This window comes from Harpia harpyja, chromosome 19 (genome assembly GCF_026419915.1).
Source record: "Harpia harpyja isolate bHarHar1 chromosome 19, bHarHar1 primary haplotype, whole genome shotgun sequence".
NCBI classification, from domain to species: Eukaryota; Metazoa; Chordata; class Aves; order Accipitriformes; family Accipitridae; genus Harpia; species Harpia harpyja.
In genome coordinates, this window is record NC_068958.1 from 15915480 (window position 1) to 16045127 (window position 129648).

The 129648-nt window shown below is 58.7% G+C and overlaps 11 protein-coding genes across 11 annotated transcripts; all 11 read right to left on the bottom strand.

The window, feature by feature from the left end:
- Nucleotides 1–5446: 5446 nt before the first annotated feature.
- Nucleotides 5447–9650, bottom strand: LOC128154213 (sperm-associated antigen 4 protein-like). Its single transcript, XM_052814478.1, has 8 exons — nt 9645–9650; nt 9403–9443; nt 9051–9147; nt 8317–8410; nt 7647–7759; nt 6828–6995; nt 6378–6467; nt 5447–5588 (listed from the first exon to the last, which is right to left on the bottom strand). The coding sequence occupies exons 1-8, from the start codon at nt 9648–9650 to the stop codon at nt 5472–5474; spliced, it is 726 nt and encodes a 241-aa protein (XP_052670438.1). The 3' UTR covers nt 5447–5471.
- A 7505-nt stretch (nt 9651–17155) lies between these two features.
- On the bottom strand, nt 17156–21058 carry LOC128154214 (sperm-associated antigen 4 protein-like). Its single transcript, XM_052814479.1, has 8 exons — nt 21053–21058; nt 20811–20851; nt 20459–20555; nt 19725–19818; nt 19055–19167; nt 18232–18399; nt 17782–17871; nt 17156–17299 (listed from the first exon to the last, which is right to left on the bottom strand). The coding sequence occupies exons 1-8, from the start codon at nt 21056–21058 to the stop codon at nt 17183–17185; spliced, it is 726 nt and encodes a 241-aa protein (XP_052670439.1). The 3' UTR covers nt 17156–17182.
- Nucleotides 21059–28590: 7532 nt separating this feature from the next.
- On the bottom strand, nt 28591–32556 carry LOC128154215 (sperm-associated antigen 4 protein-like). Its single transcript, XM_052814480.1, has 8 exons — nt 32533–32556; nt 32291–32331; nt 31939–32035; nt 31133–31226; nt 30463–30575; nt 29640–29807; nt 29190–29279; nt 28591–28707 (listed from the first exon to the last, which is right to left on the bottom strand). The coding sequence occupies exons 1-8, from the start codon at nt 32554–32556 to the stop codon at nt 28591–28593; spliced, it is 744 nt and encodes a 247-aa protein (XP_052670440.1).
- Nucleotides 32557–40484: 7928 nt separating this feature from the next.
- On the bottom strand, nt 40485–42928 carry LOC128154216 (sperm-associated antigen 4 protein-like). The gene is made up of 5 exons (XM_052814481.1): nt 42916–42928; nt 42246–42358; nt 41431–41598; nt 40981–41070; nt 40485–40736 (listed from the first exon to the last, which is right to left on the bottom strand). Exons 2-5 carry the CDS (start codon nt 42342–42344, stop codon nt 40485–40487), a joined length of 609 nt encoding a protein of 202 aa, XP_052670441.1. The 5' UTR covers nt 42345–42358; nt 42916–42928.
- An 8894-nt stretch (nt 42929–51822) lies between these two features.
- Nucleotides 51823–56039, bottom strand: LOC128154217 (sperm-associated antigen 4 protein-like). The gene is made up of 8 exons (XM_052814482.1): nt 56034–56039; nt 55792–55832; nt 55440–55536; nt 54706–54799; nt 54036–54148; nt 53201–53368; nt 52751–52840; nt 51823–51966 (listed from the first exon to the last, which is right to left on the bottom strand). The coding sequence occupies exons 1-8, from the start codon at nt 56037–56039 to the stop codon at nt 51850–51852; spliced, it is 726 nt and encodes a 241-aa protein (XP_052670442.1). The 3' UTR covers nt 51823–51849.
- Nucleotides 56040–63549: 7510 nt separating this feature from the next.
- On the bottom strand, nt 63550–67673 carry LOC128154219 (sperm-associated antigen 4 protein-like). The gene is made up of 8 exons (XM_052814483.1): nt 67668–67673; nt 67426–67466; nt 67074–67170; nt 66412–66505; nt 65742–65854; nt 64927–65094; nt 64477–64566; nt 63550–63693 (listed from the first exon to the last, which is right to left on the bottom strand). Exons 1-8 carry the CDS (start codon nt 67671–67673, stop codon nt 63577–63579), a joined length of 726 nt encoding a protein of 241 aa, XP_052670443.1. The 3' UTR covers nt 63550–63576.
- An 8583-nt stretch (nt 67674–76256) lies between these two features.
- LOC128154220 (SUN domain-containing protein 3-like) lies at nt 76257–78100 on the bottom strand. Its single transcript, XM_052814484.1, has 4 exons — nt 78038–78100; nt 77368–77480; nt 76541–76708; nt 76257–76355 (listed from the first exon to the last, which is right to left on the bottom strand). Exons 1-4 carry the CDS (start codon nt 78063–78065, stop codon nt 76257–76259), a joined length of 408 nt encoding a protein of 135 aa, XP_052670444.1. The 5' UTR covers nt 78066–78100.
- Nucleotides 78101–87389: 9289 nt separating this feature from the next.
- LOC128154221 (sperm-associated antigen 4 protein-like) lies at nt 87390–91238 on the bottom strand. Its single transcript, XM_052814485.1, has 8 exons — nt 91233–91238; nt 90991–91031; nt 90639–90735; nt 89833–89926; nt 89163–89275; nt 88336–88503; nt 87886–87975; nt 87390–87641 (listed from the first exon to the last, which is right to left on the bottom strand). The coding sequence occupies exons 1-8, from the start codon at nt 91236–91238 to the stop codon at nt 87390–87392; spliced, it is 861 nt and encodes a 286-aa protein (XP_052670445.1).
- Nucleotides 91239–99187: 7949 nt separating this feature from the next.
- LOC128154222 (sperm-associated antigen 4 protein-like) lies at nt 99188–102978 on the bottom strand. The gene is made up of 8 exons (XM_052814487.1): nt 102955–102978; nt 102713–102753; nt 102361–102457; nt 101627–101720; nt 100957–101069; nt 100134–100301; nt 99684–99773; nt 99188–99439 (listed from the first exon to the last, which is right to left on the bottom strand). Exons 1-8 carry the CDS (start codon nt 102976–102978, stop codon nt 99188–99190), a joined length of 879 nt encoding a protein of 292 aa, XP_052670447.1.
- A 7471-nt stretch (nt 102979–110449) lies between these two features.
- Nucleotides 110450–114677, bottom strand: LOC128154223 (sperm-associated antigen 4 protein-like). The gene is made up of 8 exons (XM_052814488.1): nt 114654–114677; nt 114412–114452; nt 114060–114156; nt 113326–113419; nt 112656–112768; nt 111833–112000; nt 111383–111472; nt 110450–110593 (listed from the first exon to the last, which is right to left on the bottom strand). The coding sequence occupies exons 1-8, from the start codon at nt 114675–114677 to the stop codon at nt 110477–110479; spliced, it is 744 nt and encodes a 247-aa protein (XP_052670448.1). The 3' UTR covers nt 110450–110476.
- Nucleotides 114678–123249: 8572 nt separating this feature from the next.
- LOC128154224 (sperm-associated antigen 4 protein-like) lies at nt 123250–126436 on the bottom strand. Its single transcript, XM_052814489.1, has 7 exons — nt 126431–126436; nt 126189–126229; nt 125837–125933; nt 125031–125124; nt 124361–124473; nt 123534–123701; nt 123250–123348 (listed from the first exon to the last, which is right to left on the bottom strand). Exons 1-7 carry the CDS (start codon nt 126434–126436, stop codon nt 123250–123252), a joined length of 618 nt encoding a protein of 205 aa, XP_052670449.1.
- Nucleotides 126437–129648: the final 3212 nt, after the last annotated feature.

Below are 129648 nucleotides of genomic sequence, written 5' to 3' on the forward strand. Positions count from 1 at the left end.
TATTGTCTACCTGGACTTCAGTAAGGCCTTTGACAGTGTCTCCCGTAAGATCCTCCTCCTAGAGAAGCTGTTGGTGTACAGAGACATGAGCAGACAGCAGGGTGGATTGAAAACTGGCTGAACAGCCAGGTCCAGAGGGTGGTGATCAGCAGCACAGTGTCTAGCTGCAGGCCAGAAACTGGCAGTGTGCCCCAGGGGTCAATACTGGGTCCAGTCTTGTTTAACATTTTCATTAATGATTTGGACAGTGGGGAAGAGTGCACCCTCAGCAAGTTTGCACTGGAAGGAGTGGCTGATATGCCAGTTGATCAGGCTGCCATCCAGAGGGACCTCTGGATGACTGTAACCTCATGAAGCTACAAGGACAAGTGATATGTCCTGCACCTGGGGACAAACAACCCCATGCGCCAATATATATGCTGGGGACCACCTGGCTGGGAAGCAGCTCAGCCAAATAGGCCTTGGGGGGGGGTCCTGGTGGACACCAAGTTGACCATAAGCCACCAATGTGCCCTTCCTGCAAAAAAAAGGCAAATGACATCCTCGGCTGCATTAGGCAGTATGGCCAGCAGGTTGAGGGAGGTGGTCCTTCCCCTCTACTCCGCCCTGGTGAGGCCACACCTCATGGCGGGAAGTGCTGTGTCCAGTTCTGGGCTCCCCAATAAAAGAGAGGCATGGACATTGTCCAACAAAAGGCTGCAAAGTTGATGAAGGGACTGGAATACCTCAGCATATGAGGAAAGGCTGAGACAATTTAGCCTAGAGAAGAGAAGGCTCAGGGGGGATCTTATTAAAGTCTATAAATACCTGAAGGGAGGATGCAAAGAGGATGGAGCCTCTTTTCAGTGGTGCACAGTGACAGGAAAAGAGGCAATGGGCACAAACTGAAACGCAGGAGGTACCCTTGGAACGTCAGGAAACACTTTTTCACTGTGAGGGTGACTAAGAACTGGCACAAGTTACCCAAGGAAGTGGTGGGTTGTCCACCCTCAGAGATATTCAAAAGGTGTCTGGAGATGGTCTTGGGAAACCTATTCGAGGTGGCCCTGCTTGAGCATGGAGGCTGGACCAGACCATCTCCAGAGGTCCATTCCAACCTCACCCATCCTGTGATTCTGAGGAAAAGGAACAGGAACAGGAGGTGGAGGAACAATCAGAGGAAAACAAAAAGGGTGATAAAACCCAGGAGAAGGTAAAGGATGAGAAAAAAGTTGTGGAAGAGAAAGATGAGAAGGATGAGGAGGAACAGGAGAAAGAAGAGGTTGAGAGGGAGAAAAAACACGAGAAGAAACAGGATGGGGAAAGAGAAGTAGGAAGAGGAAAACCACAAACAAGACTAACAGGAGGAAGAACTGGAGGAATAGGAAGAAGAGGAAAAGGAGAAAGAAAAAGATTCGGAAGAAAATATGGAGGAGGAAAAACAGATGGTGAAAGAGGAGGAAGAGGAAGAGAAGCAGGAGGAAGAACAGGAGAACAGTCTGGAGGTGACTTCTGTGAGGTGTGAAGAAAAATTATCCTTTCAAGGAAGATGTTGTACGTCATCCAAGCCAGTGGACTACCATGGAGGAAGGTATCCAGTACCTGAGGGAATTAGCCGTGTGGCAGATGGTTTATTATGACCCGGAAAATGTGCAGTTACCCACAGATCCAGATGAAGACCACTGCACATGACCCATGCATTTAAACGGAGCACACCATTGTCATTTCTCATGTCATTGGCAGTAATGGACTGGAAAGACGAAGACGGAACAACAGTGGATGAATGGGCTGGCTGACTCTGGCAATACAAAGAAAGTCTCTCTTCTTCCCTCATCTTGGCTGTGGAGAAACTGCCAGACATACTAGTCAAGAAAATGACGAGTGTTCCAGCAATTTGAGGATAAGTTCTGCCTCCCACCTGTATGGACCAATACCTCAGCTATTAGGAATAAGTGTCCCTCTGCTGAAGAGAGAGGAGATAGAAGGTAGGCACCACGGGGTACCGTGTAGTCTTACCTGCATGAACGTGCAGAGGATATGAAGTGGGATGGAAAATCTACTTTGCTCCTAGATGCATGGGTACATGAATTGCAAGGAAAAACAAACACAGATGAGGGTTCTGCAGGAGAATTGCTGTTCCAGTCTCCAGTGGGCAGTGTGACCGGTGCAACAGAAAGAGCAGAAGAACTGATCTTCTTATCGAAAAAGGTGGTCAAAGAAATTCTTGAACACTCAGTTTTGGAGTCTTAGAAAGCAGGCATTCTTTATTGCAGCGCTGGATGCACGGGGCATAGTTCCTCCTTGCGCGCATACCGTTACCCACAGCAAGCAAAGCTTATATTGTTCTAATATATACATATTCATTACATTTCCCCAAACTGTTGTACCTATTCATGTAATTTCCCAGAAATTATTTACATAGTGTCCGCCCTTTGGGGCATGCGCTATTAAATGGGTCAGTGGTCTTTTGGGGTCTTTGAAACCCTCTGGTGGTCATTTTCTTGGTGTCCGCTAATTGAACTCTCTCTTAAGGCACGCGCAGTGCGGGTCATCTCAGGGGCGGTTCATCTCTTCTTCCTAGTTAGCTGGCCCTGGCAGGTTTTAATCACAAAGCTCAGCAGAACTTAAGGCTTCTCATCTATTTGTGCATACTGTTAACAAACCTCAAGGTTTTCTTACATACCAAAAGCTTCAAAGTCGCTCAAGCAAGCACAAATTAAAAGCGCTACAAAATACAATGGAGTCTTTCAGCTCCAGCCTTCATTCAAGGCATCACAATAGCACCCTGGCACGCCCACCCACCAGCCCCACCTCTCAGGAACCCCTTGGGATCCTCCGACAACACCCAGGGAATGCTCCCGCTACCCTGACGCCCTCCCAATACTACATGCTGTTAGACAGCCGCCAGGAACGTGGGCTGCTAACCCTCCCCATCCCTGCAATCCTTTGGACGAGCTTTCCGAGTGGACAGCGAGACTGGCTGCCCGGGATGTCCGTAATGGAGAAGGCGCCACACCCCCGGACACGATGTCCCCAGTAGCAACAGCGGGAGGGAAAACCAAAGTGTTGCAGCGCCTGGGGGACCAAAGAGCCTAACCTTATGCAACCCAACCCTAACCTGGGTGGAGCCCACGACGGGAACACCTCAAGGGCTGCAGAACTGGACTGCCTTTCTGGGAACCCCAGAGACGGTGGTCCGTCAAAAGGAGCGACAGGTCAGGGTCGTCCAAATGCCACGGGGAGGTCAGAATAACATGGGGCAAAACGCTCGAAAATTCCCCGTCGACACTTATCAATGTGACACAAAAGGACCCCCGACAGAGAGTGGCGAGATCTAGAACGGGGACGTTCATGGGCTGAGGAATGGGCTTTCCGACAGGCCAGTCAGACAGGCTCCCCACACCCGTTTTACAGAAACGACGGGTTCACCGACAAACCAACAGCCCGGATGCCGGGAAGGTGCTAGGCCAAACCATTCTGTCTGCTCCTCCGGCCCCGCTGTCGGGAAAGTGAGGGAGGAGCTGCCAACCCCCGGCCCGGGGAGCCCCGAAGAGCTGTCCCAATGTTATCTACGCAAGTAGAGGGTTAAAAATTGATGAAGAATTTAGTGAAGTTAGATGTCGCACACACTAAGAAAACCAAATAGGTGCACAATGTCTAGGATCAGGGTGACCGTCCCTGAGGTTGTTAGAAGCCATGAGTTAGAGAACTTCTCATGAGGAGTTGGCTATCCTTGAAGAAGGAACATCCTGGAAAATATGTCAGCTGTACCTATTCTAATTATCAGGTTTATACTTTGTGAAATGTGTTCACCTGATTCGTGTCAATATAAAACAATGCTAGAGTCGCATAGTAAAATGTGACCCTCGCTGAATTTATAATCTTTAACCACTTTGTCGGTCTTTGTATAACCGCAGACCGAGGGGAAACAGATAGCATGTATATAGTTCTTTTTTTGCTAGCTCAAAACTGGTTTTGAGCTGATTAACTACACAGTGTTAAGCAAGAGATCTTAAGGGAGAACTGAGGCATTTGTCATGGTGTTGAACGATGTTGTGAACGGGGTGACCCTTGGTATGTGTGAGTGTGGGGTGTATTGAGATAACTGTGTATAAGCAATTTGTTATATGCATTTGTTAAAAGGGAAGTGTCTCTTATGTCTTGCTGTTGAACTTGTTTGGGTTTTGGTAGCCACAGCTGGTATTGTGCAGGGTGTCGGCTGTTACACAAGATGTCTGCTGTTGTGCCTGAGCAGTGGGGGAGCCTGGTCGGAGATGCATTGCCTGGAGGACCCCCTGGTTGCTGGGGAGAGTTTGAAAAGATACAAAAAGAACTACTGCACCTGCGCAGCCAGGAGGTGGAAAGTTTTTTAGGGAGAACACGCCTATTATGAATATGTAACTAATGCTAGACTATAAAAGAAGCTGTGTTGTTTTTCACAGCACGCGTCTTGGTAGAGCAGAGGCTCCCGGCGCGCCCAGCGCTGTTTGCTTGCCTTTATTCATTTAATAAATTGTAAACTTTAATTAAAATCCGGTTTGGGACTAAATCATTTATCACATACTTCGTTTTGGATAGTCAGCTAAACTGCGTCCTTAAACAAACTACCCTCATTGTAATGCTGAAAATGACACCCACTGGGCAGGAGACCCCAGCCCAGGCGGAGACCCTTACTCACAGAGCACGCGTAGTAAGAGTAAAGATTGTGTAACCATATGCAACTTACTAACCGATGGGCATTAGAGGGCAGTCTGAGGAAACCTACCAACTGATAAGGATGTATATAAAAGGAACTCTGGAGAATCCCCAGGCGTGCTAGCTTTGTGGAGCTACCACCTAGCACCCAAACTTGCACAGCTTTGTAATCAACAATATCTCGTCTCTGTGCGTGAGACTGGCTCATTGCACACCGCGTACCGACACCCCCTTTGGGGACGACACCAAGGCTCGAGGCTCGGGGCTCGGCCCGCAACCCGCGCCTGCAGGCTGCCCAGTTGCAACGCCAGCGGGGCCGGGGCGGGGTGGGGCAGGGCCAGAGAAGGGCTCTGCAGTGGCTGGCGGGGGGCCCTGCCTGTCACCGCCTGGCGGGCGCCATTGGCCGAGAAGCCCGGACGAGGGTGGGCGGGCTCCTGGGAGAGCTCCTGCAGAGCCGGCTCTGGGGGCGGGTGGCAGTCTCCCTGCTCGTAACGGAAGCCGGGTCCTTCTGCCTGCCCGAGGCTGGTGCTCCTTGCGGAGCCTCCTCGCTAGGTTAAATCTTAGGAATGCTTAATATCGCCCTCTGTTTTAGGAAACAATCACGTTCTGACCTTTTCCACACACTCCCGCCCGCCCCCCAATGGACCTTCTTGCGCACCCCACTTTGGAGACAGGTCTTCTACGCCGATCTCAATTGCCACATCTTCTTCTTTTGTTTTATTTCCCCCCCGCCCCCGTTTTTCTTCGCTTTTTTACGTCTGTCTTGCTTTTTCTTCTTGGGTTGCGGCTGAGGCTTTCTAGTTTGCCATCTTCCCGTGAACCTGCACTCGATAAATGCAGGTGTACGCTGGGTTTCCCCAGTTGCTCTTCACAAGAAGTTTGATATATGAAAAGGCTCTGGGAAGCGGCGCGTCCTGCGAAGAAAAGAGGGAAAAGGAAACGGGGACGTTAAGAGCGACAATGCAACCAACGTATCTCCCCCTGCCAGCCCTGCTCCTGCTCAGGAGGAAGCTCTTGGAAGCGGCTGTGGAAATGTGAGGCTCGCTGCTGGCACCGGGGCTGCTGGGCAGGCTGGGGAGACGGGGAGGGGGAAGGCACCTGGCTGGCATCCTCTGCATGCCGGCCCGGCTGGGGCTGCGTCTCCCTTCCCTCTGCCCCTTCCCTCTGCTGCTTGCTCTGTGCTGACAGAGAGGCCGGGGAGGTGCTCCTATGCAGGGGGCAGCCAGCATGCAAGGCCACCAAGCTCCCGCTGTCTGCTCTGCCTGCTTTCCTCCCGGCAGGCGTGAGAGCACCGGGAGAGAAGGGGCATGCTATGCTGGGAGGAGAGGACACTGTCCAGCCTGCCAGCAGGCCACAGGATGGAGCGGCGGTGCTGCCCGACGGCTTTCGCCGCCAGGCGTCCATTTCTCCACGGCACAAAGCCGTTGCTTGGGTGGAGTGGCTGCGTGTGCAGCTGGCTCTGCTGAAGGCAGTGGGTGCAGCCAGGGATCTCTCAGGACTCGTGCTCCCACGGGCCTGGCCCTGCCCTGCCCTTGCTATCCTTTTGCTGCCACCACCGCGTGCTACTCAGCCCTCCCAACCCCGCCGGGTCTCTCTCAGCGGTGGTCCGGGCCCCTCTGCCCAGGGAGAAAGCATTCACTCTCTTCCTGCCATGGACTTGCAGGCAAACCTGTTTTGCTCTTGTCCCCGTGCCTGGACCCTACCTTCAGAGGGAAGGTCTGAGTGGCCTCTTTTTCCACGTTGTACGTGAACGTCCCAAGGAGAGTTTCCTCTTCTCCGTCCGCATCCACTCCCTCGGGGGCAAAGCACAAGGAGAGCAGCTCAGACTCATCCCGACAAAGAGGGAACGTACGCGCTGGATCGGCCCTGTTATCTGCCCAGCCTCTCCTGCGGCTCTAGCAGTAGTCTAGCACTGGTTAGGGCGCAGCTCAGTCTCTGCCTTGAGTTTTGGTCAAGAACCCCCAGGTGCTTGGCCAGAACAAGTCTTAAGAGGGATGAAACCTCTAGAGCCTTTGAAGTATCCCGCTGGGGCACTGCAGTGCTCAGGAGAGAGCAGGACACAAAGCTCCGCGGATGCACACAAGCAAGCAAGACCCGGTCATGGCTTTTCCCCGGGGCCAGATCCCCACCAGAAGCGCCCAGCAGAGACTTACAAAGACAGCGACGTCTCTGGGCGCGCTGGTGACGGTCCCAGATGGAGAGACCTCTTTGTAGATGTGCTGCATCGTGACGGCGGTCAGGTGGACTCGTGCTGGCAACCTGATGACCACCTGGCCCTGAGGCCCTTGTAAAGGCCAGCAGTCTCCTGGGGAAAGATCCGGCTGCAACCAGAACGCGAGAGCGATGAAGGGTGAGAGAGTGTTGGGGCCAACACAGCTGCCCACGTAGCTTGAAGCTTAGGCACCGGTGCGTCTGTGGGGTCTATTTCAGCTCGAAAGTGAGGCGCCTGTGAGGAAATGGACAAAGGCAGGAGGCCTTCTTCCCTGCCTGACAAAGGGGGCTCTCAGTATTATGGCGCGGAGGAGAATACCGCTTAGGAAACCATCCTAGTCAGGGCCGAGCAGAAACACGTCTCTGCCCAGTGGCTCTGCAGGGCACCCCCCACCTCCCGCCTCCCACCCCTGAAAAGGCGCTGTTAGGGATGAGTGTGGAAACGGGGTCACCAGGGAGAAGCTCTTTCACTCAGCTGTGGCAGAGGACTATGGGTGAGATGCAGCAGTTCAGCTCAGTTCAGCTCTGTTCCCCTCCTGAGGGGAACCACTGATTTCTTTCTAGCAAGCCCAGCCCTGTGTTTGAGCTTTGGTTTCAGGAACCTGATCAACACGCTGAGCTTGAGCAGTACCACTGGACTGAGGGGAAAGCCCCTGAGGTTGGTCCCCAACTTCACAGGAAGGAAGGAAGGAAGGAAGGAAGGAAGGAAGGAAGGAAGGGAAAAGGAAGGAAACCAGCACTGATGATTTCTGCTACGATACCTGCAAGATAGTATCAGGAGGGTTGGCAGGGCGAAAGAACCATAAAACCCTGCAGCCCCAATTCTCTTTGCAGTTGTAGGTCTCAGAAGTTCTCTGCATGTCGATGGTGGCACCTGTAAGGAAGGGAGAGCAGGTGACTGCAAGAGGCCACAGATGAGGAGGACTTGGTGCTCAGACACTATTTGTGCCGCCGCCGGCCAGCTCCACGTCTGTCAGTCACCACGCTGGTGGGGGTGCCCAGCTGCGCAGGGGAACGACGGCATCCACGTGCCTGGTGACTTCTTCTCTCACAGTGCCACGAGGAGAAGGTCTGAGGGGTCTGGGAGACAGCAGGTGCCCGTGTGAATGACAGCAGACCAAAGCTGAGGGCTTGCTGCGTGGGCAGCAAAGGACGGCCCAGCCATTCCCTTTTCAAATGCAGGGGAGAGGAAGAGGGCCCCTCCATCAGCACAGGAACGCGTGCCAGGGCAGCACCAGAGGCACGCGTGCGGAGGCCGAGGGCAGGACTGGGAGGGAGTCTGAGAGACCCACTCTGCCACAGCTTTGCTCTTGGACCCCGTGAAGCGTTGAAGCTCCCCCACTTTGGAGAGCAGCGCCTGGAGCACAGGCTCCTCTGGGGAGCGCTACAGACAAGCGCAGGGCAAGGAGACTGGGCTGCTTGTGTCCATACCAGAGCTTTTCAGGGCCCAGTCAGACATCTCGACATAGACTTCCAAAGCCGTCTTGGACGCTGCCTGGTTCACTTCCTGACCTTCCTGGGAACGCTGCCATAAAGGAACACAGAAAAGGACCGCATCAGCGGGCAGTTCAGCGTGGCTACTAGCGCCCGCGGAGGCAAAGGGTCAGCGTCAGAAATGCAAGGCAAGCCTTGTCCACGGAGATGCAAGACTCTCTGCTGCTGACATGAGCCGCGAGGACTGAGGAACAGTATCTGTGGCCGTGGCCCCGAGGTGGGTTGACGAGGGTCCCCACACCCTCGTCCCCACCCTCCACGCTCTCCAGGTCAGCCGGGAGCCGGGCTCAGGCCCTGCAAGCGATGGCTGGCCCCGTGAGCGTGCCTGGGTCTCACCACTGCCTCAGGGGCCCGGCCAGAGCAGCCAGAGGCAATGGTGTGCCAAGGGAAGGCTGTCGGGAGTTCTCCGCTGCCTGAAGGGGCCCGGCCAGAGCAGCCAGAGGCAATGGTGTGCCAAGGGAAGGCTGTCGGGAGTTCTCCGCTGCCTGAAGCGGCCCGGTTAGACTGGGGCTGGAGAAGGGCCTGTGCAGCGCAGAAGCTCACCCAGCAAAGCCCCTGGGGTAAAGGCTGGGTTGCTGCAGTCAGCAGTCCGACCCCACCAACAACCCCACGGAGTACCTTCTCGGGGGGTTCTGCCCAGCCAAGCCTCCTTCCCCAAAACGCAGGCTCACCTTCTTGGCACTGCTGATCTCCGCCCTCAGTTGAGCCACCTCCTCCAGAAGAAGCTGCATCTTCTGGTTTTGCTCCGCCAACAAAGCGCACAAGTGCCTGCAGGAACAAGAAAGCAGATCTTGTCAGAGAGCAGCCCATCCCCTCTGGGGGGGTGTCTGAGCTCAGCAAGGAGGAGAGACACAGGTGCTTTCCCTGCTTTGCGAGTGCTTCCCTTCTGCACCAGGTTGAGCAAAAGGCAAAGGCAGGGGGGAAGCACGGGAGCCCTGGCTGTTAGGAAAATGAGTGCAGCTAGCACGAGGTCGGCTGACGCTTCTGCACAGAGCCAGTTCCAGCTCAGGCAACATCTCTTACCGCTGCATCTTCCATTCTGCTGCAGACTCACACGTCAGCTCCTGAAAGGGAAAAACGCTCCGTTAGAGCATCCACTACCAGAGCTGCCGGGGCTTCCCAGGAGAGGCTTCCCTAGGAAGACACAGCACAAGCTGCTGCTTCTTTGGGTCACCCTGCATGGAAGCAGAAGAGCCCGTGATTTATCCAGCCACTGTCAGCAACGCTCCCTTGCAGGAGGTGCCCGTCCCACAAGAGTCACCGACCTCCATCAGTCCCTTGGCCCGCATGGTCCACAGTGGCAGTGAGGTCCTGCAGTAAACGCCAGCTGCAATTCACATCACCAAGAGACGGTTATCTGACTAGGGTTGCCAGCGATCCCTGCAGTCCCCTTGTCTCCTCCCTGTTGCCTTGGGGGGTGGGGCAGCAGGTTAGCTGAGGAGGTGGGGAACGTGGGGTGCAGAGAGAGGACGCGCCTCTGACTGGGGGTCATCAGCCCAGGCTTGAGGGCACTGCGCAGGCGTGATCTTCAGGTGTGCTCGGTGCCCCAGAGCTATTCCCCATCTCCTCTCACTGCTTCAGCGAGCACCAAGACCAGGCTGCATGGGCTAGGAGAGGTACCTCTCCATCGGCCCCCCTGCATGGCCCCTCCCCTCTGGGAATCCCCAGTTCGGGCTTGGAAACCTACACCCTTCTCTCGCAGACTTGCAGACTAAGCAAGCCATTCGGACCAGCGGCCAGAGCAGCAGCACGGCTGGGAGACTGCCAGTCTTCCTGGTAGTCCGAAAGCCGGTCCCAGTCAAGGACATACTCACGAAGCACTTGGGCCACGGGAGTTTCCGCCCATACTGGCCCAAAAGGAAAGCTGGCCAGCTGAAAGCTGGCATCCAGCACAGCCAGGCTGTCGCTCTCGGGTGTTTGCCCATGGGAACTCACCAAGAGCCACTGGGAGCAACAAGATGACAACTTTCAAGAACCTCTTCTGTAGGGCCATCTTTTGCCTGGAAAAGAGGGAGTCCTGTGGCTGTCAATGACCCAAATCTCGGGCGAGCCCCTGCACAGGTAGATTTCCCTTTTCAGGCCAAAAAGCCACCGTTCTGGAAGCCTGCTGCTGACAGGAGAGCTGACAGAGCAGCGCCCAGGAGGAACACGATTTCTGTCCACACCGTTCAACACTGCCGGCAGATCTTCCCCAAAGGGCGGGCTCCAGGAGCACCTTCCGAAAGGGAATGCAAATGATCCCGGGAGGTAAAGAGGTCGAGCAAATGAAGACCTGCTTTTCAGCTTCTCAGCAGTCTTTCTGGTGTGGACCCCGCTCTCTCTTTGGCTGAGAAAGCACGCCTGTTCTCACTTGCGATCACACCGATCTCTCTCAGGGCTGTTTTGCCGCACAGCGGGGAAGCACAGGAGCCTTGTCTGGCTTTCCTCCCAGAGCCCTCCCCGACCCACACGGTCTCTTGCTGGAGCTGGGGAAAACCCTTCCCTGCAGAGGCTTGGCTCCGCACCCGAGCGTCCGGCTACGTGGCAGTTTGTCCTACCGCAGCCAAAGTTTGGGGCTCCAGCAAATGCGTGGGAGTGAGACTGCCGAGGGGCTTTGCTCTTGGCCACAGCACGAGCAGCGCCCGAGTGGGAGCCCCAGCTGCTGGCTGGGCAACACCCTCTGCCCTCCCCTTGCCTTGCACTGACCCTCCCCTTGGCTTGCACTGACCCTCAGACATCCCCTTTCTCCCCCCGTCCACAGCAGAAACATGTAGTACGTACACGGCGAAGACGCGTGTGCTCAGCACGTGTCTCCACAGGGAGACAAGGGCACCTGCCGGCTGGCAAGCAAGGCTGAAGGCCGTCCCTGGGCAAAGAAACCAGACAAAAGTTAGGCCTGTCTCTTGAGGTCTCTTCACTAGGATGCCCAGCCACACGTGTTGCAGCTCCCTGTGGGGAGGCGGGCACCGAGTCCTACCCACTCCCTCCCTGGGGCAAAGAGCAGCAGGGCAGCCTGCACTTCTCCTGCCACTTGTGACATCTGGCCAGAGCTCTGGCACACTGCAGCTCTCCAAGTTCACCCCAGAGGACTTCGCGGCAAGCAGCAGTGCTGAGCTTACTTGCAATTTCTGTGGCCTTGTCGCGCCACTTGGCAGGCCCTTGAATGGCTGAGCCGGCAGCTGGCATCGAAGGCAGGGTCAGCACCTCCATCTCTATGCAGAGGTTACTGTGGGAGGAAAAAGACAAATGCCGGTTGCCCACCGTCCCCACGCCACGGGAGCCGAGGTGGGCTCAGGAGTAGCCTGAGCGGAGGCCCTTGCCAGAGGACGGGCCGTCCCAGCAGCAGCGAGAGAGGGCAGCACAGCTGGGCTGCTTCTAGGGGTCCCCTCCTCTCCTTTCCCCATCCTTTGCTTTACAGGCCTGCAGCGGGAGAAGAGGAAGCAAGCTGGCAGCGGCAGTCCCCCGCCTTGGGAAGCCGACCCGGCAGCACAGCCCGATTCCCACCCCGTCCCTCCCTGCTCCCTGGGCCCTGGCACTAACCCGCCCCTTGGCAGGCACCTCTCAGTGGCCGTTCGGGGAGGGGGCACAGGCTGCTGTCCCCCACCGCGGCCCCCCACTTCTTCCCTGGGCACTGCCGGTCTCCCAGCCCCTCTCCTCTCTGCACAGCTGCCCCCCTCAGCCAGGCAGGACTGTGCCTCAGCGTCCCGAGGGGGCCAGTCTCAGGTCCCAGGGGCTTGGCCCCCCCGCGCAGCAAAATCTCCCTGTGCTGCTAGCAGGGCTGCGCTCCGACCCCTGCAGCACGAGGCTACCGCCTCCCCAAAAGCCCCTGCCGCACCCTGGCTTTTGGCCGGGAGAGCGAGCCGGGCTTTCAGCCCAGACCCATCCCCACAGAAGGGGGGCTTTGCAAGCCACGGGGCTCTTCAGAAAACCTCTGTCGGCTTCCCCATGCTTCCCCACTGACCGTGCTAGGCCACGTCCGTGCTACCACCCTAACCTGAAGCCCCGGGCAGGAGCAGCCCACTTCGTACCTACTCGTCTGGCAGCGGCTCGGCCCCGCTGCCTCTCCTGCCGGCTGTTGGTCGGCCTCATTCCCCAAGGAGCCTTCGGAGGCCCCTTGGCGTCTTCTCTGGGGGGCCTTTCTCCTCGCCATCCCTGGGCAAAGGCAGGCTCCCCGCTCAGCTCTTCCTCCTCCTCAGCCCCAGCAGTGCGGCCTGTCCGGGCAAAACCAGCGCCGGTGGCAGCAGCCCCACGCTGCCCCCCAGCAGGAGTGCGCCTGCCCAGGGCAACAGCCACACGGCAGCTGTGGGATCCTTCCTGGCCCGCCACAGGGCTGTGTGGGCGGCCAGCTCTGACCTCACAGTGGCAGTGGCTCTGACGTCACAATGGGGCTCCCCAGGGCTGAGCAGGGCAGGGAGACCCCGTGGTCTCCCCTGGGGCAAGACGGCTGCGGCCCTCCCGGGCGGTGGGAGCCCATGCCTGTGGGCCCCCCCGAACCCTGCCACGCTCCCCTGCCGGGTCTGGCTGCCTGGCCTGGCCTGGCCTGCCGGGGAGGGTTCCAGCTCTCCCGGGCATCCTCGGGTAACCAGAAAGGGCGCTGGAAAGGGGACTTTGCTCTCGCCCCATGCTTCCGGCGGCGTTTCTCCCCTTGCAACCGTTTCGTGCGCCAAGGAGAAAAACCCAATAGCCCAGATGTGCTGTCAGGGGCCCAGCGGTACGTCTTGGTTAACAAGGACCGTTTTGTTTCTCGCCCTTGCTGATTCTGGCTTGACTTCCCTCGTTTGAAATAGGAGTGGGCTCCTTCCTTGTCTCACGAGGGCCCAGGAGGGTCCCTGCGCAGGGCCACGGGCTGCGCTGGGACCACTGGGCAGCGCGGCCTGTACCAGGGTCCCAGCATGGCAGCACGGGGACACAGGGCGCATGGAGCACAGCCCCGCCATGTCCCCCCTCACTGGCCGGTGGGAGTCCCACGCCGGTGCAGGCCCAAGCTGCGCTGGGGCGGTGCGGGGCTGCAGCTTACCCAGCCATGCCACCCGCTTTTGCAGGGGAGCACGAGGTGCCCGTTTCCCCATGGGCAGCCCAGGCCTGCCCGGACCCCTGGGCCGCCCCCGTGCAGTGGGCCGTCCAGGCAGCAGAGCTGCCAGTGCCATTGATGGCAGGAGGGCCCTGGCAGCAAAGGGCGCCTGGGGGCCTTGCGGCAGGCTGGGCGGCTCTCGCACTCGGGCAGTTGGGCGGTATTTGGGTGTGATCCTCTGGGTAGGAACGGGCTTCCCTTGTCCAGCTCTGGAAGGGGGTTCCTGTGGGATCGGGCAGCGATGGCAGCATCCCGCCTGGGGCTGGGCCCCTCAGGCTCCACATTGGCACGGGGGGACTCCGCCTCCCACGGTGGCCTGTGGGCAACTGCCCAGGGCCACCGTGCCCCCTTCTCCTCAACAAGATGCACAACAGCTCCTCTGGGCTGACCTAGAGACCCCAGTGGCTTCTCTGGGATGACCCAGCAACCCTACTAACCTCACGTGACAACTACAATTGCTACCGAAAAAGCCGGTCGAAGAAACTCTCTAAGGCTCAGTTTTGGAGTCTTAGAAAGCAGGCATTCTTTATTGCAGCGATGGATGCACGGGGCATAGCTGCTCCTTGCGTGCATACCGTTACCCACAGCAAGCAAAGCTTATATTGTTCTAATATATACATATTCATTACATTTCCCCAAACTGTTGTACCTATTCATGTAATTTCCCAGAAATTATTTACATAGTGTCCGCCCTTTGGGGCATGCGCTATTAAATGGGTCGGTGGTCTTTTGGGGTCTTTGAAACCCTCTGGTGGTCATTTTCTTGGTGTCCGCTAATTGAACTCTCTCTTAAGGCACGCGCAGTGCGGGTCATCTCAGGGGTGGTTCATCTCTTCTTCCTAGTTAGCTGGCCCTGGCAGGTTTTAATCACAAAGCTCAGCAGAACTTAAGGCTTCTCATCTATTTGTGCATACTGTTAACAAACCTCAAGGTTTTCTTACATACCAAAAGCTTCAAAGTCGCTCAAGCAAGCACAAATTAAAAGCGCTACAAAATACAATGGAGTCTTTCAGCTCCAGCCTTCATTCAAGGCATCACAATAGCACCCTGGCACGCCCACCCACCAGCCCCACCTCTCAGGAACCCCTTGGGATCCTCCGACAACACCCAGGGAATGCTCCCGCTACCCTGACGCCCTCCCAATACTACATGCTGTTAGACAGCCGCCAGGAACGTGGGCTGCTAACCCTCCCCATCCCTGCAATCCTTTGGACGAGCTTTCCGAGTGGACAGCGAGACTGGCTGCCCGGGATGTCCATAATGGAGAAGGCGCCACACCCCCGGACACGATGTCCCCAATAGCAACAGCGGGAGGGAAAACCAAAGTGTTGCAGCGCCTGGGGGACCAAAGAGCCTAACCTTATGCAACCCAACCCTAACCTGGGTGGAGCCCACGACGGGAACACCTCAAGGGCTGCAGAACTGGACAGCCTTTCTGGGAGCCCCAGAGACGGTGGTCCGTCAAAAGGAGCGACAGGTCAGGGTCGTCCAAATGCCACGGGGAGGTCAGAATAACATGGGGCAAAACGCTCGAAAATTCCCCGTCGACACTTATCAATGTGACACAAAAGGACCCCCGACAGAGAGTGGCGAGATCTAGAATGGGGACGTTCATGGGCTGAGGAATGGGCTTTCCGACAGGCCAGTCAGACAGGCTCCCCACACCCGTTTTACAGAAACGACGGGTTCACCGACAAACCAACAGCCCGGATGCCGGGAAGGTGCTAGGCCAAACTGTTCCGTCTGCTCCTCCGGCCCCGCTGTCGGGAAAGTGAGGGAGGAGCTGCCAACCCCCAGCCCGGGGAGCCCCGAAGAGCTGTCCCAATGTTATCTACGCAAGTAGAGGGTTAAAAATTGATGAAGAATTTAGTGAAGTTAGATGTCGCACACACTAAGAAAACCAAATAGGTGCACAATGTCTAGGATCAGGGTGACCGTCCCTGAGGTTGTTAGAAGCCATGAGTTAGAGAACTTCTCATGAGGAGTTGGCTATCCTTGAAGAAGGAACATCCTGGAAAATATGTCAGCTGTACCTATTCTAATTATCAGGTTTATACTTTGTGAAATGTGTTCACCTGATTCGTGTCAATATAAAACAATGCTAAGTCGCATAGTAAAATGTGACCCTCGCTGAATTTATAATCTTTAACCACTTTGTCGGTCTTTGTATAACCGCAGACCGAGGGGAAACAGATAGCATGTATATAGTTCTTTTTTTGCTAGCTCAAAACTGGTTTTGAGCTGATTAACTACACAGTGTTAAGCAAGAGATCTTAAGGGAGAACTGAGGCATTTGTCATGGTGTTGAACGATGTTGTGAACGGGGTGACCCTTGGTATGTGTGAGTATGGGGTGTATTGAGATAACTGTGTATAAGCAATTTGTTATATGCATTTGTTAAAAGGGAAGTGTCTGCTATGTCTTGCTGTTGAACTTGTTTGGGTTTTGGTAGCCACAGCTGGTATTGTGCAGGGTGTCGGCTGTTACACAAGATGTCTGCTGTTGTGCCTGAGCAGTGGGGGAGCCTGGTCGGAGATGCATTGCCTGGAGGACCCCCTGGTTGCTGGGGAGAGTTTGAAAAGATACAAAAAGAACTACTGCACCTGCGCAGCCAGGAGGTGGAAAGTTTTTTAGGGAGAACACGCCTATTATGAATATGTAACTAATGCTAGACTGTAAAAGAAGCTGTGTTGTTTTTCACAGCACGCGTCTTGGTAGAGCAGAGGCTCCCGGCGCGCCCAGCGCTGTTTGCTTGCCTTTATTCATTTAATAAATTGTAAACTTTAATTAAAATCCGGTTTGGGACTAAATCATTTATCACATACTTCGTTTTGGATAGTCAGCTAAACTGGGTCCTTAAGCAAACTACCCTCATTGTAATGCTGAAAATGACACCCACTGGGCAGGAGACCCCGGCCCAGGCGGAGACCCTTACTCACAGAGCACGCGTGGTAAGAGTAAAGATTGTGTAACCATATGCAACTTACTAACCGATGGGCATTAGAGGGCAGTCTGAGGAAACCTACCAACTGATAAGGATGTATATAAAAGGAACTCTGGAGAATCCCCAGGCGTGCTAGCTTTGTGGAGCTACCACCTAGCACCCAAACTTGCACAGCTTTGTAATCAACAATATCTCGTCTCTGTGCGTGAGACTGGCTCATTGCACACCGCGTACCGACACCCCCTTTGGGGACGACACCAAGGCTCGAGGCTCGGGGCTCGGCCCGCAACCCGCGCCTGCAGGCTGCCCAGTTGCAACGCCAGCGGGGCCGGGGCGGGGCGGGGCGGGGCCAGAGAAGGGCTCTGCAGTGGCTGGCGGGGGGCCCTGCCTGTCACCGCCTGGCGGGCGCCATTGGCCGAGAAGCCCGGACGAGGGTGGGCGGGCTCCTGGGAGAGCTCCTGCAGAGCCGGCTCTGGGGGCGGGTGGCAGTCTCCCTGCTCGTAACAGAAGCCGGGTCCTTCTGCCTGCCCGAGGCTGGTGCTCCTTGCGGAGCCTCCTCGCTAGGTTAAGTCTTAGGAATGCTTAATATCGCCCTCTGTTTTAGGAAACAATCACGTTCTGACCTTTTCCACACACTCCCGCCCGCCCCCCAATGGACCTTCTTGCGCACCCCACTTTGGAGACAGGTCTTCTACGCCGATCTCAATTGCCACATCTTCTTCTTTTGTTTTATTTCCCCCCCGCCCCCGTTTTTCTTCGCTTTTTTACGTCTGTCTTGCTTTTTCTTCTTGGGTTGCGGCTGAGGCTTTCTAGTTTGCCATCTTCCCGTGAACCTGCACTCGATAAATGCAGGTGTACGCTGGGTTTCCCCAGTTGCTCTTCACGAGAAGTTTGATATATGAAAAGGCTCTGGGAAGCGGCGCGTCCTGCGAAGAAAAGAGGGAAAAGGAAACGGGGACGTTAAGAGCGACAATGCAACCAACGTATCTCCCCCTGCCAGCCCTGCTCCTGCTCAGGAGGAAGCTCTTGGAAGCGGCTGTGGAAATGTGAGGCTCGCTGCTGGCACCGGGGCTGCTGGGCAGGCTGGGGAGACGGGGAGGGGGAAGGCACCTGGCTGGCATCCTCTGCATGCCGGCCCGGCTGGGGCTGCGTCTCCCTTCCCTCTGCCCCTTCCCTCTGCTGCTTGCTCTGTGCTGACAGAGAGGCCGGGGAGGTGCTCCTATGCAGGGGGCAGCCCTTGCTATCCTTTTGCTGCCACCACCGCGTGCTACTCAGCCCTCCCAACCCCGCCGGGTCTCTCTCAGCGGTGGTCCGGGCCCCTCTGCCCAGGGAGAAAGCATTCACTCTCTTCCTGCCATGGACTTGCAGGCAAACCTGTTTTGCTCTTGTCCCCGTGCCTGGACCCTACCTTCAGAGGGAAGGTCTGAGTGGCCTCTTTTTCCACGTTGTACGTGAACGTCCCAAGGAGAGTTTCCTCTTCTCCGTCCGCATCCACTCCCTCGGGGGCAAAGCACAAGGAGAGCAGCTCAGACTCATCCCGACAAAGAGGGAACGTACGCGCTGGATCGGCCCTGTTATCTGCCCAGCCTCTCCTGCGGCTCTAGCAGTAGTCTAGCACTGGTTAGGGCGCAGCTCAGTCTCTGCCTTGAGTTTTGGTCAAGAACCCCCAGGTGCTTGGCCAGAACAAGTCTTAAGAGGGATGAAACCTCTAGAGCCTTTGAAGTATCCCGCTGGGGCACTGCAGTGCTCAGGAGAGAGCAGGACACAAAGCTCCGCGGATGCACACAAGCAAGCAAGACCCGGTCATGGCTTTTCCCCGGGGCCAGATCCCCACCAGAAGCGCCCAGCAGAGACTTACAAAGACAGCGACGTCTCTGGGCGCGCTGGTGACGGTCCCAGATGGAGAGACCTCTTTGTAGATGTGCTGCATCGTGACGGCGGTCAGGTGGACTCGTGCTGGCAACCTGATGACCACCTGGCCCTGAGGCCCTTGTAAAGGCCAGCAGTCTCCTGGGGAAAGATCCGGCTGCAACCAGAACGCGAGAGCGATGAAGGGTGAGAGAGTGTTGGGGCCAACACAGCTGCCCACGTAGCTTGAAGCTTAGGCACCGGTGCGTCTGTGGGGTCTATTTCAGCTCGAAAGTGAGGCGCCTGTGAGGAAATGGACAAAGGCAGGAGGCCTTCTTCCCTGCCTGACAAAGGGGGCTCTCAGTATTATGGCGCAGAGGAGAATACCGCTTAGGAAACCATCCTAGTCAGGGCCAAGCAGAAACACGTCTCTGCCCAGTGGCTCTGCAGGGCACCCCCCACCTCCCGCCTCCCACCCCTGAAAAGGCGCTGTTAGGGATGAGTGTGGAAACGGGGTCACCAGGGAGAAGCTCTTTCACTCAGCTGTGGCAGAGGACTATGGGTGAGATGCAGCAGTTCAGCTCAGTTCAGCTCTGTTCCCCTCCTGAGGGGAACCACTGATTTCTTTCTAGCAAGCCCAGCCCTGTGTTTGAGCTTTGGTTTCAGGAACCTGATCAACACGCTGAGCTTGAGCAGTACCACTGGACTGAGGGGAAAGCCCCTGAGGTTGGTCCCCAACTTCACAGGAAGGAAGGAAGGAAGGAAGGAAGGAAGGAAGGAAGGAAGGAAGGGAAAAGGAAGGAAACCAGCACTGATGATTTCTGCTACGATACCTGCAAGATAGTATCAGGAGGGTTGGCAGGGCGAAAGAACCATAAAACCCTGCAGCCCCAATTCTCTTTGCAGTTGTAGGTCTCAGAAGTTCTCTGCATGTCGATGGTGGCACCTGTAAGGAAGGGAGAGCAGGTGACTGCAAGAGGCCACAGATGAGGAGGACTTGGTGCTCAGACACTATTTGTGCCGCCGCCGGCCAGCTCCATGTCTGTCAGTCACCACGCTGGTGGGGGTGCCCAGCTGCGCAGGGGAACGACGGCATCCACGTGCCTGGTGACTTCTTCTCTCACAGTGCCACGAGGAGAAGGTCTGAGGGGTCTGGGAGACAGCAGGTGCCCGTGTGAATGACAGCAGACCAAAGCTGAGGGCTTGCTGCGTGGGCAGCAAAGGACGGCCCAGCCATTCCCTTTTCAAATGCAGGGGAGAGGAAGAGGGCCCCTCCATCAGCACAGGAACGCGTGCCAGGGCAGCACCAGAGGCACGCGTGCGGAGGCCGAGGGCAGGACTGGGAGGGAGTCTGAGAGACCCACTCTGCCACAGCTTTGCTCTTGGACCCCGTGAAGCGTTGAAGCTCCCCCACTTTGGAGAGCAGCGCCTGGAGCACAGGCTCCTCTGGGGAGCGCTACAGACAAGCGCAGGGCAAGGAGACTGGGCTGCTTGTGTCCATACCAGAGCTTTTCAGGGCCCAGTCAGACATCTCGACATAGACTTCCAAAGCCGTCTTGGACGCTGCCTGGTTCACTTCCTGACCTTCCTGGGAACGCTGCCATAAAGGAACACAGAAAAGGACCGCATCAGCGGGCAGTTCAGCGTGGCTACTAGCGCCCGCGGAGGCAAAGGGTCAGCGTCAGAAATGCAAGGCAAGCCTTGTCCACGGAGATGCAAGACTCTCTGCTGCTGACATGAGCCGCGAGGACTGAGGAACAGTATCTGTGGCCGTGGCCCCGAGGTGGGTTGACGAGGGTCCCCACACCCTCGTCCCCACCCTCCACGCTCTCCAGGTCAGCCGGGAGCCGGGCTCAGGCCCTGCAAGCGATGGCTGGCCCCGTGAGCGTGCCTGGGTCTCACCACTGCCTCAGGGGCCCGGCCAGAGCAGCCAGAGGCAATGGTGTGCCAAGGGAAGGCTGTCGGGAGTTCTCCGCTGCCTGAAGGGGCCCGGCCAGAGCAGCCAGAGGCAATGGTGTGCCAAGGGAAGGCTGTCGGGAGTTCTCCGCTGCCTGAAGCGGCCCGGTTAGACTGGGGCTGGAGAAGGGCCTGTGCAGCGCAGAAGCTCACCCAGCAAAGCCCCTGGGGTAAAGGCTGGGTTGCTGCAGTCAGCAGTCCGACCCCACCAACAACCCCACGGAGTACCTTCTTGGGGGGTTCTGCCCAGCCAAGCCTCCTTCCCCAAAACGCAGGCTCACCTTCTTGGCACTGCTGATCTCCGCCCTCAGTTGAGCCACCTCCTCCAGAAGAAGCTGCATCTTCTGGTTTTGCTCCGCCAACAAAGCGCACAAGTGCCTGCAGGAACAAGAAAGCAGATCTTGTCAGAGAGCAGCCCATCCCCTCTGGGGGGGTGTCTGAGCTCAGCAAGGAGGAGAGACACAGGTGCTTTCCCTGCTTTGCGAGTGCTTCCCTTCTGCACCAGGTTGAGCAAAAGGCAAAGGCAGGGGGGAAGCACGGGAGCCCTGGCTGTTAGGAAAATGAGTGCAGCTAGCACGAGGTCGGCTGACGCTTCTGCACAGAGCCAGTTCCAGCTCAGGCAACATCTCTTACCGCTGCATCTTCCATTCTGCTGCAGACTCACACGTCAGCTCCTGAAAGGGAAAAACGCTCCGTTAGAGCATCCACTACCAGAGCTGCCGGGGCTTCCCAGGAGAGGCTTCCCTAGGAAGACACGGCACAAGCTGCTGCTTCTTTGGGTCACCCTGCATGGAAGCAGAAGAGCCCGTGATTTATCCAGCCACTGTCAGCAACGCTCCCTTGCAGGAGGTGCCCGTCCCACAAGAGTCACCGACCTCCATCAGTCCCTTGGCCCGCATGGTCCACAGTGGCAGTGAGGTCCTGCAGTAAACGCCAGCTGCAATTCACATCACCAAGAGACGGTTATCTGACTAGGGTTGCCAGCGATCCCTGCAGTCCCCTTGTCTCCTCCCTGTTGCCTTGGGGGGTGGGGCAGCAGGTTAGCTGAGGAGGTGGGGAACGTGGGGTGCAGAGAGAGGACGCGCCTCTGACTGGGGGTCATCAGCCCAGGCTTGAGGGCACTGCGCAGGCGTGATCTTCAGGTGTGCTCGGTGCCCCAGAGCTATTCCCCATCTCCCCTCACTGCTTCAGCGAGCACCAAGACCAGGCTGCATGGGCTAGGAGAGGTACCTCTCCATCGGCCCCCCTGCATGGCCCCTCCCCTCTGGGAATCCCCAGTTCGGGCTTGGAAACCTACACCCTTCTCTCGCAGACTTGCAGACTAAGCAAGCCATTCGGACCAGCGGCCAGAGCAGCAGCACGGCTGGGAGACTGCCAGTCTTCCTGGTAGTCCGAAAGCCGGTCCCAGTCAAGGACATACTCACGAAGCACTTGGGCCACGGGAGTTTCCGCCCATACTGGCCCAAAAGGAAAGCTGGCCAGCTGAAAGCTGGCATCCAGCACAGCCAGGCTGTCGCTCTCGGGTGTTTGCCCATGGGAACTCACCAAGAGCCACTGGGAGCAACAAGATGACAACTTTCAAGAACCTCTTCTGTAGGGCCATCTTTTGCCTGGAAAAGAGGGAGTCCTGTGGCTGTCAATGACCCAAATCTCGGGCGAGCCCCTGCACAGGTAGATTTCCCTTTTCAGGCCAAAAAGCCACCGTTCTGGAAGCCTGCTGCTGACAGGAGAGCTGACAGAGCAGCGCCCAGGAGGAACACGATTTCTGTCCACACCGTTCAACACTGCCGGCAGATCTTCCCCAAAGGGCGGGCTCCAGGAGCACCTTCCGAAAGGGAATGCAAATGATCCCGGGAGGTAAAGAGGTCGAGCAAATGAAGACCTGCTTTTCAGCTTCTCAGCAGTCTTTCTGGTGTGGACCCCGCTCTCTCTTTGGCTGAGAAAGCACGCCTGTTCTCACTTGCGATCACACCGATCTCTCTCAGGGCTGTTTTGCCGCACAGCGGGGAAGCACAGGAGCCTTGTCTGGCTTTCCTCCCAGAGCCCTCCCCGACCCACACGGTCTCTTGCTGGAGCTGGGGAAAACCCTTCCCTGCAGAGGCTTGGCTCCGCACCCGAGCGTCCGGCTACGTGGCAGTTTGTCCTACCGCAGCCAAAGTTTGGGGCTCCAGCAAATGCGTGGGAGTGAGACTGCCGAGGGGCTTTGCTCTTGGCCACAGCACGAGCAGCGCCCGAGTGGGAGCCCCAGCTGCTGGCTGGGCAACACCCTCTGCCCTCCCCTTGCCTTGCACTGACCCTCCCCTTGGCTTGCACTGACCCTCAGACATCCCCTTTCTCCCCCCGTCCACAGCAGAAACATGTAGTACGTACACGGCGAAGACGCGTGTGCTCAGCACGTGTCTCCACAGGGAGACAAGGGCACCTGCCGGCTGGCAAGCAAGGCTGAAGGCCGTCCCTGGGCAAAGAAACCAGACAAAAGTTAGGCCTGTCTCTTGAGGTCTCTTCACTAGGATGCCCAGCCACACGTGTTGCAGCTCCCTGTGGGGAGGCGGGCACCGAGTCCTACCCACTCCCTCCCTGGGGCAAAGAGCAGCAGGGCAGCCTGCACTTCTCCTGCCACTTGTGACATCTGGCCAGAGCTCTGGCACACTGCAGCTCTCCAAGTTCACCCCAGAGGACTTCGCGGCAAGCAGCAGTGCTGAGCTTACTTGCAATTTCTGTGGCCTTGTCGCGCCACTTGGCAGGCCCTTGAATGGCTGAGCCGGCAGCTGGCATCGAAGGCAGGGTCAGCACCTCCATCTCTATGCAGAGGTTACTGTGGGAGGAAAAAGACAAATGCCGGTTGCCCACCGTCCCCACGCCACGGGAGCCGAGGTGGGCTCAGGAGTAGCCTGAGCGGAGGCCCTTGCCAGAGGACGGGCCGTCCCAGCAGCAGCGAGAGAGGGCAGCACAGCTGGGCTGCTTCTAGGGGTCCCCTCCTCTCCTTTCCCCATCCTTTGCTTTACAGGCCTGCAGCGGGAGAAGAGGAAGCAAGCTGGCAGCGGCAGTCCCCCGCCTTGGGAAGCCGACCCGGCAGCACAGCCCGATTCCCACCCCGTCCCTCCCTGCTCCCTGGGCCCTGGCACTAACCCGCCCCTTGGCAGGCACCTCTCAGTGGCCGTTCGGGGAGGGGGCACAGGCTGCTGTCCCCCACCGCGGCCCCCCACTTCTTCCCTGGGCACTGCCGGTCTCCCAGCCCCTCTCCTCTCTGCACAGCTGCCCCCCTCAGCCAGGCAGGACTGTGCCTCAGCGTCCCGAGGGGGCCAGTCTCAGGTCCCAGGGGCTTGGCCCCCCCGCGCAGCAAAATCTCCCTGTGCTGCTAGCAGGGCTGCGCTCCGACCCCTGCAGCACGAGGCTACCGCCTCCCCAAAAGCCCCTGCCGCACCCTGGCTTTTGGCCGGGAGAGCGAGCCGGGCTTTCAGCCCAGACCCATCCCCACAGAAGGGGGGCTTTGCAAGCCACGGGGCTCTTCAGAAAACCTCTGTCGGCTTCCCCATGCTTCCCCACTGACCGTGCTAGGCCACGTCCGTGCTACCACCCTAACCTGAAGCCCCGGGCAGGAGCAGCCCACTTCGTACCTACTCGTCTGGCAGCGGCTCGGCCCCGCTGCCTCTCCTGCCGGCTGTTGGTCGGCCTCATTCCCCAAGGAGCCTTCGGAGGCCCCTTGGCGTCTTCTCTGGGGGGCCTTTCTCCTCGCCATCCCTGGGCAAAGGCAGGCTCCCCGCTCAGCTCTTCCTCCTCCTCAGCCCCAGCAGTGCGGCCTGTCCGGGCAAAACCAGCGCCGGTGGCAGCAGCCCCACGCTGCCCCCCAGCAGGAGTGCGCCTGCCCAGGGCAACAGCCACACGGCAGCTGTGGGATCCTTCCTGGCCCGCCACAGGGCTGTGTGGGCGGCCAGCTCTGACCTCACAGTGGCAGTGGCTCTGACGTCACAATGGGGCTCCCCAGGGCTGAGCAGGGCAGGGAGACCCCGTGGTCTCCCCTGGGGCAAGACGGCTGCGGCCCTCCCGGGCGGTGGGAGCCCATGCCTGTGGGCCCCCCCGAACCCTGCCACGCTCCCCTGCCGGGTCTGGCTGCCTGGCCTGGCCTGGCCTGCCGGGGAGGGTTCCAGCTCTCCCGGGCATCCTCGGGTAACCAGAAAGGGCGCTGGAAAGGGGACTTTGCTCTCGCCCCATGCTTCCGGCGGCGTTTCTCCCCTTGCAACCGTTTCGTGCGCCAAGGAGAAAAACCCAATAGCCCAGATGTGCTGTCAGGGGCCCAGCGGTACGTCTTGGTTAACAAGGACCGTTTTGTTTCTCGCCCTTGCTGATTCTGGCTTGACTTCCCTCGTTTGAAATAGGAGTGGGCTCCTTCCTTGTCTCACGAGGGCCCAGGAGGGTCCCTGCGCAGGGCCACGGGCTGCGCTGGGACCACTGGGCAGCGCGGCCTGTACCAGGGTCCCAGCATGGCAGCACGGGGACACAGGGCGCATGGAGCACAGCCCCGCCATGTCCCCCCTCACTGGCCGGTGGGAGTCCCACGCCGGTGCAGGCCCAAGCTGCGCTGGGGCGGTGCGGGGCTGCAGCTTACCCAGCCATGCCACCCGCTTTTGCAGGGGAGCACGAGGTGCCCGTTTCCCCATGGGCAGCCCAGGCCTGCCCGGACCCCTGGGCCGCCCCCGTGCAGTGGGCCGTCCAGGCAGCAGAGCTGCCAGTGCCATTGATGGCAGGAGGGCCCTGGCAGCAAAGGGCGCCTGGGGGCCTTGCGGCAGGCTGGGCGGCTCTCGCACTCGGGCAGTTGGGCGGTATTTGGGTGTGATCCTCTGGGTAGGAACGGGCTTCCCTTGTCCAGCTCTGGAAGGGGGTTCCTGTGGGATCGGGCAGCGATGGCAGCATCCCGCCTGGGGCTGGGCCCCTCAGGCTCCACATTGGCACGGGGGGACTCCGCCTCCCACGGTGGCCTGTGGGCAACTGCCCAGGGCCACCGTGCCCCCTTCTCCTCAACAAGATGCACAACAGCTCCTCTGGGCTGACCTAGAGACCCCAGTGGCTTCTCTGGGATGACCCAGCAACCCTACTAACCTCACGTGACAACTACAATTGCTACCGAAAAAGCCGGTCGAAGAAACTCTCTAAGGCTCAGTTTTGGAGTCTTAGAAAGCAGGCATTCTTTATTGCAGCGATGGATGCACGGGGCATAGCTCCTCCTTGCGTGCATACCGTTACCCACAGCAAGCAAAGCTTATATTGTTCTAATATATACATATTCATTACATTTCCCCAAACTGTTGTACCTATTCATGTAATTTCCCAGAAATTATTTACATAGTGTCCGCCCTTTGGGGCATGCGCTATTAAATGGGTCGGTGGTCTTTTGGGGTCTTTGAAACCCTCTGGTGGTCATTTTCTTGGTGTCCGCTAATTGAACTCTCTCTTAAGGCACGCGCAGTGCGGGTCATCTCAGGGGTGGTTCATCTCTTCTTCCTAGTTAGCTGGCCCTGGCAGGTTTTAATCACAAAGCTCAGCAGAACTTAAGGCTTCTCATCTATTTGTGCATACTGTTAACAAACCTCAAGGTTTTCTTACATACCAAAAGCTTCAAAGTCGCTCAAGCAAGCACAAATTAAAAGCGCTACAAAATACAATGGAGTCTTTCAGCTCCAGCCTTCATTCAAGGCATCACAATAGCACCCTGGCACGCCCACCCACCAGCCCCACCTCTCAGGAACCCCTTGGGATCCTCCGACAACACCCAGGGAATGCTCCCGCTACCCTGACGCCCTCCCAATACTACATGCTGTTAGACAGCCGCCAGGAACGTGGGCTGCTAACCCTCCCCATCCCTGCAATCCTTTGGACGAGCTTTCCGAGTGGACAGCGAGACTGGCTGCCTGGGATGTCCATAATGGAGAAGGCGCCACACCCCCGGACACGATGTCCCCAATAGCAACAGCGGGAGGGAAAACCAAAGTGTTGCAGCGCCTGGGGGACCAAAGAGCCTAACCTTATGCAACCCAACCCTAACCTGGGTGGAGCCCACGACGGGAACACCTCAAGGGCTGCAGAACTGGACAGCCTTTCTGGGAGCCCCAGAGACGGTGGTCCGTCAAAAGGAGCGACAGGTCAGGGTCGTCCAAATGCCACGGGGAGGTCAGAATAACATGGGGCAAAACGCTCGAAAATTCCCCGTCGACACTTATCAATGTGACACAAAAGGACCCCCGACAGAGAGTGGCGAGATCTAGAATGGGGACGTTCATGGGCTGAGGAATGGGCTTTCCGACAGGCCAGTCAGACAGGCTCCCCACACCCGTTTTACAGAAACGACGGGTTCACCGACAAACCAACAGCCCGGATGCCGGGAAGGTGCTAGGCCAAACTGTTCCGTCTGCTCCTCCGGCCCCGCTGTCGGGAAAGTGAGGGAGGAGCTGCCAACCCCCAGCCCGGGGAGCCCCGAAGAGCTGTCCCAATGTTATCTACGCAAGTAGAGGGTTAAAAATTGATGAAGAATTTAGTGAAGTTAGATGTCGCACACACTAAGAAAACCAAATAGGTGCACAATGTCTAGGATCAGGGTGACCGTCCCTGAGGTTGTTAGAAGCCATGAGTTAGAGAACTTCTCATGAGGAGTTGGCTATCCTTGAAGAAGGAACATCCTGGAAAATATGTCAGCTGTACCTATTCTAATTATCAGGTTTATACTTTGTGAAATGTGTTCACCTGATTCGTGTCAATATAAAACAATGCTAAGTCGCATAGTAAAATGTGACCCTCGCTGAATTTATAATCTTTAACCACTTTGTCGGTCTTTGTATAACCGCAGACCGAGGGGAAACAGATAGCATGTATATAGTTCTTTTTTTGCTAGCTCAAAACTGGTTTTGAGCTGATTAACTACACAGTGTTAAGCAAGAGATCTTAAGGGAGAACTGAGGCATTTGTCATGGTGTTGAACGATGTTGTGAATGGGGTGACCCTTGGTATGTGTGAGTATGGGGTGTATTGAGATAACTGTGTATAAGCAATTTGTTATATGCATTTGTTAAAAGGGAAGTGTCTGCTATGTCTTGCTGTTGAACTTGTTTGGGTTTTGGTAGCCACAGCTGGTATTGTGCAGGGTGTCGGCTGTTACACAAGATGTCTGCTGTTGTGCCTGAGCAGTGGGGGAGCCTGGTCGGAGATGCATTGCCTGGAGGACCCCCTGGTTGCTGGGGAGAGTTTGAAAAGATACAAAAAGAACTACTGCACCTGCGCAGCCAGGAGGTGGAAAGTTTTTTAGGGAGAACACGCCTATTATGAATATGTAACTAATGCTAGACTGTAAAAGAAGCTGTGTTGTTTTTCACAGCACGCGTCTTGGTAGAGCAGAGGCTCCCGGCGCGCCCAGCGCTGTTTGCTTGCCTTTATTCATTTAATAAATTGTAAACTTTAATTAAAATCCGGTTTGGGACTAAATCATTTATCACATACTTCGTTTTGGATAGTCAGCTAAACTGGGTCCTTAAGCAAACTACCCTCATTGTAATGCTGAAAATGACACCCACTGGGCAGGAGACCCCGGCCCAGGCGGAGACCCTTACTCACAGAGCACGCGTGGTAAGAGTAAAGATTGTGTAACCATATGCAACTTACTAACCGATGGGCATTAGAGGGCAGTCTGAGGAAACCTACCAACTGATAAGGATGTATATAAAAGGAACTCTGGAGAATCCCCAGGCGTGCTAGCTTTGTGGAGCTACCACCTAGCACCCAAACTTGCACAGCTTTGTAATCAACAATATCTCGTCTCTGTGCGTGAGACTGGCTCATTGCACACCGCGTACCGACACCCCCTTTGGGGACGACACCAAGGCTCGAGGCTCGGGGCTCGGCCCGCAACCCGCGCCTGCAGGCTGCCCAGTTGCAACGCCAGCGGGGCCGGGGCGGGGCGGGGCGGGGCCAGAGAAGGGCTCTGCAGTGGCTGGCGGGGGGCCCTGCCTGTCACCGCCTGGCGGGCGCCATTGGCCGAGAAGCCCGGACGAGGGTGGGCGGGCTCCTGGGAGAGCTCCTGCAGAGCCGGCTCTGGGGGCGGGTGGCAGTCTCCCTGCTCGTAACAGAAGCCGGGTCCTTCTGCCTGCCCGAGGCTGGTGCTCCTTGCGGAGCCTCCTCGCTAGGTTAAGTCTTAGGAATGCTTAATATCGCCCTCTGTTTTAGGAAACAATCACGTTCTGACCTTTTCCACACACTCCCGCCCGCCCCCCAATGGACCTTCTTGCGCACCCCACTTTGGAGACAGGTCTTCTACGCCGATCTCAATTGCCACATCTTCTTCTTTTGTTTTATTTCCCCCCCGCCCCCGTTTTTCTTCGCTTTTTTACGTCTGTCTTGCTTTTTCTTCTTGGGTTGCGGCTGAGGCTTTCTAGTTTGCCATCTTCCCGTGAACCTGCACTCGATAAATGCAGGTGTACGCTGGGTTTCCCCAGTTGCTCTTCACAAGAAGTTTGATATATGAAAAGGCTCTGGGAAGCGGCGCGTCCTGCGAAGAAAAGAGGGAAAAGGAAACGGGGACGTTAAGAGCGACAATGCAACCAACGTATCTCCCCCTGCCAGCCCTGCTCCTGCTCAGGAGGAAGCTCTTGGAAGCGGCTGTGGAAATGTGAGGCTCGCTGCTGGCACCGGGGCTGCTGGGCAGGCTGGGGAGACGGGGAGGGGGAAGGCACCTGGCTGGCATCCTCTGCATGCCGGCCCGGCTGGGGCTGCGTCTCCCTTCCCTCTGCCCCTTCCCTCTGCTGCTTGCTCTGTGCTGACAGAGAGGCCGGGGAGGTGCTCCTATGCAGGGGGCAGCCCTTGCTATCCTTTTGCTGCCACCACCGCGTGCTACTCAGCCCTCCCAACCCCGCCGGGTCTCTCTCAGCGGTGGTCCGGGCCCCTCTGCCCAGGGAGAAAGCATTCACTCTCTTCCTGCCATGGACTTGCAGGCAAACCTGTTTTGCTCTTGTCCCCGTGCCTGGACCCTACCTTCAGAGGGAAGGTCTGAGTGGCCTCTTTTTCCACGTTGTACGTGAACGTCCCAAGGAGAGTTTCCTCTTCTCCGTCCGCATCCACTCCCTCGGGGGCAAAGCACAAGGAGAGCAGCTCAGACTCATCCCGACAAAGAGGGAACGTACGCGCTGGATCGGCCCTGTTATCTGCCCAGCCTCTCCTGCGGCTCTAGCAGTAGTCTAGCACTGGTTAGGGCGCAGCTCAGTCTCTGCCTTGAGTTTTGGTCAAGAACCCCCAGGTGCTTGGCCAGAACAAGTCTTAAGAGGGATGAAACCTCTAGAGCCTTTGAAGTATCCCGCTGGGGCACTGCAGTGCTCAGGAGAGAGCAGGACACAAAGCTCCGCGGATGCACACAAGCAAGCAAGACCCGGTCATGGCTTTTCCCCGGGGCCAGATCCCCACCAGAAGCGCCCAGCAGAGACTTACAAAGACAGCGACGTCTCTGGGCGCGCTGGTGACGGTCCCAGATGGAGAGACCTCTTTGTAGATGTGCTGCATCGTGACGGCGGTCAGGTGGACTCGTGCTGGCAACCTGATGACCACCTGGCCCTGAGGCCCTTGTAAAGGCCAGCAGTCTCCTGGGGAAAGATCCGGCTGCAACCAGAACGCGAGAGCGATGAAGGGTGAGAGAGTGTTGGGGCCAACACAGCTGCCCACGTAGCTTGAAGCTTAGGCACCGGTGCGTCTGTGGGGTCTATTTCAGCTCGAAAGTGAGGCGCCTGTGAGGAAATGGACAAAGGCAGGAGGCCTTCTTCCCTGCCTGACAAAGGGGGCTCTCAGTATTATGGCGCAGAGGAGAATACCGCTTAGGAAACCATCCTAGTCAGGGCCAAGCAGAAACACGTCTCTGCCCAGTGGCTCTGCAGGGCACCCCCCACCTCCCGCCTCCCACCCCTGAAAAGGCGCTGTTAGGGATGAGTGTGGAAACGGGGTCACCAGGGAGAAGCTCTTTCACTCAGCTGTGGCAGAGGACTATGGGTGAGATGCAGCAGTTCAGCTCAGTTCAGCTCTGTTCCCCTCCTGAGGGGAACCACTGATTTCTTTCTAGCAAGCCCAGCCCTGTGTTTGAGCTTTGGTTTCAGGAACCTGATCAACACGCTGAGCTTGAGCAGTACCACTGGACTGAGGGGAAAGCCCCTGAGGTTGGTCCCCAACTTCACAGGAAGGAAGGAAGGAAGGAAGGAAGGGAGGAAGGGAGGAAGGAAGGGAAAAGGAAGGAAACCAGCACTGATGATTTCTGCTACGATACCTGCAAGATAGTATCAGGAGGGTTGGCAGGGCGAAAGAACCATAAAACCCTGCAGCCCCAATTCTCTTTGCAGTTGTAGGTCTCAGAAGTTCTCTGCATGTCGATGGTGGCACCTGTAAGGAAGGGAGAGCAGGTGACTGCAAGAGGCCACAGACGAGGAGGACTTGGTGCTCAGACACTATTTGTGCCGCCGCCGGCCAGCTCCACGTCTGTCAGTCACCACGCTGGTGGGGGTGCCCAGCTGCGCAGGGGAACGACGGCATCCACGTGCCTGGTGACTTCTTCTCTCACAGTGCCACGAGGAGAAGGTCTGAGGGGTCTGGGAGACAGCAGGTGCCCGTGTGAATGACAGCAGACCAAAGCTGAGGGCTTGCTGCGTGGGCAGCAAAGGACGGCCCAGCCATTCCCTTTTCAAATGCAGGGGAGAGGAAGAGAGCCCCTCCATCAGCACAGGAACGCGTGCCAGGGCAGCACCAGAGGCACGCGTGCGGAGGCCGAGGGCAGGACTGGGAGGGAGTCTGAGAGACCCACTCTGCCACAGCTTTGCTCTTGGACCCCGTGAAGCGTTGAAGCTCCCCCACTTTGGAGAGCAGCGCCTGGAGCACAGGCTCCTCTGGGGAGCGCTACAGACAAGCGCAGGGCAAGGAGACTGGGCTGCTTGTGTCCATACCAGAGCTTTTCAGGGCCCAGTCAGACATCTCGACATAGACTTCCAAAGCCGTCTTGGACGCTGCCTGGTTCACTTCCTGACCTTCCTGGGAACGCTGCCATAAAGGAACACAGAAAAGGACCGCATCAGCGGGCAGTTCAGCGTGGCTACTAGCGCCCGCGGAGGCAAAGGGTCAGCGTCAGAAATGCAAGGCAAGCCTTGTCCACGGAGATGCAAGACTCTCTGCTGCTGACATGAGCCGCGAGGACTGAGGAACAGTATCTGTGGCCGTGGCCCCGAGGTGGGTTGACGAGGGTCCCCACACCCTCGTCCCCACCCTCCACGCTCTCCAGGTCAGCCGGGAGCCGGGCTCAGGCCCTGCAAGCGATGGCTGGCCCCGTGAGCGTGCCTGGGTCTCACCACTGCCTCAGGGGCCCGGCCAGAGCAGCCAGAGGCAATGGTGTGCCAAGGGAAGGCTGTCGGGAGTTCTCCGCTGCCTGAAGGGGCCCGGCCAGAGCAGCCAGAGGCAATGGTGTGCCAAGGGAAGGCTGTCGGGAGTTCTCCGCTGCCTGAAGGGGCCCGGCCAGAGCAGCCAGAGGCAATGGTGTGCCAAGGGAAGGCTGTCGGGAGTTCTCCGCTGCCTGAAGCGGCCCGGTTAGACTGGGGCTGGAGAAGGGCCTGTGCAGTGCAGAAGCTCACCCAGCAAAGCCCCTGGGGTAAAGGCTGGGTTGCTGCAGTCAGCAGTCCGACCCCACCAACAACCCCACGGAGTACCTTCTCGGGGGGTTCTGCCCAGCCAAGCCTCCTTCCCCAAAACGCAGGCTCACCTTCTTGGCACTGCTGATCTCCGCCCTCAGTTGAGCCACCTCCTCCAGAAGAAGCTGCATCTTCTGGTTTTGCTCCGCCAACAAAGCGCACAAGTGCCTGCAGGAACAAGAAAGCAGATCTTGTCAGAGAGCAGCCCATCCCCTCTGGGGGGGTGTCTGAGCTCAGCAAGGAGGAGAGACACAGGTGCTTTCCCTGCTTTGCGAGTGCTTCCCTTCTGCACCAGGTTGAGCAAAAGGCAAAGGCAGGGGGGAAGCACGGGAGCCCTGGCTGTTAGGAAAATGAGTGCAGCTAGCACGAGGTCGGCTGACGCTTCTGCACAGAGCCAGTTCCAGCTCAGGCAACATCTCTTACCGCTGCATCTTCCATTCTGCTGCAGACTCACACGTCAGCTCCTGAAAGGGAAAAACGCTCCGTTAGAGCATCCACTACCAGAGCTGCCGGGGCTTCCCAGGAGAGGCTTCCCTAGGAAGACACGGCACAAGCTGCTGCTTCTTTGGGTCACCCTGCATGGAAGCAGAAGAGCCCGTGATTTATCCAGCCACTGTCAGCAACGCTCCCTTGCAGGAGGTGCCCGTCCCACAAGAGTCACCGACCTCCATCAGTCCCTTGGCCCGCATGGTCCAGGTCCACAGTGGCAGTGAGGTCCTGCAGTAAACGCCAGCTGCAATTCACATCACCAAGAGACGGTTATCTGACTAGGGTTGCCAGCGAACCCTGCAGTCCCCTTGTCTCCTCCCTGTTGCCTTGGGGGGTGGGGCAGCAGGTTAGCTGAGGAGGTGGGGAACGTGGGGTGCAGAGAGAGGACGCGCCTCTGACTGGGGGTCATCAGCCCAGGCTTGAGGGCACTGCGCAGGCGTGATCTTCAGGTGTGCTCGGTGCCCCAGAGCTATTCCCCATCTCCCCTCACTGCTTCAGCGAGCACCAAGACCAGGCTGCATGGGCTAGGAGAGGTACCTCTCCATCGGCCCCCCTGCATGGCCCCTCCCCTCTGGGAATCCCCAGTTCGGGCTTGGAAACCTACACCCTTCTCTCGCAGACTTGCAGACTAAGCAAGCCATTCGGACCAGCGGCCAGAGCAGCAGCACGGCTGGGAGACTGCCAGTCTTCCTGGTAGTCCGAAAGCCGGTCCCAGTCAAGGACATACTCACGAAGCACTTGGGCCACGGGAGTTTCCGCCCATACTGGCCCAAAAGGAAAGCTGGCCAGCTGAAAGCTGGCATCCAGCACAGCCAGGCTGTCGCTCTCGGGTGTTTGCCCATGGGAACTCACCAAGAGCCACTGGGAGCAACAAGATGACAACTTTCAAGAACCTCTTCTGTAGGGCCATCTTTTGCCTGGAAAAGAGGGAGTCCTGTGGCTGTCAATGACCCAAGTCTCGGGCGAGCCCCTGCACAGGTAGATTTCCCTTTTCAGGCCAAAAAGCCACCGTTCTGGAAGCCTGCTGCTGACAGGAGAGCTGACAGAGCAGCGCCCAGGAGGAACACGATTTCTGTCCACACCGTTCAACGCTGCCGGCAGATCTTCCCCAAAGGGCGGGCTCCAGGAGCACCTTCCGAAAGGGAATGCAAATGATCCCGGGAGGTAAAGAGGTCGAGCAAATGAAGACCTGCTTTTCAGCTTCTCAGCAGTCTTTCTGGTGTGGACCCCGCTCTCTCTTTGGCTGAGAAAGCACGCCTGTTCTCACTTGCGATCACACCGATCTCTCTCAGGGCTGTTTTGCCGCACAGCGGGGAAGCACAGGAGCCTTGTCTGGCTTTCCTCCCAGAGCCCTCCCCGACCCACACGGTCTCTTGCTGGAGCTGGGGAAAACCCTTCCCTGCAGAGGCTTGGCTCCGCACCCGAGCGTCCGGCTACGTGGCAGTTTGTCCTACCGCAGCCAAAGTTTGGGGCTCCAGCAAATGCGTGGGAGTGAGACTGCCGAGGGGCTTTGCTCTTGGCCACAGCACGAGCAGCGCCCGAGTGGGAGCCCCAGCTGCTGGCTGGGCAACACCCTCTGCCCTCCCCTTGCCTTGCACTGACCCTCCCCTTGGCTTGCACTGACCCTCAGACATCCCCTTTCTCCCCCCGTCCACAGCAGAAACATGTAGTACGTACACGGCGAAGACGCGTGTGCTCAGCATGTGTCTCCACAGGGAGACAAGGGCACCTGCCGGCTGGCAAGCAAGGCTGAAGGCCGTCCCTGGGCAAAGAAACCAGACAAAAGTTAGGCCTGTCTCTTGAGGTCTCTTCACTAGGATGCCCAGCCACACGTGTTGCAGCTCCCTGTGGGGAGGCGGGCACCGAGTCCTACCCACTCCCTCCCTGGGGCAAAGAGCAGCAGGGCAGCCTGCACTTCTCCTGCCACTTGTGACATCTGGCCAGAGCTCTGGCACACTGCAGCTCTCCAAGTTCACCCCAGAGGACTTCGCGGCAAGCAGCAGTGCTGAGCTTACTTGCAATTTCTGTGGCCTTGTCGCGCCACTTGGCAGGCCCTTGAATGGCTGAGCCGGCAGCTGGCATCGAAGGCAGGGTCAGCACCTCCATCTCTATGCAGAGGTTACTGTGGGAGGAAAAAGACAAATGCCGGTTGCCCACCGTCCCCACGCCACGGGAGCCGAGGTGGGCTCAGGAGTAGCCTGAGCGGAGGCCCTTGCCAGAGGACGGGCCGTCCCAGCAGCAGCGAGAGAGGGCAGCACAGCTGGGCTGCTTCTAGGGGTCCCCTCCTCTCCTTTCCCCATCCTTTGCTTTACAGGCCTGCAGCGGGAGAAGAGGAAGCAAGCTGGCAGCGGCAGTCCCCCGCCTTGGGAAGCCGACCCGGCAGCACAGCCCGATTCCCACCCCGTCCCTCCCTGCTCCCTGGGCCCTGGCACTAACCCGCCCCTTGGCAGGCACCTCTCAGTGGCCGTTCGGGGAGGGGGCACAGGCTGCTGTCCCCCACCGCGGCCCCCCACTTCTTCCCTGGGCACTGCCGGTCTCCCAGCCCCTCTCCTCTCTGCACAGCTGCCCCCCTCAGCCAGGCAGGACTGTGCCTCAGCGTCCCGAGGGGGCCAGTCTCAGGTCCCAGGGGCTTGGCCCCCCCGCGCAGCAAAATCTCCCTGTGCTGCTAGCAGGGCTGGGCTCCGACCCCTGCAGCACGAGGCTACCGCCTCCCCAAAAGCCCCTGCCGCACCCTGGCTTTTGGCCGGGAGAGCGAGCCGGGCTTTCAGCCCAGACCCATCCCCACAGAAGGGGGGCTTTGCAAGCCACGGGGCTCTTCAGAAAACCTCTGTCGGCTTCCCCATGCTTCCCCACTGACCGTGCTAGGCCACGTCCGTGCTACCACCCTAACCTGAAGCCCCGGGCAGGAGCAGCCCACTTCGTACCTACTCGTCTGGCAGCGGCTCGGCCCCGCTGCCTCTCCTGCCGGCTGTTGGTCGGCCTCATTCCCCAAGGAGCCTTCGGAGGCCCCTTGGCGTCTTCTCTGGGGGGCCTTTCTCCTCGCCATCCCTGGGCAAAGGCAGGCTCCCCGCTCAGCTCTTCCTCCTCCTCAGCCCCAGCAGTGCGGCCTGTCCGGGCAAAACCAGCGCCGGTGGCAGCAGCCCCACGCTGCCCCCCAGCAGGAGTGCGCCTGCCCAGGGCAACAGCCACACGGCAGCTGTGGGATCCTTCCTGGCCCGCCACAGGGCTGTGTGGGCGGCCAGCTCTGACCTCACAGTGGCAGTGGCTCTGACGTCACAATGGGGCTCCCCAGGGCTGAGCAGGGCAGGGAGACCCCGTGGTCTCCCCTGGGGCAAGACGGCTGCGGCCCTCCCGGGCGGTGGGAGCCCATGCCTGTGGGCCCCCCCGAACCCTGCCACGCTCCCCTGCCGGGTCTGGCTGCCTGGCCTGGCCTGGCCTGCCGGGGAGGGTTCCAGCTCTCCCGGGCATCCTCGGGTAACCAGAAAGGGCGCTGGAAAGGGGACTTTGCTCTCGCCCCATGCTTCCGGCGGCGTTTCTCCCCTTGCAACCGTTTCGTGCGCCAAGGAGAAAAACCCAATAGCCCAGATGTGCTGTCAGGGGCCCAGCGGTACGTCTTGGTTAACAAGGACCGTTTTGTTTCTCGCCCTTGCTGATTCTGGCTTGACTTCCCTCGTTTGAAATAGGAGTGGGCTCCTTCCTTGTCTCACGAGGGCCCAGGAGGGTCCCTGCGCAGGGCCACGGGCTGCGCTGGGACCACTGGGCAGCGCGGCCTGTACCAGGGTCCCAGCATGGCAGCACGGGGACACAGGGCGCATGGAGCACAGCCCCGCCATGTCCCCCCTCACTGGCCGGTGGGAGTCCCACGCCGGTGCAGGCCCAAGCTGCGCTGGGGCGGTGCGGGGCTGCAGCTTACCCAGCCATGCCACCCGCTTTTGCAGGGGAGCACGAGGTGCCCGTTTCCCCATGGGCAGCCCAGGCCTGCCCGGACCCCTGGGCCGCCCCCGTGCAGTGGGCCGTCCAGGCAGCAGAGCTGCCAGTGCCATTGATGGCAGGAGGGCCCTGGCAGCAAAGGGCGCCTGGGGGCCTTGCGGCAGGCTGGGCGGCTCTCGCACTCGGGCAGTTGGGCGGTATTTGGGTGTGATCCTCTGGGTAGGAACGGGCTTCCCTTGTCCAGCTCTGGAAGGGGGTTCCTGTGGGATCGGGCAGCGATGGCAGCATCCCGCCTGGGGCTGGGCCCCTCAGGCTCCACATTGGCACGGGGGGACTCCGCCTCCCACGGTGGCCTGTGGGCAACTGCCCAGGGCCACCGTGCCCCCTTCTCCTCAACAAGATGCACAACAGCTCCTCTGGGCTGACCTAGAGACCCCAGTGGCTTCTCTGGGATGACCCAGCAACCCTACTAACCTCACGTGACAACTACAATTGCTACCGAAAAAGCCGGTCGAAGAAACTCTCTAAGGCTCAGTTTTGGAGTCTTAGAAAGCAGGCATTCTTTATTGCAGCGCTGGATGCACGGGGCATAGCTCCTCCTTGCGTGCATACCGTTACCCACAGCAAGCAAAGCTTATATTGTTCTAATATATACATATTCATTACATTTCCCCAAACTGTTGTACCTATTCATGTAATTTCCCAGAAATTATTTACATAGTGTCCGCCCTTTGGGGCATGCGCTATTAAATGGGTCGGTGGTCTTTTGGGGTCTTTGAAACCCTCTGGTGGTCATTTTCTTGGTGTCCGCTAATTGAACTCTCTCTTAAGGCACGCGCAGTGCGGGTCATCTCAGGGGTGGTTCATCTCTTCTTCCTAGTTAGCTGGCCCTGGCAGGTTTTAATCACAAAGCTCAGCAGAACTTAAGGCTTCTCATCTATTTGTGCATACTGTTAACAAACCTCAAGGTTTTCTTACATACCAAAAGCTTCAAAGTTGCTCAAGCAAGCACAAATTAAAAGCGCTACAAAATACAATGGAGTCTTTCAGCTCCAGCCTTCATTCAAGGCATCACAATAGCACCCTGGCACGCCCACCCACCAGCCCCACCTCTCAGGAACCCCTTGGGATCCTCCGACAACACCCAGGGAATGCTCCCGCTACCCTGACGCCCTCCCAATACTACATGCTGTTAGACAGCCGCCAGGAACGTGGGCTGCTAACCCTCCCCATCCCTGCAATCCTTTGGACGAGCTTTCCGAGTGGACAGCGAGACTGGCTGCCCGGGATGTCCGTAATGGAGAAGGCGCCACACCCCCGGACACGATGTCCCCAGTAGCAACAGCGGGAGGGAAAACCAAAGTGTTGCAGCGCCTGGGGGACCAAAGAGCCTAACCTTATGCAACCCAACCCTAACCTGGGTGGAGCCCACGACGGGAACACCTCAAGGGCTGCAGAACTGGACAGCCTTTCTGGGAGCCCCAGAGACGGTGGTCCATCAAAAGGAGCGACAGGTCAGGGTCGTCCAAATGCCACGGGGAGGTCAGAATAACACGGGGCAAAACGCTCGAAAATTCCCCGTCGACACTTATCAATGTGACACAAAAGGACCCCCGACAGAGAGTGGCGAGATCTAGAACGGGGACGTTCATGGGCTGAGGAATGGGCTTTCCGACAGGCCAGTCAGACAGGCTCCCCACACCCGTTTTACAGAAACGACGGGTTCACCGACAAACCAACAGCCCGGATGCCGGGAAGGTGCTAGGCCAAACTGTTCCGTCTGCTCCTCCGGCCCCGCTGTTGGGAAAGTGAGGGAGGAGCTGCCAACCCCCGGCCCGGGGAGCCCCGAAGAGCTGTCCCAATGTTATCTACGCAAGTAGAGGGTTAAAAATTGATGAAGAATTTAGTGAAGTTAGATGTCGCACACACTAAGAAAACCAAATAGGTGCACAATGTCTAGGATCAGGGTGACCGTCCCTGAGGTTGTTAGAAGCCATGAGTTAGAGAACTTCTCATGAGGAGTTGGCTATCCTTGAAGAAGGAACATCCTGGAAAATATGTCAGCTGTACCTATTCTAATTATCAGGTTTATACTTTGTGAAATGTGTTCACCTGATTCGTGTCAATATAAAACAATGCTAGAGTCGCATAGTAAAATGTGACCCTCGCTGAATTTATAATCTTTAACCACTTTGTCGGTCTTTGTATAACCGCAGACCGAGGGGAAACAGATAGCATGTATATAGTTCTTTTTTTGCTAGCTCAAAACTGGTTTTGAGCTGATTAACTACACAGTGTTAAGCAAGAGATCTTAAGGGAGAACTGAGGCATTTGTCATGGTGTTGAACGATGTTGTGAACGGGGTGACCCTTGGTATGTGTGAGTGTGGGGTGTATTGAGATAACTGTGTATAAGCAATTTGTTATATGCATTTGTTAAAAGGGCAGTGTCTGCTATGTCTTGCTGTTGAACTTGTTTGGGTTTTGGTAGCCACAGCTGGTATTGTGCAGGGTGTCTGTTACACAAGATGTCTGCTGTTGTGCCTGAGCAGTGGGGGAGCCTGGTCGGAGATGCATTGCCTGGAGGACCCCCTGGTTGCTGGGGAGAGTTTGAAAAGATACAAAAAGAACTACTGCACCTGCGCAGCCAGGAGGTGGAAAGTTTTTTAGGGAGAACACGCCTATTATGAATATGTAACTAATGCTAGACTGTAAAAGAAGCTGTGTTGTTTTTCACAGCACGCGTCTTGGTAGAGCAGAGGCTCCCGGCGCGCCCAGCGCTGTTTGCTTGCCTTTATTCATTTAATAAATTGTAAACTTTAATTAAAATCCGGTTTGGGACTAAATCATTTATCACATACTTCGTTTTGGATAGTCAGCTAAACTGGGTCCTTAAGCAAACTACCCTCATTGTAATGCTGAAAATGACACCCACTGGGCAGGAGACCCCGGCCCAGGCGGAGACCCTTACTCACAGAGCACGCGTGGTAAGAGTAAAGATTGTGTAACCATATGCAACTTACTAACCGATGGGCATTAGAGGGCAGTCTGAGGAAACCTACCAACTGATAAGGATGTATATAAAAGGAACTCTGGAGAATCCCCAGGCGTGCTAGCTTTGTGGAGCTACCACCTAGCACCCAAACTTGCACAGCTTTGTAATCAACAATATCTCGTCTCTGTGCGTGAGACTGGCTCATTGCACACCGCGTACCGACACCCCCTTTGGGGACGACACCAAGGCTCGAGGCTCGGGGCTCGGCCCGCAACCCGCGCCTGCAGGCTGCCCAGTTGCAACGCCAGCGGGGCCGGGGCGGGGCGGGGCGGGGCCAGAGAAGGGCTCTGCAGTGGCTGGCGGGGGGCCCTGCCTGTCACCGCCTGGCGGGCGCCATTGGCCGAGAAGCCCGGACGAGGGTGGGCGGGCTCCTGGGAGAGCTCCTGCAGAGCCGGCTCTGGGGGCGGGTGGCAGTCTCCCTGCTCGTAACAGAAGCCGGGTCCTTCTGCCTGCCCGAGGCTGGTGCTCCTTGCGGAGCCTCCTCGCTAGGTTAAATCTTAGGAATGCTTAATATCGCCCTCTGTTTTAGGAAACAATCACGTTCTGACCTTTTCCACACACTCCCGCCCGCCCCCCAATGGACCTTCTTGCGCACCCCACTTTGGAGACAGGTCTTCTACGCCGATCTCAATTGCCACATCTTCTTCTTTTGTTTTATTTCCCCCCCGCCCCCGTTTTTCTTCGCTTTTTTACGTCTGTCTTGCTTTTTCTTCTTGGGTTGCGGCTGAGGCTTTCTAGTTTGCCATCTTCCCGTGAACCTGCACTCGATAAATGCAGGTGTACGCTGGGTTTCCCCAGTTGCTCTTCACGAGAAGTTTGATATATGAAAAGGCTCTGGGAAGCGGTGCGTCCTGCGAAGAAAAGAGGGAAAAGGAAACGGGGACGTTAAGAGCGACAATGCAACCAACGTATCTCCCCCTGCCAGCCCTGCTCCTGCTCAGGAGGAAGCTCTTGGAAGCGGCTGTGGAAATGTGAGGCTCGCTGCTGGCACCGGGGCTGCTGGGCAGGCTGGGGAGACGGGGAGGGGGAAGGCACCTGGCTGGCATCCTCTGCATGCCGGCCCGGCTGGGGCTGCGTCTCCCTTCCCTCTGCCCCTTCCCTCTGCTGCTTGCTCTGTGCTGACAGAGAGGCCGGGGAGGTGCTCCTATGCAGGGGGCAGCCGGCATGCAAGGCCACCAAGCTCCCGCTGTCTGCTCTGCCTGCTTTCCTCCCGGCAGGCGTGAGAGCACCGGGAGAGAAGGGGCATGCTATGCTGGGAGGAGAGGACACTGTCCAGCCTGCCAGCAGGCCACAGGATGGAGCGGCGGTGCTGCCCGACGGCTTTCGCCGCCAGGCGTCCATTTCTCCACGGCACAAAGCCGTTGCTTGGGTGGAGTGGCCGCGTGTGCAGCTGGCTCTGCTGAAGGCAGTGGGTGCAGCCAGGGATCTCTCAGGACTCGTGCTCCCACGGGCCTGGCCCTGCCCTGCCCTTGCTATCCTTTTGCTGCCACCACCGCGTGCTACTCAGCCCTCCCAACCCCGCCGGGTCTCTCTCAGCGGTGGTCCGGGCCCCTCTGCCCAGGGAGAAAGCATTCACTCTCTTCCTGCCATGGACTTGCAGGCAAACCTGTTTTGCTCTTGTCCCCGTGCCTGGACCCTACCTTCAGAGGGAAGGTCTGAGTGGCCTCTTTTTCCACGTTGTACGTGAACGTCCCAAGGAGAGTTTCCTCTTCTCCGTCCGCATCCACTCCCTCGGGGGCAAAGCACAAGGAGAGCAGCTCAGACTCATCCCGACAAAGAGGGAACGTACGCGCTGGATCGGCCCTGTTATCTGCCCAGCCTCTCCTGCGGCTCTAGCAGTAGTCTAGCACTGGTTAGGGCGCAGCTCAGTCTCTGCCTTGAGTTTTGGTCAAGAACCCCCAGGTGCTTGGCCAGAACAAGTCTTAAGAGGGATGAAACCTCTAGAGCCTTTGAAGTATCCCGCTGGGGCACTGCAGTGCTCAGGAGAGAGCAGGACACAAAGCTCCGCGGATGCACACAAGCAAGCAAGACCCGGTCATGGCTTTTCCCCGGGGCCAGATCCCCACCAGAAGCGCCCAGCAGAGACTTACAAAGACAGCGACGTCTCTGGGCGCGCTGGTGACGGTCCCAGATGGAGAGACCTCTTTGTAGATGTGCTGCATCGTGACGGCGGTCAGGTGGACTCGTGCTGGCAACCTGATGACCACCTGGCCCTGAGGCCCTTGTAAAGGCCAGCAGTCTCCTGGGGAAAGATCCGGCTGCAACCAGAACGCGAGAGCGATGAAGGGTGAGAGAGTGTTGGGGCCAACACAGCTGCCCACGTAGCTTGAAGCTTAGGCACCGGTGCGTCTGTGGGGTCTATTTCAGCTCGAAAGTGAGGCGCCTGTGAGGAAATGGACAAAGGCAGGAGGCCTTCTTCCCTGCCTGACAAAGGGGGCTCTCAGTATTATGGCGCAGAGGAGAATACCGCTTAGGAAACCATCCTAGTCAGGGCCGAGCAGAAACATGTCTCTGCCCAGTGGCTCTGCAGGGCACCCCCCACCTCCCGCCTCCCACCCCTGAAAAGGCGCTGTTAGGGATGAGTGTGGAAACGGGGTCACCAGGGAGAAGCTCTTTCACTCAGCTGTGGCAGAGGACTATGGGTGAGATGCAGCAGTTCAGCTCAGTTCAGCTCTGTTCCCCTCCTGAGGGGAACCACTGATTTCTTTCTAGCAAGCCCAGCCCTGTGTTTGAGCTTTGGTTTCAGGAACCTGATCAACACGCTGAGCTTGAGCAGTACCACTGGACTGAGGGGAAAGCCCCTGAGGTTGGTCCCCAACTTCACAGGAAGGAAGGAAGGAAGGGAGGAAGGGAGGAAGGAAGGGAAAAGGAAGGAAACCAGCACTGATGATTTCTGCTACGATACCTGCAAGATAGTATCAGGAGGGTTGGCAGGGCGAAAGAACCATAAAACCCTGCAGCCCCAATTCTCTTTGCAGTTGTAGGTCTCAGAAGTTCTCTGCATGTCGATGGTGGCACCTGTAAGGAAGGGAGAGCAGGTGACTGCAAGAGGCCACAGACGAGGAGGACTTGGTGCTCAGACACTATTTGTGCCGCCGCCGGCCAGCTCCACGTCTGTCAGTCACCATGCTGGTGGGGGTGCCCAGCTGCGCAGGGGAACGACGGCATCCACGTGCCTGGTGACTTCTTCTCTCACAGTGCCACGAGGAGAAGGTCTGAGGGGTCTGGGAGACAGCAGGTGCCCGTGTGAATGACAGCAGACCAAAGCTGAGGGCTTGCTGTGTGGGCAGCAAAGGACGGCCCAGCCATTCCCTTTTCAAATGCAGGGGAGAGGAAGAGAGCCCCTCCATCAGCACAGGAACGCGTGCCAGGGCAGCACCAGAGGCACGCGTGCGGAGGCCGAGGGCAGGACTGGGAGGGAGTCTGAGAGACCCACTCTGCCACAGCTTTGCTCTTGGACCCCGTGAAGCGTTGAAGCTCCCCCACTTTGGAGAGCAGCGCCTGGAGCACAGGCTCCTCTGGGGAGCGCTACAGACAAGCGCAGGGCAAGGAGACTGGGCTGCTTGTGTCCATACCAGAGCTTTTCAGGGCCCAGTCAGACATCTCAACATAGACTTCCAAAGCCGTCTTGGACGCTGCCTGGTTCACTTCCTGACCTTCCTGGGAACGCTGCCATAAAGGAACACAGAAAAGGACCGCATCAGCGGGCAGTTCAGCGTGGCTACTAGCGCCCGCGGAGGCAAAGGGTCAGCGTCAGAAATGCAAGGCAAGCCTTGTCCACGGAGATGCAAGACTCTCTGCTGCTGACATGAGCCGCGAGGACTGAGGAACAGTATCTGTGGCCGTGGCCCCGAGGTGGGTTGACGAGGGTCCCCACACCCTCGTCCCCACCCTCCACGCTCTCCAGGTCAGCCGGGAGCCGGGCTCAGGCCCTGCAAGCGATGGCTGGCCCCGTGAGCGTGCCTGGGTCTCACCACTGCCTCAGGGGCCCGGCCAGAGCAGCCAGAGGCAATGGTGTGCCAAGGGAAGGCTGTCGGGAGTTCTCCGCTGCCTGAAGGGGCCCGGCCAGAGCAGCCAGAGGCAATGGTGTGCCAAGGGAAGGCTGTCGGGAGTTCTCCGCTGCCTGAAGGGGCCCGGCCAGAGCAGCCAGAGGCAATGGTGTGCCAAGGGAAGGCTGTCGGGAGTTCTCCGCTGCCTGAAGCGGCCCGGTTAGACTGGGGCTGGAGAAGGGCCTGTGCAGTGCAGAAGCTCACCCAGCAAAGCCCCTGGGGTAAAGGCTGGGTTGCTGCAGTCAGCAGTCCGACCCCACCAACAACCCCACGGAGTACCTTCTCGGGGGGTTCTGCCCAGCCAAGCCTCCTTCCCCAAAACGCAGGCTCACCTTCTTGGCACTGCTGATCTCCGCCCTCAGTTGAGCCACCTCCTCCAGAAGAAGCTGCATCTTCTGGTTTTGCTCTGCCAACAAAGCGCACAAGTGCCTGCAGGAACAAGAAAGCAGATCTTGTCAGAGAGCAGCCCATCCCCTCTGGGGGGGTGTCTGAGCTCAGCAAGGAGGAGAGACACAGGTGCTTTCCCTGCTTTGCGAGTGCTTCCCTTCTGCACCAGGTTGAGCAAAAGGCAAAGGCAGGGGGGAAGCACGGGAGCCCTGGCTGTTAGGAAAATGAGTGCAGCTAGCACGAGGTCGGCTGACGCTTCTGCACAGAGCCAGTTCCAGCTCAGGCAACATCTCTTACCGCTGCATCTTCCATTCTGCTGCAGACTCACACGTCAGCTCCTGAAAGGGAAAAACGCTCCGTTAGAGCATCCACTACCAGAGCTGCCGGGGCTTCCCAGGAGAGGCTTCCCTAGGAAGACACGGCACAAGCTGCTGCTTCTTTGGGTCACCCTGCATGGAAGCAGAAGAGCCCGTGATTTATCCAGCCACTGTCAGCAACGCTCCCTTGCAGGAGGTGCCCGTCCCACAAGAGTCACCGACCTCCATCAGTCCCTTGGCCCGCATGGTCCACAGTGGCAGTGAGGTCCTGCAGTAAACGCCAGCTGCAATTCACATCACCAAGAGACGGTTATCTGACTAGGGTTGCCAGCGATCCCTGCAGTCCCCTTGTCTCCTCCCTGTTGCCTTGGGGGGTGGGGCAGCAGGTTAGCTGAGGAGGTGGGGAACGTGGGGTGCAGAGAGAGGACGCGCCTCTGACTGGGGGTCATCAGCCCAGGCTTGAGGGCACTGCGCAGGCGTGATCTTCAGGTGTGCTCGGTGCCCCAGAGCTATTCCCCATCTCCCCTCACTGCTTCAGCGAGCACCAAGACCAGGCTGCATGGGCTAGGAGAGGTACCTCTCCATCGGCCCCCCTGCATGGCCCCTCCCCTCTGGGAATCCCCAGTTCGGGCTTGGAAACCTACACCCTTCTCTCGCAGACTTGCAGACTAAGCAAGCCATTCGGACCAGCGGCCAGAGCAGCAGCACGGCTGGGAGACTGCCAGTCTTCCTGGTAGTCCGAAAGCCGGTCCCAGTCAAGGACATACTCACGAAGCACTTGGGCCACGGGAGTTTCCGCCCATACTGGCCCAAAAGGAAAGCTGGCCAGCTGAAAGCTGGCATCCAGCACAGCCAGGCTGTCGCTCTCGGGTGTTTGCCCATGGGAACTCACCAAGAGCCACTGGGAGCAACAAGATGACAACTTTCAAGAACCTCTTCTGTAGGGCCATCTTTTGCCTGGAAAAGAGGGAGTCCTGTGGCTGTCAATGACCCAAGTCTCGGGCGAGCCCCTGCACAGGTAGATTTCCCTTTTCAGGCCAAAAAGCCACCGTTCTGGAAGCCTGCTGCTGACAGGAGAGCTGACAGAGCAGCGCCCAGGAGGAACACGATTTCTGTCCACACCGTTCAACGCTGCCGGCAGATCTTCCCCAAAGGGCGGGCTCCAGGAGCACCTTCCGAAAGGGAATGCAAATGATCCCGGGAGGTAAAGAGGTCGAGCAAATGAAGACCTGCTTTTCAGCTTCTCAGCAGTCTTTCTGGTGTGGACCCCGCTCTCTCTTTGGCTGAGAAAGCACGCCTGTTCTCACTTGCGATCACACCGATCTCTCTCAGGGCTGTTTTGCCGCACAGCGGGGAAGCACAGGAGCCTTGTCTGGCTTTCCTCCCAGAGCCCTCCCCGACCCACACGGTCTCTTGCTGGAGCTGGGGAAAACCCTTCCCTGCAGAGGCTTGGCTCCGCACCCGAGCGTCCGGCTACGTGGCAGTTTGTCCTACCGCAGCCAAAGTTTGGGGCTCCAGCAAATGTGTGGGAGTGAGACTGCCGAGGGGCTTTGCTCTTGGCCACAGCACGAGCAGCGCCCGAGTGGGAGCCCCAGCTGCTGGCTGGGCAACACCCTCTGCCCTCCCCTTGCCTTGCACTGACCCTCCCCTTGGCTTGCACTGACCCTCAGACATCCCCTTTCTCCCCCCGTCCACAGCAGAAACATGTAGTACGTACACGGCGAAGACGCGTGTGCTCAGCATGTGTCTCCACAGGGAGACAAGGGCACCTGCCGGCTGGCAAGCAAGGCTGAAGGCCGTCCCTGGGCAAAGAAACCAGACAAAAGTTAGGCCTGTCTCTTGAGGTCTCTTCACTAGGATGCCCAGCCACACGTGTTGCAGCTCCCTGTGGGGAGGTGGGCACCGAGTCCTACCCACTCCCTCCCTGGGGCAAAGAGCAGCAGGGCAGCCTGCACTTCTCCTGCCACTTGTGACATCTGGCCAGAGCTCTGGCACACTGCAGCTCTCCAAGTTCACCCCAGAGGACTTCGCGGCAAGCAGCAGTGCTGAGCTTACTTGCAATTTCTGTGGCCTTGTCGCGCCACTTGGCAGGCCCTTGAATGGCTGAGCCGGCAGCTGGCATCGAAGGCAGGGTCAGCACCTCCATCTCTATGCAGAGGTTACTGTGGGAGGAAAAAGACAAATGCCGGTTGCCCACCGTCCCCACGCCACGGGAGCCGAGGTGGGCTCAGGAGTAGCCTGAGCGGAGGCCCTTGCCAGAGGACGGGCCGTCCCAGCAGCAGCGAGAGAGGGCAGCACAGCTGGGCTGCTTCTAGGGGTCCCCTCCTCTCCTTTCCCCATCCTTTGCTTTACAGGCCTGCAGCGGGAGAAGAGGAAGCAAGCTGGCAGCGGCAGTCCCCCGCCTTGGGAAGCCGACCCGGCAGCACAGCCCGATTCCCACCCCGTCCCTCCCTGCTCCCTGGGCCCTGGCACTAACCCGCCCCTTGGCAGGCACCTCTCAGTGGCCGTTCGGGGAGGGGGCACAGGCTGCTGTCCCGCACCGCGGCCCCCCACTTCTTCCCTGGGCACTGCCGGTCTCCCAGCCCCTCTCCTCTCTGCACAGCTGCCCCCCTCAGCCAGGCAGGACTGTGCCTCAGCATCCCGAGGGGGCCAGTCTCAGGTCCCAGGGGCTTGGCCCCCCCGCGCAGCAAAATCTCCCTGTGCTGCTAGCAGGGCTGGGCTCCGACCCCTGCAGCACGAGGCTACCGCCTCCCCAAAAGCCCCTGCCGCACCCTGGCTTTTGGCCGGGAGAGAGAGCCGGGCTTTCAGCCCAGACCCATCCCCACAGAAGGGGGGCTTTGCAAGCCACGGGGCTCTTCAGAAAACCTCTGTCGGCTTCCCCATGCTTCCCCACTGACCGTGCTAGGCCACGTCCGTGCTACCACCCTAACCTGAAGCCCCGGGCAGGAGCAGCCCACTTCGTACCTACTCGTCTGGCAGCGGCTCGGCCCCGCTGCCTCTCCTGCCGGCTGTTGGTCGGCCTCATTCCCCAAGGAGCCTTCGGAGGCCCCTTGGCGTCTTCTCTGGGGGGCCTTTCTCCTCGCCATCCCTGGGCAAAGGCAGGCTCCCCGCTCAGCTCTTCCTCCTCCTCAGCCCCAGCAGTGCGGCCTGTCCGGGCAAAACCAGCGCCGGTGGCAGCAGCCCCACGCTGCCCCCCAGCAGGAGTGCGCCTGCCCAGGGCAACAGCCACACGGCAGCTGTGGGATCCTTCCTGGCCCGCCACAGGGCTGTGTGGGCGGCCAGCTCTGACCTCACAGTGGCAGTGGCTCTGACGTCACAATGGGGCTCCCCAGGGCTGAGCAGGGCAGGGAGACCCCGTGGTCTCCCCTGGGGCAAGACGGCTGCGGCCCTCCCGGGCGGTGGGAGCCCATGCCTGTGGGCCCCCCCGAACCCTGCCACGCTCCCCTGCCGGGTCTGGCTGCCTGGCCTGGCCTGGCCTGCCGGGGAGGGTTCCAGCTCTCCCGGGCATCCTCGGGTAACCAGAAAGGGCGCTGGAAAGGGGACTTTGCTCTCGCCCCATGCTTCCGGCGGCGTTTCTCCCCTTGCAACCGTTTCGTGCGCCAAGGAGAAAAACCCAATAGCCCAGATGTGCTGTCAGGGGCCCAGCGGTACGTCTTGGTTAACAAGGACCGTTTTGTTTCTCGCCCTTGCTGATTCTGGCTTGACTTCCCTCGTTTGAAATAGGAGTGGGCTCCTTCCTTGTCTCACGAGGGCCCAGGAGGGTCCCTGCGCAGGGCCACGGGCTGCGCTGGGACCACTGGGCAGCGCGGCCTGTACCAGGGTCCCAGCATGGCAGCACGGGGACACAGGGCGCATGGAGCACAGCCCCGCCATGTCCCCCCTCACTGGCCGGTGGGAGTCCCACGCCGGTGCAGGCCCAAGCTGCGCTGGGGCGGTGCGGGGCTGCAGCTTACCCAGCCATGCCACCCACTTTTGCAGGGGAGCACGAGGTGCCCGTTTCCCCATGGGCAGCCCAGGCCTGCCCGGACCCCTGGGCCGCCCCCGTGCAGTGGGCCGTCCAGGCAGCAGAGCTGCCAGTGCCATTGATGGCAGGAGGGCCCTGGCAGCAAAGGGCGCCTGGGGGCCTTGCGGCAGGCTGGGCGGCTCTCGCACTCGGGCAGTTGGGCGGTATTTGGGTGTGATCCTCTGGGTAGGAACGGGCTTCCCTTGTCCAGCTCTGGAAGGGGGTTCCTGTGGGATCGGGCAGCGATGGCAGCATCCCGCCTGGGGCTGGGCCCCTCAGGCTCCACATTGGCACGGGGGGACTCCGCCTCCCACGGTGGCCTGTGGGCAACTGCCCAGGGCCACCGTGCCCCCTTCTCCTCAACAAGATGCACAACAGCTCCTCTGGGCTGACCTAGAGACCCCAGTGGCTTCTCTGGGATGACCCAGCAACCCTACTAACCTCACGTGACAACTACAATTGCTACCGAAAAAGCCGGTCGAAGAAACTCTCTAAGGCTCAGTTTTGGAGTCTTAGAAAGCAGGCATTCTTTATTGCAGCGCTGGATGCACGGGGCATAGCTCCTCCTTGCGTGCATACCGTTACCCACAGCAAGCAAAGCTTATATTGTTCTAATATATACATATTCATTACATTTCCCCAAACTGTTGTACCTATTCATGTAATTTCCCAGAAATTATTTACATAGTGTCCGCCCTTTGGGGCATGCGCTATTAAATGGGTCGGTGGTCTTTTGGGGTCTTTGAAACCCTCTGGTGGTCATTTTCTTGGTGTCCGCTAATTGAACTCTCTCTTAAGGCACGCGCAGTGCGGGTCATCTCAGGGGTGGTTCATCTCTTCTTCCTAGTTAGCTGGCCCTGGCAGGTTTTAATCACAAAGCTCAGCAGAACTTAAGGCTTCTCATCTATTTGTGCATACTGTTAACAAACCTCAAGGTTTTCTTACATACCAAAAGCTTCAAAGTCGCTCAAGCAAGCATAAATTAAAAGCGCTACAAAATACAATGGAGTCTTTCAGCTCCAGCCTTCATTCAAGGCATCACAATAGCACCCTGGCACGCCCACCCACCAGCCCCACCTCTCAGGAACCCCTTGGGATCCTCCGACAACACCCAGGGAATGCTCCCGCTACCCTGACGCCCTCCCAATACTACATGCTGTTAGACAGCCGCCAGGAACGTGGGCTGCTAACCCTCCCCATCCCTGCAATCCTTTGGACGAGCTTTCCGAGTGGACAGCGAGACTGGCTGCCCGGGATGTCCATAATGGAGAAGGCGCCACACCCCCGGACACGATGTCCCCAATAGCAACAGCGGGAGGGAAAACCAAAGTGTTGCAGCGCCTGGGGGACCAAAGAGCCTAACCTTATGCAACCCAACCCTAACCTGGGTGGAGCCCACAACGGGAACACCTCAAGGGCTGCAGAACTGGACAGCCTTTCTGGGAGCCCCAGAGACGGTGGTCCGTCAAAAGGAGCGACAGGTCAGGGTCGTCCAAATGCCACGGGGAGGTCAGAATAACACGGGGCAAAACGCTCGAAAATTCCCCGTCGACACTTATCAATGTGACACAAAAGGACCCCCGACAGAGAGTGGCGAGATCTAGAACGGGGACGTTCATGGGCTGAGGAATGGGCTTTCCGACAGGCCAGTCAGACAGGCTCCCCACACCCGTTTTACAGAAACGACGGGTTCACCGACAAACCAACAGCCCGGATGCCGGGAAGGTGCTAGGCCAAACTGTTCCGTCTGCTCCTCCGGCCCCGCTGTTGGGAAAGTGAGGGAGGAGCTGCCAACCCCCGGCCCGGGGAGCCCCGAAGAGCTGTCCCAATGTTATCTACGCAAGTAGAGGGTTAAAAATTGATGAAGAATTTAGTGAAGTTAGATGTCGCACACACTAAGAAAACCAAATAGGTGCACAATGTCTAGGATCAGGGTGACCGTCCCTGAGGTTGTTAGAAGCCATGAGTTAGAGAACTTCTCATGAGGAGTTGGCTATCCTTGAAGAAGGAACATCCTGGAAAATATGTCAGCTGTACCTATTCTAATTATCAGGTTTATACTTTGTGAAATGTGTTCACCTGATTCGTGTCAATATAAAACAATGCTAGAGTCGCATAGTAAAATGTGACCCTCGCTGAATTTATAATCTTTAACCACTTTGTCGGTCTTTGTATAACCGCAGACCGAGGGGAAACAGATAGCATGTATATAGTTCTTTTTTTGCTAGCTCAAAACTGGTTTTGAGCTGATTAACTACACAGTGTTAAGCAAGAGATCTTAAGGGAGAACTGAGGCATTTGTCATGGTGTTGAACGATGTTGTGAACGGGGTGACCCTTGGTATGTGTGAGTATGGGGTGTATTGAGATAACTGTGTATAAGCAATTTGTTATATGCATTTGTTAAAAGGGAAGTGTCTGCTATGTCTTGCTGTTGAACTTGTTTGGGTTTTGGTAGCCACAGCTGGTATTGTGCAGGGTGTCGGCTGTTACACAAGATGTCTGCTGTTGTGCCTGAGCAGTGGGGGAGCCTGGTCGGAGATGCATTGCCTGGAGGACCCCCTGGTTGCTGGGGAGAGTTTGAAAAGATACAAAAAGAACTACTGCACCTGCGCAGCCAGGAGGTGGAAAGTTTTTTAGGGAGAACACGCCTATTATGAATATGTAACTAATGCTAGACTGTAAAAGAAGCTGTGTTGTTTTTCACAGCACGCGTCTTGGTAGAGCAGAGGCTCCCGGCGCGCCCAGCGCTGTTTGCTTGCCTTTATTCATTTAATAAATTGTAAACTTTAATTAAAATCCGGTTTGGGACTAAATCATTTATCACATACTTCGTTTTGGATAGTCAGCTAAACTGGGTCCTTAAGCAAACTACCCTCATTGTAATGCTGAAAATGACACCCACTGGGCAGGAGACCCCGGCCCAGGCGGAGACCCTTACTCACAGAGCACGCGTGGTAAGAGTAAAGATTGTGTAACCATATGCAACTTACTAACCGATGGGCATTAGAGGGCAGTCTGAGGAAACCTACCAACTGATAAGGATGTATATAAAAGGAACTCTGGAGAATCCCCAGGCGTGCTAGCTTTGTGGAGCTACCACCTAGCACCCAAACTTGCACAGCTTTGTAATCAACAATATCTCGTCTCTGTGCGTGAGACTGGCTCATTGCACACCGCGTACCGACACCCCCTTTGGGGACGACACCAAGGCTCGAGGCTCGGGGCTCGGCCCGCAACCCGTGCCTGCAGGCTGCCCAGTTGCAACGCCAGCGGGGCCGGGGCGGGGCGGGGCCAGAGAAGGGCTCTGCAGTGGCTGGCGGGGGGCCCTGCCTGTCACCGCCTGGCGGGCGCCATTGGCCGAGAAGCCCGGACGAGGGTGGGCGGGCTCCTGGGAGAGCTCCTGCAGAGCCGGCTCTGGGGGCGGGTGGCAGTCTCCCTGCTCGTAACGGAAGCCGGGTCCTTCTGCCTGCCCGAGGCTGGTGCTCCTTGCGGAGCCTCCTCGCTAGGTTAAATCTTAGGAATGCTTAATATCGCCCTCTGTTTTAGGAAACAATCACGTTCTGACCTTTTCCACACACTCCCGCCCGCCCCCCAATGGACCTTCTTGCGCACCCCACTTTGGAGACAGGTCTTCTACGCCGATCTCAATTGCCACATCTTCTTCTTTTGTTTTATTTCCCCCCCGCCCCCGTTTTTCTTCGCTTTTTTACGTCTGTCTTGCTTTTTCTTCTTGGGTTGCGGCTGAGGCTTTCTAGTTTGCCATCTTCCCGTGAACCTGCACTCGATAAATGCAGGTGTACGCTGGGTTTCCCCAGTTGCTCTTCACGAGAAGTTTGATATATGAAAAGGCTCTGGGAAGCGGCGCGTCCTGCGAAGAAAAGAGGGAAAAGGAAACGGGGACGTTAAGAGCGACAATGCAACCAACGTATCTCCCCCTGCCAGCCCTGCTCCTGCTCAGGAGGAAGCTCTTGGAAGCAGCTGTGGAAATGTGAGGCTCGCTGCTGGCACCGGGGCTGCTGGGCAGGCTGGGGAGACGGGGAGGGGGAAGGCACCTGGCTGGCATCCTCTGCATGCCGGCCCGGCTGGGGCTGCGTCTCCCTTCCCTCTGCCCCTTCCCTCTGCTGCTTGCTCTGTGCTGACAGAGAGGCCGGGGAGGTGCTCCTATGCAGGGGGCAGCCGGCATGCAAGGCCACCAAGCTCCCGCTGTCTGCTCTGCCTGCTTTCCTCCCGGCAGGCGTGAGAGCACCGGGAGAGAAGGGGCATGCTATGCTGGGAGGAGAGGACACTGTCCAGCCTGCCAGCAGGCCACAGGATGGAGCGGCGGTGCTGCCCGACGGCTTTCGCCGCCAGGCGTCCATTTCTCCACGGCACAAAGCCGTTGCTTGGGTGGAGTGGCCGCGTGTGCAGCTGGCTCTGCTGAAGGCAGTGGGTGCAGCCAGGGATCTCTCAGGACTCGTGCTCCCACGGGCCTGGCCCTGCCCTTGCTATCCTTTTGCTGCCACCACCGCGTGCTACTCAGCCCTCCCAACCCCGCCGGGTCTCTCTCAGCGGTGGTCCGGGCCCCTCTGCCCAGGGAGAAAGCATTCACTCTCTTCCTGCCATGGACTTGCAGGCAAACCTGTTTTGCTCTTGTCCCCGTGCCTGGACCCTACCTTCAGAGGGAAGGTCTGAGTGGCCTCTTTTTCCACGTTGTACGTGAACGTCCCAAGGAGAGTTTCCTCTTCTCCGTCCGCATCCACTCCCTCGGGGGCAAAGCACAAGGAGAGCAGCTCAGACTCATCCCGACAAAGAGGGAACGTACGCGCTGGATCGGCCCTGTTATCTGCCCAGCCTCTCCTGCGGCTCTAGCAGTAGTCTAGCACTGGTTAGGGCGCAGCTCAGTCTCTGCCTTGAGTTTTGGTCAAGAACCCCCAGGTGCTTGGCCAGAACAAGTCTTAAGAGGGATGAAACCTCTAGAGCCTTTGAAGTATCCCGCTGGGGCACTGCAGTGCTCAGGAGAGAGCAGGACACAAAGCTCCGCGGATGCACACAAGCAAGCAAGACCCGGTCATGGCTTTTCCCCGGGGCCAGATCCCCACCAGAAGCGCCCAGCAGAGACTTACAAAGACAGCGACGTCTCTGGGCGCGCTGGTGACGGTCCCAGATGGAGAGACCTCTTTGTAGATGTGCTGCATCGTGACGGCGGTCAGGTGGACTCGTGCTGGCAACCTGATGACCACCTGGCCCTGAGGCCCTTGTAAAGGCCAGCAGTCTCCTGGGGAAAGATCCGGCTGCAACCAGAACGCGAGAGCGATGAAGGGTGAGAGAGTGTTGGGGCCAACACAGCTGCCCACGTAGCTTGAAGCTTAGGCACCGGTGCGTCTGTGGGGTCTATTTCAGCTCGAAAGTGAGGCGCCTGTGAGGAAATGGACAAAGGCAGGAGGCCTTCTTCCCTGCCTGACAAAGGGGGCTCTCAGTATTATGGCGCAGAGGAGAATACCGCTTAGGAAACCATCCTAGTCAGGGCCGAGCAGAAACACGTCTCTGCCCAGTGGCTCTGCAGGGCACCCCCCACCTCCCGCCTCCCACCCCTGAAAAGGCGCTGTTAGGGATGAGTGTGGAAACGGGGTCACCAGGGAGAAGCTCTTTCACTCAGCTGTGGCAGAGGACTATGGGTGAGATGCAGCAGTTCAGCTCAGTTCAGCTCTGTTCCCCTCCTGAGGGGAACCACTGATTTCTTTCTAGCAAGCCCAGCCCTGTGTTTGAGCTTTGGTTTCAGGAACCTGATCAACACGCTGAGCTTGAGCAGTACCACTGGACTGAGGGGAAAGCCCCTGAGGTTGGTCCCCAACTTCACAGGAAGGAAGGAAGGAAGGAAGGAAGGAAGGAAGGAAGGGAGGAAGGGAGGAAGGAAGGGAAAAGGAAGGAAACCAGCACTGATGATTTCTGCTACGATACCTGCAAGATAGTATCAGGAGGGTTGGCAGGGCGAAAGAACCATAAAACCCTGCAGCCCCAATTCTCTTTGCAGTTGTAGGTCTCAGAAGTTCTCTGCATGTCGATGGTGGCACCTGTAAGGAAGGGAGAGCAGGTGACTGCAAGAGGCCACAGACGAGGAGGACTTGGTGCTCAGACACTATTTGTGCCGCCGCCGGCCAGCTCCACGTCTGTCAGTCACCACGCTGGTGGGGGTGCCCAGCTGCGCAGGGGAACGACGGCATCCACGTGCCTGGTGACTTCTTCTCTCACAGTGCCACGAGGAGAAGGTCTGAGGGGTCTGGGAGACAGCAGGTGCCCGTGTGAATGACAGCAGACCAAAGCTGAGGGCTTGCTGTGTGGGCAGCAAAGGACGGCCCAGCCATTCCCTTTTCAAATGCAGGGGAGAGGAAGAGAGCCCCTCCATCAGCACAGGAACGCGTGCCAGGGCAGCACCAGAGGCACGCGTGCGGAGGCCGAGGGCAGGACTGGGAGGGAGTCTGAGAGACCCACTCTGCCACAGCTTTGCTCTTGGACCCCGTGAAGCGTTGAAGCTCCCCCACTTTGGAGAGCAGCGCCTGGAGCACAGGCTCCTCTGGGGAGCGCTACAGACAAGCGCAGGGCAAGGAGACTGGGCTGCTTGTGTCCATACCAGAGCTTTTCAGGGCCCAGTCAGACATCTCGACATAGACTTCCAAAGCCGTCTTGGACGCTGCCTGGTTCACTTCCTGACCTTCCTGGGAACGCTGCCATAAAGGAACACAGAAAAGGACCGCATCAGCGGGCAGTTCAGCGTGGCTACTAGCGCCCGCGGAGGCAAAGGGTCAGCGTCAGAAATGCAAGGCAAGCCTTGTCCACGGAGATGCAAGACTCTCTGCTGCTGACATGAGCCGCGAGGACTGAGGAACAGTATCTGTGGCCGTGGCCCCGAGGTGGGTTGACGAGGGTCCCCACACCCTCGTCCCCACCCTCCACGCTCTCCAGGTCAGCCGGGAGCCGGGCTCAGGCCCTGCAAGCGATGGCTGGCCCCGTGAGCGTGCCTGGGTCTCACCACTGCCTCAGGGGCCCAGCCAGAGCAGCCAGAGGCAATGGTGTGCCAAGGGAAGGCTGTCGGGAGTTCTCCGCTGCCTGAAGGGGCCCGGCCAGAGCAGCCAGAGGCAATGGTGTGCCAAGGGAAGGCTGTCGGGAGTTCTCCGCTGCCTGAAGCGGCCCGGTTAGACTGGGGCTGGAGAAGGGCCTGTGCAGTGCAGAAGCTCACCCAGCAAAGCCCCTGGGGTAAAGGCTGGGTTGCTGCAGTCAGCAGTCCGACCCCACCAACAACCCCACGGAGTACCTTCTCGGGGGGTTCTGCCCAGCCAAGCCTCCTTCCCCAAAACGCAGGCTCACCTTCTTGGCACTGCTGATCTCCGCCCTCAGTTGAGCCACCTCCTCCAGAAGAAGCTGCATCTTCTGGTTTTGCTCCGCCAACAAAGCGCACAAGTGCCTGCAGGAACAAGAAAGCAGATCTTGTCAGAGAGCAGCCCATCCCCTCTGGGGGGGTGTCTGAGCTCAGCAAGGAGGAGAGACACAGGTGCTTTCCCTGCTTTGCGAGTGCTTCCCTTCTGCACCAGGTTGAGCAAAAGGCAAAGGCAGGGGGGAAGCACGGGAGCCCTGGCTGTTAGGAAAATGAGTGCAGCTAGCACGAGGTCGGCTGACGCTTCTGCACAGAGCCAGTTCCAGCTCAGGCAACATCTCTTACCGCTGCATCTTCCATTCTGCTGCAGACTCACACGTCAGCTCCTGAAAGGGAAAAACGCTCCGTTAGAGCATCCACTACCAGAGCTGCCGGGGCTTCCCAGGAGAGGCTTCCCTAGGAAGACACGGCACAAGCTGCTGCTTCTTTGGGTCACCCTGCATGGAAGCAGAAGAGCCCGTGATTTATCCAGCCACTGTCAGCAACGCTCCCTTGCAGGAGGTGCCCGTCCCACAAGAGTCACCGACCTCCATCAGTCCCTTGGCCCGCATGGTCCACAGTGGCAGTGAGGTCCTGCAGTAAACGCCAGCTGCAATTCACATCACCAAGAGACGGTTATCTGACTAGGGTTGCCAGCGATCCCTGCAGTCCCCTTGTCTCCTCCCTGTTGCCTTGGGGGGTGGGGCAGCAGGTTAGCTGAGGAGGTGGGGAACGTGGGGTGCAGAGAGAGGACGCGCCTCTGACTGGGGGTCATCAGCCCAGGCTTGAGGGCACTGCGCAGGCGTGATCTTCAGGTGTGCTCGGTGCCCCAGAGCTATTCCCCATCTCCCCTCACTGCTTCAGCGAGTACCAAGACCAGGCTGCATGGGCTAGGAGAGGTACCTCTCCGTCGGCCCCCCTGCATGGCCCCTCCCCTCTGGGAATCCCCAGTTCGGGCTTGGAAACCTACACCCTTCTCTCGCAGACTTGCAGACTAAGCAAGCCATTCGGACCAGCGGCCAGAGCAGCAGCACGGCTGGGAGACTGCCAGTCTTCCTGGTAGTCCGAAAGCCGGTCCCAGTCAAGGACATACTCACGAAGCACTTGGGCCACGGGAGTTTCCGCCCATACTGGCCCAAAAGGAAAGCTGGCCAGCTGAAAGCTGGCATCCAGCACAGCCAGGCTGTCGCTCTCGGGTGTTTGCCCATGGGAACTCACCAAGAGCCACTGGGAGCAACAAGATGACAACTTTCAAGAACCTCTTCTGTAGGGCCATCTTTTGCCTGGAAAAGAGGGAGTCCTGTGGCTGTCAATGACCCAAGTCTCAGGCGAGCCCCTGCACAGGTAGATTTCCCTTTTCAGGCCAAAAAGCCACCGTTCTGGAAGCCTGCTGCTGACAGGAGAGCTGACAGAGCAGCGCCCAGGAGGAACACGATTTCTGTCCACACCGTTCAACACTGCCGGCAGATCTTCCCCAAAGGGCGGGCTCCAGGAGCACCTTCCGAAAGGGAATGCAAATGATCCCGGGAGGTAAAGAGGTCGAGCAAATGAAGACCTGCTTTTCAGCTTCTCAGCAGTCTTTCTGGTGTGGACCCCGCTCTCTCTTTGGCTGAGAAAGCACGCCTGTTCTCACTTGCGATCACACCGATCTCTCTCAGGGCTGTTTTGCCGCACAGCGGGGAAGCACAGGAGCCTTGTCTGGCTTTCCTCCCAGAGCCCTCCCCGACCCACACAGTCTCTTGCTGGAGCTGGGGAAAACCCTTCCCTGCAGAGGCTTGGCTCCGCACCCGAGCGTCCGGCTACGTGGCAGTTTGTCCTACCGCAGCCAAAGTTTGGGGCTCCAGCAAATGTGTGGGAGTGAGACTGCCGAGGGGCTTTGCTCTTGGCCACAGCACGAGCAGCACCCGAGTGGGAGCCCCAGCTGCTGGCTGGGCAACACCCTCTGCCCTCCCCTTGCCTTGCACTGACCCTCCCCTTGGCTTGCACTGACCCTCAGACATCCCCTTTCTCCCCCCGTCCACAGCAGAAACATGTAGTACGTACACGGCGAAGACGCGTGTGCTCAGCATGTGTCTCCACAGGGAGACAAGGGCACCTGCCGGCTGGCAAGCAAGGCTGAAGGCCGTCCCTGGGCAAAGAAACCAGACAAAAGTTAGGCCTGTCTCTTGAGGTCTCTTCACTAGGATGCCCAGCCACACGTGTTGCAGCTCCCTGTGGGGAGGCGGGCACCGAGTCCTACCCACTCCCTCCCTGGGGCAAAGAGCAGCAGGGCAGCCTGCACTTCTCCTGCCACTTGTGACATCTGGCCAGAGCTCTGGCACACTGCAGCTCTCCAAGTTCACCCCAGAGGACTTCGCGGCAAGCAGCAGTGCTGAGCTTACTTGCAATTTCTGTGGCCTTGTCGCGCCACTTGGCAGGCCCTTGAATGGCTGAGCCGGCAGCTGGCATCGAAGGCAGGGTCAGCACCTCCATCTCTATGCAGAGGTTACTGTGGGAGGAAAAAGACAAATGCCGGTTGCCCACCGTCCCCACGCCACGGGAGCCGAGGTGGGCTCAGGAGTAGCCTGAGCGGAGGCCCTTGCCAGAGGACGGGCCGTCCCAGCAGCAGCGAGAGAGGGCAGCACAGCTGGGCTGCTTCTAGGGGTCCCCTCCTCTCCTTTCCCCATCCTTTGCTTTACAGGCCTGCAGCGGGAGAAGAGGAAGCAAGCTGGCAGCGGCAGTCCCCCGCCTTGGGAAGCCGACCCGGCAGCACAGCCCGATTCCCACCCCGTCCCTCCCTGCTCCCTGGGCCCTGGCACTAACCCGCCCCTTGGCAGGCACCTCTCAGTGGCCGTTCGGGGAGGGGGCACAGGCTGCTGTCCCCCACCGCGGCCCCCCACTTCTTCCCTGGGCACTGCCGGTCTCCCAGCCCCTCTCCTCTCTGCACAGCTGCCCCCCTCAGCCAGGCAGGACTGTGCCTCAGCGTCCCGAGGGGGCCAGTCTCAGGTCCCAGGGGCTTGGCCCCCCCGCGCAGCAAAATCTCCCTGTGCTGCTAGCAGGGCTGCGCTCCGACCCCTGCAGCACGAGGCTACCGCCTCCCCAAAAGCCCCTGCCGCACCCTGGCTTTTGGCCGGGAGAGCGAGCCGGGCTTTCAGCCCAGACCCATCCCCACAGAAGGGGGGCTTTGCAAGCCACGGGGCTCTTCAGAAAACCTCTGTCGGCTTCCCCATGCTTCCCCACTGACCGTGCTAGGCCACGTCCGTGCTACCACCCTAACCTGAAGCCCCGGGCAGGAGCAGCCCACTTCGTACCTACTCGTCTGGCAGCGGCTCGGCCCCGCTGCCTCTCCTGCCGGCTGTTGGTCGGCCTCATTCCCCAAGGAGCCTTCGGAGGCCCCTTGGCGTCTTCTCTGGGGGGCCTTTCTCCTCGCCATCCCTGGGCAAAGGCAGGCTCCCCGCTCAGCTCTTCCTCCTCCTCAGCCCCAGCAGTGCGGCCTGTCCGGGCAAAACCAGCGCCGGTGGCAGCAGCCCCACGCTGCCCCCCAGCAGGAGTGCGCCTGCCCAGGGCAACAGCCACACGGCAGCTGTGGGATCCTTCCTGGCCCGCCACAGGGCTGTGTGGCGGCCAGCTCTGACCTCACAGTGGCAGTGGCTCTGACGTCACAATGGGGCTCCCCAGGGCTGAGCAGGGCAGGGAGACCCTGTGGTCTCCCCTGGGGCAAGACGGCTGCGGCCCTCCCGGGCGGTGGGAGCCCATGCCTGTGGGCCCCCCCGAACCCTGCCACGCTCCCCTGCCGGGTCTGGCTGCCTGGCCTGGCCTGGCCTGCCGGGGAGGGTTCCAGCTCTCCCGGGCATCCTCGGGTAACCAGAAAGGGCGCTGGAAAGGGGACTTTGCTCTCGCCCCATGCTTCCGGCGGCGTTTCTCCCCTTGCAACCGTTTCGTGCGCCAAGGAGAAAAACCCAATAGCCCAGATGTGCTGTCAGGGGCCCAGCGGTACGTCTTGGTTAACAAGGACCGTTTTGTTTCTCGCCCTTGCTGATTCTGGCTTGACTTCCCTCGTTTGAAATAGGAGTGGGCTCCTTCCTTGTCTCACGAGGGCCCAGGAGGGTCCCTGCGCAGGGCCACGGGCTGCGCTGGGACCACTGGGCAGCGCGGCCTGTACCAGGGTCCCAGCATGGCAGCACGGGGACACAGGGCGCATGGAGCACAGCCCCGCCATGTCCCCCCTCACTGGCCGGTGGGAGTCCCACGCCGGTGCAGGCCCAAGCTGCGCTGGGGCGGTGCGGGGCTGCAGCTTACCCAGCCATGCCACCCGCTTTTGCAGGGGAGCACGAGGTGCCCGTTTCCCCATGGGCAGCCCAGGCCTGCCCGGACCCCTGGGCCGCCCCCGTGCAGTGGGCCGTCCAGGCAGCAGAGCTGCCAGTGCCATTGATGGCAGGAGGGCCCTGGCAGCAAAGGGCGCCTGGGGGCCTTGCGGCAGGCTGGGCGGCTCTCGCACTCGGGCAGTTGGGCGGTATTTGGGTGTGATCCTCTGGGTAGGAACGGGCTTCCCTTGTCCAGCTCTGGAAGGGGGTTCCTGTGGGATCGGGCAGCGATGGCAGCATCCCGCCTGGGGCTGGGCCCCTCAGGCTCCACATTGACACGGGGGGACTCCGCCTCCCACGGTGGCCTGTGGGCAACTGCCCAGGGCCACCGTGCCCCCTTCTCCTCAACAAGATGCACAACAGCTCCTCTGGGCTGACCTAGAGACCCCAGTGGCTTCTCTGGGATGACCCAGCAACCCTACTAACCTCACGTGACAACTACAATTGCTACCGAAAAAGCCGGTCGAAGAAACTCTCTAAGGCTCAGTTTTGGAGTCTTAGAAAGCAGGCATTCTTTATTGCAGCGCTGGATGCACGGGGCATAGCTCCTCCTTGCGTGCATACCGTTACCCACAGCAAGCAAAGCTTATATTGTTCTAATATATACATATTCATTACATTTCCCCAAACTGTTGTACCTATTCATGTAATTTCCCAGAAATTATTTACATAGTGTCCGCCCTTTGGGGCATGCGCTATTAAATGGGTCGGTGGTCTTTTGGGGTCTTTGAAACCCTCTGGTGGTCATTTTCTTGGTGTCCGCTAATTGAACTCTCTCTTAAGGCACGCGCAGTGCGGGTCATCTCAGGGGTGGTTCATCTCTTCTTCCTAGTTAGCTGGCCCTGGCAGGTTTTAATCACAAAGCTCAGCAGAACTTAAGGCTTCTCATCTATTTGTGCATACTGTTAACAAACCTCAAGGTTTTCTTACATACCAAAAGCTTCAAAGTCGCTCAAGCAAGCACAAATTAAAAGCGCTACAAAATACAATGGAGTCTTTCAGCTCCAGCCTTCATTCAAGGCATCACAACAGCACCCTGGCACGCCCACCCACCAGCCCCACCTCTCAGGAACCCCTTGGGATCCTCCGACAACACCCAGGGAATGCTCCCGCTACCCTGACGCCCTCCCAATACTACATGCTGTTAGACAGCCGCCAGGAACGTGGGCTGCTAACCCTCCCCATCCCTGCAATCCTTTGGACGAGCTTTCCGAGTGGACAGCGAGACTGGCTGCCCGGGATGTCCGTAATGGAGAAGGCGCCACACCCCCGGACACGATGTCCCCAGTAGCAACAGCGGGAGGGAAAACCAAAGTGTTGCAGCGCCTGGGGGACCAAAGAGCCTAACCTTATGCAACCCAACCCTAACCTGGGTGGAGCCCACGACGGGAACACCTCAAGGGCTGCAGAACTGGACAGCCTTTCTGGGAGCCCCAGAGACGGTGGTCCGTCAAAAGGAGCGACAGGTCAGGGTCGTCCAAATGCCACGGGGAGGTCAGAATAACACGGGGCAAAACGCTCGAAAATTCCCCGTCGACACTTATCAATGTGACACAAAAGGACCCCCGACAGAGAGTGGCGAGATCTAGAACGGGGACGTTCATGGGCTGAGGAATGGGCTTTCCGACAGGCCAGTCAGACAGGCTCCCCACACCCGTTTTACAGAAACGACGGGTTCACCGACAAACCAACAGCCCGGATGCCGGGAAGGTGCTAGGCCAAACTGTTCCGTCTGCTCCTCCGGCCCCGCTGTCGGGAAAGTGAGGGAGGAGCTGCCAACCCCCGGCCCGGGGAGCCCCGAAGAGCTGTCCCAATGTTATCTACGCAAGTAGAGGGTTAAAAATTGATGAAGAATTTAGTGAAGTTAGATGTCGCACACACTAAGAAAACCAAATAGGTGCACAATGTCTAGGATCAGGGTGACCGTTTCTGAGGTTGTTAGAAGCCATGAGTTAGAGAACTTCTCATGAGGAGTTGGCTATCCTTGAAGAAGGAACATCCTGGAAAATATGTCAGCTGTACCTATTCTAATTATCAGGTTTATACTTTGTGAAATGTGTTCACCTGATTCGTGTCAATATAAAACAATGCTAGAGTCGCATAGTAAAATGTGACCCTCGCTGAATTTATAATCTTTAACCACTTTGTCGGTCTTTGTATAACCGCAGACCGAGGGGAAACAGATAGCATGTATATAGTTCTTTTTTTGCTAGCTCAAAACTGGTTTTGAGCTGATTAACTACACAGTGTTAAGCAAGAGATCTTAAGGGAGAACTGAGGCATTTGTCATGGTGTTGAACGATGTTGTGAATGGGGTGACCCTTGGTATGTGTGAGTATGGGGTGTATTGAGATAACTGTGTATAGGCAATTTGTTATATGCATTTGTTAAAAGGGAAGTGTCTCTTATGTCTTGCTGTTGAACTTGTTTGGGTTTTGGTAGCCACAGCTGGTATTGTGCAGGGTGTCGGCTGTTACACAAGATGTCTGCTGTTGTGCCTGAGCAGTGGGGGAGCCTGGTCGGAGATGCATTGCCTGGAGGACCCCCTGGTTGCTGGGGAGAGTTTGAAAAGATACAAAAAGAACTACTGCACCTGCGCAGCCAGGAGGTGGAAAGTTTTTTAGGGAGAACACGCCTATTATGAATATGTAACTAATGCTAGACTGTAAAAGAAGCTGTGTTGTTTTTCACAGCACGCGTCTTGGTAGAGCAGAGGCTCCCGGCGCGCCCAGCGCTGTTTGCTTGCCTTTATTCATTTAATAAATTGTAAACTTTAATTAAAATCCGGTTTGGGACTAAATCATTTATCACATACTTCGTTTTGGATAGTCAGCTAAACTGGGTCCTTAAGCAAACTACCCTCATTGTAATGCTGAAAATGACACCCACTGGGCAGGAGACCCCGGCCCAGGCGGAGACCCTTACTCACAGAGCACGCGTGGTAAGAGTAAAGATTGTGTAACCATATGCAACTTACTAACCGATGGGCATTAGAGGGCAGTCTGAGGAAACCTACCAACTGATAAGGATGTATATAAAAGGAACTCTGGAGAATCCCCAGGCGTGCTAGCTTTGTGGAGCTACCACCTAGCACCCAAACTTGCACAGCTTTGTAATCAACAATATCTCGTCTCTGTGCGTGAGACTGGCTCATTGCACACCGCGTACCGACACCCCCTTTGGGGACGACACCAAGGCTCGAGGCTCGGGGCTCGGCCCGCAACCCGCGCCTGCAGGCTGCCCAGTTGCAACGCCAGCGGGGCCGGGGCGGGGCGGGGCGGGGCGGGGCCAGAGAAGGGCTCTGCAGTGGCTGGCGGGGGGCCCTGCCTGTCACCGCCTGGCGGGCGCCATTGGCCGAGAAGCCCGGACGAGGGTGGGCGGGCTCCTGGGAGAGCTCCTGCAGAGCCGGCTCTGGGGGCGGGTGGCAGTCTCCCTGCTCGTAACGGAAGCCGGGTCCTTCTGCCTGCCCGAGGCTGGTGCTCCTTGCGGAGCCTCCTCGCTAGGTTAAATCTTAGGAATGCTTAATATCGCCCTCTGTTTTAGGAAACAATCACGTTCTGACCTTTTCCACACACTCCCGCCCGCCCCCCAATGGACCTTCTTGCGCACCCCACTTTGGAGACAGGTCTTCTACGCCGATCTCAATTGCCACATCTTCTTCTTTTGTTTTATTTCCCCCCCGCCCCCGTTTTTCTTCGCTTTTTTACGTCTGTCTTGCTTTTTCTTCTTGGGTTGCGGCTGAGGCTTTCTAGTTTGCCATCTTCCCGTGAACCTGCACTCGATAAATGCAGGTGTACGCTGGGTTTCCCCAGTTGCTCTTCACGAGAAGTTTGATATATGAAAAGGCTCTGGGAAGCGGCGCGTCCTGCGAAGAAAAGAGGGAAAAGGAAACGGGGACGTTAAGAGCGACAATGCAACCAACGTATCTCCCCCTGCCAGCCCTGCTCCTGCTCAGGAGGAAGCTCTTGGAAGCGGCTGTGGAAATGTGAGGCTCGCTGCTGGCACCGGGGCTGCTGGGCAGGCTGGGGAGACGGGGAGGGGGAAGGCACCTGGCTGGCATCCTCTGCATGCCGGCCCGGCTGGGGCTGCGTCTCCCTTCCCTCTGCCCCTTCCCTCTGCTGCTTGCTCTGTGCTGACAGAGAGGCCGGGGAGGTGCTCCTATGCAGGGGGCAGCCGGCATGCAAGGCCACCAAGCTCCCGCTGTCTGCTCTGCCTGCTTTCCTCCCGGCAGGCGTGAGAGCACCGGGAGAGAAGGGGCATGCTATGCTGGGAGGAGAGGACACTGTCCAGCCTGCCAGCAGGCCACAGGATGGAGCGGCGGTGCTGCCCGACGGCTTTCGCCGCCAGGCGTCCATTTCTCCACGGCACAAAGCCGTTGCTTGGGTGGAGTGGCCGCGTGTGCAGCTGGCTCTGCTGAAGGCATGGGTGCAGCCAGGGATCTCTCAGGACTCGTGCTCCCACGGGCCTGGCCCTGCCCTTGCTATCCTTTTGCTGCCACCACCGCGTGCTACTCAGCCCTCCCAACCCCGCCGGGTCTCTCTCAGCGGTGGTCCGGGCCCCTCTGCCCAGGGAGAAAGCATTCACTCTCTTCCTGCCATGGACTTGCAGGCAAACCTGTTTTGCTCTTGTCCCCGTGCCTGGACCCTACCTTCAGAGGGAAGGTCTGAGTGGCCTCTTTTTCCACGTTGTACGTGAACGTCCCAAGGAGAGTTTCCTCTTCTCCGTCCGCATCCACTCCCTCGGGGGCAAAGCACAAGGAGAGCAGCTCAGACTCATCCCGACAAAGAGGGAACGTACGCGCTGGATCGGCCCTGTTATCTGCCCAGCCTCTCCTGCGGCTCTAGCAGTAGTCTAGCACTGGTTAGGGCGCAGCTCAGTCTCTGCCTTGAGTTTTGGTCAAGAACCCCCAGGTGCTTGGCCAGAACAAGTCTTAAGAGGGATGAAACCTCTAGAGCCTTTGAAGTATCCCGCTGGGGCACTGCAGTGCTCAGGAGAGAGCAGGACACAAAGCTCCGCGGATGCACACAAGCAAGCAAGACCCGGTCATGGCTTTTCCCCGGGGCCAGATCCCCACCAGAAGCGCCCAGCAGAGACTTACAAAGACAGCGACGTCTCTGGGCGCGCTGGTGACGGTCCCAGATGGAGAGACCTCTTTGTAGATGTGCTGCATCGTGACGGCGGTCAGGTGGACTCGTGCTGGCAACCTGATGACCACCTGGCCCTGAGGCCCTTGTAAAGGCCAGCAGTCTCCTGGGGAAAGATCCGGCTGCAACCAGAACGCGAGAGCGATGAAGGGTGAGAGAGTGTTGGGGCCAACACAGCTGCCCACGTAGCTTGAAGCTTAGGCACCGGTGCGTCTGTGGGGTCTATTTCAGCTCGAAAGTGAGGCGCCTGTGAGGAAATGGACAAAGGCAGGAGGCCTTCTTCCCTGCCTGACAAAGGGGGCTCTCAGTATTATGGCGCAGAGGAGAATACCGCTTAGGAAACCATCCTAGTCAGGGCCGAGCAGAAACATGTCTCTGCCCAGTGGCTCTGCAGGGCACCCCCCACCTCCCGCCTCCCACCCCTGAAAAGGCGCTGTTAGGGATGAGTGTGGAAACGGGGTCACCAGGGAGAAGCTCTTTCACTCAGCTGTGGCAGAGGACTATGGGTGAGATGCAGCAGTTCAGCTCAGTTCAGCTCTGTTCCCCTCCTGAGGGGAACCACTGATTTCTTTCTAGCAAGCCCAGCCCTGTGTTTGAGCTTTGGTTTCAGGAACCTGATCAACACGCTGAGCTTGAGCAGTACCACTGGACTGAGGGGAAAGCCCCTGAGGTTGGTCCCCAACTTCACAGGAAGGAAGGAAGGAAGGGAGGAAGGGAGGAAGGAAGGGAAAAGGAAGGAAACCAGCACTGATGATTTCTGCTACGATACCTGCAAGATAGTATCAGGAGGGTTGGCAGGGCGAAAGAACCATAAAACCCTGCAGCCCCAATTCTCTTTGCAGTTGTAGGTCTCAGAAGTTCTCTGCATGTCGATGGTGGCACCTGTAAGGAAGGGAGAGCAGGTGACTGCAAGAGGCCACAGACGAGGAGGACTTGGTGCTCAGACACTATTTGTGCCGCCGCCGGCCAGCTCCACGTCTGTCAGTCACCACGCTGGTGGGGGTGCCCAGCTGCGCAGGGGAACGACGGCATCCACGTGCCTGGTGACTTCTTCTCTCACAGTGCCACGAGGAGAAGGTCTGAGGGGTCTGGGAGACAGCAGGTGCCCGTGTGAATGACAGCAGACCAAAGCTGAGGGCTTGCTGCGTGGGCAGCAAAGGACGGCCCAGCCATTCCCTTTTCAAATGCAGGGGAGAGGAAGAGAGCCCCTCCATCAGCACAGGAACGCGTGCCAGGGCAGCACCAGAGGCACGCGTGCGGAGGCCGAGGGCAGGACTGGGAGGGAGTCTGAGAGACCCACTCTGCCACAGCTTTGCTCTTGGACCCCGTGAAGCGTTGAAGCTCCCCCACTTTGGAGAGCAGCGCCTGGAGCACAGGCTCCTCTGGGGAGCGCTACAGACAAGCGCAGGGCAAGGAGACTGGGCTGCTTGTGTCCATACCAGAGCTTTTCAGGGCCCAGTCAGACATCTCGACATAGACTTCCAAAGCCGTCTTGGACGCTGCCTGGTTCACTTCCTGACCTTCCTGGGAACGCTGCCATAAAGGAACACAGAAAAGGACCGCATCAGCGGGCAGGTCAGCGTGGCTACTAGCGCCCGCGGAGGCAAAGGGTCAGCGTCAGAAATGCAAGGCAAGCCTTGTCCACGGAGATGCAAGACTCTCTGCTGCTGACATGAGCCGCGAGGACTGAGGAACAGTATCTGTGGCCGTGGCCCCGAGGTGGGTTGACGAGGGTCCCCACACCCTCGTCCCCACCCTCCACGCTCTCCAGGTCAGCCGGGAGCCGGGCTCAGGCCCTGCAAGCGATGGCTGGCCCCGTGAGCGTGCCTGGGTCTCACCACTGCCTCAGGGGCCCGGCCAGAGCAGCCAGAGGCAATGGTGTGCCAAGGGAAGGCTGTCGGGAGTTCTCCGCTGCCTGAAGCGGCCCGGTTAGACTGGGGCTGGAGAAGGGCCTGTGCAGTGCAGAAGCTCACCCAGCAAAGCCCCTGGGGTAAAGGCTGGGTTGCTGCAGTCAGCAGTCCGACCCCACCAACAACCCCACGGAGTACCTTCTCGGGGGGTTCTGCCCAGCCAAGCCTCCTTCCCCAAAACGCAGGCTCACCTTCTTGGCACTGCTGATCTCCGCCCTCAGTTGAGCCACCTCCTCCAGAAGAAGCTGCATCTTCTGGTTTTGCTCCGCCAACAAAGCGCACAAGTGCCTGCAGGAACAAGAAAGCAGATCTTGTCAGAGAGCAGCCCATCCCCTCTGGGGGGGTGTCTGAGCTCAGCAAGGAGGAGAGACACAGGTGCTTTCCCTGCTTTGCGAGTGCTTCCCTTCTGCACCAGGTTGAGCAAAAGGCAAAGGCAGGGGGGAAGCACGGGAGCCCTGGCTGTTAGGAAAATGAGTGCAGCTAGCACGAGGTCGGCTGACGCTTCTGCACAGAGCCAGTTCCAGCTCAGGCAACATCTCTTACCGCTGCATCTTCCATTCTGCTGCAGACTCACACGTCAGCTCCTGAAAGGGAAAAACGCTCCGTTAGAGCATCCACTACCAGAGCTGCCGGGGCTTCCCAGGAGAGGCTTCCCTAGGAAGACACGGCACAAGCTGCTGCTTCTTTGGGTCACCCTGCATGGAAGCAGAAGAGCCCGTGATTTATCCAGCCACTGTCAGCAACGCTCCCTTGCAGGAGGTGCCCGTCCCACAAGAGTCACCGACCTCCATCAGTCCCTTGGCCCGCATGGTCCACAGTGGCAGTGAGGTCCTGCAGTAAACGCCAGCTGCAATTCACATCACCAAGAGACGGTTATCTGACTAGGGTTGCCAGCGATCCCTGCAGTCCCCTTGTCTCCTCCCTGTTGCCTTGGGGGGTGGGACAGCAGGTTAGCTGAGGAGGTGGGGAACGTGGGGTGCAGAGAGAGGACGCGCCTCTGACTGGGGGTCATCAGCCCAGGCTTGAGGGCACTGCGCAGGCGTGATCTTCAGGTGTGCTCGGTGCCCCAGAGCTATTCCCCATCTCCCCTCACTGCTTCAGCGAGCACCAAGACCAGGCTGCATGGGCTAGGAGAGGTACCTCTCCATCGGCCCCCCTGCATGGCCCCTCCCCTCTGGGAATCCCCAGTTCGGGCTTGGAAACCTACACCCTTCTCTCGCAGACTTGCAGACTAAGCAAGCCATTCGGACCAGCGGCCAGAGCAGCAGCACGGCTGGGAGACTGCCAGTCTTCCTGGTAGTCCGAAAGCCGGTCCCAGTCAAGGACATACTCACGAAGCACTTGGGCCACGGGAGTTTCCACCCATACTGGCCCAAAAGGAAAGCTGGCCAGCTGAAAGCTGGCATCCAGCACAGCCAGGCTGTCGCTCTCGGGTGTTTGCCCATGGGAACTCACCAAGAGCCACTGGGAGCAACAAGATGACAACTTTCAAGAACCTCTTCTGTAGGGCCATCTTTTGCCTGGAAAAGAGGGAGTCCTGTGGCTGTCAATGACCCAAGTCTCGGGCAAGCCCCTGCACAGGTAGATTTCCCTTTTCAGGCCAAAAAGCCACCGTTCTGGAAGCCTGCTGCTGACAGGAGAGCTGACAGAGCAGCGCCCAGGAGGAACACGATTTCTGTCCACACCGTTCAACACTGCCGGCAGATCTTCCCCAAAGGGCGGGCTCCAGGAGCACCTTCCGAAAGGGAATGCAAATGATCCCGGGAGGTAAAGAGGTCGAGCAAATGAAGACCTGCTTTTCAGCTTCTCAGCAGTCTTTCTGGTGTGGACCCCGCTCTATCTTTGGCTGAGAAAGCACGCCTGTTCTCACTTGCGATCATACCGATCTCTCTCAGGGCTGTTTTGCCGCACAGCGGGGAAGCACAGGAGCCTTGTCTGGCTTTCCTCCCAGAGCCCTCCCCGACCCACACGGTCTCTTGCTGGAGCTGGGGAAAACCCTTCCCTGCAGAGGCTTGGCTCCGCACCCGAGCGTCCGGCTACGTGGCAGTTTGTCCTACCGCAGCCAAAGTTTGGGGCTCCAGCAAATGTGTGGGAGTGAGACTGCCGAGGGGCTTTGCTCTTGGCCACAGCACGAGCAGCGCCCGAGTGGGAGCCCCAGCTGCTGGCTGGGCAACACCCTCTGCCCTCCCCTTGGCTTGCACTGACCCTCAGACATCCCCTTTCTCCCCCCGTCCACAGCAGAAACATGTAGTACGTACACGGCGAAGACGCGTGTGCTCAGCATGTGTCTCCACAGGGAGACAAGGGCACCTGCCGGCTGGCAAGCAAGGCTGAAGGCCGTCCCTGGGCAAAGAAACCAGACAAAAGTTAGGCCTGTCTCTTGAGGTCTCTTCACTAGGATGCCCAGCCACACGTGTTGCAGCTCCCTGTGGGGAGGCGGGCACCGAGTCCTACCCACTCCCTCCCTGGGGCAAAGAGCAGCAGGGCAGCCTGCACTTCTCCTGCCACTTGTGACATCTGGCCAGAGCTCTGGCACACTGCAGCTCTCCAAGTTCACCCCAGAGGACTTCGCGGCAAGCAGCAGTGCTGAGCTTACTTGCAATTTCTGTGGCCTTGTCGCGCCACTTGGCAGGCCCTTGAATGGCTGAGCCGGCAGCTGGCATCGAAGGCAGGGTCAGCACCTCCATCTCTATGCAGAGGTTACTGTGGGAGGAAAAAGACAAATGCCGGTTGCCCACCGTCCCCACGCCACGGGAGCCGAGGTGGGCTCAGGAGTAGCCTGAGCGGAGGCCCTTGCCAGAGGACGGGCCGTCCCAGCAGCAGCGAGAGAGGGCAGCACAGCTGGGCTGCTTCTAGGGGTCCCCTCCTCTCCTTTCCCCATCCTTTGCTTTACAGGCCTGCAGCGGGAGAAGAGGAAGCAAGCTGGCAGCGGCAGTCCCCCGCCTTGGGAAGCCGACCCGGCAGCACAGCCCGATTCCCACCCCGTCCCTCCCTGCTCCCTGGGCCCTGGCACTAACCCGCCCCTTGGCAGGCACCTCTCAGTGGCCGTTCGGGGAGGGGGCACAGGCTGCTGTCCCCCACCGCGGCCCCCCACTTCTTCCCTGGGCACTGCCGGTCTCCCAGCCCCTCTCCTCTCTGCACAGCTGCCCCCCTCAGCCAGGCAGGACTGTGCCTCAGCGTCCCGAGGGGGCCAGTCTCAGGTCCCAGGGGCTTGGCCCCCCCGCGCAGCAAAATCTCCCTGTGCTGCTAGCAGGGCTGGGCTCCGACCCCTGCAGCACGAGGCTACCGCCTCCCCAAAAGCCCCTGCCGCACCCTGGCTTTTGGCCGGGCGAGAGAGCCGGGCTTTCAGCCCAGACCCATCCCCACAGAAGGGGGGCTTTGCAAGCCACGGGGCTCTTCAGAAAACCTCTGTCGGCTTCCCCATGCTTCCCCACTGACCGTGCTAGGCCACGTCCGTGCTACCACCCTAACCTGAAGCCCCGGGCAGGAGCAGCCCACTTCGTACCTACTCGTCTGGCAGCGGCTCGGCCCCGCTGCCTCTCCTGCCGGCTGTTGGTCGGCCTCATTCCCCAAGGAGCCTTCGGAGGCCCCTTGGCGTCTTCTCTGGGGGGCCTTTCTCCTCGCCATCCCTGGGCAAAGGCAGGCTCCCCGCTCAGCTCTTCCTCCTCCTCAGCCCCAGCAGTGCGGCCTGTCCGGGCAAAACCAGCGCCGGTGGCAGCAGCCCCACGCTGCCCCCCAGCAGGAGTGCGCCTGCCCAGGGCAACAGCCACACGGCAGCTGTGGGATCCTTCCTGGCCCGCCACAGGGCTGTGTGGTGGCCAGCTCTGACCTCACAGTGGCAGTGGCTCTGACGTCACAATGGGGCTCCCCAGGGCTGAGCAGGGCAGGGAGACCCCGTGGTCTCCCCTGGGGCAAGACGGCTGCGGCCCTCCCGGGCGGTGGGAGCCCATGCCTGTGGGCCCCCCCGAACCCTGCCACGCTCCCCTGCCGGGTCTGGCTGCCTGGCCTGGCCTGGCCTGCCGGGGAGGGTTCCAGCTCTCCCGGGCATCCTCGGGTAACCAGAAAGGGCGCTGGAAAGGGGACTTTGCTCTCGCCCCATGCTTCCGGCGGCGTTTCTCCCCTTGCAACCGTTTCGTGCGCCAAGGAGAAAAACCCAATAGCCCAGATGTGCTGTCAGGGGCCCAGCGGTACGTCTTGGTTAACAAGGACCGTTTTGTTTCTCGCCCTTGCTGATTCTGGCTTGACTTCCCTCGTTTGAAATAGGAGTGGGCTCCTTCCTTGTCTCACGAGGGCCCAGGAGGGTCCCTGCGCAGGGCCACGGGCTGCGCTGGGACCACTGGGCAGCGCGGCCTGTACCAGGGTCCCAGCATGGCAGCACGGGGACACAGGGCGCATGGAGCACAGCCCCGCCATGTCCCCCCTCACTGGCCGGTGGGAGTCCCACGCCGGTGCAGGCCCAAGCTGCGCTGGGGCGGTGCGGGGCTGCAGCTTACCCAGCCATGCCACCCGCTTTTGCAGGGGAGCACGAGGTGCCCGTTTCCCCATGGGCAGCCCAGGCCTGCCTGGACCCCTGGGCCGCCCCCGTGCAGTGGGCCGTCCAGGCAGCAGAGCTGCCAGTGCCATTGATGGCAGGAGGGCCCTGGCAGCAAAGGGCGCCTGGGGGCCTTGCGGCAGGCTGGGCGGCTCTCGCACTCGGGCAGTTGGGCGGTATTTGGGTGTGATCCTCTGGGTAGGAACGGGCTTCCCTTGTCCAGCTCTGGAAGGGGGTTCCTGTGGGATCGGGCAGCGATGGCAGCATCCCGCCTGGGGCTGGGCCCCTCAGGCTCCACATTGACACGGGGGGACTCCGCCTCCCACGGTGGCCTGTGGGCAACTGCCCAGGGCCACCGTGCCCCCTTCTCCTCAACAAGATGCACAACAGCTCCTCTGGGCTGACCTAGAGACCCCAGTGGCTTCTCTGGGATGACCCAGCAACCCTACTAACCTCACGTGACAACTACAATTGCTACCGAAAAAGCCGGTCGAAGAAACTCTCTAAGGCTCAGTTTTGGAGTCTTAGAAAGCAGGCATTCTTTATTGCAGCGCTGGATGCACGGGGCATAGCTCCTCCTTGCGTGCATACCGTTACCCACAGCAAGCAAAGCTTATATTGTTCTAATATATACATATTCATTACATTTCCCCAAACTGTTGTACCTATTCATGTAATTTCCCAGAAATTATTTACATAGTGTCCGCCCTTTGGGGCATGCGCTATTAAATGGGTCGGTGGTCTTTTGGGGTCTTTGAAACCCTCTGGTGGTCATTTTCTTGGTGTCCGCTAATTGAACTCTCTCTTAAGGCACGCGCAGTGCGGGTCATCTCAGGGGTGGTTCATCTCTTCTTCCTAGTTAGCTGGCCCTGGCAGGTTTTAATCACAAAGCTCAGCAGAACTTAAGGCTTCTCATCTATTTGTGCATACTGTTAACAAACCTCAAGGTTTTCTTACATACCAAAAGCTTCAAAGTCGCTCAAGCAAGCACAAATTAAAAGCGCTACAAAATACAATGGAGTCTTTCAGCTCCAGCCTTCATTCAAGGCATCACAATAGCACCCTGGCACGCCCACCCACCAGCCCCACCTCTCAGGAACCCCTTGGGATCCTCCGACAACACCCAGGGAATGCTCCCGCTACCCTGACGCCCTCCCAATACTACATGCTGTTAGACAGCCGCCAGGAACGTGGGCTGCTAACCCTCCCCATCCCTGCAATCCTTTGGACGAGCTTTCCGAGTGGACAGCGAGACTGGCTGCCCGGGATGTCCGTAATGGAGAAGGCGCCACACCCCCGGACACGATGTCCCCAGTAGCAACAGCGGGAGGGAAAACCAAAGTGTTGCAGCGCCTGGGGGACCAAAGAGCCTAACCTTATGCAACCCAACCCTAACCTGGGTGGAGCCCACGACGGGAACACCTCAAGGGCTGCAGAACTGGACAGCCTTTCTGGGAGCCCCAGAGACGGTGGTCCGTCAAAAGGAGCGACAGGTCAGGGTCGTCCAAATGCCACGGGGAGGTCAGAATAACATGGGGCAAAACGCTCGAAAATTCCCCGTCGACACTTATCAATGTGACACAAAAGGACCCCCGACAGAGAGTGGCGAGATCTAGAACGGGGATGTTCATGGGCTGAGGAATGGGCTTTCCGACAGGCCAGTCAGACAGGCTCCCCACACCCGTTTTACAGAAACGACGGGTTCACCGACAAACCAACAGCCCGGATGCCGGGAAGGTGCTAGGCCAAACCGTTCCGTCTGCTCCTCCGGCCCCGCTGTCGGGAAAGTGAGGGAGGAGCTGCCAACCCCCGGCCCGGGGAGCCCCGAAGAGCTGTCCCAATGTTATCTACGCAAGTAGAGGGTTAAAAATTGATGAAGAATTTAGTGAAGTTAGATGTCGCACACACTAAGAAAACCAAATAGGTACACAATGTCTAGCATCAGGGTGACCGTCCCTGAGGTTGTTAGAAGCCATGAGTTAGAGAACTTCTCATGAGGAGTTGGCTATCCTTGAAGAAGGAACATCCTGGAAAATATGTCAGCTGTACCTATTCTAATTATCAGGTTTATACTTTGTGAAATGTGTTCACCTGATTCGTGTCAATATAAAACAATGCTAGAGTCGCATAGTAAAATGTGACCCTCGCTGAATTTATAATCTTTAACCACTTTGTCGGTCTTTGTATAACCGCAGACCGAGGGGAAACAGATAGCATGTATATAGTTCTTTTTTTGCTAGCTCAAAACTGGTTTTGAGCTGATTAACTACACAGTGTTAAGCAAGAGATCTTAAGGGAGAACTGAGGCATTTGTCATGGTGTTGAACGATGTTGTGAACGGGGTGACCCTTGGTATGTGTGAGTATGGGGTGTATTGAGATAACTGTGTATAAGCAATTTGTTATATGCATTTGTTAAAAGGGAAGTGTCTGCTATGTCTTGCTGTTGAACTTGTTTGGGTTTTGGTAGCCACAGCTGGTATTGTGCAGGGTGTCGGCTGTTACACAAGATGTCTGCTGTTGTGCCTGAGCAGTGGGGGAGCCTGGTCGGAGATGCATTGCCTGGAGGACCCCCTGGTTGCTGGGGAGAGTTTGAAAAGATACAAAAAGAACTACTGCACCTGCGCAGCCAGGAGGTGGAAAGTTTTTTAGGGAGAACACGCCTATTATGAATATGTAACTAATGCTAGACTGTAAAAGAAGCTGTGTTGTTTTTCACAGCACGCGTCTTGGTAGAGCAGAGGCTCCCGGCGCGCCCAGCGCTGTTTGCTTGCCTTTATTCATTTAATAAATTGTAAACTTTAATTAAAATCCGGTTTGGGACTAAATCATTTATCACATACTTCGTTTTGGATAGTCAGCTAAACTGGGTCCTTAAGCAAACTACCCTCATTGTAATGCTGAAAATGACACCCACTGGGCAGGAGACCCCGGCCCAGGCGGAGACCCTTACTCACAGAGCACGCGTGGTAAGAGTAAAGATTGTGTAACCATATGCAACTTACTAACCGATGGGCATTAGAGGGCAGTCTGAGGAAACCTACCAACTGATAAGGATGTATATAAAAGGAACTCTGGAGAATCCCCAGGCGTGCTAGCTTTGTGGAGCTACCACCTAGCACCCAAACTTGCACAGCTTTGTAATCAACAATATCTCGTCTCTGTGCGTGAGACTGGCTCATTGCACACCGCGTACCGACACCCCCTTTGGGGACGACACCAAGGCTCGAGGCTCGGGGCTCGGCCCGCAACCCGCGCCTGCAGGCTGCCCAGTTGCAACGCCAGCGGGGCCGGGGCGGGGCGGGGCGGGGCCAGAGAAGGGCTCTGCAGTGGCTGGCGGGGGGCCCTGCCTGTCACCGCCTGGCGGGCGCCATTGGCCGAGAAGCCCGGACGAGGGTGGGCGGGCTCCTGGGAGAGCTCCTGCAGAGCCGGCTCTGGGGGCGGGTGGCAGTCTCCCTGCTCGTAACGGAAGCCGGGTCCTTCTGCCTGCCCGAGGCTGGTGCTCCTTGCGGAGCCTCCTCGCTAGGTTAAATCTTAGGAATGCTTAATATCACCCTCTGTTTTAGGAAACAATCACGTTCTGACCTTTTCCACACACTCCCGCCCGCCCCCCAATGGACCTTCTTGCGCACCCCACTTTGGAGACAGGTCTTCTACGCCGATCTCAATTGCCACATCTTCTTCTTTTGTTTTATTTCCCCCCCGCCCCCGTTTTTCTTCGCTTTTTTACGTCTGTCTTGCTTTTTCTTCTTGGGTTGCGGCTGAGGCTTTCTAGTTTGCCATCTTCCCGTGAACCTGCACTCGATAAATGCAGGTGTACGCTGGGTTTCCCCAGTTGCTCTTCACGAGAAGTTTGATATATGAAAAGGCTCTGGGAAGCGGCGCGTCCTGCGAAGAAAAGAGGGAAAAGGAAACGGGGACGTTAAGAGCGACAATGCAACCAACGTATCTCCCCCTGCCAGCCCTGCTCCTTGCTCAGGAGGAAGCTCTTGGAAGCGGCTGTGGAAATGTGAGGCTCACTGCTGGCACCGGGGCTGCTGGGCAGGCTGGGGAGACGGGGAGGGGGAAGGCACCTGGCTGGCATCCTCTGCATGCCGGCCCGGCTGGGGCTGCGTCTCCCTTCCCTCTGCCCCTTCCCTCTGCTGCTTGCTCTGTGCTGACAGAGAGGCCGGGGAGGTGCTCCTATGCAGGGGGCAGCCGGCATGCAAGGCCACCAAGCTCCCGCTGTCTGCTCTGCCTGCTTTCCTCCCGGCAGGCGTGAGAGCACCGGGAGAGAAGGGGCATGCTATGCTGGGAGGAGAGGACACTGTCCAGCCTGCCAGCAGGCCACAGGATGGAGCGGCGGTGCTGCCCGACGGCTTTCGCCGCCAGGCGTCCATTTCTCCACGGCACAAAGCCGTTGCTTGGGTGGAGTGGCCGCGTGTGCAGCTGGCTCTGCTGAAGGCAGTGGGTGCAGCCAGGGATCTCTCAGGACTCGTGCTCCCACGGGCCTGGCCCTGCCCTGCCCTTGCTATCCTTTTGCTGCCACCACCGCGTGCTACTCAGCCCTCCCAACCCCGCCGGGTCTCTCTCAGCGGTGGTCCGGGCCCCTCTGCCCAGGGAGAAAGCATTCACTCTCTTCCTGCCATGGACTTGCAGGCAAACCTGTTTTGCTCTTGTCCCCGTGCCTGGACCCTACCTTCAGAGGGAAGGTCTGAGTGGCCTCTTTTTCCACGTTGTACGTGAACGTCCCAAGGAGAGTTTCCTCTTCTCCGTCCGCATCCACTCCCTCGGGGGCAAAGCACAAGGAGAGCAGCTCAGACTCATCCCGACAAAGAGGGAACGTACGCGCTGGATCGGCCCTGTTATCTGCCCAGCCTCTCCTGCGGCTCTAGCAGTAGTCTAGCACTGGTTAGGGCGCAGCTCAGTCTCTGCCTTGAGTTTTGGTCAAGAACCCCCAGGTGCTTGGCCAGAACAAGTCTTAAGAGGGATGAAACCTCTAGAGCCTTTGAAGTATCCCGCTGGGGCACTGCAGTGCTCAGGAGAGAGCAGGACACAAAGCTCCGCGGATGCACACAAGCAAGCAAGACCCGGTCATGGCTTTTCCCCGGGGCCAGATCCCCACCAGAAGCGCCCAGCAGAGACTTACAAAGACAGAGACGTCTCTGGGCGCGCTGGTGACGGTCCCAGATGGAGAGACCTCTTTGTAGATGTGCTGCATCGTGACGGCGGTCAGGTGGACTCGTGCTGGCAACCTGATGACCACCTGGCCCTGAGGCCCTTGTAAAGGCCAGCAGTCTCCTGGGGAAAGATCCGGCTGCAACCAGAACGCGAGAGCGATGAAGGGTGAGAGAGTGTTGGGGCCAACACAGCTGCCCACGTAGCTTGAAGCTTAGGCACCGGTGCGTCTGTGGGGTCTATTTCAGCTCGAAAGTGAGGCGCCTGTGAGGAAATGGACAAAGGCAGGAGGCCTTCTTCCCTGCCTGACAAAGGGGGCTCTCAGTATTATGGCGCAGAGGAGAATACCGCTTAGGAAACCATCCTAGTCAGGGCCGAGCAGAAACATGTCTCTGCCCAGTGGCTCTGCAGGGCACCCCCCACCTCCCGCCTCCCACCCCTGAAAAGGCGCTGTTAGGGATGAGTGTGGAAACGGGGTCACCAGGGAGAAGCTCTTTCACTCAGCTGTGGCAGAGGACTATGGGTGAGATGCAGCAGTTCAGCTCAGTTCAGCTCTGTTCCCCTCCTGAGGGGAACCACTGATTTCTTTCTAGCAAGCCCAGCCCTGTGTTTGAGCTTTGGTTTCAGGAACCTGATCAACACGCTGAGCTTGAGCAGTACCACTGGACTGAGGGGAAAGCCCCTGAGGTTGGTCCCCAACTTCACAGGAAGGAAGGAAGGAAGGAAGGAAGGAAGGGAGGAAGGGAGGAAGGAAGGGAAAAGGAAGGAAACCAGCACTGATGATTTCTGCTACGATACCTGCAAGATAGTATCAGGAGGGTTGGCAGGGCGAAAGAACCATAAAACCCTGCAGCCCCAATTCTCTTTGCAGTTGTAGGTCTCAGAAGTTCTCTGCATGTCGATGGTGGCACCTGTAAGGAAGGGAGAGCAGGTGACTGCAAGAGGCCACAGACGAGGAGGACTTGGTGCTCAGACACTATTTGTGCCGCCGCCGGCCAGCTCCACGTCTGTCAGTCACCACGCTGGTGGGGGTGCCCAGCTGCGCAGGGGAACGACGGCATCCACGTGCCTGGTGACTTCTTCTCTCACAGTGCCACGAGGAGAAGGTCTGAGGGGTCTGGGAGACAGCAGGTGCCCGTGTGAATGACAGCAGACCAAAGCTGAGGGCTTGCTGCGTGGGCAGCAAAGGACGGCCCAGCCATTCCCTTTTCAAATGCAGGGGAGAGGAAGAGAGCCCCTCCATCAGCACAGGAACGCGTGCCAGGGCAGCACCAGAGGCACGCGTGCGGAGGCCGAGGGCAGGACTGGGAGGGAGTCTGAGAGACCCACTCTGCCACAGCTTTGCTCTTGGACCCCGTGAAGCGTTGAAGCTCCCCCACTTTGGAGAGCAGCGCCTGGAGCACAGGCTCCTCTGGGGAGCGCTACAGACAAGCGCAGGGCAAGGAGACTGGGCTGCTTGTGTCCATACCAGAGCTTTTCAGGGCCCAGTCAGACATCTCGACATAGACTTCCAAAGCCGTCTTGGACGCTGCCTGGTTCACTTCCTCACCTTCCTGGGAACGCTGCCATAAAGGAACACAGAAAAGGACCGCATCAGCGGGCAGTTCAGCGTGGCTACTAGCGCCCGCGGAGGCAAAGGGTCAGCGTCAGAAATGCAAGGCAAGCCTTGTCCACGGAGATGCAAGACTCTCTGCTGCTGACATGAGCCGCGAGGACTGAGGAACAGTATCTGTGGCCGTGGCCCCGAGGTGGGTTGACGAGGGTCCCCACACCCTCGTCCCCACCCTCCACGCTCTCCAGGTCAGCCGGGAGCCGGGCTCAGGCCCTGCAAGCGATGGCTGGCCCCGTGAGCGTGCCTGGGTCTCACCACTGCCTCAGGGGCCCGGCCAGAGCAGCCAGAGGCAATGGTGTGCCAAGGGAAGGCTGTCGGGAGTTCTCCGCTGCCTGAAGGGGCCCGGCCAGAGCAGCCAGAGGCAATGGTGTGCCAAGGGAAGGCTGTCGGGAGTTCTCCGCTGCCTGAAGGGGCCCGGCCAGAGCAGCCAGAGGCAATGGTGTGCCAAGGGAAGGCTGTCGGGAGTTCTCCGCTGCCTGAAGCGGCCCGGTTAGACTGGGGCTGGAGAAGGGCCTGTGCAGTGCAGAAGCTCACCCAGCAAAGCCCCTGGGGTAAAGGCTGGGTTGCTGCAGTCAGCAGTCCGACCCCACCAACAACCCCACGGAGTACCTTCTCGGGGGGTTCTGCCCAGCCAAGCCTCCTTCCCCAAAACGCAGGCTCACCTTCTTGGCACTGCTGATCTCCGCCCTCAGTTGAGCCACCTCCTCCAGAAGAAGCTGCATCTTCTGGTTTTGCTCCGCCAACAAAGCGCACAAGTGCCTGCAGGAACAAGAAAGCAGATCTTGTCAGAGAGCAGCCCATCCCCTCTGGGGGGGTGTCTGAGCTCAGCAAGGAGGAGAGACACAGGTGCTTTCCCTGCTTTGCGAGTGCTTCCCTTCTGCACCAGGTTGAGCAAAAGGCAAAGGCAGGGGGGAAGCACGGGAGCCCTGGCTGTTAGGAAAATGAGTGCAGCTAGCACGAGGTCGGCTGACGCTTCTGCACAGAGCCAGTTCCAGCTCAGGCAACATCTCTTACCGCTGCATCTTCCATTCTGCTGCAGACTCACACGTCAGCTCCTGAAAGGGAAAAACGCTCCGTTAGAGCATCCACTACCAGAGCTGCCGGGGCTTCCCAGGAGAGGCTTCCCTAGGAAGACACGGCACAAGCTGCTGCTTCTTTGGGTCACCCTGCATGGAAGCAGAAGAGCCCGTGATTTATCCAGCCACTGTCAGCAACGCTCCCTTGCAGGAGGTGCCCGTCCCACAAGAGTCACCGACCTCCATCAGTCCCTTGGCCCGCATGGTCCACAGTGGCAGTGAGGTCCTGCAGTAAACGCCAGCTGCAATTCACATCACCAAGAGACGGTTATCTGACTAGGGTTGCCAGCGATCCCTGCAGTCCCCTTGTCTCCTCCCTGTTGCCTTGGGGGGTGGGGCAGCAGGTTAGCTGAGGAGGTGGGGAACGTGGGGTGCAGAGAGAGGACGCGCCTCTGACTGGGGGTCATCAGCCCAGGCTTGAGGGCACTGCGCAGGCGTGATCTTCAGGTGTGCTCGGTGCCCCAGAGCTATTCCCCATCTCCCCTCACTGCTTCAGCGAGCACCAAGACCAGGCTGCATGGGCTAGGAGAGGTACCTCTCCGTCGGCCCCCCTGCATGGCCCCTCCCCTCTGGGAATCCCCAGTTCGGGCTTGGAAACCTACACCCTTCTCTCGCAGACTTGCAGACTAAGCAAGCCATTCGGACCAGCGGCCAGAGCAGCAGCACGGCTGGGAGACTGCCAGTCTTCCTGGTAGTCCGAAAGCCGGTCCCAGTCAAGGACATACTCACGAAGCACTTGGGCCACGGGAGTTTCCGCCCATACTGGCCCAAAAGGAAAGCTGGCCAGCTGAAAGCTGGCATCCAGCACAGCCAGGCTGTCGCTCTCGGGTGTTTGCCCATGGGAACTCACCAAGAGCCACTGGGAGCAACAAGATGACAACTTTCAAGAACCTCTTCTGTAGGGCCATCTTTTGCCTGGAAAAGAGGGAGTCCTGTGGCTGTCAATGACCCAAGTCTCGGGCGAGCCCCTGCACAGGTAGATTTCCCTTTTCAGGCCAAAAAGCCACCGTTCTGGAAGCCTGCTGCTGACAGGAGAGCTGACAGAGCAGCGCCCAGGAGGAACACGATTTCTGTCCACACCGTTCAACACTGCCGGCAGATCTTCCCCAAAGGGCGGGCTCCAGGAGCACCTTCCGAAAGGGAATGCAAATGATCCCGGGAGGTAAAGAGGTCGAGCAAATGAAGACCTGCTTTTCAGCTTCTCAGCAGTCTTTCTGGTGTGGACCCCGCTCTCTCTTTGGCTGAGAAAGCACGCCTGTTCTCACTTGCGATCACACCGATCTCTCTCAGGGCTGTTTTGCCGCACAGCGGGGAAGCACAGGAGCCTTGTCTGGCTTTCCTCCCAGAGCCCTCCCCGACCCACACGGTCTCTTGCTGGAGCTGGGGAAAACCCTTCCCTGCAGAGGCTTGGCTCCGCACCCGAGCGTCCGGCTACGTGGCAGTTTGTCCTACCGCAGCCAAAGTTTGGGGCTCCAGCAAATGCGTGGGAGTGAGACTGCCGAGGGGCTTTGCTCTTGGCCACAGCACGAGCAGCGCCCGAGTGGGAGCCCCAGCTGCTGGCTGGGCAACACCCTCTGCCCTCCCCTTGCCTTGCACTGACCCTCCCCTTGGCTTGCACTGACCCTCAGACATCCCCTTTCTCCCCCCGTCCACAGCAGAAACATGTAGTACGTACACGGCGAAGACGCGTGTGCTCAGCACGTGTCTCCACAGGGAGACAAGGGCACCTGCCGGCTGGCAAGCAAGGCTGAAGGCCGTCCCTGGGCAAAGAAACCAGACAAAAGTTAGGCCTGTCTCTTGAGGTCTCTTCACTAGGATGCCCAGCCACACGTGTTGCAGCTCCCTGTGGGGAGGCGGGCACCGAGTCCTACCCACTCCCTCCCTGGGGCAAAGAGCAGCAGGGCAGCCTGCACTTCTCCTGCCACTTGTGACATCTGGCCAGAGCTCTGGCACACTGCAGCTCTCCAAGTTCACCCCAGAGGACTTCGCGGCAAGCAGCAGTGCTGAGCTTACTTGCAATTTCTGTGGCCTTGTCGCGCCACTTGGCAGGCCCTTGAATGGCTGAGCCGGCAGCTGGCATCGAAGGCAGGGTCAGCACCTCCATCTCTATGCAGAGGTTACTGTGGGAGGAAAAAGACAAATGCCGGTTGCCCACCGTCCCCACGCCACGGGAGCCGAGGTGGGCTCAGGAGTAGCCTGAGCGGAGGCCCTTGCCAGAGGACGGGCCGTCCCAGCAGCAGCGAGAGAGGGCAGCACAGCTGGGCTGCTTCTAGGGGTCCCCTCCTCTCCTTTCCCCATCCTTTGCTTTACAGGCCTGCAGCGGGAGAAGAGGAAGCAAGCTGGCAGCGGCAGTCCCCCGCCTTGGGAAGCCGACCCGGCAGCACAGCCCGATTCCCACCCCGTCCCTCCCTGCTCCCTGGGCCCTGGCACTAACCCGCCCCTTGGCAGGCACCTCTCAGTGGCCGTTCGGGGAGGGGGCACAGGCTGCTGTCCCCCACCGCGGCCCCCCACTTCTTCCCTGGGCACTGCCGGTCTCCCAGCCCCTCTCCTCTCTGCACAGCTGCCCCCCTCAGCCAGGCAGGACTGTGCCTCAGCGTCCCGAGGGGGCCAGTCTCAGGTCCCAGGGGCTTGGCCCCCCCCGCGCAGCAAAATCTCCCTGTGCTGCTAGCAGGGCTGCGCTCCGACCCCTGCAGCACGAGGCTACCGCCTCCCCAAAAGCCCCTGCCGCACCCTGGCTTTTGGCCGGGAGAGCGAGCCGGGCTTTCAGCCCAGACCCATCCCCACAGAAGGGGGGCTTTGCAAGCCACGGGGCTCTTCAGAAAACCTCTGTCGGCTTCCCCATGCTTCCCCACTGACCGTGCTAGGCCACGTCCGTGCTACCACCCTAACCTGAAGCCCCGGGCAGGAGCAGCCCACTTCGTACCTACTCGTCTGGCAGCGGCTCGGCCCCGCTGCCTCTCCTGCCGGCTGTTGGTCGGCCTCATTCCCCAAGGAGCCTTCGGAGGCCCCTTGGCGTCTTCTCTGGGGGGCCTTTCTCCTCGCCATCCCTGGGCAAAGGCAGGCTCCCCGCTCAGCTCTTCCTCCTCCTCAGCCCCAGCAGTGCGGCCTGTCCGGGCAAAACCAGCGCCGGTGGCAGCAGCCCCACGCTGCCCCCCAGCAGGAGTGCGCCTGCCCAGGGCAACAGCCACACGGCAGCTGTGGGATCCTTCCTGGCCCGCCACAGGGCTGTGTGGGCGGCCAGCTCTGACCTCACAGTGGCAGTGGCTCTGACGTCACAATGGGGCTCCCCAGGGCTGAGCAGGGCAGGGAGACCCCGTGGTCTCCCCTGGGGCAAGACGGCTGCGGCCCTCCTGGGCGGTGGGAGCCCATGCCTGTGGGCCCCCCCGAACCCTGCCACGCTCCCCTGCCGGGTCTGGCTGCCTGGCCTGGCCTGGCCTGCCGGGGAGGGTTCCAGCTCTCCCGGGCATCCTCGGGTAACCAGAAAGGGCGCTGGAAAGGGGACTTTGCTCTCGCCCCATGCTTCCGGCGGCGTTTCTCCCCTTGCAACCGTTTCGTGCGCCAAGGAGAAAAACCCAATAGCCCAGATGTGCTGTCAGGGGCCCAGCGGTACGTCTTGGTTAACAAGGACCGTTTTGTTTCTCGCCCTTGCTGATTCTGGCTTGACTTCCCTCGTTTGAAATAGGAGTGGGCTCCTTCCTTGTCTCACGAGGGCCCAGGAGGGTCCCTGCGCAGGGCCACGGGCTGCGCTGGGACCACTGGGCAGCGCGGCCTGTACCAGGGTCCCAGCATGGCAGCACGGGGACACAGGGCGCATGGAGCACAGCCCCGCCATGTCCCCCCTCACTGGCCGGTGGGAGTCCCACGCCGGTGCAGGCCCAAGCTGCGCTGGGGCGGTGCGGGGCTGCAGCTTACCCAGCCATGCCACCCGCTTTTGCAGGGGAGCACGAGGTGCCCGTTTCCCCATGGGCAGCCCAGGCCTGCCCGGACCCCTGGGCCGCCCCCGTGCAGTGGGCCGTCCAGGCAGCAGAGCTGCCAGTGCCATTGATGGCAGGAGGGCCCTGGCAGCAAAGGGCGCCTGGGGGCCTTGCGGCAGGCTGGGCGGCTCTCGCACTCGGGCAGTTGGGCGGTATTTGGGTGTGATCCTCTGGGTAGGAACGGGCTTCCCTTGTCCAGCTCTGGAAGGGGGTTCCTGTGGGATCGGGCAGCGATGGCAGCATCCCGCCTGGGGCTGGGCCCCTCAGGCTCCACATTGGCACGGGGGGACTCCGCCTCCCACGGTGGCCTGTGGGCAACTGCCCAGGGCCACCGTGCCCCCTTCTCCTCAACAAGATGCACAACAGCTCCTCTGGGCTGACCTAGAGACCCCAGTGGCTTCTCTGGGATGACCCAGCAACCCTACTAACCTCACGTGACAACTACAATTGCTACCGAAAAAGCCAGTCGAAGAAACTCTCTAAGGCTCAGTTTTGGAGTCTTAGAAAGCAGGCATTCTTTATTGCAGCGCTGGATGCACGGGGCATAGCTCCTCCTTGCGTGCATACCGTTACCCACAGCAAGCAAAGCTTATATTGTTCTAATATATACATATTCATTACATTTCCCCAAACTGTTGTACCTATTCATGTAATTTCCCAGAAATTATTTACATAGTGTCCGCCCTTTGGGGCATGCGCTATTAAATGGGTCGGTGGTCTTTTGGGGTCTTTGAAACCCTCTGGTGGTCATTTTCTTGGTGTCCGCTAATTGAACTCTCTCTTAAGGCACGCGCAGTGCGGGTCATCTCAGGGGTGGTTCATCTCTTCTTCCTAGTTAGCTGGCCCTGGCAGGTTTTAATCACAAAGCTCAGCAGAACTTAAGGCTTCTCATCTATTTGTGCATACTGTTAACAAACCTCAAGGTTTTCTTACATACCAAAAGCTTCAAAGTCGCTCAAGCAAGCACAAATTAAAAGCGCTACAAAATACAATGGAGTCTTTCAGCTCCAGCCTTCATTCAAGGCATCACAATAGCACCCTGGCACGCCCACCCACCAGCCCCACCTCTCAGGAACCCCTTGGGATCCTCCGACAACACCCAGGGAATGCTCCCGCTACCCTGACGCCCTCCCAATACTACATGCTGTTAGACAGCCGCCAGGAACGTGGGCTGCTAACCCTCCCCATCCCTGCAATCCTTTGGACGAGCTTTCCGAGTGGACAGTGAGACTGGCTGCCCGGGATGTCCGTAATGGAGAAGGCGCCACACCCCCGGACACGATGTCCCCAGTAGCAACAGCGGGAGGGAAAACCAAAGTGTTGCAGCGCCTGGGGGACCAAAGAGCCTAACCTTATGCAACCCAACCCTAACCTGGGTGGAGCCCACGACGGGAACACCTCAAGGGCTGCAGAACTGGACAGCCTTTCTGGGAGCCCCAGAGACGGTGATCCGTCAAAAGGAGCGACAGGTCAGGGTCGTCCAAATGCCACGGGGAGGTCAGAATAACACGGGGCAAAACGCTCGAAAATTCCCCGTCGACACTTATCAATGTGACACAAAAGGACCCCCGACAGAGAGTGGCGAGATCTAGAACGGGGACGTTCATGGGCTGAGGAATGGGCTTTCCGACAGGCCAGTCAGACAGGCTCCCCACACCCGTTTTACAGAAACGACGGGTTCACCGACAAACCAACAGCCCGGATGCCGGGAAGGTGCTAGGCCAAACCGTTCCGTCTGCTCCTCCGGCCCCGCTGTCGGGAAAGTGAGGGAGGAGCTGCCAACCCCCGGCCCGGGGAGCCCCGAAGAGCTGTCCCAATGTTATCTACGCAAGTAGAGGGTTAAAAATTGATGAAGAATTTAGTGAAGTTAGATGTCGCACACACTAAGAAAACCAAATAGGTGCACAATGTCTAGGATCAGGGTGACCGTCCCTGAGGTTGTTAGAAGCCATGAGTTAGAGAACTTCTCATGAGGAGTTGGCTATCCTTGAAGAAGGAACATCCTGGAAAATATGTCAGCTGTACCTATTCTAATTATCAGGTTTATACTTTGTGAAATGTGTTCACCTGATTCGTGTCAATATAAAACAATGCTAGAGTCGCATAGTAAAATGTGACCCTCGCTGAATTTATAATCTTTAACCACTTTGTCGGTCTTTGTATAACCGCAGACCGAGGGGAAACAGATAGCATGTATATAGTTCTTTTTTTGCTAGCTCAAAACTGGTTTTGAGCTGATTAACTACACAGTGTTAAGCAAGAGATCTTAAGGGAGAACTGAGGCATTTGTCATGGTGTTGAACGATGTTGTGAACGGGGTGACCCTTGGTATGTGTGAGTATGGGGTGTATTGAGATAACTGTGTATAAGCAATTTGTTATATGCATTTGTTAAAAGGGAAGTGTCTCTTATGTCTTGCTGTTGAACTTGTTTGGGTTTTGGTAGCCACAGCTGGTATTGTGCAGGGTGTCTGTTACACAAGATGTCTGCTGTTGTGCCTGAGCAGTGGGGGAGCCTGGTCGGAGATGCATTGCCTGGAGGACCCCCTGGTTGCTGGGGAGAGTTTGAAAAGATACAAAAAGAACTACTGCACCTGCGCAGCCAGGAGGTGGAAAGTTTTTTAGGGAGAACACGCCTATTATGAATATGTAACTAATGCTAGACTGTAAAAGAAGCTGTGTTGTTTTTCACAGCACGCGTCTTGGTAGAGCAGAGGCTCCCGGCGCGCCCAGCGCTGTTTGCTTGCCTTTATTCATTTAATAAATTGTAAACTTTAATTAAAATCCGGTTTGGGACTAAATCATTTATCACATACTTCGTTTTGGATAGTCAGCTAAACTGGATCCTTAAGCAAACTACCCTCATTGTAATGCTGAAAATGACACCCACTGGGCAGGAGACCCCGGCCCAGGCGGAGACCCTTACTCACAGAGCACGCGTGGTAAGAGTAAAGATTGTGTAACCATATGCAACTTACTAACCGATGGGCATTAGAGGGCAGTCTGAGGAAACCTACCAACTGATAAGGATGTATATAAAAGGAACTCTGGAGAATCCCCAGGCGTGCTAGCTTTGTGGAGCTACCACCTAGCACCCAAACTTGCACAGCTTTGTAATCAACAATATCTCGTCTCTGTGCGTGAGACTGGCTCATTGCACACCGCGTACCGACACCCCCTTTGGGGACGACACCAAGGCTCGAGGCTCGGGGCTCGGCCCGCAACCCGCGCCTGCAGGCTGCCCAGTTGCAACGCCAGCGGGGCCGGGGCGGGGCGGGGTGGGGCGGGGCCAGAGAAGGGCTCTGCAGTGGCTGGCGGGGGGCCCTGCCTGTCACCGCCTGGCGGGCGCCATTGGCCGAGAAGCCCGGACGAGGGTGGGCGGGCTCCTGGGAGAGCTCCTGCAGAGCCGGCTCTGGGGGCGGGTGGCAGTCTCCCTGCTCGTAACGGAAGCCGGGTCCTTCTGCCTGCCCGAGGCTGGTGCTCCTTGCGGAGCCTCCTCGCTAGGTTAAGTCTTAGGAATGCTTAATATCGCCCTCTGTTTTAGGAAACAATCACGTTCTGACCTTTTCCACACACTCCCGCCCGCCCCCCAATGGACCTTCTTGCGCACCCCACTTTGGAGACAGGTCTTCTACGCCGATCTCAATTGCCACATCTTCTTCTTTTGTTTTATTTCCCCCCCGCCCCCGTTTTTCTTCGCTTTTTTACGTCTGTCTTGCTTTTTCTTCTTGGGTTGCGGCTGAGGCTTTCTAGTTTGCCATCTTCCCGTGAACCTGCACTCGATAAATGCAGGTGTACGCTGGGTTTCCCCAGTTGCTCTTCACGAGAAGTTTGATATATGAAAAGGCTCTGGGAAGCGGTGCGTCCTGCGAAGAAAAGAGGGAAAAGGAAACGGGGACGTTAAGAGCGACAATGCAACCAACGTATCTCCCCCTGCCAGCCCTGCTCCTGCTCAGGAGGAAGCTCTTGGAAGCGGCTGTGGAAATGTGAGGCTCGCTGCTGGCACCGGGGCTGCTGGGCAGGCTGGGGAGACGGGGAGGGGGAAGGCACCTGGCTGGCATCCTCTGCATGCCGGCCCGGCTGGGGCTGCGTCTCCCTTCCCTCTGCCCCTTCCCTCTGCTGCTTGCTCTGTGCTGACAGAGAGGCCGGGGAGGTGCTCCTATGCAGGGGGCAGCCGGCATGCAAGGCCACCAAGCTCCCGCTGTCTGCTCTGCCTGCTTTCCTCCCGGCAGGCGTGAGAGCACCGGGAGAGAAGGGGCATGCTATGCTGGGAGGAGAGGACACTGTCCAGCCTGCCAGCAGGCCACAGGATGGAGCGGCGGTGCTGCCCGACGGCTTTCGCCGCCAGGCGTCCATTTCTCCACGGCACAAAGCCGTTGCTTGGGTGGAGTGGCCGCGTGTGCAGCTGGCTCTGCTGAAGGCAGTGGGTGCAGCCAGGGATCTCTCAGGACTCGTGCTCCCACGGGCCTGGCCCTGCCCTGCCCTTGCTATCCTTTTGCTGCCACCACCGCGTGCTACTCAGCCCTCCCAACCCCGCCGGGTCTCTCTCAGCGGTGGTCCGGGCCCCTCTGCCCAGGGAGAAAGCATTCACTCTCTTCCTGCCATGGACTTGCAGGCAAACCTGTTTTGCTCTTGTCCCCGTGCCTGGACCCTACCTTCAGAGGGAAGGTCTGAGTGGCCTCTTTTTCCACGTTGTACGTGAACGTCCCAAGGAGAGTTTCCTCTTCTCCGTCCGCATCCACTCCCTCGGGGGCAAAGCACAAGGAGAGCAGCTCAGACTCATCCCGACAAAGAGGGAACGTACGCGCTGGATCGGCCCTGTTATCTGCCCAGCCTCTCCTGCGGCTCTAGCAGTAGTCTAGCACTGGTTAGGGCGCAGCTCAGTCTCTGCCTTGAGTTTTGGTCAAGAACCCCCAGGTGCTTGGCCAGAACAAGTCTTAAGAGGGATGAAACCTCTAGAGCCTTTGAAGTATCCCGCTGGGGCACTGCAGTGCTCAGGAGAGAGCAGGACACAAAGCTCCGCGGATGCACACAAGCAAGCAAGACCCGGTCATGGCTTTTCCCCGGGGCCAGATCCCCACCAGAAGCGCCCAGCAGAGACTTACAAAGACAGAGACGTCTCTGGGCGCGCTGGTGACGGTCCCAGATGGAGAGACCTCTTTGTAGATGTGCTGCATCGTGACGGCGGTCAGGTGGACTCGTGCTGGCAACCTGATGACCACCTGGCCCTGAGGCCCTTGTAAAGGCCAGCAGTCTCCTGGGGAAAGATCCGGCTGCAACCAGAACGCGAGAGCGATGAAGGGTGAGAGAGTGTTGGGGCCAACACAGCTGCCCACGTAGCTTGAAGCTTAGGCACCGGTGCGTCTGTGGGGTCTATTTCAGCTCGAAAGTGAGGCGCCTGTGAGGAAATGGACAAAGGCAGGAGGCCTTCTTCCCTGCCTGACAAAGGGGGCTCTCAGTATTATGGCGCAGAGGAGAATACCGCTTAGGAAACCATCCTAGTCAGGGCCGAGCAGAAACATGTCTCTGCCCAGTGGCTCTGCAGGGCACCCCCCACCTCCCGCCTCCCACCCCTGAAAAGGCGCTGTTAGGGATGAGTGTGGAAACGGGGTCACCAGGGAGAAGCTCTTTCACTCAGCTGTGGCAGAGGACTATGGGTGAGATGCAGCAGTTCAGCTCAGTTCAGCTCTGTTCCCCTCCTGAGGGGAACCACTGATTTCTTTCTAGCAAGCCCAGCCCTGTGTTTGAGCTTTGGTTTCAGGAACCTGATCAACACGCTGAGCTTGAGCAGTACCACTGGACTGAGGGGAAAGCCCCTGAGGTTGGTCCCCAACTTCACAGGAAGGAAGGAAGGAAGGAAGGAAGGAAGGGAGGAAGGGAGGAAGGAAGGGAAAAGGAAGGAAACCAGCACTGATGATTTCTGCTACGATACCTGCAAGATAGTATCAGGAGGGTTGGCAGGGCGAAAGAACCATAAAACCCTGCAGCCCCAATTCTCTTTGCAGTTGTAGGTCTCAGAAGTTCTCTGCATGTCGATGGTGGCACCTGTAAGGAAGGGAGAGCAGGTGACTGCAAGAGGCCACAGACGAGGAGGACTTGGTGCTCAGACACTATTTGTGCCGCCGCCGGCCAGCTCCACGTCTGTCAGTCACCACGCTGGTGGGGGTGCCCAGCTGCGCAGGGGAACGACGGCATCCACGTGCCTGGTGACTTCTTCTCTCACAGTGCCACGAGGAGAAGGTCTGAGGGGTCTGGGAGACAGCAGGTGCCCGTGTGAATGACAGCAGACCAAAGCTGAGGGCTTGCTGCGTGGGCAGCAAAGGACGGCCCAGCCATTCCCTTTTCAAATGCAGGGGAGAGGAAGAGAGCCCCTCCATCAGCACAGGAACGCGTGCCAGGGCAGCACCAGAGGCACGCGTGCGGAGGCCGAGGGCAGGACTGGGAGGGAGTCTGAGAGACCCACTCTGCCACAGCTTTGCTCTTGGACCCCGTGAAGCGTTGAAGCTCCCCCACTTTGGAGAGCAGCGCCTGGAGCACAGGCTCCTCTGGGGAGCGCTACAGACAAGCGCAGGGCAAGGAGACTGGGCTGCTTGTGTCCATACCAGAGCTTTTCAGGGCCCAGTCAGACATCTCGACATAGACTTCCAAAGCCGTCTTGGACGCTGCCTGGTTCACTTCCTGACCTTCCTGGGAACGCTGCCATAAAGGAACACAGAAAAGGACCGCATCAGCGGGCAGTTCAGCGTGGCTACTAGCGCCCGCGGAGGCAAAGGGTCAGCGTCAGAAATGCAAGGCAAGCCTTGTCCACGGAGATGCAAGACTCTCTGCTGCTGACATGAGCCGCGAGGACTGAGGAACAGTATCTGTGGCCGTGGCCCCGAGGTGGGTTGACGAGGGTCCCCACACCCTCGTCCCCACCCTCCACGCTCTCCAGGTCAGCCGGGAGCCGGGCTCAGGCCCTGCAAGCGATGGCTGGCCCCGTGAGCGTGCCTGGGTCTCACCACTGCCTCAGGGGCCCGGCCAGAGCAGCCAGAGGCAATGCTGTGCCAAGGGAAGGCTGTCGGGAGTTCTCCGCTGCCTGAAGGGGCCCGGCCAGAGCAGCCAGAGGCAATGGTGTGCCAAGGGAAGGCTGTCGGGAGTTCTCCGCTGCCTGAAGGGGCCCGGCCAGAGCAGCCAGAGGCAATGGTGTGCCAAGGGAAGGCTGTCGGGAGTTCTCCGCTGCCTGAAGCGGCCCGGTTAGACTGGGGCTGGAGAAGGGCCTGTGCAGTGCAGAAGCTCACCCAGCAAAGCCCCTGGGGTAAAGGCTGGGTTGCTGCAGTCAGCAGTCCGACCCCACCAACAACCCCACGGAGTACCTTCTCGGGGGGTTCTGCCCAGCCAAGCCTCCTTCCCCAAAACGCAGGCTCACCTTCTTGGCACTGCTGATCTCCGCCCTCAGTTGAGCCACCTCCTCCAGAAGAAGCTGCATCTTCTGGTTTTGCTCCGCCAACAAAGCGCACAAGTGCCTGCAGGAACAAGAAAGCAGATCTTGTCAGAGAGCAGCCCATCCCCTCTGGGGGGGTGTCTGAGCTCAGCAAGGAGGAGAGACACAGGTGCTTTCCCTGCTTTGCGAGTGCTTCCCTTCTGCACCAGGTTGAGCAAAAGGCAAAGGCAGGGGGGAAGCACGGGAGCCCTGGCTGTTAGGAAAATGAGTGCAGCTAGCACGAGGTCGGCTGACGCTTCTGCACAGAGCCAGTTCCAGCTCAGGCAACATCTCTTACCGCTGCATCTTCCATTCTGCTGCAGACTCACACGTCAGCTCCTGAAAGGGAAAAACGCTCCGTTAGAGCATCCACTACCAGAGCTGCCGGGGCTTCCCAGGAGAGGCTTCCCTAGGAAGACACGGCACAAGCTGCTGCTTCTTTGGGTCACCCTGCATGGAAGCAGAAGAGCCCGTGATTTATCCAGCCACTGTCAGCAACGCTCCCTTGCAGGAGGTGCCCGTCCCACAAGAGTCACCGACCTCCATCAGTCCCTTGGCCCGCATGGTCCACAGTGGCAGTGAGGTCCTGCAGTAAACGCCAGCTGCAATTCACATCACCAAGAGACGGTTATCTGACTAGGGTTGCCAGCGATCCCTGCAGTCCCCTTGTCTCCTCCCTGTTGCCTTGGGGGGTGGGGCAGCAGGTTAGCTGAGGAGGTGGGGAACGTGGGGTGCAGAGAGAGGACGCGCCTCTGACTGGGGGTCATCAGCCCAGGCTTGAGGGCACTGCGCAGGCGTGATCTTCAGGTGTGCTCGGTGCCCCAGAGCTATTCCCCATCTCCCCTCACTGCTTCAGCGAGCACCAAGACCAGGCTGCATGGGCTAGGAGAGGTACCTCTCCGTCGGCCCCCCTGCATGGCCCCTCCCCTCTGGGAATCCCCAGTTTGGGCTTGGAAACCTACACCCTTCTCTCGCAGACTTGCAGACTAAGCAAGCCATTCGGACCAGCGGCCAGAGCAGCAGCACGGCTGGGAGACTGCCAGTCTTCCTGGTAGTCCGAAAGCCGGTCCCAGTCAAGGACATACTCACGAAGCACTTGGGCCACGGGAGTTTCCGCCCATACTGGCCCAAAAGGAAAGCTGGCCAGCTGAAAGCTGGCATCCAGCACAGCCAGGCTGTCGCTCTCGGGTGTTTGCCCATGGGAACTCACCAAGAGCCACTGGGAGCAACAAGATGACAACTTTCAAGAACCTCTTCTGTAGGGCCATCTTTTGCCTGGAAAAGAGGGAGTCCTGTGGCTGTCAATGACCCAAGTCTCGGGCGAGCCCCTGCACAGGTAGATTTCCCTTTTCAGGCCAAAAAGCCACCGTTCTGGAAGCCTGCTGCTGACAGGAGAGCTGACAGAGCAGCGCCCAGGAGGAACACGATTTCTGTCCACACCGTTCAACACTGCCGGCAGATCTTCCCCAAAGGGCGGGCTCCAGGAGCACCTTCCGAAAGGGAATGCAAATGATCCCGGGAGGTAAAGAGGTCGAGCAAATGAAGACCTGCTTTTCAGCTTCTCAGCAGTCTTTCTGGTGTGGACCCCGCTCTCTCTTTGGCTGAGAAAGCACGCCTGTTCTCACTTGCGATCACACCGATCTCTCTCAGGGCTGTTTTGCCGCACAGCGGGGAAGCACAGGAGCCTTGTCTGGCTTTCCTCCCAGAGCCCTCCCCGACCCACACGGTCTCTTGCTGGAGCTGGGGAAAACCCTTCCCTGCAGAGGCTTGGCTCCGCACCCGAGCGTCCGGCTACGTGGCAGTTTGTCCTACCGCAGCCAAAGTTTGGGGCTCCAGCAAATGCGTGGGAGTGAGACTGCCGAGGGGCTTTGCTCTTGGCCACAGCACGAGCAGCGCCCGAGTGGGAGCCCCAGCTGCTGGCTGGGCAACACCCTCTGCCCTCCCCTTGCCTTGCACTGACCCTCCCCTTGGCTTGCACTGACCCTCAGACATCCCCTTTCTCCCCCCGTCCACAGCAGAAACATGTAGTACGTACACGGCGAAGACGCGTGTGCTCAGCACGTGTCTCCACAGGGAGACAAGGGCACCTGCCGGCTGGCAAGCAAGGCTGAAGGCCGTCCCTGGGCAAAGAAACCAGACAAAAGTTAGGCCTGTCTCTTGAGGTCTCTTCACTAGGATGCCCAGCCACACGTGTTGCAGCTCCCTGTGGGGAGGCGGGCACCGAGTCCTACCCACTCCCTCCCTGGGGCAAAGAGCAGCAGGGCAGCCTGCACTTCTCCTGCCACTTGTGACATCTGGCCAGAGCTCTGGCACACTGCAGCTCTCCAAGTTCACCCCAGAGGACTTCGCGGCAAGCAGCAGTGCTGAGCTTACTTGCAATTTCTGTGGCCTTGTCGCGCCACTTGGCAGGCCCTTGAATGGCTGAGCCGGCAGCTGGCATCGAAGGCAGGGTCAGCACCTCCATCTCTATGCAGAGGTTACTGTGGGAGGAAAAAGACAAATGCCGGTTGCCCACCGTCCCCACGCCACGGGAGCCGAGGTGGGCTCAGGAGTAGCCTGAGCGGAGGCCCTTGCCAGAGGACGGGCCGTCCCAGCAGCAGCGAGAGAGGGCAGCACAGCTGGGCTGCTTCTAGGGGTCCCCTCCTCTCCTTTCCCCATCCTTTGCTTTACAGGCCTGCAGCGGGAGAAGAGGAAGCAAGCTGGCAGCGGCAGTCCCCCGCCTTGGGAAGCCGACCCGGCAGCACAGCCCGATTCCCACCCCGTCCCTCCCTGCTCCCTGGGCCCTGGCACTAACCCGCCCCTTGGCAGGCACCTCTCAGTGGCCGTTCGGGGAGGGGGCACAGGCTGCTGTCCCCCACTGCGGCCCCCCACTTCTTCCCTGGGCACTGCCGGTCTCCCAGCCCCTCTCCTCTCTGCACAGCTGCCCCCCTCAGCCAGGCAGGACTGTGCCTCAGCGTCCCGAGGGGGCCAGTCTCAGGTCCCAGGGGCTTGGCCCCCCCCGCGCAGCAAAATCTCCCTGTGCTGCTAGCAGGGCTGCGCTCCGACCCCTGCAGCACGAGGCTACCGCCTCCCCAAAAGCCCCTGCCGCACCCTGGCTTTTGGCCGGGAGAGCGAGCCGGGCTTTCAGCCCAGACCCATCCCCACAGAAGGGGGGCTTTGCAAGCCACGGGGCTCTTCAGAAAACCTCTGTCGGCTTCCCCATGCTTCCCCACTGACCGTGCTAGGCCACGTCCGTGCTACCACCCTAACCTGAAGCCCCGGGCAGGAGCAGCCCACTTCGTACCTACTCGTCTGGCAGCGGCTCGGCCCCGCTGCCTCTCCTGCCGGCTGTTGGTCGGCCTCATTCCCCAAGGAGCCTTCGGAGGCCCCTTGGCGTCTTCTCTGGGGGGCCTTTCTCCTCGCCATCCCTGGGCAAAGGCAGGCTCCCCGCTCAGCTCTTCCTCCTCCTCAGCCCCAGCAGTGCGGCCTGTCCGGGCAAAACCAGCGCCGGTGGCAGCAGCCCCACGCTGCCCCCCAGCAGGAGTGCGCCTGCCCAGGGCAACAGCCACACGGCAGCTGTGGGATCCTTCCTGGCCCGCCACAGGGCTGTGTGGGCGGCCAGCTCTGACCTCACAGTGGCAGTGGCTCTGACGTCACAATGGGGCTCCCCAGGGCTGAGCAGGGCAGGGAGACCCCGTGGTCTCCCCTGGGGCAAGACGGCTGCGGCCCTCCTGGGCGGTGGGAGCCCATGCCTGTGGGCCCCCCCGAACCCTGCCACGCTCCCCTGCCGGGTCTGGCTGCCTGGCCTGGCCTGGCCTGCCGGGGAGGGTTCCAGCTCTCCCGGGCATCCTCGGGTAACCAGAAAGGGCGCTGGAAAGGGGACTTTGCTCTCGCCCCATGCTTCCGGCGGCGTTTCTCCCCTTGCAACCGTTTCGTGCGCCAAGGAGAAAAACCCAATAGCCCAGATGTGCTGTCAGGGGCCCAGCGGTACGTCTTGGTTAACAAGGACCGTTTTGTTTCTCGCCCTTGCTGATTCTGGCTTGACTTCCCTCGTTTGAAATAGGAGTGGGCTCCTTCCTTGTCTCACGAGGGCCCAGGAGGGTCCCTGCGCAGGGCCACGGGCTGCGCTGGGACCACTGGGCAGCGCGGCCTGTACCAGGGTCCCAGCATGGCAGCACGGGGACACAGGGCGCATGGAGCACAGCCCCGCCATGTCCCCCCTCACTGGCCGGTGGGAGTCCCACGCCGGTGCAGGCCCAAGCTGCGCTGGGGCGGTGCGGGGCTGCAGCTTACCCAGCCATGCCACCCGCTTTTGCAGGGGAGCACGAGGTGCCCGTTTCCCCATGGGCAGCCCAGGCCTGCCCGGACCCCTGGGCCGCCCCCGTGCAGTGGGCCGTCCAGGCAGCAGAGCTGCCAGTGCCATTGATGGCAGGAGGGCCCTGGCAGCAAAGGGCGCCTGGGGGCCTTGCGGCAGGCTGGGCGGCTCTCGCACTCGGGCAGTTGGGCGGTATTTGGGTGTGATCCTCTGGGTAGGAACGGGCTTCCCTTGTCCAGCTCTGGAAGGGGGTTCCTGTGGGATCGGGCAGCGATGGCAGCATCCCGCCTGGGGCTGGGCCCCTCAGGCTCCACATTGACACGGGGGGACTCCGCCTCCCACGGTGGCCTGTGGGCAACTGCCCAGGGCCACCGTGCCCCCTTCTCCTCAACAAGATGCACAACAGCTCCTCTGGGCTGACCTAGAGACCCCAGTGGCTTCTCTGGGATGACCCAGCAACCCTACTAACCTCACGTGACAACTACAATTGCTACCGAAAAAGCCGGTCGAAGAAACTCTCTAAGGCTCAGTTTTGGAGTCTTAGAAAGCAGGCATTCTTTATTGCAGCGCTGGATGCACGGGGCATAGCTCCTCCTTGCGTGCATACCGTTACCCACAGCAAGCAAAGCTTATATTGTTCTAATATATACATATTCATTACATTTCCCCAAACTGTTGTACCTATTCATGTAATTTCCCAGAAATTATTTACATAGTGTCCGCCCTTTGGGGCATGCGCTATTAAATGGGTCGGTGGTCTTTTGGGGTCTTTGAAACCCTCTGGTGGTCATTTTCTTGGTGTCCGCTAATTGAACTCTCTCTTAAGGCACGCGCAGTGCGGGTCATCTCAGGGGTGGTTCATCTCTTCTTCCTAGTTAGCTGGCCCTGGCAGGTTTTAATCACAAAGCTCAGCAGAACTTAAGGCTTCTCATCTATTTGTGCATACTGTTAACAAACCTCAAGGTTTTCTTACATACCAAAAGCTTCAAAGTCGCTCAAGCAAGCACAAATTAAAAGCGCTACAAAATACAATGGAGTCTTTCAGCTCCAGCCTTCATTCAAGGCATCACAATAGCACCCTGGCACGCCCACCCACCAGCCCCACCTCTCAGGAACCCCTTGGGATCCTCCGACAACACCCAGGGAATGCTCCCGCTACCCTGACGCCCTCCCAATACTACATGCTGTTAGACAGCCGCCAGGAACGTGGGCTGCTAACCCTCCCCATCCCTGCAATCCTTTGGACGAGCTTTCCGAGTGGACAGCGAGACTGGCTGCCCGGGATGTCCGTAATGGAGAAGGCGCCACACCCCCGGACACGATGTCCCCAGTAGCAACAGCGGGAGGGAAAACCAAAGTGTTGCAGCGCCTGGGGGACCAAAGAGCCTAACCTTATGCAACCCAACCCTAACCTGGGTGGAGCCCACGACGGGAACACCTCAAGGGCTGCAGAACTGGACAGCCTTTCTGGGAGCCCCAGAGACGGTGATCCGTCAAAAGGAGCGACAGGTCAGGGTCGTCCAAATGCCACGGGGAGGTCAGAATAACACGGGGCAAAACGCTCGAAAATTCCCCGTCGACACTTATCAATGTGACACAAAAGGACCCCCGACAGAGAGTGGCGAGATCTAGAACGGGGACGTTCATGGGCTGAGGAATGGGCTTTCCGACAGGCCAGTCAGACAGGCTCCCCACACCCGTTTTACAGAAACGACGGGTTCACCGACAAACCAACAGCCCGGATGCCGGGAAGGTGCTAGGCCAAACCGTTCCGTCTGCTCCTCCGGCCCCGCTGTCGGGAAAGTGAGGGAGGAGCTGCCAACCCCCGGCCCGGGGAGCCCCGAAGAGCTGTCCCAATGTTATCTACGCAAGTAGAGGGTTAAAAATTGATGAAGAATTTAGTGAAGTTAGATGTCGCACACACTAAGAAAACCAAATAGGTGCACAATGTCTAGGATCAGGGTGACCGTCCCTGAGGTTGTTAGAAGCCATGAGTTAGAGAACTTCTCATGAGGAGTTGGCTATCCTTGAAGAAGGAACATCCTGGAAAATATGTCAGCTGTACCTATTCTAATTATCAGGTTTATACTTTGTGAAATGTGTTCACCTGATTCGTGTCAATATAAAACAATGCTAGAGTCGCATAGTAAAATGTGACCCTCGCTGAATTTATAATCTTTAACCACTTTGTCGGTCTTTGTATAACCGCAGACCGAGGGGAAACAGATAGCATGTATATAGTTCTTTTTTTGCTAGCTCAAAACTGGTTTTGAGCTGATTAACTACACAGTGTTAAGCAAGAGATCTTAAGGGAGAACTGAGGCATTTGTCATGGTGTTGAACGATGTTGTGAACGGGGTGACCCTTGGTATGTGTGAGTATGGGGTGTATTGAGATAACTGTGTATAAGCAATTTGTTATATGCATTTGTTAAAAGGGAAGTGTCTGCTATGTCTTGCTGTTGAACTTGTTTGGGTTTTGGTAGCCACAGCTGGTATTGTGCAGGGTGTCGGCTGTTACACAAGATGTCTGCTGTTGTGCCTGAGCAGTGGGGGAGCCTGGTCGGAGATGCATTGCCTGGAGGACCCCCTGGTTGCTGGGGAGAGTTTGAAAAGATACAAAAAGAACTACTGCACCTGCGCAGCCAGGAGGTGGAAAGTTTTTTAGGGAGAACACGCCTATTATGAATATGTAACTAATGCTAGACTGTAAAAGAAGCTGTGTTGTTTTTCACAGCACGCGTCTTGGTAGAGCAGAGGCTCCCGGCGCGCCCAGCGCTGTTTGCTTGCCTTTATTCATTTAATAAATTGTAAACTTTAATTAAAATCCGGTTTGGGACTAAATCATTTATCACATACTTCGTTTTGGATAGTCAGCTAAACTGGGTCCTTAAGCAAACTACCCTCATTGTAATGCTGAAAATGACACCCACTGGGCAGGAGACCCCGGCCCAGGCGGAGACCCTTACTCACAGAGCACGCGTAGTAAGAGTAAAGATTGTGTAACCATATGCAACTTACTAACCGATGGGCATTAGAGGGCAGTCTGAGGAAACCTACCAACTGATAAGGATGTATATAAAAGGAACTCTGGAGAATCCCCAGGCGTGCTAGCTTTGTGGAGCTACCACCTAGCACCCAAACTTGCACAGCTTTGTAATCAACAATATCTCGTCTCTGTGCGTGAGACTGGCTCATTGCACACCGCGTACCGACACCCCCTTTGGGGACGACACCAAGGCTCGAGGCTCGGGGCTCGGCCCGCAACCCGCGCCTGCAGGCTGCCCAGTTGCAACGCCAGCGGGGCCGGGGCGGGGCGGGGTGGGGCGGGGCCAGAGAAGGGCTCTGCAGTGGCTGGCGGGGGGCCCTGCCTGTCACCGCCTGGCGGGCGCCATTGGCCGAGAAGCCCGGACGAGGGTGGGCGGGCTCCTGGGAGAGCTCCTGCAGAGCCGGCTCTGGGGGCGGGTGGCAGTCTCCCTGCTCGTAACGGAAGCCGGGTCCTTCTGCCTGCCCGAGGCTGGTGCTCCTTGCGGAGCCTCCTCGCTAGGTTAAGTCTTAGGAATGCTTAATATCGCCCTCTGTTTTAGGAAACAATCACGTTCTGACCTTTTCCACACACTCCCGCCCGCCCCCCAATGGACCTTCTTGCGCACCCCACTTTGGAGACAGGTCTTCTACGCCGATCTCAATTGCCACATCTTCTTCTTTTGTTTTATTTCCCCCCCGCCCCCGTTTTTCTTCGCTTTTTTACGTCTGTCTTGCTTTTTCTTCTTGGGTTGCGGCTGAGGCTTTCTAGTTTGCCATCTTCCCGTGAACCTGCACTCGATAAATGCAGGTGTACGCTGGGTTTCCCCAGTTGCTCTTCACGAGAAGTTTGATATATGAAAAGGCTCTGGGAAGCGGTGCGTCCTGCGAAGAAAAGAGGGAAAAGGAAACGGGGACGTTAAGAGCGACAATGCAACCAACGTATCTCCCCCTGCCAGCCCTGCTCCTGCTCAGGAGGAAGCTCTTGGAAGCGGCTGTGGAAATGTGAGGCTCGCTGCTGGCACCGGGGCTGCTGGGCAGGCTGGGGAGACGGGGAGGGGGAAGGCACCTGGCTGGCATCCTCTGCATGCCGGCCCGGCTGGGGCTGCGTCTCCCTTCCCTCTGCCCCTTCCCTCTGCTGCTTGCTCTGTGCTGACAGAGAGGCCGGGGAGGTGCTCCTATGCAGGGGGCAGCCGGCATGCAAGGCCACCAAGCTCCCGCTGTCTGCTCTGCCTGCTTTCCTCCCGGCAGGCGTGAGAGCACCGGGAGAGAAGGGGCATGCTATGCTGGGAGGAGAGGACACTGTCCAGCCTGCCAGCAGGCCACAGGATGGAGCGGCGGTGCTGCCCGACGGCTTTCGCCGCCAGGCGTCCATTTCTCCACGGCACAAAGCCGTTGCTTGGGTGGAGTGGCCGCGTGTGCAGCTGGCTCTGCTGAAGGCAGTGGGTGCAGCCAGGGATCTCTCAGGACTCGTGCTCCCACGGGCCTGGCCCTGCCCTGCCCTTGCTATCCTTTTGCTGCCACCACCGCGTGCTACTCAGCCCTCCCAACCCCGCCGGGTCTCTCTCAGCGGTGGTCCGGGCCCCTCTGCCCAGGGAGAAAGCATTCACTCTCTTCCTGCCATGGACTTGCAGGCAAACCTGTTTTGCTCTTGTCCCCGTGCCTGGACCCTACCTTCAGAGGGAAGGTCTGAGTGGCCTCTTTTTCCATGTTGTACGTGAACGTCCCAAGGAGAGTTTCCTCTTCTCCGTCCGCATCCACTCCCTCGGGGGCAAAGCACAAGGAGAGCAGCTCAGACTCATCCCGACAAAGAGGGAACGTACGCGCTGGATCGGCCCTGTTATCTGCCCAGCCTCTCCTGCGGCTCTAGCAGTAGTCTAGCACTGGTTAGGGCGCAGCTCAGTCTCTGCCTTGAGTTTTGGTCAAGAACCCCCAGGTGCTTGGCCAGAACAAGTCTTAAGAGGGATGAAACCTCTAGAGCCTTTGAAGTATCCCGCTGGGGCACTGCAGTGCTCAGGAGAGAGCAGGACACAAAGCTCCGCGGATGCACACAAGCAAGCAAGACCCGGTCATGGCTTTTCCCCGGGGCCAGATCCCCACCAGAAGCGCCCAGCAGAGACTTACAAAGACAGCAACGTCTCTGGGCGCGCTGGTGACGGTCCCAGATGGAGAGACCTCTTTGTAGATGTGCTGCATCGTGACGGCGGTCAGGTGGACTCGTGCTGGCAACCTGATGACCACCTGGCCCTGAGGCCCTTGTAAAGGCCAGCAGTCTCCTGGGGAAAGATCCGGCTGCAACCAGAACGCGAGAGCGATGAAGGGTGAGAGAGTGTTGGGGCCAACACAGCTGCCCACGTAGCTTGAAGCTTAGGCACCGGTGCGTCTGTGGGGTCTATTTCAGCTCGAAAGTGAGGCGCCTGTGAGGAAATGGACAAAGGCAGGAGGCCTTCTTCCCTGCCTGACAAAGGGGGCTCTCAGTATTATGGCGCAGAGGAGAATACCGCTTAGGAAACCATCCTAGTCAGGGCCGAGCAGAAACACGTCTCTGCCCAGTGGCTCTGCAGGGCACCCCCCACCTCCCGCCTCCCACCCCTGAAAAGGCGCTGTTAGGGATGAGTGTGGAAACGGGGTCACCAGGGAGAAGCTCTTTCACTCAGCTGTGGCAGAGGACTATGGGTGAGATGCAGCAGTTCAGCTCAGTTCAGCTCTGTTCCCCTCCTGAGGGGAACCACTGATTTCTTTCTAGCAAGCCCAGCCCTGTGTTTGAGCTTTGGTTTCAGGAACCTGATCAACACGCTGAGCTTGAGCAGTACCACTGGACTGAGGGGAAAGCCCCTGAGGTTGGTCCCCAACTTCACAGGAAGGAAGGAAGGAAGGAAGGAAGGGAGGAAGGGAGGAAGGAAGGGAAAAGGAAGGAAACCAGCACTGATGATTTCTGCTACGATACCTGCAAGATAGTATCAGGAGGGTTGGCAGGGCGAAAGAACCATAAAACCCTGCAGCCCCAATTCTCTTTGCAGTTGTAGGTCTCAGAAGTTCTCTGCATGTCGATGGTGGCACCTGTAAGGAAGGGAGAGCAGGTGACTGCAAGAGGCCACAGACGAGGAGGACTTGGTGCTCAGACACTATTTGTGCCGCCGCCGGCCAGCTCCACGTCTGTCAGTCACCACGCTGGTGGGGGTGCCCAGCTGCGCAGGGGAACGACGGCATCCACGTGCCTGGTGACTTCTTCTCTCACAGTGCCACGAGGAGAAGGTCTGAGGGGTCTGGGAGACAGCAGGTGCCCGTGTGAATGACAGCAGACCAAAGCTGAGGGCTTGCTGCGTGGGCAGCAAAGGACGGCCCAGCCATTCCCTTTTCAAATGCAGGGGAGAGGAAGAGAGCCCCTCCATCAGCACAGGAACGCGTGCCAGGGCAGCACCAGAGGCACGCGTGCGGAGGCCGAGGGCAGGACTGGGAGGGAGTCTGAGAGACCCACTCTGCCACAGCTTTGCTCTTGGACCCCGTGAAGCGTTGAAGCTCCCCCACTTTGGAGAGCAGCGCCTGGAGCACAGGCTCCTCTGGGGAGCGCTACAGACAAGCGCAGGGCAAGGAGACTGGGCTGCTTGTGTCCATACCAGAGCTTTTCAGGGCCCAGTCAGACATCTCGACATAGACTTCCAAAGCCGTCTTGGACGCTGCCTGGTTCACTTCCTGACCTTCCTGGGAACGCTGCCATAAAGGAACACAGAAAAGGACCGCATCAGCGGGCAGTTCAGCGTGGCTACTAGCGCCCGCGGAGGCAAAGGGTCAGCGTCAGAAATGCAAGGCAAGCCTTGTCCACGGAGATGCAAGACTCTCTGCTGCTGACATGAGCCGCGAGGACTGAGGAACAGTATCTGTGGCCGTGGCCCCGAGGTGGGTTGACGAGGGTCCCCACACCCTCGTCCCCACCCTCCACGCTCTCCAGGTCAGCCGGGAGCCGGGCTCAGGCCCTGCAAGCGATGGCTGGCCCCGTGAGCGTGCCTGGGTCTCACCACTGCCTCAGGGGCCCGGCCAGAGCAGCCAGAGGCAATGGTGTGCCAAGGGAAGGCTGTCGGGAGTTCTCCGCTGCCTGAAGGGGCCCGGCCAGAGCAGCCAGAGGCAATGGTGTGCCAAGGGAAGGCTGTCGGGAGTTTTCCGCTGCCTGAAGCGGCCCGGTTAGACTGGGGCTGGAGAAGGGCCTGTGCAGCGCAGAAGCTCACCCAGCAAAGCCCCTGGGGTAAAGGCTGGGTTGCTGCAGTCAGCAGTCCGACCCCACCAACAACCCCACGGAGTACCTTCTCGGGGGGTTCTGCCCAGCCAAGCCTCCTTCCCCAAAACGCAGGCTCACCTTCTTGGCACTGCTGATCTCCGCCCTCAGTTGAGCCACCTCCTCCAGAAGAAGCTGCATCTTCTGGTTTTGCTCCGCCAACAAAGCGCACAAGTGCCTGCAGGAACAAGAAAGCAGATCTTGTCAGAGAGCAGCCCATCCCCTCTGGGGGGGTGTCTGAGCTCAGCAAGGAGGAGAGACACAGGTGCTTTCCCTGCTTTGCGAGTGCTTCCCTTCTGCACCAGGTTGAGCAAAAGGCAAAGGCAGGGGGGAAGCACGGGAGCCCTGGCTGTTAGGAAAATGAGTGCAGCTAGCACGAGGTCGGCTGACGCTTCTGCACAGAGCCAGTTCCAGCTCAGGCAACATCTCTTACCGCTGCATCTTCCATTCTGCTGCAGACTCACACGTCAGCTCCTGAAAGGGAAAAACGCTCCGTTAGAGCATCCACTACCAGAGCTGCCGGGGCTTCCCAGGAGAGGCTTCCCTAGGAAGACACGGCACAAGCTGCTGCTTCTTTGGGTCACCCTGCATGGAAGCAGAAGAGCCCGTGATTTATCCAGCCACTGTCAGCAACGCTCCCTTGCAGGAGGTGCCCGTCCCACAAGAGTCACCGACCTCCATCAGTCCCTTGGACCGCATGGTCCAGGTCCACAGTGGCAGTGAGGTCCTGCAGTAAACGCCAGCTGCAATTCACATCACCAAGAGACGGTTATCTGACTAGGGTTGCCAGCGAACCCTGCAGTCCCCTTGTCTCCTCCCTGTTGCCTTGGGGGGTGGGGCAGCAGGTTAGCTGAGGAGGTGGGGAACGTGGGGTGCAGAGAGAGGACGCGCCTCTGACTGGGGGTCATCAGCCCAGGCTTGAGGGCACTGCGCAGGCGTGATCTTCAGGTGTGCTCGGTGCCCCAGAGCTATTCCCCATCTCCCCTCACTGCTTCAGCGAGCACCAAGACCAGGCTGCATGGGCTAGGAGAGGTACCTCTCCGTCGGCCCCCCTGCATGGCCCCTCCCCTCTGGGAATCCCCAGTTCGGGCTTGGAAACCTACACCCTTCTCTCGCAGACTTGCAGACTAAGCAAGCCATTCGGACCAGCGGCCAGAGCAGCAGCACGGCTGGGAGACTGCCAGTCTTCCTGGTAGTCCGAAAGCCGGTCCCAGTCAAGGACATACTCACGAAGCACTTGGGCCACGGGAGTTTCCGCCCATACTGGCCCAAAAGGAAAGCTGGCCAGCTGAAAGCTGGCATCCAGCACAGCCAGGCTGTCGCTCTCGGGTGTTTGCCCATGGGAACTCACCAAGAGCCACTGGGAGCAACAAGATGACAACTTTCAAGAACCTCTTCTGTAGGGCCATCTTTTGCCTGGAAAAGAGGGAGTCCTGTGGCTGTCAATGACCCAAGTCTCGGGCGAGCCCCTGCACAGGTAGATTTCCCTTTTCAGGCCAAAAAGCCACCGTTCTGGAAGCCTGCTGCTGACAGGAGAGCTGACAGAGCAGCGCCCAGGAGGAACACGATTTCTGTCCACACCGTTCAACGCTGCCGGCAGATCTTCCCCAAAGGGCGGGCTCCAGGAGCACCTTCCGAAAGGGAATGCAAATGATCCCGGGAGGTAAAGAGGTCGAGCAAATGAAGACCTGCTTTTCAGCTTCTCAGCAGTCTTTCTGGTGTGGACCCCGCTCTCTCTTTGGCTGAGAAAGCACGCCTGTTCTCACTTGCGATCACACCGATCTCTCTCAGGGCTGTTTTGCCGCACAGCGGGGAAGCACAGGAGCCTTGTCTGGCTTTCCTCCCAGAGCCCTCCCCGACCCACACGGTCTCTTGCTGGAGCTGGGGAAAACCCTTCCCTGCAGAGGCTTGGCTCCGCACCCGAGCGTCCGGCTACGTGGCAGTTTGTCCTACCGCAGCCAAAGTTTGGGGCTCCAGCAAATGCGTGGGAGTGAGACTGCCGAGGGGCTTTGCTCTTGGCCACAGCACGAGCAGCGCCCGAGTGGGAGCCCCAGCTGCTGGCTGGGCAACACCCTCTGCCCTCCCCTTGGCTTGCACTGACCCTCAGACATCCCCTTTCTCCCCCCGTCCACAGCAGAAACATGTAGTACGTACACGGCGAAGACGCGTGTGCTCAGCATGTGTCTCCACAGGGAGACAAGGGCACCTGCCGGCTGGCAAGCAAGGCTGAAGGCCGTCCCTGGGCAAAGAAACCAGACAAAAGTTAGGCCTGTCTCTTGAGGTCTCTTCACTAGGATGCCCAGCCACACGTGTTGCAGCTCCCTGTGGGGAGGCGGGCACCGAGTCCTACCCACTCCCTCCCTGGGGCAAAGAGCAGCAGGGCAGCCTGCACTTCTCCTGCCACTTGTGACATCTGGCCAGAGCTCTGGCACACTGCAGCTCTCCAAGTTCACCCCAGAGGACTTCGCGGCAAGCAGCAGTGCTGAGCTTACTTGCAATTTCTGTGGCCTTGTCGCGCCACTTGGCAGGCCCTTGAATGGCTGAGCCGGCAGCTGGCATCGAAGGCAGGGTCAGCACCTCCATCTCTATGCAGAGGTTACTGTGGGAGGAAAAAGACAAATGCCGGTTGCCCACCGTCCCCACGCCACGGGAGCCGAGGTGGGCTCAGGAGTAGCCTGAGCGGAGGCCCTTGCCAGAGGACGGGCCGTCCCAGCAGCAGCGAGAGAGGGCAGCACAGCTGGGCTGCTTCTAGGGGTCCCCTCCTCTCCTTTCCCCATCCTTTGCTTTACAGGCCTGCAGCGGGAGAAGAGGAAGCAAGCTGGCAGCGGCAGTCCCCCGCCTTGGGAAGCCGACCCGGCAGCACAGCCCGATTCCCACCCCGTCCCTCCCTGCTCCCTGGGCCCTGGCACTAACCCGCCCCTTGGCAGGCACCTCTCAGTGGCCGTTCGGGGAGGGGGCACAGGCTGCTGTCCCCCACCGCGGCCCCCCACTTCTTCCCTGGGCACTGCCGGTCTCCCAGCCCCTCTCCTCTCTGCACAGCTGCCCCCCTCAGCCAGGCAGGACTGTGCCTCAGCGTCCCGAGGGGGCCAGTCTCAGGTCCCAGGGGCTTGGCCCCCCCGCGCAGCAAAATCTCCCTGTGCTGCTAGCAGGGCTGCGCTCCGACCCCTGCAGCACGAGGCTACCGCCTCCCCAAAAGCCCCTGCCGCACCCTGGCTTTTGGCCGGGAGAGAGAGCCGGGCTTTCAGCCCAGACCCATCCCCACAGACGGGGGCTTTGCAAGCCACGGGGCTCTTCAGAAAACCTCTGTCGGCTTCCCCATGCTTCCCCACTGACCGTGCTAGGCCACGTCCGTGCTACCACCCTAACCTGAAGCCCCGGGCAGGAGCAGCCCACTTCGTACCTACTCGTCTGGCAGCGGCTCGGCCCCGCTGCCTCTCCTGCCGGCTGTTGGTCGGCCTCATTCCCCAAGGAGCCTTCGGAGGCCCCTTGGCGTCTTCTCTGGGGGGCCTTTCTCCTCGCCATCCCTGGGCAAAGGCAGGCTCCCCGCTCAGCTCTTCCTCCTCCTCAGCCCCAGCAGTGCGGCCTGTCCGGGCAAAACCAGCGCCGGTGGCAGCAGCCCCACGCTGCCCCCCAGCAGGAGTGCGCCTGCCCAGGGCAACAGCCACACGGCAGCTGTGGGATCCTTCCTGGCCCGCCACAGGGCTGTGTGGGCGGCCAGCTCTGACCTCACAGTGGCAGTGGCTCTGACGTCACAATGGGGCTCCCCAGGGCTGAGCAGGGCAGGGAGACCCCGTGGTCTCCCCTGGGGCAAGACGGCTGCGGCCCTCCCGGGCGGTGGGAGCCCATGCCTGTGGGCCCCCCCGAACCCTGCCACGCTCCCCTGCCGGGTCTGGCTGCCTGGCCTGGCCTGGCCTGCCGGGGAGGGTTCCAGCTCTCCCGGGCATCCTCGGGTAACCAGAAAGGGCGCTGGAAAGGGGACTTTGCTCTCGCCCCATGCTTCCGGCGGCGTTTCTCCCCTTGCAACCGTTTCGTGCGCCAAGGAGAAAAACCCAATAGCCCAGATGTGCTGTCAGGGGCCCAGCGGTACGTCTTGGTTAACAAGGACCGTTTTGTTTCTCGCCCTTGCTGATTCTGGCTTGACTTCCCTCGTTTGAAATAGGAGTGGGCTCCTTCCTTGTCTCACGAGGGCCCAGGAGGGTCCCTGCGCAGGGCCACGGGCTGCGCTGGGACCACTGGGCAGCGCGGCCTGTACCAGGGTCCCAGCATGGCAGCACGGGGACACAGGGCGCATGGAGCACAGCCCCGCCATGTCCCCCCTCACTGGCCGGTGGGAGTCCCACGCCGGTGCAGGCCCAAGCTGCGCTGGGGCGGTGCGGGGCTGCAGCTTACCCAGCCATGCCACCCGCTTTTGCAGGGGAGCACGAGGTGCCCGTTTCCCCATGGGCAGCCCAGGCCTGCCCGGACCCCTGGGCCGCCCCCGTGCAGTGGGCCGTCCAGGCAGCAGAGCTGCCAGTGCCATTGATGGCAGGAGGGCCCTGGCAGCAAAGGGCGCCTGGGGGCCTTGCGGCAGGCTGGGCGGCTCTCGCACTCGGGCAGTTGGGCGGTATTTGGGTGTGATCCTCTGGGTAGGAACGGGCTTCCCTTGTCCAGCTCTGGAAGGGGGTTCCTGTGGGATCGGGCAGCGATGGCAGCATCCCGCCTGGGGCTGGGCCCCTCAGGCTCCACATTGACACGGGGGGACTCCGCCTCCCACGGTGGCCTGTGGGCAACTGCCCAGGGCCACCGTGCCCCCTTCTCCTCAACAAGATGCACAACAGCTCCTCTGGGCTGACCTAGAGACCCCAGTGGCTTCTCTGGGATGACCCAGCAACCCTACTAACCTCACGTGACAACTACAATTGCTACCGAAAAAGCCGGTCGAAGAAACTCTCTAAGGCTCAGTTTTGGAGTCTTAGAAAGCAGGCATTCTTTATTGCAGCGCTGGATGCACGGGGCATAGCTCCTCCTTGCGTGCATACCGTTACCCACAGCAAGCAAAGCTTATATTGTTCTAATATATACATATTCATTACATTTCCCCAAACTGTTGTACCTATTCATGTAATTTCCCAGAAATTATTTACATAGTGTCCGCCCTTTGGGGCATGCGCTATTAAATGGGTCGGTGGTCTTTTGGGGTCTTTGAAACCCTCTGGTGGTCATTTTCTTGGTGTCCGCTAATTGAACTCTCTCTTAAGGCACGCGCAGTGCGGGTCATCTCAGGGGTGGTTCATCTCTTCTTCCTAGTTAGCTGGCCCTGGCAGGTTTTAATCACAAAGCTCAGCAGAACTTAAGGCTTCTCATCTATTTGTGCATACTGTTAACAAACCTCAAGGTTTTCTTACATACCAAAAGCTTCAAAGTCGCTCAAGCAAGCACAAATTAAAAGCGCTACAAAATACAATGGAGTCTTTCAGCTCCAGCCTTCATTCAAGGCATCACAATAGCACCCTGGCACGCCCACCCACCAGCCCCACCTCTCAGGAACCCCTTGGGATCCTCCGACAACACCCAGGGAATGCTCCCGCTACCCTGACGCCCTCCCAATACTACATGCTGTTAGACAGCCGCCAGGAACGTGGGCTGCTAACCTTCCCCATCCCTGCAATCCTTTGGACGAGCTTTCCGAGTGGACAGCGAGACTGGCTGCCCGGGATGTCCGTAATGGAGAAGGCGCCACACCCCCGGACACGATGTCCCCAGTAGCAACAGCGGGAGGGAAAACCAAAGTGTTGCAGCGCCTGGGGGACCAAAGAGCCTAACCTTATGCAACCCAACCCTAACCTGGGTGGAGCCCACGACGGGAACACCTCAAGGGCTGCAGAACTGGACAGCCTTTCTGGGAGCCCCAGAGACGGTGGTCCGTCAAAAGGAGCGACAGGTCAGGGTCGTCCAAATGCCACGGGGAGGTCAGAATAACACGGGGCAAAACGCTCGAAAATTCCCCGTCGACACTTATCAATGTGACACAAAAGGACCCCCGACAGAGAGTGGCGAGATCTAGAACGGGGACGTTCATGGGCTGAGGAATGGGCTTTCCGACAGGCCAGTCAGACAGGCTCCCCACACCCGTTTTACAGAAACGACGGGTTCACCGACAAACCAACAGCCCGGATGCCGGGAAGGTGCTAGGCCAAACCGTTCCGTCTGCTCCTCCGGCCCCGCTGTCGGGAAAGTGAGGGAGGAGCTGCCAACCCCCGGCCCGGGGAGCCCCGAAGAGCTGTCCCAATGTTATCTACGCAAGTAGAGGGTTAAAAATTGATGAAGAATTTAGTGAAGTTAGATGTCGCACACACTAAGAAAACCAAATAGGTACACAATGTCTAGCATCAGGGTGACCGTCCCTGAGGTTGTTAGAAGCCATGAGTTAGAGAACTTCTCATGAGGAGTTGGCTATCCTTGAAGAAGGAACATCCTGGAAAATATGTCAGCTGTACCTATTCTAATTATCAGGTTTATACTTTGTGAAATGTGTTCACCTGATTCGTGTCAATATAAAACAATGCTAGAGTCGCATAGTAAAATGTGACCCTCGCTGAATTTATAATCTTTAACCACTTTGTCGGTCTTTGTATAACCGCAGACCGAGGGGAAACAGATAGCATGTATATAGTTCTTTTTTTGCTAGCTCAAAACTGGTTTTGAGCTGATTAACTACACAGTGTTAAGCAAGAGATCTTAAGGGAGAACTGAGGCATTTGTCATGGTGTTGAACGATGTTGTGAACGGGGTGACCCTTGGTATGTGTGAGTATGGGGTGTATTGAGATAACTGTGTATAAGCAATTTGTTATATGCATTTGTTAAAAGGGAAGTGTCTGCTATGTCTTGCTGTTGAACTTGTTTGGGTTTTGGTAGCCACAGCTGGTATTGTGCAGGGTGTCGGCTGTTACACAAGATGTCTGCTGTTGTGCCTGAGCAGTGGGGGAGCCTGGTCGGAGATGCATTGCCTGGAGGACCCCCTGGTTGCTGGGGAGAGTTTGAAAAGATACAAAAAGAACTACTGCACCTGCGCAGCCAGGAGGTGGAAAGTTTTTTAGGGAGAACACGCCTATTATGAATATGTAACTAATGCTAGACTGTAAAAGAAGCTGTGTTGTTTTTCACAGCACGCGTCTTGGTAGAGCAGAGGCTCCCGGCGCGCCCAGCGCTGTTTGCTTGCCTTTATTCATTTAATAAATTGTAAACTTTAATTAAAATCCGGTTTGGGACTAAATCATTTATCACATACTTCGTTTTGGATAGTCAGCTAAACTGGGTCCTTAAGCAAACTACCCTCATTGTAATGCTGAAAATGACACCCACTGGGCAGGAGACCCCGGCCCAGGCGGAGACCCTTACTCACAGAGCACGCGTGGTAAGAGTAAAGATTGTGTAACCATATGCAACTTACTAACCGATGGGCATTAGAGGGCAGTCTGAGGAAACCTACCAACTGATAAGGATGTATATAAAAGGAACTCTGGAGAATCCCCAGGCGTGCTAGCTTTGTGGAGCTACCACCTAGCACCCAAACTTGCACAGCTTTGTAATCAACAATATCTCGTCTCTGTGCGTGAGACTGGCTCATTGCACACCGCGCACCGACACACCCTTTGGGGACGACACCAAGGCTCGAGGCTCGGGGCTCGGCCCGCAACCCGCGCCTGCAGGCTGCCCAGTTGCAACGCCAGCGGGGCCGGGGCGGGGCGGGGCGGGGCCAGAGAAGGGCTCTGCAGTGGCTGGCGGGGGGCCCTGCCTGTCACCGCCTGGCGGGCGCCATTGGCCGAGAAGCCCGGACGAGGGTGGGCGGGCTCCTGGGAGAGCTCCTGCAGAGCCGGCTCTGGGGGCGGGTGGCAGTCTCCCTGCTCGTAACAGAAGCCGGGTCCTTCTGCCTGCCCGAGGCTGGTGCTCCTTGCGGAGCCTCCTCGCTAGGTTAAGTCTTAGGAATGCTTAATATCGCCCTCTGTTTTAGGAAACAATCACGTTCTGACCTTTTCCACACACTCCCGCCCGCCCCCCAATGGACCTTCTTGCGCACCCCACTTTGGAGACAGGTCTTCTACGCCGATCTCAATTGCCACATCTTCTTCTTTTGTTTTATTTCCCCCCCGCCCCCGTTTTTCTTCGCTTTTTTACGTCTGTCTTGCTTTTTCTTCTTGGGTTGCGGCTGAGGCTTTCTAGTTTGCCATCTTCCCGTGAACCTGCACTCGATAAATGCAGGTGTACGCTGGGTTTCCCCAGTTGCTCTTCACGAGAAGTTTGATATATGAAAAGGCTCTGGGAAGCGGCGCGTCCTGCGAAGAAAAGAGGGAAAAGGAAACGGGGACGTTAAGAGCGACAATGCAACCAACGTATCTCCCCCTGCCAGCCCTGCTCCTGCTCAGGAGGAAGCTCTTGGAAGCGGCTGTGGAAATGTGAGGCTCGCTGCTGGCACCGGGGCTGCTGGGCAGGCTGGGGAGACGGGGAGGGGGAAGGCACCTGGCTGGCATCCTCTGCATGCCGGCCCGGCTGGGGCTGCGTCTCCCTTCCCTCTGCCCCTTCCCTCTGCTGCTTGCTCTGTGCTGACAGAGAGGCCGGGGAGGTGCTCCTATGCAGGGGGCAGCCGGCATGCAAGGCCACCAAGCTCCCGCTGTCTGCTCTGCCTGCTTTCCTCCCGGCAGGCGTGAGAGCACCGGGAGAGAAGGGGCATGCTATGCTGGGAGGAGAGGACACTGTCCAGCCTGCCAGCAGGCCACAGGATGGAGCGGCGGTGCTGCCCGACGGCTTTCGCCGCCAGGCGTCCATTTCTCCACGGCACAAAGCCGTTGCTTGGGTGGAGTGGCCGCGTGTGCAGCTGGCTCTGCTGAAGGCAGTGGGTGCAGCCAGGGATCTCTCAGGACTCGTGCTCCCACGGGCCTGGCCCTGCCCTGCCCTTGCTATCCTTTTGCTGCCACCACCGCGTGCTACTCAGCCCTCCCAACCCCGCCGGGTCTCTCTCAGCGGTGGTCCGGGCCCCTCTGCCCAGGGAGAAAGCATTCACTCTCTTCCTGCCATGGACTTGCAGGCAAACCTGTTTTGCTCTTGTCCCCGTGCCTGGACCCTACCTTCAGAGGGAAGGTCTGAGTGGCCTCTTTTTCCACGTTGTACGTGAACGTCCCAAGGAGAGTTTCCTCTTCTCCGTCCGCATCCACTCCCTTGGGGGCAAAGCACAAGGAGAGCAGCTCAGACTCATCCCGACAAAGAGGGAACGTACGCGCTGGATCGGCCCTGTTATCTGCCCAGCCTCTCCTGCGGCTCTAGCAGTAGTCTAGCACTGGTTAGGGCGCAGCTCAGTCTCTGCCTTGAGTTTTGGTCAAGAACCCCCAGGTGCTTGGCCAGAACAAGTCTTAAGAGGGATGAAACCTCTAGAGCCTTTGAAGTATCCCGCTGGGGCACTGCAGTGCTCAGGAGAGAGCAGGACACAAAGCTCCGCGGATGCACACAAGCAAGCAAGACCCGGTCATGGCTTTTCCCCGGGGCCAGATCCCCACCAGAAGCGCCCAGCAGAGACTTACAAAGACAGCGACGTCTCTGGGCGCGCTGGTGACGGTCCCAGATGGAGAGACCTCTTTGTAGATGTGCTGCATCGTGACGGCGGTCAGGTGGACTCGTGCTGGCAACCTGATGACCACCTGGCCCTGAGGCCCTTGTAAAGGCCAGCAGTCTCCTGGGGAAAGATCCGGCTGCAACCAGAACGCGAGAGCGATGAAGGGTGAGAGAGTGTTGGGGCCAACACAGCTGCCCACGTAGCTTGAAGCTTAGGCACCGGTGCGTCTGTGGGGTCTATTTCAGCTCGAAAGTGAGGCGCCTGTGAGGAAATGGACAAAGGCAGGAGGCCTTCTTCCCTGCCTGACAAAGGGGGCTCTCAGTATTATGGCGCAGAGGAGAATACCGCTTAGGAAACCATCCTAGTCAGGGCCGAGCAGAAACACGTCTCTGCCCAGTGGCTCTGCAGGGCACCCCCCACCTCCCGCCTCCCACCCCTGAAAAGGCGCTGTTAGGGATGAGTGTGGAAACGGGGTCACCAGGGAGAAGCTCTTTCACTCAGCTGTGGCAGAGGACTATGGGTGAGATGCAGCAGTTCAGCTCAGTTCAGCTCTGTTCCCCTCCTGAGGGGAACCACTGATTTCTTTCTAGCAAGCCCAGCCCTGTGTTTGAGCTTTGGTTTCAGGAACCTGATCAACACGCTGAGCTTGAGCAGTACCACTGGACTGAGGGGAAAGCCCCTGAGGTTGGTCCCCAACTTCACAGGAAGGAAGGAAGGAAGGAAGGAAGGAAGGAAGGGAGGAAGGAAGGGAAAAGGAAGGAAACCAGCACTGATGATTTCTGCTACGATACCTGCAAGATAGTATCAGGAGGGTTGGCAGGGCGAAAGAACCATAAAACCCTGCAGCCCCAATTCTCTTTGCAGTTGTAGGTCTCAGAAGTTCTCTGCATGTCGATGGTGGCACCTGTAAGGAAGGGAGAGCAGGTGACTGCAAGAGGCCACAGACGAGGAGGACTTGGTGCTCAGACACTATTTGTGCCACCGCCGGCCAGCTCCACGTCTGTCAGTCACCACGCTGGTGGGGGTGCCCAGCTGCGCAGGGGAACGACGGCATCCACGTGCCTGGTGACTTCTTCTCTCACAGTGCCACGAGGAGAAGGTCTGAGGGGTCTGGGAGACAGCAGGTGCCCGTGTGAATGACAGCAGACCAAAGCTGAGGGCTTGCTGCGTGGGCAGCAAAGGACGGCCCAGCCATTCCCTTTTCAAATGCAGGGGAGAGGAAGAGAGCCCCTCCATCAGCACAGGAACGCGTGCCAGGGCAGCACCAGAGGCACGCGTGCGGAGGCCGAGGGCAGGACTGGGAGGGAGTCTGAGAGACCCACTCTGCCACAGCTTTGCTCTTGGACCCCGTGAAGCGTTGAAGCTCCCCCACTTTGGAGAGCAGCGCCTGGAGCACAGGCTCCTCTGGGGAGCGCTACAGACAAGCGCAGGGCAAGGAGACTGGGCTGCTTGTGTCCATACCAGAGCTTTTCAGGGCCCAGTCAGACATCTCGACATAGACTTCCAAAGCCGTCTTGGACGCTGCCTGGTTCACTTCCTGACCTTCCTGGGAACGCTGCCATAAAGGAACACAGAAAAGGACCGCATCAGCGGGCAGTTCAGCGTGGCTACTAGCGCCCGCGGAGGCAAAGGGTCAGCGTCAGAAATGCAAGGCAAGCCTTGTCCACGGAGATGCAAGACTCTCTGCTGCTGACATGAGCCGCGAGGACTGAGGAACAGTATCTGTGGCCGTGGCCCCGAGGTGGGTTGACGAGGGTCCCCACACCCTCGTCCCCACCCTCCACGCTCTCCAGGTCAGCCGGGAGCCGGGCTCAGGCCCTGCAAGCGATGGCTGGCCCCGTGAGCGTGCCTGGGTCTCACCACTGCCTCAGGGGCCCGGCCAGAGCAGCCAGAGGCAATGGTGTGCCAAGGGAAGGCTGTCGGGAGTTCTCCGCTGCCTGAAGGGGCCCGGCCAGAGCAGCCAGAGGCAATGGTGTGCCAAGGGAAGGCTGTCGGGAGTTTTCCGCTGCCTGAAGCGGCCCGGTTAGACTGGGGCTGGAGAAGGGCCTGTGCAGCGCAGAAGCTCACCCAGCAAAGCCCCTGGGGTAAAGGCTGGGTTGCTGCAGTCAGCAGTCCGACCCCACCAACAACCCCACGGAGTACCTTCTCGGGGGGTTCTGCCCAGCCAAGCCTCCTTCCCCAAAACGCAGGCTCACCTTCTTGGCACTGCTGATCTCCGCCCTCAGTTGAGCCACCTCCTCCAGAAGAAGCTGCATCTTCTGGTTTTGCTCCGCCAACAAAGCGCACAAGTGCCTGCAGGAACAAGAAAGCAGATCTTGTCAGAGAGCAGCCCATCCCCTCTGGGGGGGTGTCTGAGCTCAGCAAGGAGGAGAGACACAGGTGCTTTCCCTGCTTTGCGAGTGCTTCCCTTCTGCACCAGGTTGAGCAAAAGGCAAAGGCAGGGGGGAAGCACGGGAGCCCTGGCTGTTAGGAAAATGAGTGCAGCTAGCACGAGGTCGGCTGACGCTTCTGCACAGAGCCAGTTCCAGCTCAGGCAACATCTCTTACCGCTGCATCTTCCATTCTGCTGCAGACTCACACGTCAGCTCCTGAAAGGGAAAAACGCTCCGTTAGAGCATCCACTACCAGAGCTGCCGGGGCTTCCCAGGAGAGGCTTCCCTAGGAAGACACGGCACAAGCTGCTGCTTCTTTGGGTCACCCTGCATGGAAGCAGAAGAGCCCGTGATTTATCCAGCCACTGTCAGCAACGCTCCCTTGCAGGAGGTGCCCGTCCCACAAGAGTCACCGACCTCCATCAGTCCCTTGGCCCGCATGGTCCAGGTCCACAGTGGCAGTGAGGTCCTGCAGTAAACGCCAGCTGCAATTCACATCACCAAGAGACGGTTATCTGACTAGGGTTGCCAGCGAACCCTGCAGTCCCCTTGTCTCCTCCCTGTTGCCTTGGGGGGTGGGGCAGCAGGTTAGCTGAGGAGGTGGGGAACGTGGGGTGCAGAGAGAGGACGCGCCTCTGACTGGGGGTCATCAGCCCAGGCTTGAGGGCACTGCGCAGGCGTGATCTTCAGGTGTGCTCGGTGCCCCAGAGCTATTCCCCATCTCCCCTCACTGCTTCAGCGAGCACCAAGACCAGGCTGCATGGGCTAGGAGAGGTACCTCTCCATCGGCCCCCCTGCATGGCCCCTCCCCTCTGGGAATCCCCAGTTCGGGCTTGGAAACCTACACCCTTCTCTCGCAGACTTGCAGACTAAGCAAGCCATTCGGACCAGCGGCCAGAGCAGCAGCACGGCTGGGAGACTGCCAGTCTTCCTGGTAGTCCGAAAGCCGGTCCCAGTCAAGGACATACTCACGAAGCACTTGGGCCACGGGAGTTTCCGCCCATACTGGCCCAAAAGGAAAGCTGGCCAGCTGAAAGCTGGCATCCAGCACAGCCAGGCTGTCGCTCTCGGGTGTTTGCCCATGGGAACTCACCAAGAGCCACTGGGAGCAACAAGATGACAACTTTCAAGAACCTCTTCTGTAGGGCCATCTTTTGCCTGGAAAAGAGGGAGTCCTGTGGCTGTCAATGACCCAAGTCTCGGGCGAGCCCCTGCACAGGTAGATTTCCCTTTTCAGGCCAAAAAGCCACCGTTCTGGAAGCCTGCTGCTGACAGGAGAGCTGACAGAGCAGCGCCCAGGAGGAACACGATTTCTGTCCACACCGTTCAACGCTGCCGGCAGATCTTCCCCAAAGGGCGGGCTCCAGGAGCACCTTCCGAAAGGGAATGCAAATGATCCCGGGAGGTAAAGAGGTCGAGCAAATGAAGACCTGCTTTTCAGCTTCTCAGCAGTCTTTCTGGTGTGGACCCCGCTCTCTCTTTGGCTGAGAAAGCACGCCTGTTCTCACTTGCGATCACACCGATCTCTCTCAGGGCTGTTTTGCCGCACAGCGGGGAAGCACAGGAGCCTTGTCTGGCTTTCCTCCCAGAGCCCTCCCCGACCCACACGGTCTCTTGCTGGAGCTGGGGAAAACCCTTCCCTGCAGAGGCTTGGCTCCGCACCCGAGCGTCCGGCTACGTGGCAGTTTGTCCTACCGCAGCCAAAGTTTGGGGCTCCAGCAAATGCGTGGGAGTGAGACTGCCGAGGGGCTTTGCTCTTGGCCACAGCACGAGCAGCGCCCGAGTGGGAGCCCCAGCTGCTGGCTGGGCAACACCCTCTGCCCTCCCCTTGGCTTGCACTGACCCTCAGACATCCCCTTTCTCCCCCCGTCCACAGCAGAAACATGTAGTACGTACACGGCGAAGACGCGTGTGCTCAGCACGTGTCTCCACAGGGAGACAAGGGCACCTGCCGGCTGGCAAGCAAGGCTGAAGGCCGTCCCTGGGCAAAGAAACCAGACAAAAGTTAGGCCTGTCTCTTGAGGTCTCTTCACTAGGATGCCCAGCCACACGTGTTGCAGCTCCCTGTGGGGAGGCGGGCACCGAGTCCTACCCACTCCCTCCCTGGGGCAAAGAGCAGCAGGGCAGCCTGCACTTCTCCTGCCACTTGTGACATCTGGCCAGAGCTCTGGCACACTGCAGCTCTCCAAGTTCACCCCAGAGGACTTCGCGGCAAGCAGCAGTGCTGAGCTTACTTGCAATTTCTGTGGCCTTGTCGCGCCACTTGGCAGGCCCTTGAATGGCTGAGCCGGCAGCTGGCATCGAAGGCAGGGTCAGCACCTCCATCTCTATGCAGAGGTTACTGTGGGAGGAAAAAGACAAATGCCGGTTGCCCACCGTCCCCACGCCACGGGAGCCGAGGTGGGCTCAGGAGTAGCCTGAGCGGAGGCCCTTGCCAGAGGACGGGCCGTCCCAGCAGCAGCGAGAGAGGGCAGCACAGCTGGGCTGCTTCTAGGGGTCCCCTCCTCTCCTTTCCCCATCCTTTGCTTTACAGGCCTGCAGCGGGAGAAGAGGAAGCAAGCTGGCAGCGGCAGTCCCCCGCCTTGGGAAGCCGACCCGGCAGCACAGCCCGATTCCCACCCCGTCCCTCCCTGCTCCCTGGGCCCTGGCACTAACCCGCCCCTTGGCAGGCACCTCTCAGTGGCCGTTCGGGGAGGGGGCACAGGCTGCTGTCCCCCACCGCGGCCCCCCACTTCTTCCCTGGGCACTGCCGGTCTCCCAGCCCCTCTCCTCTCTGCACAGCTGCCCCCCTCAGCCAGGCAGGACTGTGCCTCAGCGTCCCGAGGGGGCCAGTCTCAGGTCCCAGGGGCTTGGCCCCCCCGCGCAGCAAAATCTCCCTGTGCTGCTAGCAGGGCTGGGCTCCGACCCCTGCAGCACGAGGCTACCGCCTCCCCAAAAGCCCCTGCCGCACCCTGGCTTTTGGCCGGGAGAGAGAGCCGGGCTTTCAGCCCAGACCCATCCCCACAGAAGGGGGGCTTTGCAAGCCACGGGGCTCTTCAGAAAACCTCTGTCGGCTTCCCCATGCTTCCCCACTGACCGTGCTAGGCCACGTCCGTGCTACCACCCTAACCTGAAGCCCCGGGCAGGAGCAGCCCACTTCGTACCTACTCGTCTGGCAGCGGCTCGGCCCCGCTGCCTCTCCTGCCGGCTGTTGGTCGGCCTCATTCCCCAAGGAGCCTTCGGAGGCCCCTTGGCGTCTTCTCTGGGGGGCCTTTCTCCTCGCCATCCCTGGGCAAAGGCAGGCTCCCCGCTCAGCTCTTCCTCCTCCTCAGCCCCAGCAGTGCGGCCTGTCCGGGCAAAACCAGCGCCGGTGGCAGCAGCCCCACGCTGCCCCCCAGCAGGAGTGCGCCTGCCCAGGGCAACAGCCACACGGCAGCTGTGGGATCCTTCCTGGCCCGCCACAGGGCTGTGTGGGCGGCCAGCTCTGACCTCACAGTGGCAGTGGCTCTGACGTCACAATGGGGCTCCCCAGGGCTGAGCAGGGCAGGGAGACCCCGTGGTCTCCCCTGGGGCAAGACGGCTGCGGCCCTCCCGGGCGGTGGGAGCCCATGCCTGTGGGCCCCCCCGAACCCTGCCACGCTCCCCTGCCGGGTCTGGCTGCCTGGCCTGGCCTGGCCTGCCGGGGAGGGTTCCAGCTCTCCCGGGCATCCTCGGGTAACCAGAAAGGGCGCTGGAAAGGGGACTTTGCTCTCGCCCCATGCTTCCGGCGGCGTTTCTCCCCTTGCAACCGTTTCGTGCGCCAAGGAGAAAAACCCAATAGCCCAGATGTGCTGTCAGGGGCCCAGCGGTACGTCTTGGTTAACAAGGACCGTTTTGTTTCTCGCCCTTGCTGATTCTGGCTTGACTTCCCTCGTTTGAAATAGGAGTGGGCTCCTTCCTTGTCTCACGAGGGCCCAGGAGGGTCCCTGCGCAGGGCCACGGGCTGCGCTGGGACCACTGGGCAGCGCGGCCTGTACCAGGGTCCCAGCATGGCAGCACGGGGACACAGGGCGCATGGAGCACAGCCCCGCCATGTCCCCCCTCACTGGCCGGTGGGAGTCCCACGCCGGTGCAGGCCCAAGCTGCGCTGGGGCGGTGCGGGGCTGCAGCTTACCCAGCCATGCCACCCGCTTTTGCAGGGGAGCACGAGGTGCCCGTTTCCCCATGGGCAGCCCAGGCCTGCCCGGACCCCTGGGCCGCCCCCGTGCAGTGGGCCGTCCAGGCAGCAGAGCTGCCAGTGCCATTGATGGCAGGAGGGCCCTGGCAGCAAAGGGCGCCTGGGGGCCTTGCGGCAGGCTGGGCGGCTCTCGCACTCGGGCAGTTGGGCGGTATTTGGGTGTGATCCTCTGGGTAGGAACGGGCTTCCCTTGTCCAGCTCTGGAAGGGGGTTCCTGTGGGATCGGGCAGCGATGGCAGCATCCCGCCTGGGGCTGGGCCCCTCAGGCTCCACATTGACACGGGGGGACTCCGCCTCCCACGGTGGCCTGTGGGCAACTGCCCAGGGCCACCGTGCCCCCTTCTCCTCAACAAGATGCACAACAGCTCCTCTGGGCTGACCTAGAGACCCCAGTGGCTTCTCTGGGATGACCCAGCAACCCTACTAACCTCACGTGACAACTACAATTGCTACCGAAAAAGCCGGTCGAAGAAACTCTCTAAGGCTCAGTTTTGGAGTCTTAGAAAGCAGGCATTCTTTATTGCAGCGCTGGATGCACGGGGCATAGCTCCTCCTTGCGTGCATACCGTTACCCACAGCAAGCAAAGCTTATATTGTTCTAATATATACATATTCATTACATTTCCCCAAACTGTTGTACCTATTCATGTAATTTCCCAGAAATTATTTACATAGTGTCCGCCCTTTGGGGCATGCGCTATTAAATGGGTCGGTGGTCTTTTGGGGTCTTTGAAACCCTCTGGTGGTCATTTTCTTGGTGTCCGCTAATTGAACTCTCTCTTAAGGCACGCGCAGTGCGGGTCATCTCAGGGGTGGTTCATCTCTTCTTCCTAGTTAGCTGGCCCTGGCAGGTTTTAATCACAAAGCTCAGCAGAACTTAAGGCTTCTCATCTATTTGTGCATACTGTTAACAAACCTCAAGGTTTTCTTACATACCAAAAGCTTCAAAGTCGCTCAAGCAAGCACAAATTAAAAGCGCTACAAAATACAATGGAGTCTTTCAGCTCCAGCCTTCATTCAAGGCATCACAATAGCACCCTGGCACGCCCACCCACCAGCCCCACCTCTCAGGAACCCCTTGGGATCCTCCGACAACACCCAGGGAATGCTCCCGCTACCCTGACGCCCTCCCAATACTACATGCTGTTAGACAGCCGCCAGGAACGTGGGCTGCTAACCTTCCCCATCCCTGCAATCCTTTGGACGAGCTTTCCGAGTGGACAGCGAGACTGGCTGCCCGGGATGTCCGTAATGGAGAAGGCGCCACACCCCCGGACACGATGTCCCCAGTAGCAACAGCGGGAGGGAAAACCAAAGTGTTGCAGCGCCTGGGGGACCAAAGAGCCTAACCTTATGCAACCCAACCCTAACCTGGGTGGAGCCCACGACGGGAACACCTCAAGGGCTGCAGAACTGGACAGCCTTTCTGGGAGCCCCAGAGACGGTGGTCCGTCAAAAGGAGCGACAGGTCAGGGTCGTCCAAATGCCACGGGGAGGTCAGAATAACATGGGGCAAAACGCTCGAAAATTCCCCGTCGACACTTATCAATGTGACACAAAAGGACCCCCGACAGAGAGTGGCGAGATCTAGAACGGGGACGTTCATGGGCTGAGGAATGGGCTTTCCGACAGGCCAGTCAGACAGGCTCCCCACACCCGTTTTACAGAAACGACGGGTTCACCGACAAACCAACAGCCCGGATGCCGGGAAGGTGCTAGGCCAAACCGTTCCGTCTGCTCCTCCGGCCCCGCTGTCGGGAAAGTGAGGGAGGAGCTGCCAACCCCCGGCCCGGGGAGCCCCGAAGAGCTGTCCCAATGTTATCTACGCAAGTAGAGGGTTAAAAATTGATGAAGAATTTAGTGAAGTTAGATGTCGCACACACTAAGAAAACCAAATAGGTACACAATGTCTAGCATCAGGGTGACCGTCCCTGAGGTTGTTAGAAGCCATGAGTTAGAGAACTTCTCATGAGGAGTTGGCTATCCTTGAAGAAGGAACATCCTGGAAAATATGTCAGCTGTACCTATTCTAATTATCAGGTTTATACTTTGTGAAATGTGTTCACCTGATTCGTGTCAATATAAAACAATGCTAGAGTCGCATAGTAAAATGTGACCCTCGCTGAATTTATAATCTTTAACCACTTTGTCGGTCTTTGTATAACCGCAGACCGAGGGGAAACAGATAGCATGTATATAGTTCTTTTTTTGCTAGCTCAAAACTGGTTTTGAGCTGATTAACTACACAGTGTTAAGCAAGAGATCTTAAGGGAGAACTGAGGCATTTGTCATGGTGTTGAACGATGTTGTGAACGGGGTGACCCTTGGTATGTGTGAGTATGGGGTGTATTGAGATAACTGTGTATAAGCAATTTGTTATATGCATTTGTTAAAAGGGAAGTGTCTGCTATGTCTTGCTGTTGAACTTGTTTGGGTTTTGGTAGCCACAGCTGGTATTGTGCAGGGTGTCGGCTGTTACACAAGATGTCTGCTGTTGTGCCTGAGCAGTGGGGGAGCCTGGTCGGAGATGCATTGCCTGGAGGACCCCCTGGTTGCTGGGGAGAGTTTGAAAAGATACAAAAAGAACTACTGCACCTGCGCAGCCAGGAGGTGGAAAGTTTTTTAGGGAGAACACGCCTATTATGAATATGTAACTAATGCTAGACTGTAAAAGAAGCTGTGTTGTTTTTCACAGCACGCGTCTTGGTAGAGCAGAGGCTCCCGGCGCGCCCAGCGCTGTTTGCTTGCCTTTATTCATTTAATAAATTGTAAACTTTAATTAAAATCCGGTTTGGGACTAAATCATTTATCACATACTTCGTTTTGGATAGTCAGCTAAACTGGATCCTTAAGCAAACTACCCTCATTGTAATGCTGAAAATGACACCCACTGGGCAGGAGACCCCGGCCCAGGCGGAGACCCTTACTCACAGAGCACGCGTGGTAAGAGTAAAGATTGTGTAACCATATGCAACTTACTAACCGATGGGCATTAGAGGGCAGTCTGAGGAAACCTACCAACTGATAAGGATGTATATAAAAGGAACTCTGGAGAATCCCCAGGCGTGCTAGCTTTGTGGAGCTACCACCTAGCACCCAAACTTGCACAGCTTTGTAATCAACAATATCTCGTCTCTGTGCGTGAGACTGGCTCATTGCACACCGCGTACCGACACCCCCTTTGGGGACGACACCAAGGCTCGAGGCTCGGGGCTCGGCCCGCAACCCGCGCCTGCAGGCTGCCCAGTTGCAACGCCAGCGGGGCCGGGGCGGGGCGGGGCGGGGCCAGAGAAGGGCTCTGCAGTGGCTGGCGGGGGGCCCTGCCTGTCACCGCCTGGCGGGCGCCATTGGCCGAGAAGCCTGGACGAGGGTGGGCGGGCTCCTGGGAGAGCTCCTGCAGAGCCGGCTCTGGGGGCGGGTGGCAGTCTCCCTGCTCGTAACGGAAGCCGGGTCCTTCTGCCTGCCCGAGGCTGGTGCTCCTTGCGGAGCCTCCTCGCTAGGTTAAATCTTAGGAATGCTTAATATCACCCTCTGTTTTAGGAAACAATCACGTTCTGACCTTTTCCACACACTCCCGCCCGCCCCCCAATGGACCTTCTTGCGCACCCCACTTTGGAGACAGGTCTTCTACGCCGATCTCAATTGCCACATCTTCTTCTTTTGTTTTATTTCCCCCCCGCCCCCGTTTTTCTTCGCTTTTTTACGTCTGTCTTGCTTTTTCTTCTTGGGTTGCGGCTGAGGCTTTCTAGTTTGCCATCTTCCCGTGAACCTGCACTCGATAAATGCAGGTGTACGCTGGGTTTCCCCAGTTGCTCTTCACGAGAAGTTTGATATATGAAAAGGCTCTGGGAAGCGGCGCGTCCTGCGAAGAAATGAGGGAAAAGGAAACGGGGACGTTAAGAGCGACAATGCAACCAACGTATCTCCCCCTGCCAGCCCTGCTCCTTGCTCAGGAGGAAGCTCTTGGAAGCGGCTGTGGAAATGTGAGGCTCACTGCTGGCACCGGGGCTGCTGGGCAGGCTGGGGAGACGGGGAGGGGGAAGGCACCTGGCTGGCATCCTCTGCATGCCGGCCCGGCTGGGGCTGCGTCTCCCTTCCCTCTGCCCCTTCCCTCTGCTGCTTGCTCTGTGCTGACAGAGAGGCCGGGGAGGTGCTCCTATGCAGGGGGCAGCCGGCATGCAAGGCCACCAAGCTCCCGCTGTCTGCTCTGCCTGCTTTCCTCCCGGCAGGCGTGAGAGCACCGGGAGAGAAGGGGCATGCTATGCTGGGAGGAGAGGACACTGTCCAGCCTGCCAGCAGGCCACAGGATGGAGCGGCGGTGCTGCCCGACGGCTTTCGCCGCCAGGCGTCCATTTCTCCACGGCACAAAGCCGTTGCTTGGGTGGAGTGGCCGCGTGTGCAGCTGGCTCTGCTGAAGGCAGTGGGTGCAGCCAGGGATCTCTCAGGACTCGTGCTCCCACGGGCCTGGCCCTGCCCTGCCCTTGCTATCCTTTTGCTGCCACCACCGCGTGCTACTCAGCCCTCCCAACCCCGCCGGGTCTCTCTCAGCGGTGGTCCGGGCCCCTCTGCCCAGGGAGAAAGCATTCACTCTCTTCCTGCCATGGACTTGCAGGCAAACCTGTTTTGCTCTTGTCCCCGTGCCTGGACCCTACCTTCAGAGGGAAGGTCTGAGTGGCCTCTTTTTCCACGTTGTACGTGAACGTCCCAAGGAGAGTTTCCTCTTCTCCGTCCGCATCCACTCCCTCGGGGGCAAAGCACAAGGAGAGCAGCTCAGACTCATCCCGACAAAGAGGGAACGTACGCGCTGGATCGGCCCTGTTATCTGCCCAGCCTCTCCTGCGGCTCTAGCAGTAGTCTAGCACTGGTTAGGGCGCAGCTCAGTCTCTGCCTTGAGTTTTGGTCAAGAACCCCCAGGTGCTTGGCCAGAACAAGTCTTAAGAGGGATGAAACCTCTAGAGCCTTTGAAGTATCCCGCTGGGGCACTGCAGTGCTCAGGAGAGAGCAGGACACAAAGCTCCGCGGATGCACACAAGCAAGCAAGACCCGGTCATGGCTTTTCCCCGGGGCCAGATCCCCACCAGAAGCGCCCAGCAGAGACTTACAAAGACAGAGACGTCTCTGGGCGCGCTGGTGACGGTCCCAGATGGAGAGACCTCTTTGTAGATGTGCTGCATCGTGACGGCGGTCAGGTGGACTCGTGCTGGCAACCTGATGACCACCTGGCCCTGAGGCCCTTGTAAAGGCCAGCAGTCTCCTGGGGAAAGATCCGGCTGCAACCAGAACGCGAGAGCGATGAAGGGTGAGAGAGTGTTGGGGCCAACACAGCTGCCCACGTAGCTTGAAGCTTAGGCACCGGTGCGTCTGTGGGGTCTATTTCAGCTCGAAAGTGAGGCGCCTGTGAGGAAATGGACAAAGGCAGGAGGCCTTCTTCCCTGCCTGACAAAGGGGGCTCTCAGTATTATGGCGCAGAGGAGAATACCGCTTAGGAAACCATCCTAGTCAGGGCCGAGCAGAAACACGTCTCTGCCCAGTGGCTCTGCAGGGCACCCCCCACCTCCCGCCTCCCACCCCTGAAAAGGCGCTGTTAGGGATGAGTGTGGAAACGGGGTCACCAGGGAGAAGCTCTTTCACTCAGCTGTGGCAGAGGACTATGGGTGAGATGCAGCAGTTCAGCTCAGTTCAGCTCTGTTCCCCTCCTGAGGGGAACCACTGATTTCTTTCTAGCAAGCCCAGCCCTGTGTTTGAGCTTTGGTTTCAGGAACCTGATCAACACGCTGAGCTTGAGCAGTACCACTGGACTGAGGGGAAAGCCCCTGAGGTTGGTCCCCAACTTCACAGGAAGGAAGGAAGGAAGGAAGGAAGGAAGGGAGGAAGGGAGGAAGGAAGGGAAAAGGAAGGAAACCAGCACTGATGATTTCTGCTACGATACCTGCAAGATAGTATCAGGAGGGTTGGCAGGGCGAAAGAACCATAAAACCCTGCAGCCCCAATTCTCTTTGCAGTTGTAGGTCTCAGAAGTTCTCTGCATGTCGATGGTGGCACCTGTAAGGAAGGGAGAGCAGGTGACTGCAAGAGGCCACAGACGAGGAGGACTTGGTGCTCAGACACTATTTGTGCCGCCGCCGGCCAGCTCCACGTCTGTCAGTCACCACGCTGGTGGGGGTGCCCAGCTGCGCAGGGGAACGACGGCATCCACGTGCCTGGTGACTTCTTCTCTCACAGTGCCACGAGGAGAAGGTCTGAGGGGTCTGGGAGACAGCAGGTGCCCGTGTGAATGACAGCAGACCAAAGCTGAGGGCTTGCTGCGTGGGCAGCAAAGGACGGCCCAGCCATTCCCTTTTCAAATGCAGGGGAGAGGAAGAGAGCCCCTCCATCAGCACAGGAACGCGTGCCAGGGCAGCACCAGAGGCACGCGTGCGGAGGCCGAGGGCAGGACTGGGAGGGAGTCTGAGAGACCCACTCTGCCACAGCTTTGCTCTTGGACCCCGTGAAGCGTTGAAGCTCCCCCACTTTGGAGAGCAGCGCCTGGAGCACAGGCTCCTCTGGGGAGCGCTACAGACAAGCGCAGGGCAAGGAGACTGGGCTGCTTGTGTCCATACCAGAGCTTTTCAGGGCCCAGTCAGACATCTCGACATAGACTTCCAAAGCCGTCTTGGACGCTGCCTGGTTCACTTCCTGACCTTCCTGGGAACGCTGCCATAAAGGAACACAGAAAAGGACCGCATCAGCGGGCAGTTCAGCGTGGCTACTAGCGCCCGCGGAGGCAAAGGGTCAGCGTCAGAAATGCAAGGCAAGCCTTGTCCACGGAGATGCAAGACTCTCTGCTGCTGACATGAGCCGCGAGGACTGAGGAACAGTATCTGTGGCCGTGGCCCCGAGGTGGGTTGACGAGGGTCCCCACACCCTCGTCCCCACCCTCCACGCTCTCCAGGTCAGCCGGGAGCCGGGCTCAGGCCCTGCAAGCGATGGCTGGCCCCGTGAGCGTGCCTGGGTCTCACCACTGCCTCAGGGGCCCGGCCAGAGCAGCCAGAGGCAATGCTGTGCCAAGGGAAGGCTGTCGGGAGTTCTCCGCTGCCTGAAGGGGCCCGGCCAGAGCAGCCAGAGGCAATGGTGTGCCAAGGGAAGGCTGTCGGGAGTTCTCCGCTGCCTGAAGGGGCCCGGCCAGAGCAGCCAGAGGCAATGGTGTGCCAAGGGAAGGCTGTCGGGAGTTCTCCGCTGCCTGAAGCGGCCCGGTTAGACTGGGGCTGGAGAAGGGCCTGTGCAGTGCAGAAGCTCACCCAGCAAAGCCCCTGGGGTAAAGGCTGGGTTGCTGCAGTCAGCAGTCCGACCCCACCAACAACCCCACGGAGTACCTTCTCGGGGGGTTCTGCCCAGCCAAGCCTCCTTCCCCAAAACGCAGGCTCACCTTCTTGGCACTGCTGATCTCCGCCCTCAGTTGAGCCACCTCCTCCAGAAGAAGCTGCATCTTCTGGTTTTGCTCCGCCAACAAAGCGCACAAGTGCCTGCAGGAACAAGAAAGCAGATCTTGTCAGAGAGCAGCCCATCCCCTCTGGGGGGGTGTCTGAGCTCAGCAAGGAGGAGAGACACAGGTGCTTTCCCTGCTTTGCGAGTGCTTCCCTTCTGCACCAGGTTGAGCAAAAGGCAAAGGCAGGGGGGAAGCACGGGAGCCCTGGCTGTTAGGAAAATGAGTGCAGCTAGCACGAGGTCGGCTGACGCTTCTGCACAGAGCCAGTTCCAGCTCAGGCAACATCTCTTACCGCTGCATCTTCCATTCTGCTGCAGACTCACACGTCAGCTCCTGAAAGGGAAAAACGCTCCGTTAGAGCATCCACTACCAGAGCTGCCGGGGCTTCCCAGGAGAGGCTTCCCTAGGAAGACACGGCACAAGCTGCTGCTTCTTTGGGTCACCCTGCATGGAAGCAGAAGAGCCCGTGATTTATCCAGCCACTGTCAGCAACGCTCCCTTGCAGGAGGTGCCCGTCCCACAAGAGTCACCGACCTCCATCAGTCCCTTGGCCCGCATGGTCCACAGTGGCAGTGAGGTCCTGCAGTAAACGCCAGCTGCAATTCACATCACCAAGAGACGGTTATCTGACTAGGGTTGCCAGCGATCCCTGCAGTCCCCTTGTCTCCTCCCTGTTGCCTTGGGGGGTGGGGCAGCAGGTTAGCTGAGGAGGTGGGGAACGTGGGGTGCAGAGAGAGGACGCGCCTCTGACTGGGGGTCATCAGCCCAGGCTTGAGGGCACTGCGCAGGCGTGATCTTCAGGTGTGCTCGGTGCCCCAGAGCTATTCCCCATCTCCCCTCACTGCTTCAGCGAGCACCAAGACCAGGCTGCATGGGCTAGGAGAGGTACCTCTCCATCGGCCCCCCTGCATGGCCCCTCCCCTCTGGGAATCCCCAGTTCGGGCTTGGAAACCTACACCCTTCTCTCGCAGACTTGCAGACTAAGCAAGCCATTCGGACCAGCGGCCAGAGCAGCAGCACGGCTGGGAGACTGCCAGTCTTCCTGGTAGTCCGAAAGCCGGTCCCAGTCAAGGACATACTCACGAAGCACTTGGGCCACGGGAGTTTCCGCCCATACTGGCCCAAAAGGAAAGCTGGCCAGCTGAAAGCTGGCATCCAGCACAGCCAGGCTGTCGCTCTCGGGTGTTTGCCCATGGGAACTCACCAAGAGCCACTGGGAGCAACAAGATGACAACTTTCAAGAACCTCTTCTGTAGGGCCATCTTTTGCCTGGAAAAGAGGGAGTCCTGTGGCTGTCAATGACCCAAGTCTCGGGCGAGCCCCTGCACAGGTAGATTTCCCTTTTCAGGCCAAAAAGCCACCGTTCTGGAAGCCTGCTGCTGACAGGAGAGCTGACAGAGCAGCGCCCAGGAGGAACACGATTTCTGTCCACACCGTTCAACACTGCCGGCAGATCTTCCCCAAAGGGCGGGCTCCAGGAGCACCTTCCGAAAGGGAATGCAAATGATCCCGGGAGGTAAAGAGGTCGAGCAAATGAAGACCTGCTTTTCAGCTTCTCAGCAGTCTTTCTGGTGTGGACCCCGCTCTCTCTTTGGCTGAGAAAGCACGCCAGTTCTCACTTGCGATCACACCGATCTCTCTCAGGGCTGTTTTGCCGCAAAGCAGGGAAGCACAGGAGCCTTGTCTGGCTTTCCTCCCAGAGCCCTCCCCGACCCACACGGTCTCTTGCTGGAGCTGGGGAAAACCCTTCCCTGCAGAGGCTTGGCTCCGCACCCGAGCGTCCGGCTACGTGGCAGTTTGTCCTACCGCAGCCAAAGTTTGGGGCTCCAGCAAATGCGTGGGAGTGAGACTGCCGAGGGGCTTTGCTCTTGGCCACAGCACGAGCAGCGCCCGAGTGGGAGCCCCAGCTGCTGGCTGGGCAACACCCTCTGCCCTCCCCTTGCCTTGCACTGACCCTCCCCTTGGCTTGCACTGACCCTCAGACATCCCCTTTCTCCCCCCGTCCACAGCAGAAACATGTAGTACGTACACGGCGAAGACGCGTGTGCTCAGCACGTGTCTCCACAGGGAGACAAGGGCACCTGCCGGCTGGCAAGCAAGGCTGAAGGCCGTCCCTGGGCAAAGAAACCAGACAAAAGTTAGGCCTGTCTCTTGAGGTCTCTTCACTAGGATGCCCAGCCACACGTGTTGCAGCTCCCTGTGGGGAGGCGGGCACCGAGTCCTACCCACTCCCTCCCTGGGGCAAAGAGCAGCAGGGCAGCCTGCACTTCTCCTGCCACTTGTGACATCTGGCCAGAGCTCTGGCACACTGCAGCTCTCCAAGTTCACCCCAGAGGACTTCGCGGCAAGCAGCAGTGCTGAGCTTACTTGCAATTTCTGTGGCCTTGTCGCGCCACTTGGCAGGCCCTTGAATGGCTGAGCCGGCAGCTGGCATCGAAGGCAGGGTCAGCACCTCCATCTCTATGCAGAGGTTACTGTGGGAGGAAAAAGACAAATGCCGGTTGCCCACCGTCCCCACGCCACGGGAGCCGAGGTGGGCTCAGGAGTAGCCTGAGCGGAGGCCCTTGCCAGAGGACGGGCCGTCCCAGCAGCAGCGAGAGAGGGCAGCACAGCTGGGCTGCTTCTAGGGGTCCCCTCCTCTCCTTTCCCCATCCTTTGCTTTACAGGCCTGCAGCGGGAGAAGAGGAAGCAAGCTGGCAGCGGCAGTCCCCCGCCTTGGGAAGCCGACCCGGCAGCACAGCCCGATTCCCACCCCGTCCCTCCCTGCTCCCTGGGCCCTGGCACTAACCCGCCCCTTGGCAGGCACCTCTCAGTGGCCGTTCGGGGAGGGGGCACAGGCTGCTGTCCCCCACCGCGGCCCCCCACTTCTTCCCTGGGCACTGCCGGTCTCCCAGCCCCTCTCCTCTCTGCACAGCTGCCCCCCTCAGCCAGGCAGGACTGTGCCTCAGCGTCCCGAGGGGGCCAGTCTCAGGTCCCAGGGGCTTGGCCCCCCCGCGCAGCAAAATCTCCCTGTGCTGCTAGCAGGGCTGGGCTCCGACCCCTGCAGCACGAGGCTACCGCCTCCCCAAAAGCCCCTGCCGCACCCTGGCTTTTGGCCGGGAGAGAGAGCCGGGCTTTCAGCCCAGACCCATCCCCACAGAAGGGGGGCTTTGCAAGCCACGGGGCTCTTCAGAAAACCTCTGTCGGCTTCCCCATGCTTCCCCACTGACCGTGCTAGGCCACGTCCGTGCTACCACCCTAACCTGAAGCCCCGGGCAGGAGCAGCCCACTTCGTACCTACTCGTCTGGCAGCGGCTCGGCCCCGCTGCCTCTCCTGCCGGCTGTTGGTCGGCCTCATTCCCCAAGGAGCCTTCGGAGGCCCCTTGGCGTCTTCTCTGGGGGGCCTTTCTCCTCGCCATCCCTGGGCAAAGGCAGGCTCCCCGCTCAGCTCTTCCTCCTCCTCAGCCCCAGCAGTGCGGCCTGTCCGGGCAAAACCAGCGCCGGTGGCAGCAGCCCCACGCTGCCCCCCAGCAGGAGTGCGCCTGCCCAGGGCAACAGCCACACGGCAGCTGTGGGATCCTTCCTGGCCCGCCACAGGGCTGTGTGGGCGGCCAGCTCTGACCTCACAGTGGCAGTGGCTCTGACGTCACAATGGGGCTCCCCAGGGCTGAGCAGGGCAGGGAGACCCCGTGGTCTCCCCTGGGGCAAGACGGCTGCGGCCCTCCCGGGCGGTGGGAGCCCATGCCTGTGGGCCCCCCCGAACCCTGCCACGC

Excerpts from the sequence above, each read along its gene's own strand:
- LOC128154213 (XM_052814478.1), bottom strand. Across the intron at positions 9,148-9,402 it reads GCAGAATGGAAGATGCAGCG|GCACTTGTGCGCTTTGTTGG; the intron begins GTAAGAGATGTT and ends TTGTTCCTGCAG. Across the intron at positions 6,468-6,827 it reads CCAGAGACGTCGCTGTCTTT|GGAGTGGATGCGGACGGAGA; the intron begins GTAAGTCTCTGC and ends TTTGCCCCCGAG.
- LOC128154216 (XM_052814481.1), bottom strand. The coding sequence starts at position 42,344 with ATGCAGAGAACTTCTGAGACCTACAACTGCAAAGAGAATTGGGGCTGC. Across the intron at positions 41,599-42,245 it reads CTCCTGATACTATCTTGCAG|CCGGATCTTTCCCCAGGAGA; the intron begins GTATCGTAGCAG and ends TTCTGGTTGCAG. Across the intron at positions 40,737-40,980 it reads CTCAGACCTTCCCTCTGAAG|AGCCAGCTGCACACGCGGCC; the intron begins GTAGGGTCCAGG and ends TGCCTTCAGCAG.
- LOC128154217 (XM_052814482.1), bottom strand. Across the intron at positions 54,800-55,439 it reads AGATCAGCAGTGCCAAGAAG|CGTTCCCAGGAAGGTCAGGA; the intron begins GTGAGCCTGCGT and ends CCTTTATGGCAG. Across the intron at positions 52,841-53,200 it reads CCAGAGACGTCGCTGTCTTT|GGAGTGGATGCGGACGGAGA; the intron begins GTAAGTCTCTGC and ends TTTGCCCCCGAG.
- LOC128154222 (XM_052814487.1), bottom strand. The coding sequence starts at position 102,978 with ATGCGGTCCAAGGGACTGATGGAG. Across the intron at positions 102,754-102,954 it reads GGTCCAAGGGACTGATGGAG|GAGCTGACGTGTGAGTCTGC; the intron begins GTCGGTGACTCT and ends TTTCCCTTTCAG. Across the intron at positions 99,774-100,133 it reads CCAGAGACGTTGCTGTCTTT|GGAGTGGATGCGGACGGAGA; the intron begins GTAAGTCTCTGC and ends TTTGCCCCCGAG.
- LOC128154221 (XM_052814485.1), bottom strand. Across the intron at positions 89,927-90,638 it reads AGATCAGCAGTGCCAAGAAG|CGTTCCCAGGAAGGTCAGGA; the intron begins GTGAGCCTGCGT and ends CCTTTATGGCAG. Across the intron at positions 87,976-88,335 it reads CCAGAGACGTCTCTGTCTTT|GGAGTGGATGCGGACGGAGA; the intron begins GTAAGTCTCTGC and ends TTTGCCCCCGAG.
- LOC128154219 (XM_052814483.1), bottom strand. Across the intron at positions 66,506-67,073 it reads AGATCAGCAGTGCCAAGAAG|CGTTCCCAGGAAGGTCAGGA; the intron begins GTGAGCCTGCGT and ends CCTTTATGGCAG. Across the intron at positions 63,694-64,476 it reads CTCAGACCTTCCCTCTGAAG|GACGCGCCGCTTCCCAGAGC; the intron begins GTAGGGTCCAGG and ends TTTTCTTCGCAG.
- LOC128154223 (XM_052814488.1), bottom strand. The coding sequence starts at position 114,677 with ATGCGGGCCAAGGGACTGATGGAG. Across the intron at positions 113,420-114,059 it reads AGATCAGCAGTGCCAAGAAG|CGTTCCCAGGAAGGTCAGGA; the intron begins GTGAGCCTGCGT and ends CCTTTATGGCAG. Across the intron at positions 111,473-111,832 it reads CCAGAGACGTCGCTGTCTTT|GGAGTGGATGCGGACGGAGA; the intron begins GTAAGTCTCTGC and ends TTTGCCCCCAAG.
- LOC128154224 (XM_052814489.1), bottom strand. Across the intron at positions 125,934-126,188 it reads GCAGAATGGAAGATGCAGCG|GCACTTGTGCGCTTTGTTGG; the intron begins GTAAGAGATGTT and ends TTGTTCCTGCAG. Across the intron at positions 124,474-125,030 it reads CTGGGCCCTGAAAAGCTCTG|GTGCCACCATCGACATGCAG; the intron begins GTATGGACACAA and ends CCTTCCTTACAG.
- LOC128154215 (XM_052814480.1), bottom strand. The coding sequence starts at position 32,556 with ATGCGGGCCAAGGGACTGATGGAG. Across the intron at positions 29,808-30,462 it reads CTCCTGATACTATCTTGCAG|CCGGATCTTTCCCCAGGAGA; the intron begins GTATCGTAGCAG and ends TTCTGGTTGCAG. Across the intron at positions 28,708-29,189 it reads CTCAGACCTTCCCTCTGAAG|GACGCGCCGCTTCCCAGAGC; the intron begins GTAGGGTCCAGG and ends TTTTCTTCGCAG.
- LOC128154220 (XM_052814484.1), bottom strand. The coding sequence starts at position 78,065 with ATGTCTGACTGGGCCCTGAAAAGCTCTG. Across the intron at positions 77,481-78,037 it reads CTGGGCCCTGAAAAGCTCTG|GTGCCACCATCGACATGCAG; the intron begins GTATGGACACAA and ends CCTTCCTTACAG. Across the intron at positions 76,356-76,540 it reads CCAGAGACGTCTCTGTCTTT|CACCTGGGGGTTCTTGACCA; the intron begins GTAAGTCTCTGC and ends GTTCTGGCCAAG.
- LOC128154214 (XM_052814479.1), bottom strand. Across the intron at positions 17,872-18,231 it reads CCAGAGACGTCGCTGTCTTT|GGAGTGGATGCGGACGGAGA; the intron begins GTAAGTCTCTGC and ends TTTGCCCCCGAG. Across the intron at positions 17,300-17,781 it reads CTCAGACCTTCCCTCTGAAG|GACGCGCCGCTTCCCAGAGC; the intron begins GTAGGGTCCAGG and ends TTTTCTTCGCAG.